At 43.4% G+C, this 144,179-nt stretch overlaps 1 protein-coding gene across 1 annotated transcript; it reads left to right on the top strand.

The window, feature by feature from the left end:
- Positions 1–43,152: 43,152 nt before the first annotated feature.
- LOC139694078 (T-box transcription factor TBX20-like) lies at positions 43,153–131,595 on the top strand. Its single transcript, XM_071592503.1, has 6 exons — positions 43,153–43,269; positions 43,453–43,586; positions 121,468–121,849; positions 124,975–125,136; positions 129,251–129,327; positions 130,926–131,595. The coding sequence occupies exons 1-6, from the start codon at positions 43,153–43,155 to the stop codon at positions 131,593–131,595; spliced, it is 1,542 nt and encodes a 513-aa protein (XP_071448604.1).
- Positions 131,596–144,179: the final 12,584 nt, after the last annotated feature.

Raw genomic sequence — 144,179 nt, 5'->3', positions numbered from 1 at the left:
TCTTTTAAGCCTATGAAACCTTTCGCTCTTGAATTAGACCCGTTGTCAACATCGATACTCTTAGACTTGTTATCGTGAATTTTTTAATATTTTATTTAATTTTAATACCATACAAATTAATTTTTCTTCAGGAGTAGTCTGTCGACGGGACATAAATTACTTCAACCGATGTTCCATGGAATTAGATAGCATTCAGCTAGGGGTGCGGATGTGTAAAATGAACAGTTGCACACTTCTCCGCTCTCGTTATCCTCGAACTTAAAATGATTTCTCATTTAACTTTCACAATTATATATTGGTGATCGTTGTAATGGATTGACGACTGTGAATACTTTGCTATCTAGTTTAATTGGGTTTATCTCGTATGTGTATGCTTTGACTTAGGGGAACGTTTTGATGTGTACGTCTTTCACAGGCCTACTTATTGAAATCAATCATGATCACCGACTGCGACCTCTGTAAGGCTGTGACAGTTCCTCAAAAATGTGTTTTATCCTCGAACTCATTATTGTTGTTGCGCAAGGTTTCCCGAGGCCGAAATCGAGATTCCCTAGTTGAGTGCCTCAGTCGCCGGTGATCTGTCTCAGTCCGAGGTGTCTCATCTACCGAGGAAGGACTGCGGAGGGGGAGGGCGGATGATAGTAGCCTCACTCCCCTCACCCAAACGACCCCCCTCTGCAAACACTAACGTGCATCCCAACCAACCCCTGCCCGACTCGCCGGTGTGAGTCGTGCGAGTGATTTGGGTCCCGCCTTGCTATTTCAGCCGCTGCTCTTTGGCCGACCGGGAGGGAGGGAGGCTGGTGAGCGGGCGTGCCACGAATCGCTCACCTCGCATTGCACCCGCTCCTCGCTCTTTCATCGCCCGATACAAATCCACCCCGGACCCCGTAATTGATCCGGCGAATGCCTTGGGAGCGGAGGGGTGGACGCCCTGGGAGTGAAGAAAAATCCGAGAGACGCCGGGGTCTGGCTCTCGGAAACGTCCACGTCTTAATGATCACGTTCGCCGCAAGGTATACCATCCGCCGATGTTTTGTTTGTGCGATTGCAAAGTTATCATATGCATTGACGGGATGCTGGTGGTATGCACGAAATTTCGTCTCGTGACGAGAGACTAAATGACATTATCGGCCGCGTGTGGTAGCCAAGTGGGCAGTGTGAGCTCGGTTGATGACCGGAGAATCATGGGTTTAAATTCGGATGCTTGAGCACTAGCCTATCATACAAGCCTTTGGTTTGTGAATGTGGCAAGGGTTGGCACCAAATTTGTTGTACCCAGAGTACCTATGTAAAATGGCATTAAACATGCTTGAGCCTCAGCTGAAACTAAGCGAGTAGGCATTCATTGAAGCTATAATTTATTCACGGTTGAAATCTTCTTAATGATGACATCTAATATTAATGTGAAACGCATATATTTCTGGTCCATACTCTTGACATCTAGTTTATCGAGTTCTTCCGGCGTAAAGTAACGGGTTTAACTATCCAGAAACTGGATCACACGTATTAAAAAGTGAAGGAAAGACTTTTTTTCTTATAAGCCAACGATGACTATGAATATGGGGTCAATCGAGCTAATTCTTAGTTCGCTCCATTAGTCTGTGAAGACCAGTTGCGGATGGCTGAGCAGTGAATGAGTTTCTCCTTCAACAGTTTGATATTCGTACCTAACTGCCCACCTAGTTATCTGGAAGACATTTCCTCGGCGAGAAAAACCTTTTACGGAGAACGCGCACACTGTAACGGATAAGTATTTTGTATTTATTTTCGGGAAGCAAAACAGTGAATGATATCAATTTCTGTTGTGTGACAGAGGTGGAGAAATAAAGTCCCTGTCTTCATCATGATGCGTTTTTAGCTCATTAAAGATTTCACGGATAAAATATTGATCTTTTGTGAACTCAAGTTAAAACCTTTCTCATTCCTTACAAATGCTATAGGCGTTATCTACATCACAATCTTGTCTTTTCGAGTGTAGCTTGTGGGTGGAAATTCATTAGCGTGCGACAAAAGAGTGACAACAGTTGAATTTTTTTTCCACAAAAGGTCATGTTGCGCCTTATTCACTTTTGACGAGTATTTATATTTTAATCTTGAGCTGGAAAAATAAAAGAAAAACCTTAGATGTGAAAAGCGGCAAATTTTCTCATTCATTTCTCCGCCTCTGGTAACTTTCCTCTCGTAAAAAATGGATTAATTGTTATTGCTTGCTGCACTTGCGTCCTGCCACCTGGGTGGTGTTTAAGAGATGCGGAATGTAATAACGCGGATTGGTTCGAAAATTTTCCACATCTCATGTAAATAAACCCTGACGCATTCGGCCGGGTGAGTTGATATTTTGAAGAGCAGAGATATCACACGAAGTCGGTCGTAGAATCGAGACACTCCCCTCTGCGGCTCAACATTTGTTAATTGCTAGAACTTTTTCAGTACGTAGGTATTCCTACTGAATTTTACACGTTTTTCCAATAATTTGCCCTGAATACCGAACTACATTGGGATTAGATTAACGCTGATTTTTTTTAAGTTGCCATTTGGCACGTATGTCATAGAAACGGGTGCAATTGGTTCGGTTGTAAATTAATAGAATTTTGGTTAACCTTATTCATAGACCTACTTCAGTCGGAAACAATACTTTTACTTGCAGACTCCACACACCAGATCGATTTTGCGTGGGAATTTATGTGAAATCAAGAGACTTTTGTCTGTGCATCATATTGTGCCTGATTCGTTTATTTCCTATTTTTTTTCGGACGGCACAAATGAAATCCTCCGCAACGTGCTTCTGGAAGGTGTCGTCGTCTCCAGGCACGGGGAGGGTCGCTCCATCGCTTCCCTTTCAAGCCCCGATGCATTCCGCGGTTGCATCTGGAAGAGGGGGTCCCCCTTCCGTTTTCTTCTCCCTTCGAAAAAAAATGGATCCAATGGAAAATACGTTCGACATCACTCCTATACTCGGTTCATTAACTCCATTCCGCTCCGTCTCCCGCTCTACACACTCGCCTCCATGCTTCGCTCCCTCGCAAATGTTACACCTCGTTGTCGTCCACTGGGCGGGGGACCCCCTTTACCCCGATGACCGGATCGTCGGACTGAGACTGACTTTCTCCCGGAGTTTTTCGACTCCCGGCGTCTAATCCAAGTCCCGGAGTCGTCTCCCGTGCGCGGAACCCCCTCCATCAGGTCGGACCGACCTCTATCGAAGCTGGACTGTTTAAAACTGTTCCGACACTCCAAATGATTATTTCGGAGGGCGTGCCATCATGAGGGAGGAACGGGAGGGGATGCTTGACGTCCCCCCAGGCCAGGAAGAGGGAAGGACGCAGCTCTCGCCTGTTCAGATATCCGTATTTCGCCAAGTCTCATAAGACTGGCAATTAATTCATATATCGATAACCACTTTGGAGGAGGTATTTTTTTACCCTAACTTAATATTTCCTATAATTCGATTACACGACCTTGTCATATAATATGACAATGTTCAACGTTTAGTGTGCAGAGGAATTAGAAAAACTCAATGGATTTCACCAAATTCTATCGCGGTTCGACCAGTTTCGTCACATATGTGATGAAACCGGTCGCTCCGCAATAAAGTTTGGCGAAATCTACAAAGTTCTTCTATTTACTCTATATGCAGTTATTTAAGGTTTATTTATATTGCCGTTCCTTATGAAGGACTTCACGGTGTGATGCTTTCGATGAACCGTGTCTTCGGGGATATCTCCCGCAGAGGTCCATATTGCTGGGACAACAGCAGCGTGTACTGAAGACGTAGACGACAACGCCCACGAAACTGCGGTCGCAACAATGAGGACCTAACTGGAAGAAAACCCGTTAGACACGGATCTTCATTAATCATTTACCTAGACTGTTCTGTCTAAAAATTAGCCTGAAAATTTTTCAGAAATATCTCTTAAGTTTTCCTTATTTTTTTACTTATTCTCGTGCTTTCCTCTTCGTCCTGTCCGTATCCAGCTTCCTCCATAAATATCAGTGTCGTATGATGTATGGAATAGTCTCCGCTTATTTTTCGTAGTGTTATAATAACTTAATATTCTTGAAAGTAGGCTTAGAAACCCATTTTCTGATGTGGAAATGTGTACGCTAATTACGCCATTTTCGTTTTCAAAGGACTACTTTTTAATCCCAGCAGAAATAGTAAACATTTATTTTACACGTTTTTCAAAGTTAAATCTCACATTTTTTGCAATGCCTCCTTGCGCCAAAACTAGTACGACCATGGCCACATACCTGCTATACGTTCAGGGAAAACAGACTTTGTTGCAAATCTTAAGTAGAAGTTTTCACAGTATTTCCATACATAATGAACAATCTTAGATATTTGCTCAGGCTTCGCTGTTTACCCAACTCTGCTCACTAATTTGATGTAAATACGTATTCCAGGTGCTCGTATGAAAGTCAAGCCACCTAGAGATGGTTCGGGCCACCATGAAATACTCTGTCGCGGGCCCTCTGGTACAGATGACAGTATCTATGATAATTACCTATTAATATAAGCAACGGTATCACTGTTCCATTCGCTGCCCCATTGACGGTTATTTTTATCATCCCCCTTGTCGGCCCTGTTAAAAAAAATCGTGCTCCGTGAACTAACTCTCAGTAATATTTTTAAAACATTATGGAATGACAAAAATAATCTCGATAAAAAAGTATGGGCTGCCTTTAAATATGTCATCATCGTGTTGAACATATCTTCATTACCTCCCTCGCGGGAACTTTAAAGATTGACCCTTGATGAATACCGAGTTATGCAATATACAAACTCATGAATTGTCATCTGACATCCTCGCGAGACAGTGATTGGCAGGCTTTGACTTTAGGGAATGGGAACGTTCGGATTATGGAGAGAGAAAAGCAAGGGCAAAGCGTGGATTCGCGTCACTCGTTTTCCTCCCACGGAACTATGAATGAACTCTGGTACTTCCTTCCTTAGGTGTGCCAATAATTCGTTTAGTTCATGGGAGGGGGGGAGACAACGATAATCCAGCTATAGCCACCAGCCTCATTCCGGTGTACGCTTGCAGTCTCCCGAGTTCCCCTCCTCCTCTCCTTGCCCCCGTCGGGCCCCCGACGGAGGCCTCCGGTCAATAATCACTCCTCTGGCGGTGTGTATGGGGGGGTTATTTCGGCGCAAATCGCAAAGGCCAGCTTTGTTTCGCACATACGCTCCTCTCAACGTCCGATTGGAAGCTATTCAGGGGCGATAGGGGCCGCATTGGGCACGCCCACCCCTTTTTTTAGCTCCCTCCGCCATTCGCCCCCCCTCCCCTCAATCCACCCCACTCCCGTCACTCCTTCCCCCCCTCCCCATTGCCCCCTCGCATGCACGCCGTGCCTCCCCGTCTAAAAATCCTCCCCCGGCCGATGAAGCCGAAGGCTGCTTTATGCAAAAGGATCGAGGGGAAATGGAATTTGGCTCAAATTAACTTGCCGCCGAAAACGTGTCGAGGATAGAGATTAGCGTGAATGAACACCTTGCTGTTTTTGTTTTTAATCTTTATTTCGACCTGCGACAGATGTATCCCGTGTGTGTTTATCGAAATTCGCTCCGAGGTGTCTTTCGATACCATTCGAATCAATTGATTGACTGTGGAGTTTTCGTCTGTTTTCACTGTAAATTCATCGGGGGCTGTGATGAGCTAGAATTTCGCACTGAGGATAAGAGTTGATTCTCTTCAATAGATTTAAAAACCCGTTGTCTTATTGACATATCCAGCGACATACGGTTAAATTGTAAATGATTTCATACTGCCTGTTTGTTTCCAGTTTTATTGCTCCTTGAAGTAGCAACTAAATCTCACATTAGTTCTCTTCGTCGAATTGGGAAAAATCTCCCTCACTTGTCCGCCCTCTGATGGTGAAGGGTAGTTGCCGAAAATGATGATCTTTCTCCTTTGTCATTGGCCTTAAATCCAGTACACGTTCCTCTCATAATATTTCCAGTTGACAAGAATTTGTTTGAGGACGTAGAAACGTGTTGCCTTAACATGGAAACGCGACACGGACATTGCTGTTCTGTTTGTTGTTCTTCCAACATTTTCTGAGTTGAAACTTTCCCTGCTGCAAGCGAAGGCACTTAACAAGTGAAAATATGACTGTATTTAAGCGCGAAATGAGTGAATACCCATTGTACGCTAGGGTTTCCCAATTTAATTGCGTATCGATTCGAACCAAATCATGCGCCAATTTCCCTACGAACTTTACGCAATTTTGAAGACGTTCACGCCATGAAGTATGGGGGCCTCAAGAAAATGGTGAAAAACGGATGCGAGATGAGGAAGTAGCTACAAACGAATTCTATTTGATACCCTGTACCCCATATGATGGATTCGGTATCGGTTAAATTGTGCCATGAAAATTGAGATGGACGTAAAAGCCATTGAGATATCACGTTAAGTGTGTGTTCAACTTAATACGGCCGTAATTTTGTTTGTAAACTTTCCTTAAAGAGGTCTCCCGGCACCTCTATCACCCCCGGAGTCGAGGGCGTCCCTCCCCGCCGCGGGAGCCGTGCCATCGGTTCCGCCTCCCCGCTCCCGGTTTCCCACGTTCGATTCCGGCCGCGATTCCCCGGTGGATTCTCCGCCGTCTCTCCCCGCGATCGCCCCTAGCGCGAAGCGGTGATTACCCGCGGCCGCCCCCGGGGGAGTCATTTCCCCGAGGCGTTCACCTCTTCGCTGCCTTCCCCCCATCCGTTTCTCTTCCTTCTATCTTCCTCCAACCCCCCTTCTCTCTTATGTTCGCTTATTTCGTATCGCTCCTTTCTTTGACTTCCAGACGCTCTCCGGGCTCTTTTAGAATTCGGCCGATGAATAAACTTTGGGTTTGGAATATTTATTTTATAAGGTTTATGCAGGAAGTAAATAACGTGAATTTCCATAGGCAATTTCCATAGTCATTTCTAGTTAAGACTTCTTTAGCATCGATAGGATTAGGTAGTGCAAACTAACTCAGGTGCAACTCTGGTTTACAAAAAAGATGAACTGATAGCAGCAGGTAAAAGCGAAATGAAACTGTATTAGTCAAAGTAGAGAATGCCTCGTTAAAAAAATATATTTTTCATATTGTATTGTTCTTAAGAAGATAAATTAGGACCAAGATCCGTACGTGGTCTGTCGTTTATTGATTGATCAATGAACTGGACGAAAAATGTGTATGTTTGTATCGACTGTGGTCCATCTTTGTCAACTGACCATGGGAAATTGGATGTGTTAATCCTGATAGTGAGGTCATTTGGGCGGTGGGGCACTCGATATTATTCAACATCTTACACAACTGAAGGCTTAAGAGGATCCAAACTGCCCCTTCCAGTTAAGGCTACATCTAAATTGAAAACCCAGAGCATATGGCGGGGGGTGTTGCCATGAGCGATTAGAATTTAGTGTGATAGGTGATTTTAGGTGTTCCGTACTGTTTTATTAGGATTAAGTAATTGAAGTATACCTTAAATCGCTCTGTTCGGGAATAATTTTCCCATGCCGTCTCTTTGTGGCTTCCCCTACCTATGTGGTGCGGGGATAAAGTTATTCCCTCTTAGTCGACTTTAAAATCAAATGGTTTGAAGCCTTGCTTGTAATATTCTTGTTTCTAGTGGCTCCCAACTTTAGCCATGTATTGATAATGTGACGCTCTGCGTTCTTATCGACTCTTTACGTAACGGTTGTTCTCTTGTGTTCTGTTAAAATCCGGAATTAGAAGTCTTTGAACGGGGTCACAAGCACTCACTCCTATTTAAGGTGGAGGTCTGACCCACGCGAGATAACTCCTTTCATTCAGCCGGTAGATAGGCCAGAGCAGAATAATTCCCGGACACTATGCCGCCCCTCCCCCACGAAGACAAAATAGTTAATGGGTGCACGCAACTGATGATGACGGGTGTTAATATTACCGAGTTGGTTGCATCACTCGGCGAGAGGCACGGGCGGCGTCAACGGCGAACCAGCGAGCGCTCCGAATTTGCCACGGTGGTGGTGGTGGTGGCACTTGGGGGAGTCTGGCATGACGGGAGCGCTTCCCATCCAGTCCCCTCGGCGGACGGGGCCGGGCTCTACTTCTCTCTGCGGCGGTAATCGGTGCCGGAACGTAGGGAGTTTTTTTTCCCGCGGTGGGCGGCGGGATCCAAAGACCTTAGGCCTCATATTTTAACCGTTAAAAGACGTCGGGATCACTATATTTTGCGGTCCAAGTGCTACCTATTCCCTCAGTTATTTTGTCTCGATGTGGGAATCCCATTTTGTTCCGCATCTCTCCGACCCAGGCAACGAGGGTGGCCCAAAAATCATTCGGATGATGACATAACAATGGCACTTTTAAGGTTTTTTTTTCTCGTGGTGCACACGTACACATGGTTCAATATATTGCATGAATGGCTTCGAAGATGAGAAACCAAGCTATTCATTTTGCAATTTTTTTCGCCGAAGGAATGAACTACATATTTTCATTCTTTCGTTTTTATCAAGTTGTTACATGTGGGACTTGATTGAAATTTTGCGGAAAAGTAATGAGGATTTCACTTTGTGTGACTATCTGAACCCTTCCGTGCGACGATATATCGGTACCCTAATTTCAATGTACGAATACCCCTCGTATACCCATCTCTCTGAAGGAGATATACTATATATCTTTTTACTTATCGCTGGCGTCGTTTCTTCAAGCATATCGGCCATTTTGCATGCACTTTCATAAATGTGATCTCATTTGAAGTTAAATCCACTGCCTGAAACGATGTTTCTTAGAAAGTCCAGTTCAATTGAATAATAAAACCTAGTTGAGAAGAAGAGGTTGTTGTAAACGCCGATATTAGAAAGAGAAGTTACGAAGTTAGAAGAAGTTTCTTTTAGGAAGGCAAAAGCCTCGACCACCTGGTCGCCTCAGGCAATTCGTCGTCTGTCGACGTGTGGCATTCGGTGGACACGTATCGGATGGCAATCTTCACGACCGTTCAATTTTTCGGGGACCCCGCCGCTTCCTAGGGGACCCCCTGGTGGTCTCAGTGTCGGACCGGCCTTCACTTGGGTTCCCACAGCGCGGAGAAAAGACTATTTGTTTTTTGGATGGAGCGCGGGTCGCGATTTATGCGTCAATCCCTGTCCCCATCGTCATCAACTCGAGAGGGAAGGAAGCATTAGCCTCAACCCTGGGTGTCGTCGTTGCTTGTTGAAGCCTTTCGGTGCTCGGCTTAAGTGCGTGCCGGATTTGCGCTCTTCAACTCTTCACTCTTCCTTTCCCTCTCTCTCTCTCAAAGGAGCATTAATGACTCCAGCCGTTGACGCGGATCTAATCCGTGAAATACCAATGCCATATTCCCTCATGAGCTCCCGTCTCCAAGACGATGCCTTTCGTAAACACACACGTTAAGGCGCGCATTCAGTTGAGACTTGGTGCCAAATGCTTTTCATTGTTATTTATTTTTATGCTTATTTAAAAAAAATAAATAAAAATAAAATCTTTAACAATCGTGTGTGGAGAACGTCACGGATTAAACGGGCAATGAGCCTCATTCAGATGTAGTGACAAGATTGTTTAATAATTTATGTGGCATTCTCCCGTGTGTTTGTTTGCCGTTGAGCGGTTGGAATTGTTCCCATCCTGTAGCGGTGTCTAATTAATTACGTTTATGCGAAATACCTCGGGGCTACGCTCAGAGATACGAAGTTCGCCCAGCGGGCTGCGCGAATGTTTGGCCAGTCTCACGGGATGGAGAGAATAGCTTCGGAGTGGCGAGAGTGTGGACTCGACGATATACTGTAAGCAAGTCTCGGACAATAAACGGCGGTGGGTACTCCGAGGGCGTAGGTTTCTATCCTTGAGTAGGATAGGCTTAAAATACTACGAAATCCCGCGAAGGTGCCGTGACTTGGCGAGTGACTGTCGCTCTAACTAATAGGCCGCCAATAACTTGGAACGGGGGAGAGAAGGCAGCAACACACACCTTCATTCCCATAGGTGACGGTGGATTCCACGGTGGTTGGTGGAGCAGTACGCGTACCTCCGAAGGCGTGGTAAAAATAACTTTGACGGCAATAGTGCCGCGATGTGAAAGGCGACGGGAAGTCCCAACACATTATGACCCCCGAGGACTAGCACCTCGCCACTTCTTCCTTTTCAACTTTTTATTGATTTAATAACAGATGCACACCCTCCCGTGTAAAATATTCTCGAGTTAATCTAGTCGCCCTTTCTTATACCCGATCCGAGACTGCCCAAGAGAGATTATCAGTCGCCTGAAGAAACATCTAAGGATTAACCTTTGATTCATAGATCGCTCAGAAGCTGCGGATGACTTGGAAATTGGAAGAATGGCCTGGGATATTTTAGGAACGAGTAAAACGGAATGGATTGATGGAGGAGACTTTTGGGATCGTACCTACGCTATTATTCACACCTGATCTATGAATAGGAATCCAAGGTGCGTGGGAATAATGCTTGGTAAGATCGTCGGAATGGGAGTGAAGAGCTTCCTGTAGTACAAACGAATGAATCTTTACCTCGAAGACATGAACCGAATGACATGATTGTGTTGCTAGTTTTCCTGTCTACTCTTGGATTATGATGATGAGAAAGCGTTATATGTCCACGAAGGATCGCGGAAGTGATCAAGGATGTGAAATGTGACAGGAACAATAAATTAGGTGTGTGGACTGAGAATGTAGAAGGGGCCGAATGTATTCTTTTTTGCGGGGAACACGTGGAATCCAACTTAGAAGAAGGTGCACATGGAGAATTCCAGGTGGCTGAAGAAAGTTACATTGTGAATATATTTTGGTGAAACTTAGTTTTAAAAAACCAAGCTAAATACTTTTGGAGGTGCCCAGGTGTTAGCGTCGGCGAGGATGAAGGGTCAGCTTGAATTAAAAATAAAACCGAGAAGGGCAATGGAGAACCGCTGGTAGGAGGGAAAGTTCAGGGTATCGTAAAAAGGGCTGTCATCTGAAGATATGCTGCATTAACTATGGCGTATGAAAATAATTTAAAAAACCATTATTGAAATACTCGAATGGGAAAATGGGAGGAAGGAGTGCTGTAATGATGAACCCTGTGACCACAGAGAAAGTGTTAGATCTAATGGAAAATATTAAAATTCAAGGATCAAAGAATGATAGAAAAATATGAAACAATGAAAATAGTTCTAAGTGGAAAACCAGTAGCTATGGAAGCATGAAAAAAATTACCCAATTACGCGTATGATTACTTGTTACGAGGAAAAATTGAAACGCCCACTGGAGCTTAACTGTAAGTGGGCACTTCGAAGAATATTAAGCACAATTCTATTCGGAATATTAAGAGTGAAATAGATGAAAAGGGAGGGAAAACTTTGAGAAAGCCATGCATGAGCACCTGGTTAACCTTGAAAACGAAAAATAATTGAACTAAAGAGTACCAGATGAAGAAGACTCGGTTGGTTATTTACGGTGATAAAGATCTTATCAGACTATCCTGCACGGAAGGTTTTATGGAAGGGCAAAACCATGAAAAGACTATACAAATTGGCTAGGGTTCTTTATTCAATTGCATAAAAATCAATATACCTACTTCCAGGAGTCATAAATTAGGTCTTTGAAAATGAAGAGAAACCCAAAGTCAGAAAAAGTTAACACCAATTGGATGTATAGAACTACGAATAAAAAAGTATCCTCGTTGAAAGTGTTTCAAATAAAAGGCACGAGAGAAGAAATTTTCTCATAAGAGTTGACACGGTGAAAATAGACCCATCGTTCTTTAATGCCTTCGTCGATCTGGAGAAAGAATTTGATGATGTAGACTTGTATGGAATGCTGACTCCTGCTGAAAAATATTAAGTGACCTAGAATCATAGAAGATTCGTATTCTATGAAGAACGGATGACGAAATGGTATCGGGTACCAGAGGTACAAAAATAAGCGGAAGAACCCGTGATCTTCGACCTTTGCGTACACCAATAAAATCAAGTCGTAAGTAGGGCACATTTTGATAAAATTAATTGCAAATAAACCAAGAAATTCGAATCAAACCGATGTGGCAACCTTGGGTTTTTATAAGTTAAATTCCTATTCCTATTACGAGTATATTGTACTCCGCTTGTGAAAAGTGAATCCGTGTTACACTATTCACCGTCTCTGGAGCAGCACGATAAAATAGGAAGCGGCAAATATAATTCTACGATCAAATCCACAGGTTTGTCTGATGGCTATGCACATTTTATGTTGAAAGGCTTTAAATGGCGGAGAATCGTTTTATTTGTAAATAAAAATGAATTTTGAATCTTTCCACAAAACGTATGTGTTAATTTGGATAAGTGGTTCTATTAGGATCGACGTCTTTTTAGAATATCATTTAATTGTGCCTGATGATTAAGCAAAAGAGCGGTTTGCGAGTCTTAGTATAAATATGTCCTTTGGAAACAGTAAATATTTTATTATATTCATGGTTAAGTAATGGTTTTCTAGTTGCCCTTACAATACCCGAGGTTTTTGGCGTCCTACGAGAAGCTTTTAAGATTGGTTAATTTGAATTGCCAAGCCGTTATTATTACTTCATTTAGATATTTTAATTTTTTGACCAGTCGCAGGGTTTTCAATCTTAAACTGTACGCTTACCATATGGCTTTGAGTAGCAATAATTAAAACCATGCTTAAGTGTGTGCTCCGCAAATTCTGAGCCTTTGATTTGCAAAGCGGTGTCCGGCGAGGGAGCGACATTCAGTACAGGTTTGTAGAGGCATTTCTGGTGTCAGTATTCTACATTCCCCACTCTGCATGAGTGTAGTTCTTGGAGGGGAAATGGGGCCTCCCAATCCCAAAAAGTATGCATTTATTTATTTCACGACTTTTAATCCCAAAAAGTTTCGGCTTTCCTGTTACTATGTATATTTCTGCACCGCGGTTGGTGGAGATTGCATTAGGGATCAACTGCACGACGTTTTACCGGAAGCTTCATTTGGTAAGCAAGCAAGGAAGGAAGGAGTTGAGCCCACCATCCTACTCCTTCGAGAACCCTTTGTAAGTGTTGGCGGAGTTATTAAGAATTTTCGCGCGGAGGCCGTAATTTCTGATCATTCCTATCACGCTGAAGGCGCGCTGAGCCGATGAGCGGAGTGAGTAGCGAGAAGTCCTCTCCTCTCGTCACTACAGCCTCGCTCATTATCGAAAACATTATAATCTGCTGCCCCGGAGGAAGCGAGCGTGAGGAGAGGGGGTGGGGAAGGGGATTGAGAGTCGAGTGGATTACGCCGGGAACACTTTGCGTCGGCGTAGGCATTAGCTCACCTTTTCGAGTGAGACTACACGCACACCAACGAAGGGGGGGGGAGACTCGCTATTGCCGTCGGCCAAACTCCACCCCACCCACCACCAACCCTCCCAACTCTACTACACCTACCCCAAACAACCCCCTCCTCTCCTCCCTCAACCTTCCTCCAGGTTTGAAACGTCGCTTCTCTTAAGCTGTAGCCGCTTCCGGTTCCACTCAACGCCTCCGCTTCCGCTACATTCGCTTTCCCCAGCACTCATCCTCTCATACCCGCTGCTCGCACTCCCTCTCCCCCGCACCGCCACCCCTGGCAATGAAATTCAACCCCCCCTTACAGTCCACGCGTTTTAACGGCCGAAAAGTACACCATCCCCCACTCCAGCCAATTCCCCTCTCTCTCTCTCACCTTCCATCTTCTCCTCCCTCCCTCTCGCCCCTCCCCTTCGCTCAATTCCACGCACGCACCCTCGTGGGGGGGGGGGTTCGGGGACGGGAATATCGGTGGGGGGGGGGAAGGGGGGGCGCAGGCGCGCTCCAGGTAGCGTTTACGTTAGATTTCAGCCCTCCGCGTCCGTCGCTGGTTCGGCCGCCGCCGGCCGTCCCAGCGCGCGCGTCGGCGTGCCGGGTAGCACTCCCTCCCTCCCCGGAGGCGAGGTTGTGATTCGCGTCGCGGGAGGGCGCTTTCTTTTCCGGCGCCACCTCTACGTCCCTCTACACTCCCCTCAGTGGTGGGAGCGAGAGGGTTCCCTCCTCGGAAGGGCGGTGATGGGAAGGAAGAATGCCGGGATGGAAGAGAGAGGGTTAAGCGGGGAAGATTTCGTTACGCGCCATTTTGTTCAGGTTCACGACGGGCGGGGGCTGCCCGGGAAAGTTTCCTATGATTTTACACTTTCCCGCCGTGGTTAGCCCAAACTCCCCACTGTTCCTAGGGCGCCACTGGAATGGCGACATCGGCATTTTCCTCGGACAGAGATATAAAATGAGCGAAATATTCGCGCAAAAGAATAAAATGTGCGTAAGTAGAACCGGATGAATAGGGCGCACCGTGGATGATTTATAATGATTATTAAGAGTAATCCATGGGTCAAGGTAAATTTTGGATGGGTCCACTCCCTAAGCATTACTACTTTAGTGAGTAGCACGTAATACGGCGCTAGATAAATACTCTAAAAAACATTTGTATTTTGAACCATTCCTCAGTTCCGCATGCTGCCTGCCTCCCTAAACTCTATGTATATACTATACGTAATCTCCTCTTCCCTCTACCTCGCTAATCCAGCATCGTTTCCTCTTGCACAGTCCATTGCCACTCAATATGTTTTGCATTCGTTTTTCCTGCCTTAATCGAATCTTTTGTAAGATATCTTAATGGGCAATTTTTGTCTTAGGCTTATCAAGAGGGGGGAAACCTGAGGTCCCACTGGGAAGATTTGAGTGACAGGTACGTAGTCAAAATGAGGAGTGGCGGAAGAACCCCGTTTCTCAAATTCAATTTATAAGGATAAGAACTGAGCAGACTATTATCATTGAAGTGTCTGCATGATGAGTTGTAACTTTAAGAAAGCTGTAACTGTAACAGGCTCTCGGACGGAAGAGAAATAGCGTTTGGTAGGGAAATAATGGAGGCCTAAGGTTTGTGGAGCTTCAAATTGAAAACCTAATAATAATGACGAATTTTCAACGGAATATTAAAATTGTTGGCTGTAGAAGGCTGGAAAATTATACTCAATGAAAGGAAAACTTATCCTCCAAGTGATAGGTTCTGAAATTTCCTTCTTCTATTAGCATCTCTTGAAAAATAATTTAAAGAAATATTGAAACTGTTGAAATTGTACTACTGATGTTTAATATGAGTCGCCTGCACAACAGTGTCTTTGTTTGGATAGCAAGGATAATCGTCTTCGTCCTTTGCAGCTTTTTCCCCTAATTGTTTTTTACCATGGTAATTATCATTTTTCTTGATGTGTTGATTGGCTCGTACTCATCATCTTTGCCATTAACGTTGCCGGCACTAACTTAGATCAATTAAATCCGTCTATAGTTAATCATGACACAATATTCGTGGAGATATTAAAAATAATATTCATGTTTTAAATGAAAAAAAACTACATAATTATTCGAATCCTTGATATCGATTATTGGGATATTGAATTAATGTAAAGTTTTCACAGTTAATCGTTTACGTCCTGCTGTAGAAGTCTATTTGCACATACCCTTAATGTTATTATTTTGTAGTTAATTCATACAATTTCACGGGATTACTTGTTTTTTTTTACCAGTAGAGAGCACTCTTGATTAAACTAACTACCCATTGAACATAAAACGAAACAGTGCTTCTAAAATATTTGTGGCGGTAATTGCTATATTTGGTATCACAATGAACTCCTTCAAATTTTATTCAAGCGTCGCAGGGTAGTCAAATAAAAGTTTTTATTTTATTCTTTTAGGAAATATATCGTACCCATGAGTGCGTGTTAATAGGAAATATAAAGAAAAAGCTTGGTTCACGCACTGAGTGCTTACTCCGCTGGTCGAGATAATTTATTGCTGCAAGCCTGAATCGAAATTATTACGTGGAAACGAAAAGACAGTGCCCTTGGTGCGAACCAAAGGGTGCCCGTTAAGTAGATAATGCATACGTCACAGTCTCGGCGAGGGAAGACGTAAATAAAAGTATTGTGTGGGACGGTCTCAGCCAATAATTCAGGATTTATTCTGACGTCGAATCACTCCCGTCCATGGTAGATATACGAGTATTGATGATTTGCGCTCTGCTCGGCGCTTTTTCCTCTCCTTGTCCCGAAGGTGAACTCTGCTCACCCAGCCGGAAACAAAGGTGTTACCTCAGCGAAGTGATTATGAGACCCGAGCTAGTGGCGTAATTTGCAGCTAATGACGACATTGGGAGAATTACCTCGTATATGAGGAAGTGGGAGTGACTGCGGGACTAACTTTGAAATCCGATAGCAGGATAGCTAAGATCGGAATGATGGGAGGACTCCGGGGATGCAATGCTGAGTGGAATTGTCAAAGAATTGATAATACCACGAAGAAAACATCTTCAGGTGAACTGAAGGTCTATGCAACTAGCGTTCTAATCCCGGGAAAGATTAAGTGCTTCGTTTTTGCCCAAAAGATAACCATTATAGAAACAAAAGTAATTAAATTTATTATTTTGTTTTTGTTTTTCTGTTGAATCAGGTGATGGGTGTCTAGTTATAAATTATACCCGGTTCATACTAAGATGGATATTTACTTCATTTGTTGTAGAATGACTAGGTTTTCGCACGTACGTGTATATTAATTCAAATCGGAATCCTAAATTAGTCCATCATAATATAGGTAGCTAACCATTAATTTACTTTTAATGGAGGGTGAATTACAAACGCGGCCGCTTGGCGTGTAATGCCCCATTACTGGTGTATTTAAAGGGATAGTTATTTCCTTACGCTGAATGGAAAATGTGTTTTCAGGTCATAATTCTTACATCCACCATTTCCCCAATGTGAATTAAGTTAACTGCATTGCAAATGCATGTTCAGGCATTATTATTTTTCCTGCCAGGAACTTAATCATAAAATCTTAAGTGCATGGCTCAATATTTTGGTGCATATTTTGACAGGTTTTTCTGGACTAATTGCTTTAGTATATCATCAGATTGAATGCAAATAAATCCGATGCTGAAATTACCATCTTGAAAAGCGCATAAAGATGTCCGAATTAAATTATTCTTAACAGGTTTGTAAAAATATGTGCTCCGACTTTTTTTTTGGGTCTTGTGTCGCCGCCCAACGAAAGCTGTCAGATGTAGAGTTTTGCGACACGGCGAGTCATTGAAGATTTTGAAACAACTTAAGAATTTAAGATGATAATCGGACCATACTTGGAGAGGAATTAGAAATGCAGTAGCTTATAAATTGGATGAGACGTGCCTAAAAAGGCATTCATTCTTTGCCACCCAAGAGAGAGAATGTGACAAACAAATGTGACACGAATGTGACAAAAAGTTGTACCTACGTGAATCTACTAGATTCCCCATTCCATCATTCGCCTTCATTGAGTCGTGCGGAATGAGTCATTCATCTTTTCAATTTTCGTTTGTTGACATACGCTATGCGGGTTACTGCAGGTAGTTTATTTGAAAGAGCCCGTGGAAAGATGTTTATTTATTTTTACTCAAGCTTCTTACTATACGTATGCCTCGATGTGCGTTGATCAACCAAACCATGGCGAATCCTTGGGGATTTTTTTCCGACTCCTACATCTCAAAGTTTCCTGTGATATAACACGACGTGATGTATTTCAAACGCATCATCACAAGAGTCGCACATTATCTGACTATATTTTGAGACTCATTCGGAATTTAACCTAAATGGTTTCATTCGGAATTACCTTTCCTTGTATGTGTACATGTACCTTTGTTTAACCACGAAGTTGAAATTTAATGGAATGATACGGATAAAAAGATACGCTAATATTCCATACAGGTATGCTAAAACTTATCAATTTATTCTAGAAGTGAAATAAGAAAACCGTTTGATGTATTTAGTCCCTAGATTTTCGCTTTCATTTCATTTTCATGCGTTCAATCGTCCCATGACTGACGTTGGTTTTTGTCTGTTGACAATGTTTACAAGCTCTGTTTTCCTCAGTGTGTTCAAAGAAATTAGTCACGTGAACAACTTAAATAGTCCATATGCCATCGTGTGGACATGTTTTGAATTCACAGTTTATCACCTCCACCTAGGAGGCAGTTCGCGTGTGATAAAGTGATCGGCAATGCCGGGTGAGTGGCGTGAAAACATGAATTAAAACGCAGTAATTAGTAGCATAAAATATAATTATATTTTGCATCCATTTAGAGCACCGTAGGTTCAAATGAAGGCGTACCTTAATTGAAGTGGGTACAATTAACAATTTTATGATCATGAATTCTAACGCCTATTCTAAATAAATATACACACATATATATTATGTAAGAAATATATATATATAAATATATTATATATATATATGTATTTGTATATATATATGTATATATATATACATATATATATATATATACATATATATATACATATATATATATACATATATATATATATATATATATATATATATATACAGAAGCGGGTTTCGGAAGATGAATAATTGCTGGGTATTGGTTGAATCGCTTGGCATGCACTGTCTGCCATGCCATCATACTTTCTCACAGTACTGGACTGCCACGTGTTATCCATAAAGGTAAACTCCGTTGACCTGGAACCTTGGCCCGAGCTAATCCCTTCAATTCCAAACCACGCTCAATCCCCCTTCTATCTCTCTCCCTCCGACACGGTCGGAAGGGAGGGTGGTGTAGTGTAGTGACTGCGGTCACGTCTTAACACTAGTATTTTTTTTTAACTGAAACCCTAATCCCTTCCAGGTCCTCAATCATCTCTCGTCAATCGCATTGGACTCTTTTTATCTCTCGACTTTTGACTTTCTTGCGAAATGAATTAGGCTGGGGGATCTTAAGTGATGAGCTCCTGCTGAGTGGGCCATCGAAAAATTAACCCATTCGTTCATAATCTCCTCGTTAATAATGCGCGCCCGAGTCGTAATTTAGCGTGATGGGGTGGGGTGGAGAGATGTTGGGGGGGGGGCGGTGGGTGGGAAGAGGGGTGGGAGGAGTAGGAGTGGAAGGGGGACACGGTGGCGGCGAATAAAAACGGCTCCCGCGGGCGCCGCCGCGACCCATCTCTTTATTTATGCCCGCTCTCCGGACTCATTCGACGATGGGAAATTCAATCTCCGACAAATGCGCCGCCGGGCGATTTCGGGGCGTTCGTGCCTTTGGAGTCTGATCGCTCGATATTCAATGGAAATCATAATGAGCATCGTTTTGCTCCCGCCCGTTCTTTCTGTCCTCACACCACCGCCGCCACCCCCACCCCTTCATTTCCCCCCGCCTCCTCCTCCTCCACACCCGGGAATTATCGGGCCTCAGAGAAAAAGAGAGACGGAGAAAGAAATAAAAAATTCATCTCACCCCCCCCCCCGCCAACCCCACCCTTCCCGCCTCGAAATAGTTCGGGCTATATTTATTGCGCTTCGGCGTTACATATATATATATTTTTTTGTTATTTCCTTCCCCCGATTTCCGATTTCGTCCGCTCTTGCACCCGATTTCCTTTTGTTTTTTTATTATTATTCACCCCACTCCCCTACATCTCTCTCTCACGAACGAGAATTTCCTCCCCATTGGCGCCACCGCAGCAAGGTGGCGAAGTTCGCACCCCTCCTCTTTCCGTCCCCCACCCTCTTTATCTTACTCTCTTTCTGTTAACCTCCGATGTCGACCACCCATAGGAAATCCCACTTGCTCTCCACCATTTTTATCTCCTCCGATCTATGTATATTTGGATTTTCTCACGCTTAAAGCTCTAATCTTTTTCCCTCCGTCCAGTCGCTACATCGTCGCCGAGAGCACCTGTGATAAAGGCTCCCTTTGATTCTTCAGTTCTGTTATATTTCACGATGTGCCACAGTGGGCTTGCTCCCTCGGCTGTCCTGCGTCGCTCTCGCTGATTGCGTATATTGATCGTGCGCTATGAGAATGGCATTTAAAAAAAACCAGAAACCATTCAAACGGATGTAGATTTGATATGTACGGGTGGCTAAAAATTCTCATACTTTTTTGACCTCAAGGTTCCTGAAGTTCAACGGCTAAGTTTATGGTTAAGCCAGAGTTAATTAAATGAAGAACACAACGTATGTTTTCAATACATTCTGTTCTTCATTTAATTAACATGAACTTCCACAAAGTTGAGCCAGAAACCGTCGAGTACATTAGCAAGAGTTACTTAATCTATGCCGCCTCCGTTTAAACAAGAAGTTTTGGTACCAAGAAAGTCAGAAAGATCGGTTTTATCTGAGAGAATACGAGATTTTCAAAGGGGACCGTCTCGTTCATAGGTATTAACCAGAGTTTGATCCCGGTTCTGACCGATATCCAACTGTTTAAGCTCGACCCGCTGGGGTACTGGTAATAAAACAAAATAAAAAAATTCTTAAAACTTCCGAAATTCGTTTTTTTTTCCTTCAAATTATTATTCTACATCTACATAATACCCCGCAAGCCGCCGCAAGGGCGTGTGGCGAGGGGTGTCCGGTCGAGTGCTTTAGCCACTAAAGCTACCGAGGCGTACTCTTAAACTATTAAGGAATGCTAGTTAATTTTTATTGTTTTTAGCGTGAGTTCTGATATACAATACGTTTCACCTTTGGCGATTGTTTGACAGTGTGATTCCCACAATCTTCATATCAGATGCGACCCTTTGAGTGCTAAAGTTTTTGCATGGCTATCTTCAGCTTTTTTCTTTGTGTTTCTGCCCTACGGCGGCGATTAGTGACCTGGCTTCCAGGGAAGGCGAGGGGTTGGACCTGGAAAGGTAGAAGTGAAATCTGTATTTTTTCCGTATCCGTAGAGCCTGTACTTCGTAAAGGAGAATGGTTAAGTGGTGCGTGAGTCCTTTCCTAAGTATAATTCTTTCATTTGTAAAATAAGGTTGTGATTTCAAAGTTAAACTTTGGACGAGTTGTGTTCAGTAAATCACGGGTATTCGAGTTATTAGTAAATACTTTTATTTATTCATCTATATCAATGTTATCCCCTTCGAAGTAGTCCCCATTTGATATCATTCACTTATGCCAATGGGTTTTCCAATCCTCGAAATACTTCTGGAACTCAATCTTTAGTATAGCTTTTAATTCTCTCAGCGATGCGTTTTTAATATCATCTATGCTAGTAAAACGACGGCCGTTTAAGGTTCTCTTTATTTTTGGGAACAGAAAAAAGTCACAAGGGGCCATTTCTGGCCAATATGGAGCCTGGGACATCAATACAGTGCTATTTTTGACCAACAATTCACGAAAAAGCAGTGAAGTGAAGCAAAGAAGTATTATTGTGGTGCAAATTCCATGAATAATTTCACCACAAATACGGGTGTTTTTTTTCGTATTGCTTCACGCAAACGGCGTTGAACCTGTAAATAGTAATCCAATATTGATCGTTTGACCTTTTGAAAAGAACTCATGCAAAATAACAGAATACCCGTTACTTTTTGAGGAGATCCCTTAATGTTTATTTTACTGTTGAAATTTCAAAATGGTGGAAGTTAATTTTTTTTGCCTCTTATCGACTTCGGTAATACTCGATGCTGTCTCCCACTCAAATTCTGCTCCAGCGTCATCATTTTGGATTATTTTATTTCTCATGATCGGAACTCCTGCCCCTCATTGAAAGATCCTCGTATTTTATTAAAATATTTTGATTGTTAGAGGTGCATAAATACTTAAGTACAGAAAAGAAACACACAGATTCAGTAGAGGCGGTGATCTTTTTTTAATGCGCTCTCTCTCCACTTCAGATCACAGTATTTTGTGATATTCCGTTGAAGACGAGCTTTTTAAATTTCATTCTTACTAGTAGAAATGAGTTTCAATTAAGTTCAAGCACTCCACGATTGAGATTGGCATTACAAATTAAAATCGTGAAGGTTCGATCTGTGTCGTTTTCAATGTCTCGTGGGACGCTGAGCGACCTTCCATTGGGTGGGGGGAGGGTGGGATTTGGGAAAAAACGTCACGCAGATGTTGACGGGGGGGGGGGGCACGATTTTTGAGCGTTTGACCGAGGGAGGACGTCATGGAACGAACAGGTGCGGACCTCAAAAATCTCTCAAGAGGGTGGAGAGTCTTCACGATTTGTGGAAGCACTTCATTCACCCAGGTATTAAAACAAGAAAATATCCATTGAAGTTTTGATTTGGTCGGACTAAACTTTGTCTTTTTTTTTTTAAATTGATGCCTTTTTACGTGGAAAGTGAATGATGAATAGGCATTTTTTTCGTAGACGTATGAGGAAACTATTGATTTTTGTGCCATGAAGAAATGTGTATGCTTTCAACATTGATGGGTGTACATAAACCTACTGATGAAATGGATTCGTTCACCGGTTTTGAATAGACACGCGTTATTTCTTCCTGGAATGACAGTGAGATGGCATTTATTTAACGTGGACGCTCAAGCGAGACACTGTTGAAGCGAATATTGACGGATTGTGAGTAGTAATTGGTTTGATAAAATTTGAATTTTACCGTTGGAAGTCAAAAAAATTGACATAGTTATTACTTCATTACGTAATCACGCTCGTTTACAAAATTGCTGGATTTATATTGAAACTGTCTGCTCTTGACTTTCAGTAGGCATAAATATTTGCGGAAGAATTATTCTATCCCATTCTCTAGAAGGTTAAATGATACTGCAGGATTTTCCAGTCCTTATATTTCTGTCATAGTCATGATTTACTGAAATACGTAATTATAAAAATGGCCTATCATTATTTAGGGTGTTGTAGTATTTAAGTTATGTGCAGTTAGACGGGGATTAGAAGCGTAACAGTGCTTAATCCAAAAACCGACCTTGAAGTTAAATTACTCTTAATAATACTATGGGTGTGGTTATCAAAACATGTAAAGTCTGCTTTACGCTTGCTTCACCAAATATTGCATCACTGCATAGCATAGGGTGAGTATTTCTGTTAATTAAACGAAGGGATACTTTGTGTTTAATTCATTAATCATCAAATAACGATTTAATTGGTTGTAAAATACTCAGGGAGTGTAAATTATAAAATTAATCTGTTAAAAGCAATTGAAATAGCTTTTTTGCCATCAAAGTGTTATTTTATTTAGAAATAAAAATGGGTGAATTCAATAGTCCTTAATTGCTACGCAGGGATTTTTTCATCCAATCATTTTATCTCGTTGCCGTAACTACGGAGTAACTACACAACGGTGTTTTATATTGAACATATAACGAGCTTTTTGTATTAACTCCGTGTGCACAATTGTTTAATAAACACTGTTCAATACCCATTAATTCGGACGTTATGCATTCCGTTCTAAAATAATATACGAACTTTAAAAATATATATGCAAATTAACAATAACGTGAATTTATCTGTTATTAATTTCAGTAGTAACTTATCCTATAAAACATAAGTCAGTTAATGGATTGCGAATATCGGAATAGAAAATAACTCAAATATTTTTTATTAAATAGGTTGTGGAAATTATATAGGTTTAGATATTTTCATTGCATCACATGCCTAGAGGCCGAAAGTAAGCTTTGGGCAAATACTAATAATAGCCAGTCTACGTTTTATTTGGACCCAAATTTACAGAAAGATATTCAATCATGCTTAAGAAACGCTAATACCCCAAAATATACATATTTTATAAAGGTCTAATGGATTGCTTACCCGAATTTTGGTAATACTGCTTCCGAATAAGATTCCACTGATGGGTTGCATTTTTTGCATGAATTATGATTTCGCGAATATTGAATTCCAGCTTAGTGCCCCAGGCAATCAAAATTGCGCAGAGTGTAGAGTGAATATGTGAGGAATAAATGTTGATTGTAATTAGAAAAGGAGTAGTTTTGCCCCTAAATTGTATTCAATAACTTTTGGCAGAAAATTGTCCGTTGAGATAGCTGTAAATCCTTCATGGCTAACTTCGTGGAACAATACCATTGTAAAATAAAGTGAACTTTTGACGTATTATACAATGTTTCATAAAATTCCATCTATTTGCTTAAATTATTATTATTTTTCTTTCCTTTTATTTAATATTCATTAGGCTACACAACTCGAGTCTTCGGATTTTGGAATCCAAGATATGTCTGACCGTTCTTTGAACTGATTGCAAAAACACCTGGAAATTTTTATTAGTACGGGTCTGAAAATGGGTTAAGAAAAAAAAGCTGATTTTTAGGCTAAAATTTTTAAATGGGGAATTGGCTTATTTCAATGTTGCCGCAGTATATCGAAGCCACCGTTTACTCCTATCCTTAGTATTTCACACCAGACTGCGGAAGAAATCGCGCCGGCTTATCATCCCCTCCAAAGGGCAGCGCACTTAACCTTATTTGAAACGTTTTCCCTCGCCAACTTGAAAGTGGGGAACGGGGAACGTTCCAAGTTGAAGAACTTCCTTTCGCCGGGGGAAGGGTTGGGGCTCTTGGCGTCAAGAGGCGGCTGGCATTAATCTTACTGTGCCACAACCCAATCCTCTGCGCCGCCCCCCCCCTTCTTAATGCGAATTATCAACCCACAGTTCATTTCGAGGTTGGCGAGAACAGATCCTTACGCACTTAATATACGCTCAAATTGAAGAGAAACACCTGTGTTTTCAGATTTATCTGACGCATTTATCTATCAGTCCTTGTGCATGCACCGATTATTTTATCCGGAGGAACGAAACAGGACGTTCAGTACGCGTAAAGTTTCTTGGGAATTATTTCTACGCGCTCTTTATTAGTCCTTTCCTTTGATAGCCGCTTGCAAATTAAGTCCGAATTCATTTCAGTTAATTAAGCAATTTCGGAACTTAATACACCAAGAAGTTTGGTTTCTTCGTGCGTGTCACTCGTCGGAATGGGAAAATATAATGACATAATTTCGGTAGCTGATAATCATTTCACGGTCCACGACGAACAGTTTGTGGGTTCATCGAGGAGGAGCAATCACCTTTGCTTCGGGTTAATTCATGTGTTTTTTATTGTCTGAGATAATCGAGTGTGTGAGAAAAGGTAAATATTCGTTTTTTTTGGTTTATTCACTTTAAAAATTAGACTTCACATGATGCCTATCTCATTTTTGATCGACAATATGAATTTTCCTAAACGTTTTTTTTAATTTTGTAGCACTCGATGATAATCCCTATTGTGGAGGACGAAAATAACCATGCAAGGTCGAATTGAGGATGCGTGTTTAGAAATGCATTTCTTTTCCTTTTTTTTGTTGTTAACCCACATGTAAAGAGATATTTAATGATGAAAAAAAACTTTGATAAAGCGAAGATAACGGCTTGAATATTTTGGTGGTTTAAATAAAGGCCTATATTTTAGAGAGGTCTAAAATCATCGATTAGGTCGTCATTAAGTGACAACTTTGCTGACGGAAAGGAGTGTTTCAAGAGCCGATAACTCCGTTCTCTTAGGTATATTGGAAATGTGTCAGTTGATTTGGTGACAAAATAAACCAATCAAATTCAATATTATGTGTCACGAACAATAAGCAGTCGTGATAAATGGAATGAAAACACAAGCTATAATAAGTATATGGAATATCCCTTCCTGGACTGACCATAGATTGGATGTTTAGGATGGCACGAAAAATGTGGTTTTGACAATTCACTTTACAATAGGTCAAATTGGATTGACAGAATATTACTGTTTATTTTCCCTACGACTGATCCAACACAAGAAGAGTCTGAAGTTACAAGGATAATCTTTTTATGTGCTAACGAGGTCAGTACTGACTCACACAAACAGAGCTGTGTGCACTTAACACTATTCTCAATGCATGGTCACATTATGATCAGATATACATGGTCAATTGCGCGATGAGGAAAAATAAGTTTCGTTCCCCATGAATCATTCTTTCTCCGCCATTCTTTTATTTGATCTTTGTAGTTTGACTGACACTGCTTCGAGCGCAGAAAATAATTGTTTTTAATCTGGCAGACGAGGGAAGAAATCTGTAAAAATGCGAATACATAATTCTCTAATATGAAAAATATTTGTTTATTTTTCTTCTTTCTACATAACCTTCATGTCTACATTTTATGTCTTTATTATCGGGATCCATTTTCCTGAAAATGATTCGAGGATCCCGCATCTCCAATTACTAGAGAGGAGCTTGAAACCATCCGTGATGACGCGGCCCAAATAATATTAATTATTGTCATTAGTCATTCAACCAGAAGAGAGGTTTATTAAAATGCTCGATTGATCAATGTCCCATTTTATTTCTCTTGCACCCTAATTATGATCACAATAGTCAACTCTCGAGAATATGATGGATATATCTCATTTCGAATTAAACCCGATTTGGTATTTGCATGGCATACGCCTTTGCGCACCGTGAAATTCAAGCATTAATGATAGAGGTCACCTACTTTTCCTGTGCTACCTACAGTGGCTCTTGGTGGCCAAAAAATCCTCTCTTGATTTCATCGGAAGTTGACAAGGGACCCTCGCATCGGAAGCTGAACGCTGTAACCACTACACTACCACACCGCCCTCCGCGTCCTGAAGGTTCTTATTAATATATTTAAAATAAAATACAACCTAGGTTCCGACGTTGGACGTCATCATTAGTTGATTATGACGTCCAGCGTCGAATCCCAGATCGTATTTTAATAAAGTTAGTGGGTGATTGCAAAGTTACTTGTATATTTTAAATATGTTGTGTTAACTCCATAAGGTTACACCTGGGACAACAAATTATACTAAATAATTTTTATATTTCATTGAAGTTCATATTTACCTCATCGTTTTCCGCGTTAGACCTTTCCTAATATATTTTCCCTATATTGTGTCATTCCCACCTGGTTCCTCCTCAGCACTCCATGTTGCTGCCTCCTCTTCTACTCTTCTGCAAACTTGCTCGTTTTCATGTTATCTGTGCCTTCGGTTTTCGGCACCCAAACAGGACACCACTATTTTTTTCCGGTCCGCTCTTCCGAAGGGCCTTTCTTGCCGATGGTGCTCACGTGGTGGCACACTTCAATGCCGCTTCCTCGTCTCTTCCCGTATCTTCTCGGAACATAATGGCCCTCGCATCTTCTTCGTGAGCGCATTCTTCCCGGTTGAGCGATTCCGCGCCTGAACCCCTTCGAACTTCTCCCGCTCGCATGCTCGGCTGACTTCGTGGTGGGAGAAGGATTCCACTCGCCCTAATTTCTCCTCTGGCGACGCGGCGGTCCGTCGGCTCCCGTGTCTCGTGGGGGTCAAAAAATCATTTCGCATCTCGCTCACCCATTCCCGGACCCCGAATGTTAGCGGGGGTGGCAACGCGGGGTGTGGAGGGGGGGAGGGGGTGATGGGAAATCGTGGTGCAGGTGACGTGCCCCGTCCACACGTCCTCCTCCGCGGCGGTGGCGATTGCGGGGGGTGGGGTGGGGTTGAGATCGCGAGGGGTCGCCCGGCCCCTGATTGAATCGTGCCGGGATCGTAATTCGCTCCCGTCTCGCGTACGAGTACGTGATCACCTTTCCTCCCTTCCTCTTTTCTCCATCCATGTGGGGGCGGGGATTGGCGAACGCGTGCCTTAGAGGGATGGAGGGGGATTGTTTCGCAAGGAACGTGCCATCATCGATCCACTCGGTGGCGCGTGTGGGCGTGATCGGGGCCGACGATGAGTGTGCGACCGTGGTTCCTCTTTCTTCTTCTTCGTGTCGGGCATTTCCGTGAGGGGATGGCGGAGAAGGGGAGGCGGGTGGGCACGGTGGGGGTCCGGCCTGTGACTGGGGGCTCTGTTTCGGTGCAAGCGGACGGGTCATCACCCGTCCCGCTCGTGTCTGTGGTACCTAAATTATATAGGACGGGACACCCCCGCAAGCTGCTGCGAGAGCCGTGGCTACGTATTGCGTGGCCAGATGAAAGAAGAGGTTGATTTCATTTTATTGTGTTTTACATGCGGATTATTTAAAGAGCGAGCGGATCCATGAATTTATTTTCCTATTTTTTACACTCACATCATCTGGGTCATTATCCCTACAGGTCGCCTCCAGGACGTGCGCCATTGGGTTTTAGGACTTGGGTCAAATAAATACTAGTTTTGTGATTTTCCAGACCAAAACATTGAGATATCGACCTTGATTTCGACAAATAGTCCTCATTTCCAAGGCACAATGAATGTCTTAAACGGTTTTTTCTCTCATTATATGACCCTTGAATTATGCAATTATGTACGTAATTGCGGATAATTTCGGATTTTACTGAATGAAGAGGAGATGGAAAATTAATTTATCGATTTAAGTATTTTGGGGAGCTTATTTATATCGACTTTCAATTAAACGAAGTCCTTAAGTGTCGTAGGGGGAGCGGGAAGATTTTTATGAGAAATTGGAGGATATGACGAAAGAAGTTTCCCGAGTAAGCAGAATAATTTAAGATTGCAATGGAGGGGAAAATCTTATGTAGTGAGTTAGAGATAGGAAAAGAATAAGCATGTCGGATGCATGTAGAAAGGAGTATGAAAATTGAGTTGAAATTGAAAAATGGTCCATGGTGATGCAAGTTGTTGAGTTGCAACGCAAGGTGGGGCTTGGAAATGCAACAGCTCTTAACCCAATTAGAGACCAAAACACTGTATTGTAGTTTTTCTCGTTCAATCAAACACCGTATCTCAGAGACTGGTATGTAATTCTAATGATAAGAGACCTCGGCTTTGCAGTGAACGTTGAATTTTGCATTGCTAACAACATCTTTCAGTGCTGCAAAACCTTCCAATTGACTACCTAAGTCATTTATTCCCCCATGACGTAGTGAGAGTAGCTTAGCCCTATAATTTCAATTGACGTTTTACAACTTATTGGAATGTATGCATGAGTTTCCTATTAACGGCACCCGGGGGCCATCACCTAACTTCTTCCCAAGTGGGAGGTCTCAGGACTCAGGATGTCAGTCATTATGTTGGTTGATATTATTAGGAAAGTAACGGAATTTTAGCACCAGAATATATGTATTAATTCATATCAATAAACTTAATTTGAGTTTAAGGATATCAATAAACTTAATTTGAATTTAAGGATAATCAGGTCACCCGTTGGTTCTCTCCCCCTTGGTTTCACATTGCCGAGTTATTTAAAGGGCAAAAACCAGCTTCACCTCTGTAGAAAAGGCGGAACTTGATTTTGAATTAAAAGACAATTTCTGACATCTATGATCTTGCTGCTCTCTAGGGCTTAAGGCGTGAACTGTTAAGAACTGTAGACTACTCAAAATAGCATGTAGCCATGCCTAAAACATACAGTGAAGTCACATATTGCACTAGACTGCGTTGCAGGAGTTATCGTGATTTTGTTTTGAATGTGACAAATATGAAACTTAGAAAAATACATAATTGGAGAACTTAGTTCATTTCCATCAGCAACCATTAGTAATTATAGAAGGCGGCACGAGTCCATAGACACGCACTCACTCGGATGGCCGGGCCTCTCATCATCTTTAAGATTTTCCTGTCACCTGCATTAGTTAAGGCACAAATGTGACAATAATATAAATTTCCCTGCAGTTGGTAGTTTTAATACAAAAAATGTGGAATATAAATCGTGGTAATGATACAATTCTTTATTTTTAGGACTGATAGGTCAAAGCTTCTTCACTTGTTATCAATTTTTGACCCGAGCGTGGAGATTCACTTCTTTAAATTGGAAAGTGTGTTTACTAGGACATTAATAATTAAATACCAAAGTCATCTTCTTTCGAATATTTAATGGAAACTTTTAAAAAGTAGCTTTAATCATGGTTAACAACATTCAGATTTTTGTTGATATTCGTGCAGTAAAGTATTTTATATCATCAGGTCTAGTTTGAAATGCAATGCTCCATTTTCCTCAACGCTAGCACTCAATGTGATTACGCATACTCTAAATATTCCGAAGCCAATTTAGAAGACCTTGGCGTCGTCATCGTGGCGGCCCACTGAAGGAACCCTCTGAACAGAGAATATCAACAGTGAACTCAAGCTCAAAATATATTATTCGTCCCAGTGGAAATCCTCATTAATTACGTCCGCTCTTTTGACGGAGCGAGGCATTAATCTCGCCATTAGGGGCGCGCCATGTCCGCCTGTTTGCCCGTGTGTGACAACATCTGGAGCCAACGGTGATGATGAAATGGAATTGAAAGTAAAATCGAAGAGAGCTCGAGAGGGTGAAGATGTGATTGATGTCGTCCCGAGATTTAGCGCACTTCTTCCCGTGTGCGCTCCGACGTGAACTGCCCGTCTCTGCAGCTGTTTACGTATTGGCATTCGTGCCGCGCGCGCGCACGCTCCATTCCCACGCGTGAATTTTGAAAACTTTAGTGCGCATCTACAAAAGAGTGCGGTGAAAACCGAATATTTGATCCATAGTCAGTTTTGTTGCGGTGTAGCGTGAATTCTTGCCTGAGTTTTCATTTCGCCACAAAATGTTATTGATGCAAATCGATCCTTCCGACTTCGTTATTTCATTCCTGTTTCCGGCGATACTTTCGCCGATTTCCGGGGAAGCAAAGAAGACAGTATTCGGTTACATAAATATTGTCTAACTTGGAATTATTTTATTCAGCTCTGCTATCGGACTGGATATACATGCTTCTAAATTACTCGATCATTTTTCCAATCCATGAAAGGGAGCAATACTCTGGAGCCAGGTAGTTTTCCCGTCAAACTCTCATTGTTATTACTCTTGATTAGGAAAATTACGGTAATTGCACCTCTCAGCCTTAGGTTAAACCCGGTGCGTGGTGCGAAAAATTTGCTTGTGATCCGAACGCCTAATGCAAGATAAGGTAAGAATGACTGACTGAACTTCGAACTTTATCGTTCCAGCTCTCATTTTCTCCAAACATTTGTCTAATTTTACCAATATAAAGGCTGTGTTCTTAAATAATTCCCTGTACAGGTATGATAGCTTTTAAGTGATACACTCCATTTTATTCTAACAGCTGTGATCTAATGGGAATGTCTTACCCACTCGTCGTTTCGAGTATAAATTACGTGATCGATCTTATGCTTACTGGATACGTGATGCATGTGGAGCCAGCCCACTTGGGCGAGAATGTTCCCTTATTATAAAAAAGCCTCGATCAACGCTTGAAAGAACCTTAATATATTTTGTGTAATCCCGAAAATGTTACGTTCGCGGGGACACCATGACACATCATAAAAGTAATAATTGCTCTTCCAAGAGTATCAATAAACCAAGTCAAGTGATTTTAATTCCATTCGATCCAGTTTACACTAAACGCCCATGTCTTCTTAGTTCTCCGTGTCCCATAATACCCATGAAAGCCACCGGATGAACTTTCTGGCGTGGGAATCTTGCTTTTAAACATGTATTTGTTGAGGGTTAGGAATAGGGAAAATATTATATTCCTCCCGAAGGTCGGTTTGTTAAGAAAGGAAAGATCCCGACGGGCATCAATCTCCATTGTCGCTGTGTCACATCTTAAAGGTGGGAAAGCAAATTTCTTTCCGTGACGCCACTGGTTTCCCAGGAGAAAAAAAGCAGAAAATGACACACCGCGGGCATGGTAGGTTTCCAGAGACGTCACCCGTTTCTGAACCTTGAGCCCTCCTGTACGCTCTACCAAATAGGTGACTATAGTTTAGCATATGCATGACATGCAGTCAACGCAAAGGGGAAAAAAAATATAGATGGATACAAGACCTCCGTGTCAAAAGTGTCGGTGAGCTACCCACATGGGCGACGAGAAGGATTTCGGAGAGGTGAAGCGAGCAAGGAGGCATCGCTTGGAAGTGGGACGGCGGGTGGTGAGGTTTGGAAGTTGGCCGCCGCCGCCGCCGGTCGCGTGACAAACGAAATGGTAATCGATATCCCACGGTTACCTCTTTCTCCCTTCCTCCCTTTCCCCCGCCCCCTCCTCTTCCCGCCTCTCACCCTCCCCTCGCCCCATTCCTTCGATTCCACACCCGACGCCCACGGGATACGACTTATTAAATGGGTGAAGAAAAAACCAAGTGCATGGAAGAGTGATTCATTACTTTTCGGTACCTGCTCTCTCTCTCTCTCGTATGCGGGAACCTTTTAAGGGATACGCTGCAACCACCCCCCCCCCAACACCCCTAACTCCCGATCTCCGGTGTGGCTACCGCCGCGGCTGACCACTAATTGTTTCTCGCCGTCGTCGGAAGTTCGGTGGATCACGGCGGACGTAGGCGCGCCTCCTCACGATCCGATTTCCCGGCCGCCCTCTCTCTCCCTCTCTCTATCTCCCTCCCTCCTCCTCTATCCAACTATCTCCCTGTCTCACCCTCCCTCATCCCCTCTACTCTCTCTATTCGTTTCTCTTTCCCTCACTCACTCCCTCTTTCCCTCCCTCACTCCCTCTTTCCCTCCATCACTCCCTCTTTCCCTCCCTCACTCTCTCTTTCCCTCCCTCACTCCCTCTTCCCCTTCCTCACTCCTTTCCCTCGCCTATATCCCTCTTTCCCTCCCTCACTCCCTCTTTTCCTCCCTCACTCCCTCCTTCCCTCCCTCACTCCCACTTTATCTCGCCCCTCTCCCTTTTTCTCTCCCTCATTCCCTCTTTCCCTCCCTCACTCCCTCTTTCCCTCACCTCTCTCCCCACTCTTTACCTTTACCCTTCACTCCCACCCCCTCTAATCCTCACTCTCCCTCTCTTCATCTTCGTCTCCGTATCACTCTCCCAATCTCTCTCTCTCTCTCTCAGCGGTTAATCCGTATGGGGTTGGGGTGCTTCCGGGGGTAGTTTTAGGGAGAAATTTGAGGTGGGTGTTATTCCTTGAAAAGCTGCAAAAACGTTCGACCCCGAGGGAGCCGTCGCCTTCAGTCAGGCGATGCTTATCGTCTCATCCTCATCCGTCTTTTCAGTCATAATTTTTATCTTTTTACCATTTCATTTGAAACATTTACACGGGCCTCAATACGCAATGCGAGGACACGAGATGGGTAATGTCGAGATGGATTTAACACGCAATGATGCATGAAAAGCATGCGGCACTATCGTGTTCTATTTATTTTAGTCGGCGATTAATAATTTAATTAATATTTTAATTTCCTTGGATACCTGGAAGGCAGATACATAGGGAGATAGATCTATTTTTATTAAATTACAGCTCGGAATATGAGAAAAATCGGATGAATGTTCACTGAGGGGAGGGTGCAATTTTCGACAAAGAATATTGACACACTTCTTCCAGCGTGGTGGTATCCCATGCCAAAAAATGAATGTGAATTTTCGCGGAATTACATAAACCGTGCGAGGGATTGAAAGCACAATCACCACTGATACTCCAGGAGACCATTCCAAAACCTCGACGTAGGATGGTAATGAAGTGGCCATGGCGATAATTTTTACGTCGGCGTTCAAGTATTCCGCTCAAGGATATGGGTGAATATCCGAAATAATTTTTTTTTCGAGTCAGAGACTTTTCTTCACATTGAAACGTACGAGTACGAAGATAAGTACCTTTTTGATATATTTTAGGGACAAGCCAGAACTCTCATATAAACTTTTGTTACCTATTAGTTATCAGTATGCAGTGCTGAAACCGTATCATATTCTAAAGCGGTCGACGTTGATAGCCGTGAATATTTACGTAAACTTATAAATTCTACACGGCGATTACCCATTTACTGAAAAAAACTTATACAAGGATGGATGTTCTGTGTTCTTAGCTTTAAAATTATGAGTCGTGGTTTTTCATTCCGCGTATATGCGTGTGTTACATATTATGAGCATAGTCAATAGATTTGAAAAATGTTTTTGGCAGCATTCATTAAACGGCACGGGGCAATTTTCCAAACGGCACTGATATTTATATATCTTATGCCTTTAATTATCTGACGTGAAATAATTTCTGTTGCCTATCTGCAGCTTCGAATTTTTTTTCTAAGAGAACCGGCTTTCATGGAATAAACATCTTAGCTAATCTGTGGTGTTGTGGAATAAGATCTTGCATATTTACCCGCTAGAGCGAAGTTAATGACCCATGCGGATTAAAATTTACATTTTAAAAACATGGCAGTATTCATTGTACTAGTGATAAGTTGTGTGCATCAATGTCTTTTTAGAATGCCATTAGGAATCATACAAAATATATAGGATAGAATTTCGTATAAATATTTCGTTTCGTGTCGTCCAGAGAAAAGATATCGCCGGCAACGACTTCAGAGTAAGGAGAGAGAAAAAGAGACAAAAATCACAGGTCGTTTCTCATTTTCAATTTTTCGCCGATCATTTTCATTCCTGCCTCTCTTTCCTCGCTGTTGCTTCTGCATTATTCATTGGCATTGTTCGCTCCATTATATTTTTTTTTCAACTCACACCTTCCGAAACGCTTTAGCTCCCAACGGCGTCGGCTCATCAAAAAGGCTGCTCCTCATTGAAAGAAGAAAAAAAATATTTTTTTTTTAACGTTTTGAAGAAGTGATTCGCCATTTTAAAATTTGTTAGGGATAGTAAAAGTGGCGATCCCAACTCATTACGTATAACGTCTTCGCCTTATCCTTGTTATCGTACGTACTTTTTCTTCTCTTTTCCCAACCATGTTGCCACCTCAGACCTATTGGTAAATTTGGAGGCTTAAATATTTTTCCCCTCGGCATGTCCATGAAAGCAGTCGGTCGTGCGTAGCTTAGGAGATCTAATAATGTATCGTTGGAAGAGTTAAGTCTGTGGACAGCTGGGTTTTGTTAAAAAGCCCTAAGTTTAGTAGGGAAGGCCTCTTGGGATGAACTTTTGAGTGCATCATCACTCCTGGCGGCTATGAAAAAATAATGAACTCGGCGCGAATGAGTGAGGATCGAGGGTCACGCGACGTTGTTTAGAGCTAACGAATGCTTTCCTTTATTCGAATATTTTGGGAATACTTCATTTCGTGAAGTATCAAAATATGGACACTTTATTTTAAATTTTGTTGAAATACAGAATTATCTTCATGGAGCTTAAATTTAGGTGAATTAGATCGCAGAACATCACTAAATTACATAATTATACGTAGTAATGAAATCAACTGAAACAGGATAACATTGGAATCAATTTCCAGCGATCCATCATGTTGGACTGTGTTTATAGCGCTAATAGAGTTTAACATGTAAATCGCACTGCCTTAAATAACAAAATAAAGTTGCTGCCTGAGAATTTGCAGTTCTTGTGAGGCAGGGTTCGAATCCATCTCTTCTTCAAGTTCGTTTTAAATCAGCACTAAAATGCATGCGGAATCCATGGTTGATGTGGGACGATATTCTACGGTAATAAGACTAAAAATAGGCCAATGAATGTTTATCTGCATTAAAATAATCCCTCATGGTTTAGCATTAATATTAAGGAAATATGCCACCGCTGTTTTGGCAGGTTAGCGCCGTTTAGAAGCTCTCATATTCTCCTATGCTTTCTGCTTACTTGTGCGGCTACTTCGACGTTATTACCACATCCTGATGACGATCCCGTATCTGAAAAGCGCTGCCATATCAAGTCGATTTAAATTTCACTTTATTTTTATTTCCAAATGTTTTAACGTTGTATTGCTATTGGTATTTATCTTACTTTTGCCTATTTTGTTTACTTTCCATGACGATTTGTAACTGTTTTAGTGTACCATAATGTTTTCGAGACTAGTTTTTTTCATCTCTTTTATTTCGATACTATAATTCCAGCTTTCTCAATATTTTTTACCATACTGATTATTTTTTGTTCTTATTTCTAAAATACGCACCTAAGTGTATCTATACTCACCTACCCTCAATTATCAGTCATTGAAGCTTTTATTATTGGAACCACAAGTTCCTCGTGTGATAGAGCTATATCTATTGCAGAGGCCTAATGTTTACCATTCTTACAGTATTAGATTAAAACTGATTTACAGCAAAGTAAAGAAGAACCCCAAGTGTGGTTTATTCGTCGTCCCAGATTCGAATCTTGCTATTTCGAACGAGACTCTTATTTCATGTGCACGATATGCAAAGTCTTCCAATATTAAAACATCATTAATACTCTATGGGGCTGCCTGATTCTGTTTATATCGCTAGTTAAATTCAAATTAACATTTACTATAGGAATTACATCGAACATTTTATTTATTAGGAAAGATAGTTTTGTCTTACTGCGTGTCGAATCAGTAGCGTCATGACAACAATTACAATGTATTCACGTGTAAGTTATGAAGACCTAGATTCATTGTGGAAAGCTTTTGGTACTTACGTAGTCTACATCTCTTGGTTTGATATTCTCAACGGATCGTGTGACCACTACGCTTTATCCGTTCCCGCTTCCGGCCGCATCATCCTCTCGGAAACATTGCTTCCCCCAAGTCCACGTTTTCAAATTAGAATTCTCGAGAAAAAGACGAATGGTTCAAATGGAGATCCAGATCAAATGGGTACAAACACGTGTTGCGTGTCTAAAGGGAGTTGAGCGATAATGATCTACATGTAGGAAAGATAATAAGCCCGCTTTCGATTTTAAGAAAAATTGTTTTGTCCCTTATCTCCGGCCGCATGGAATGCAGACCTTGATCACATCTTAAAAATTTCCAAATACGTAAGATGTCTTTACGCTTAGTTTCCCCTGCGAGGTCAAGAATGGATGTGCCTCCCAAAGTTCGTGAATGATACTCCAGTATAAATAATTTACTCTCTATCGACCCCTCTAAAATGCTTATCTACTCGAGAATAGTCAGCGAGAAAAACTCGCTTAACACTCGGTACAGCCATGATTTATTATGGATTTATTATGTTATTATGGATTTTCTTAACCAAATGGCATATGGCGGGCATGGAAAGTTCTATAATTATACGGTGCATACCTCTGTGTTTATTTAACTGTACTCTAGACTGTTGAAATGTGTTGGGCATATGTGCTAAACGACTGCAGCAAGCCAGTTTAACGCTTTCAAATCATTTTTATCGATTTTTGGGTGACTTGATTGTGGTTCAGGGGTTAAAAATATACTCTAGCTAGCTGGAGCTCGTGAAAACAATTATTATTCGAAATGAGAATATTACAAAAAGGTCTGGTTGTAGTAGTAATTAGAAGATTAATGGTACTCCAGTGGGATATGCGAGGGATTGCCAGATTATATCTTGCCAAATGAGACGACATTAGGCAGCGTAAAATACGGCTAGAGCGATACAATCAAACATATGCCGCAATTCCTACTTACTGCATGGTAGACAATTGAAGAAAGGATCTCTGTGGGAAAATCTTGCATTGGTCTGAGATATAGAGCTGTGTATAGTCTACTATACGGAATGTTAAGGATAAGTATGAGAGACAAGGGCATTTGTCCCTGGCAATTTTCATTCCCAAGTTTTCTGATTTCATATGAACTGAATGGCGACATCTACTCCCGGATCACGTTGTTTTAGCGTATACCTTTTAACATTAATTATAGCAGCCATTTTGGTGCATTGTAAACAGAATCAATAGTAATTACAATGGTATCAATTTCACGTGACTTAGACTCTGTTTTAATTTTACTCTCCGTAACCATGGGTAGTAGCACCGACGGACTTCACTTATTAATATTAAGACGATTTGTAATGTATTTATTTGTAAAACCCTATTCACATATACCAATTGATTTAAGATTTGATTAGATTCAGCATAGGAATTTGAATCAGGTTGGTTTATAAGTTATATTAATACGATGCGTTCCACTCTGTTCGATAGTACTTAGGTTGTTTGAGTAATATGGTTTTGTGGCAAGATGGTAAGGAAATTGCGTGTTTTAGGACACGTGTTTTCCGCAACGCGTCATCGGGAAGATGAAAAATTCGCTTCCATATACATTTTTTCTAACGATTAATGCATTAGGCAGAGCAGATGTTGCACTATAAAGAAGACCGCAATCACAACTCTAACGTGGTTTTCATTCCTTGATAAGGGTGTTTAGCATGGCCAACTTCATTTAGTATGCGTCAGCATTGTAATACGATTCCCATTCCCGCATGGTTTCCATCTATGAGCGAACCCTTACATTTTTTGTTTTATTTATTTTCTGCATCGGGTGAAATCTAGGGTTCCGTTTTCCCATCGTAGACATTCAGGTAGTTTTGGTGATGATGTATGTTTTTCGAGAATCAGTCACACGTAGGAACAACAACTACAGCAAGCCCACCACGGTGGGTGACGAGTGAAAGGTGGGAACTCAAAGAGACGTGACCGAACCGAGATATTTTCATAGCCTCGGGGGGAGGAGCCTGCCTTCGTGCGTCCTCACATCCCGTGGCGGCGATAAATATTTCCCTCCGGGCGAAATCATCTTATGGCCCCCTTACCATTAGCTTCGATCATTTCATTTTTTGCCCCCACCCACCTCCAATTCTTCTCCCTTGGGCAATTTCTGAAAACAAATGGCACCCTGATCGGTAACCCGCTTCTTCCATCTGGTAGGGTCGGATCAGAGCTTTGCTCTGAGGAGAGGCAGTCGAGAAGGCCCGAGAGGTTTGTAGGTAGGTGTATCGCTTTAGCGGAGGGTGCCGTGTGGTGCGTAGTTTTTCGTCCCATTGAATGATCCATTTTAGTGTGACGGTTATGGACCCCCGTACTCGGAATAGGATTATCAGGGTGCGGCTTCTCTAACACCTCGTTGACCCTATTGTATGAAGATAATTTCAACTTTTTTACGACATTTATATGCCCTGGGCGTCCGTATAAATTTCGGTATAAAGTTTTAATTGTAAGCGCAGGAGTTGGTAATTTAGATTTAGTAAAGTAATTCGGAAAGTTCAGTATTCACCATTACTATTGCCCTGTGAGCCCATCCTTCTTTATTCATCAGACTATTTTCTCAAGACTACAGGGCTGTAAGCTCAGAGAAAAATCTTTTTCGTATTAATCTAAAAAATGTTGTGGGAACATGGGAGATAAATCATCGTAGCTGCTGAGGGGCCACAATGAATTATTGTGTGGGAAAAAGTCGTATTTTCTTAAAGCACGGGCTAAAGTTTTATCTGGATTTGCAGATTTGCCTGGAATTATAAGGACGGAAGTATTAACGACGAGAAAGAATAAATTGCAAGATGAATGTGGAAGAAGTGGGGGCAAGTAATTAGAAAGAAGCACAAGAGAAAGCAAATGGTACCTGCGAAAAACTACTTTAAGGGTTCCTTATTGATGACGTCGTTGTTATCTTCGCGCCACTTAACATTTAAAACGTTACTGGCTCGTTTTCCCGACAGCTGGATATCTGTTACCCTAGTTTGCGACTTCCATCTTGGACACATAAAAGCTACACATTCACGTCTCCCACACACGGCGGTGACTGCAGCGGTCAAATTGACTGGGTCGGTAGAAAGTATCCGGACACGCGCGTGCACCTTTTAATTCATCAGGAAACAAAAATTCGTCTGTTGGCAAGGTCGCGGGTCCGAACCGCGTCAACTGCCACGGCGACTCCTCCTATGCCTATTTTTTGTCCCCTCCCCTCCACACCCGGTGCCCTCCCCCGAGCTTAATGGCGGGCGTGATGGGAACGAATTGCGCCAGTCTGCACCTAGACATCACGAGACAAGACCTCTCGATGGTTAGGGATGACAGATGGTCCGCCCTCGCCATCAGCATTGCCTCCTCCTCTCCCGTCCTCACCCTCGCCCCCTTCCCACCTCCCCCACCACACGCATACCTCTCTCTCTTTCCCTACAATGGGACAGTGACAGATAATTCCGAACCCCCACCCTTTCCCCACCTTCCATGGACGGCGCGGACGGAAGGACTGCAATGAAAAAAGAGGACTAAAAGCATTCTGATAGTGTTTGGTACCGCGCCAATGAATTAAGCACCTCCCTGTTCTCCGGCTGCGCGCGGAATTGCGCATCTGGGTCGCTGTGGCTGCAACCCAGAAGACCATTTACATCTACGTTTACACTTTTCCCCGCAATTCTTCCCCGCTTTCTCTGGGAATACATACGCCTTTCCACACTAGATCCTCCTTATGCTTGAGATCCGTTAAAATCGTCTAAAATGAATGATGTGCATGACCATTGGACCTGGTCATTTTATAAATTATTCAAGATCCTAGCCAGCATGCAAACCCCGTTGCACGAACTTCGGTAGAGACACATGACCAATGGGATGAGCGTTTTACGATAATGTAACAGACAATAAAACAGCCAATGTGCATGTCACCATTGGTTTTCTTTAGTATATAGGCAGCAGGTTCGAGTTATCGTGACCACGCGATGTCTTTTAGATTACGCCCGCCACCATGTTAGTAATGGAATTATGTTGGTGTACATGCTGTAGCCACTAGCACAACTGCGTGATGGAACTACTGAATTGAAAGTAGCAGCCCTTTCCATTAGAGTTAATTATCTCTGCCGCCTTTCTTAATAGTATTCTCGCAACATAATTCCACTTGAAGGAGATTGGCTTATGATCGATAGAAGCGATAATACGTCAATTCATTACGCATGTGGCGGTTTTGGATTTACTCTCTATTTCTCTCTCCCTCAATCAAACTAAGCCAGTAGGTCGTTTGAGTGAAACGTGCGTACAGATATTCTTGAGTTTTTAAGGTAAGCTTCGATAGCAATCGGACGAGTTTACATGGTAGGGAGGCAGAAAAAGAATACAAAAATAATATGTTAATGACCAAATAAAAATTAAGATTGGTGTCAACGCTGAACACCCCTTCCTCTCACTTCCTCATTCGTCCGCGTGTTCCCACCACCGTGTGTGATCCACCCCTTCCCCCCTTGCCCGTGTCAGTCTCCTCCATCTTATTAGCGTCGCCCTCCCTGTAAGCCCGCTACGGACAGCGCTCTCCTTCTCCTCCTCGCGGGTTTAGTCCCCTCTTCGCCCTCCCTTCCTTCAGGGGCGGGTGGGAGGGTGGCGGGGGGTGCGATTCGCAGCGTCGTTGGTGCAGACGGGGATGCGCCGCCGCTGCCGCCAGCCAGGGGAGGAGGGAGTCACGCATGCGCAATCCTCTCCCTCCTTTCCATCCCCCACCGCCACCACCATTCCGTCCACACACACACACAAACACGCACTCACACAATTCAACCCCTCCTCCCCCCTTTACTATTCCTTCGGTTGCCTCGCGCACTCTCCCCTCCCCCCCCCTCCTTTGCTTTGCCGTTCACCCCATCCTCCCACCCCTCCACATCACCCTTTTCCCCCCTCTCCAATCGTCTCAAAGTTTAACATCCTGCCGGTTGCCAATGTAGTGAGTTTTGTGGTCGGATCATCTAGCCCATTTTCCGGACTCCCGGGGAAAAATGAAACTCAACCGGGGAGATGGTGATGAAAGCCGTGTGCGACGCTTGTCGCGTTGGGGTTGTGGTGACCCGTCGTGAACACGCACTTATTATACCCCGTGCTAAAATGAATTGATATTCATAAGAGGCTCGAGTTTTCTGGGACTTCATCGCCGAATCGTGCTCGAGGAATACCTAATGACTGCATCGTTTGCCATCGACGATGATTTGCAATAATCGCGGTTACATTAAAGTAAACGCGTTTGAAAAAATCGGCTGAACTGAAAATTGCGCATCGTGAGACTTCTCTCCTCTCTGTTTCGTAACTGCCCTCGACCTCAACCTTATGATGATTCAGAACTACGTCTACTGGTTTGTTTGGAGCGAGTCAATTTTATGCCGAGTTCAGAACGAAATGTGGTTTTTATGAGACAAAAATATGAGCACCTTTTCATATATATAGAGGATTGCATGCCATTTCATGAAATGTGTATCGTTGAGGCGTGTATAATAATATTCAAATTTTCATTAATCATCATTACATCGGGGAGACGTGAGTCATTTTTTTCCTGACGTGATGATTCCTGTGACTGGTTAAATTTCCGTCTTTCGGAATTAAGTTATATATTTTACTATATCCTAACTAGAATATGTCAGTATTTTACAAGTTTTGGTGCGATAGACTGTCAGTGCAAGTATCCAGCCTGTTCTTTCGATTCCTTCTAAAATGCGAATGTTTCTGTAAATCATATGCCTGTAGGCATGTAGGTACGTACTATTTGCCCGAAGGGATTTTGAATTCGCAGCGTTGAGTTCTCCCCACCCTCATCTCCTCTTCCATCCAGCATGTTAACACTGATTTTTTTTTCATTTGTTAGTCTACCGTACAAGGTATGTTTTGGGTGGAAACAGGCTAAGCCCCCTCTACACTTTTATCCTCGCCTAATGCGACACAACTTAACACCCTACACTACAATAAACCACTATTTTCCGCATTCCTTCTACCTCGCTTCATTCCGTTCAACTTGCCTGCTCTTTTCCCTCCATCTACCCCCCTTACCCAACGTCCTCCCTTCCATCACAGACTTAGCATTGTAAACAATTGAGCTTCAAGTGTTGAATATAGACTGATATGGCGTAGGTATTGCTGAGGGATAATCATTCGGTTGAGTTCTGGGTGTGTATGTATATTTGTGTATGTGTATGTATGAGTATGTATATGTATATGTATATATATATGTATATATATATATATATGTATACATATATGTATATATATGTATATATGTATATATATAGTTATATATATATATATATATTATATATATATATGTATATATTATATATATATATATATATATATATATATATATATATATATATATATATAACTATATATAAATAGAAGTGAGCCCAAGAATGAAGCTCAGCCTAATGTGTACACGGGTGGCTACAGTCTGCCATTTTAAATTGGGTGTACGCTAGGAATACGGTATTGACCAGTATATATGAATGCTATAAAGCTACGACTAAGCGAAATGAAGGCCTTGAATAGAAAACACATTAGTGGTACTTGAAGAATTTTTAACGCCTGTGTTTGTATTCTTTCATTCAAAAATGAAATGTTGGTATTTATATATTCTAAGCTTTAGCTCCTGAACTGCATTTTTTTAAGTTTGGAACTGTGTTCTTGTTGCTCCTTATAAATATCAATAAATAAATCATTAATTTCAAGTTGAAAATGGCGCCTAGTGTGTCTTTAGATAATTCTGACCGTTGTTGGCGAACGATTGGGAGTCGCGAACTCGGATGACCTCAACAAACATATCAAAGCATAGGGCCTAGAAATAAGTAAGTACGAGTGCTGGGCATTTTGGTGTAAACTCATCCCGTCTCTTTTCAACACCCTGCAGGGAGGCTGTCCACGCGGCGGGGGAGACGAGTGCCGTCGTCACGTCGACGCCGACGGCGTCCCGACGCCTCGTCGTCCTCGTCCCCAGGGTCTCCAGCATCCACCCACCCGCACTCCCGTGCCGCCAACCACCACGGCGAGGAGGAGGACGGGGACGAGGAGGACATGGACGACCTGGAGATGGAGGAGGAGTTGGAGGAGGAGATGGAGGAGGGCGAGGAGGAAGACGGCGACGAGGAGGTGGATGTGGAAGAGTGCTCGGACGCCGAGGGCCCCGGGGGCCACGACACCCTCCCAGAGGACCTGAGCGCCGAGCCGCGGGTGAGCTCGTCTACGTCGCCCGGGCCCTCGGCGGAGGACGGCCTGGGAGGTGGGGCGGGGGACGGGGGCGGAGGAGGCGGCGGTGGAGGCGGAGGAGGGGGCGGGGGCGGCGGCGGAGGAGGCGGGACGACGTCGGGGCGAAAGAAAGGCCGGCGTCGCGGGGGCGGGGAGGGGTCCTCCAAGGACGCCGTCCCGGAAGTGAGGGGGAAGTGCAACAGCGAGGCTCTGCGGGGGATCTCGTGCCACCTGGAGACGAAGGAGCTGTGGGACAAGTTCCACGAGTTGGGGACGGAGATGATCATCACCAAGACTGGGAGGTGAGTGCGACCCCATTTGATCCGACTATGAATCCCTCTCAGTCGCATCCTCTTCCTCGAAAATTTATGAAACAGCTAGACTCGCTTAGAACCATCCCGACGCGGAGAGGCCCGCTACATGTTGCCACTGAAGAGCGTCCCCGGCTCGTCTGCGTCTAATCCTGTTGTGGGTGACACTGGGTACTGCTCGGACACCCTTTTTCTTGCGGATTTTCAGCATTCTTCGAATAGGCATATCTTTAAGTGCAAAATGCGTAGATTTGGGCGATCTTGAGTGGAATTTATATTTATGCTAAAGGAAAGAAATGCTCAATTTTCCACGGATAGCATTGTTTATTCACCACCCAGGTTTCATGTGGGTACATTCCCTAGCACACACCCTAGCGGTGGCTTGCAGGGTACTAAAAAATATCATCCTCAGGTGACCAAAATGGAGACCAATCCGCGCTTGTTATATTTACGGTACGGTAGGAAAATGGAAGAGTAGGGGTGGTCCTTCGAATTTTTTTCCATTTGGCAGTTCGCAGCAGCACCTTAGCCCTCTGTCCTTTATGTGGTGCATAATCGCGGAAGTTTCACCGGCTGAGAACGTGGACTTTCCTCACCCGAGATGGTGTATCCACATTGATAACTGGGTGTTTAAAAAAATTATTTTATTTGTGGAGCATTGCATATTTTTTGTTTAGGTGATTTATCGTCACGCATTGTCAACTTTCGTTATTCCCAGAATGTGTAGTCATTTTGCGGGTCCATACCCAAGTTATCGTTGATAACTTCATTTTTTCAACCTTATGCGATCAGCTTCACGTATCAGTGTCATGTATAGCTTATCTGAATTCGCATCCATAGGTTTTATGTGCCATCCTCATTTCAGGTTCACCGTGAGTGTGATCATTTTCTCCTGAAATTGTCAGTTGGCAAATTTACCTGCGAGTACGTCGTAACTTATCATTTGGCACAGGATGCTGACGCTTTCTAATGATTTATGACCACATGCCTGCCAATGGTCCGCAGTCCGCAGTTGCCAATGAAAAACGCAACAGAGGTATTGCATAAGATTAATAAACATAGCAAAAGTATGACTTAGCTTTCCACCATGAAATTCACAAGTAACTGCATAATATGTAGGCCATTGCGTTGCTACGCTACCGTTCATGGTAATCTCTCATCAAACGTAGGTTGTGCTTGAAGGTAATGCGAATACTTCCGATCTAGATTTATTTGCATCGATTCTATTTCTTTCGCCTTTGTCCTTCCCGATCCATGTCCTTACTTCCTTATTACTGATGGTTCATGCATAATTAAATATGAGGCGTTCACGATAAAATTCAGGTAAATAATCAGAGAGGTGATGTTAATCTCCAATAAAAAACAATGGGGAATACGGAGAGGAATGATTTTGGACAAAATTTCATGAATCTTTTATGGTGAATTGCGTGGTTACTATAGCATCCTCTTTTAATTCGAATGGAATTTAAAACAATCCAACCTCAAAAATGGAAACCATCAACTATAATTATGTTAAATAATATGTTTTTTTTGTAAATTACCTAGATGCAGATTTAATATAATGTTCAAAATTACTTGAATAATTACCATCTTGTTAATTATTACGTTTCCAGAAAAATATATTGAAGGTAAATCATTTAACATCTCATCATAATGGCGCGGAAGTAGAAGTAGTTAACTATGCTATTATAAAGCCTATATGTTGATGATAATTATCTTTTTTCCCCTTGGACTGGCTTCTGTGTGCACATTCGTCCTAATTCGGCGAAGGCTTAAAATAAGTAACAGCATTAATGGGTTAAATAGGCGCAAAAGGGGTAAAGGCGGGGAATCCTGAAAGGTTAACTGACGTACGTATATTATCTAGCACTAGATATTTTAATGCACTAAATATAGGGATCGAACGTTTTCTTAATGGGGATATTTCAAGGTACATGCGGGCTACGTACGTGCGGCTGCATTTAAAGAGAGAGAGAGCCAATCCGCCCGTCCACTTCCTTAAGTTATTCCACCTGATAAATGCTTTACACCAAATCGAATATTTTAAATATTAAATGAGAAATTTACACAAGACTTTTTTCCTTCAAATATTCTAATGATTTTGGAAATTTTAAGTTTTAAACGAAGTCCTTTGGCTTGCGAATATCGGATGAAGTAAAATAGAATCTCCTTATCACGGGGAAGCATATGTTATAAATCCGCGGGGTTCAAGGGAGGGAGGTGTTTGCTGGGTCTGGCATTGTAGTGGTATACTACCTTGATCAAAAATTTCCCGGAATTTATTAAGAAAATTAAAAATACAAGTTTATTCATCTAAATCTATATTGTCCCCTTCAAAGTAATCCCCATCGACTGCAACACACTTATGCCAGCGCTTGATCCAATCCTCGAAACATTTTTTATATTCGGTTTTCGGTATGTCCATCAGTGCTTCCTGCGATTTTTCCATTACTTCCTCTCGGCTGCTAAAACGCGTTCCCCGTAATGGTTTTTTAACTCGATTGAACAGAAAGAAGTCACAGGGAGCCAAATCAGGTGAATTCGGTGGCTGTTGGATGGTATTTGTTGCATTTTTCGTCAAAAAATTACGAATAATGATAGCACTGTGCGACGGTGCGTTATCATGGTGCAAAATCCACGAGTTTTCTGCCCACATTTCTGGTCTCTTTCGGCGAATTGCTTCACGCAAACGTCTCATAACGCCCAAATAATACCCTTTGTTTACTGTCTGGCCTTCTGGCAAAAATTCATGATGCACTACACCGTTGTAATCCATGAAAACCGTCAGCATTGCCTTCTTTTTTGACTGAAAACGACGTGGTTTTTTTGGTCTCGGCTCATTTGGTGAACGCCATTCACTTGCCTGATGTCTGGATTGCGTGTCGTACTCATAAACCCACGTCTCGTCTCCAGTAATGATCCTTTTGATGAATGTGGGATCGGATTCAGCCTCGCAAATCATGTCTTTTGCGACGTCAACACGGTCTCTTTTTTGCATGAAATTGAGGTCTTTTGCTGCTACACGACGGAAACCCAAATCATTAACCACAATGTCTTGGGCGGATCCATAGGCAATGTTCAAGTCCTCCGCTATTTCTCTGATGGTTAATTTGCGGTTATTGACCAACATTTCTTTTACTTTATCAATTTTTTCACCGACTTTCGATGTCGATGGTCTGCCACTGCGTTCATCATCTTCGATTGACTCACGACCACTTCTGAACCGCTCGTGCCACTGGTAAACGACCGTTTTATTTAGAGAATCGTTGCCGAAACACTTTTCCAACATTTCCAACGTCCGTGCGCCACTAAATCCGTTTTTCACGCCAAATTTAATACAAGTTCGTTGTTGCAAATTTAAATCCATTTCTGAAATTGTAAAAAATCGCCAACACACACAGAGATAGATGTACTCTTGGCTACGTAACTTTTGCAAATGTCAAGTTATGACACTAAGATTTAAAGGGAATATCAACAACAGATGTACCAATTTAACAAAAAAACAGAACTCAAATCGGAACGATGGGAGCGCCACACGGTGGTTATTCCGGGAACTTTTTGATCAAGGTAGTATTGGGGGAGCAAAATGGGAAGTAGGGGAGTAAGGGCGTAGTTCCCCTTCCACCCCACCCCCCCTCCTTCCGTCCGACTTGGCAAGCATTCAGGATTCGCGGATACGCGAATGTCGGGGGGACGAAGAGGGGGGGGCGCAAGAAGGATGGTGGTGGGGGAGGGGGACGGGGTGTGAGATGAAAAGAGAGTGTCTGTGAGCGTGTCTCCAACGCCGCCGCCCTTGTTGTCGCCTCCTCCCTCCTCCCCCCAACCGCCCCTTCCCCACCCTCCCACTCATCCCTTTCCTTTGTTTCGCTGGTTCGCTCGGGCGCCGATGGATGGACCCCGCTTTAATGGCGTCCCGTCGCAATTACTTCGGTCGTTGGGAAATTAATCGCCTCGAATCGTCCATTACCGGAGGTTCTCACTCGTGAAGCATGCGTGGGAGGTGTTTTCGGGACGCGCCCCTCTTTTTTTTCCCCTACACTTCCTCCACCATCGCGAATGCGCGAAAGTGCATGTTTGTGTGTGCATATCGCCATTAAAATGTTGTTCCATCTTTCTCTTTAATGTGTATTCTATCCCTTTCTTTACATTCATATAAATAGCATTGAGATTACGTAATAACTTGTGTATGTGTGTAAATATATACACAAACACAACTAAAATTCCATCCTCTGATGACGATAGGGCCGTTTTCGGGCCCCGAAACATCCGTGAGCCTTGTTTAAATTTACCTATTTTTTACGGAATCTATTAATTATTTAAAATAACAGGTATACATACGCATGCACACCTGCACCCTCGAAGGATGTGCCGAGTAGCGACAACAAACTGTGCACTTTAAAAACACAATTAAAAATAGGTTCCAAACAGAAATACTCTTATTCAGAGTCGCTATTGCATAGATTTTACGTAACCAAATTTGCATCCGTGGAAGAGTTTCCTTTTTCCTAGAAAGGGGTAGGGTTTCTAAGGCGCTGCCATTAAATGGGGGAACTATGTGCATCCGTGAGTGTAATAAAAAAGTAACTTTGATGTATTGTATCGCTGGTCAAGAATAGATCCCCAGAAGCATGGACCAGAACTGCTTTCTCTGTTCGCATTATATAGCAAGTACAGTTGCCTGGACGTTGCTCCTGGGGGAGTCTGTGACCTTGTTTTTGCTTGATAAAATCTAAAGTAGCATCTTGCAGTGAATTTTGCAGAGGTTAGAGAGATTGTTGGCTGCCTGACTCGGGGCGGTACATTTGAAAATCACTTGTTGTTATGGATGAAATACATTGCTCACCATTCATTACGATTAAGTGCATAGCACTCATAACTGCATCGGTTAACATGCAAAATCGTCCCGACTCGTTCGATAGACCATGATAGTCATTGGAAATTCAAGTACCAGCCTACGTCGTTTCTTATAAGTATCGGATTCCAGGATACCCATTGATGAAGCAATTGGTAAGGTATTAGTGAAAAGGACGCACCCGAGACCAGATAGTTGGCATTCCGCGCTCTCGCGTCCATTATAAAACTCCGGAATGCTATCAAGTCTGGCTGAATATTGCGTTCACGGTTGGAAGAGTTTCCAATAAAACTAAGTACAAGTTTTTTTTGTTCCCATGATTTATGCTCCTCATTTGCAAGGAAAAACCACTGTGTGTGTTTTTTTAGTGAATGCTTGATCGATTCTCGCGACGCTAAATGGCCGCTAAAAAAAATAACCGGCCGCTTTTGGTTGAGATAATCCGAAAATAATGACCAGCATTAAAAGCTTTGCGAAGCATTAAAATATTTTTGACTGAAGACACTGGAATTGGGGGGGACGTTAAAATTTGGATATTTTTTCTAAATGACCGCGTGACTGTGTTACATAGAGCCTCAGAGCGGAAACATTAATACGATAAAAAATAATTACTACGTGGTTATTAGGTAATACAGGATGATGTTTCCTCCACGCTAACGGATGACGCGAGACATAACTGCCAGAATATGCGGTGAAAATTCCCAAGCACGCACTTTGGAATAAATCTGCATAGCTTTGCACTTGACTTGCGTATGCTAACTATCGCTCGGAGCGCCTCTAGAATTCGCCGCACTCGACGGGGAAATGGCCGGCAGCGTCTCCGGGTTGTAAAACCCAAGTCTTCTCTCGTGAAAGAGAGAAAGAAAAACTCCCAATGGTTCCTCCCAATTGTTATCGCCTTCCAGCAAGAGCAACCCCCTCGGTACACGGTTTCCACTAAGTACCCACTAAGTTGAAGAGGCGGATTGGGGAGGGGGGTGGGAGGGTGAGGGTTGGATATTTCCCTGGAGCGCTTGGTAATTTAAAGGAGGATATTAAGGGAACAGTTGTTGAGAGCCGTGCTAATAGCCAAGCCCAAGAGGCTCGCGGCCAAGAGCCTAAGTAGCTCCGGAAAACTTAATGAAGACACTAAGACAGGTAGACTATATGGGCCGGGGTGACTTCAGTGAACCTGATCTCGAGCCAAATCTTTTCTACCCGTTTCCTTAAAAATAAACCTCATCCCCCTTCCATACTTCCAACACCTCCCCGTATAAGTAGTCGGGGGGTTTTGGAAATTTATTCGCGTTTGAGGTGTGAGACAGAAAGAGAGCGGTATCGCCTCCAGCAAGTGTCAATTTATCCGTACGGGCCCTCAGGGCGCTCGCGTTATATCCGAAGGTATTTTTAATGTGCACCGCGACTTCTTTCTTTTTCCTTTTACTTAAATTTCATTTTAGAGGTTTGCGCGGCGCGGCGGGGGGAATCTTAAGGGGGTTGGGCGAGGTGAGGGAGGAAGGGAGCATCCCCTCACATTCATTCCTATGATGCTGCGGTAGGGGACCGTAAATCATCCTCCATGGGAGTTCGGGACCAAGACGAAGTAGACGTCTTCTGAAATACCCCGACGAAACGCAAATGAGGGGGGGGAGGGGTCGCGCGCAGATAAAAAGGGAATTAGCTCTATGGACTTTAACGCGATCGTAATATGTAAAAGCTCCGCCCAGGACGGCTATCGAAGACTTGGACGAATTTTCTCGTGAGTCTCGCCCGCCAATTTCTTAACGTGCAACCGAAAGGTTTTAGTATTCGCCGTGTGTTGATTCAAAATTTTAAAATGTCTTGATCGTAGGTGGATGAGCGATATTGAAATTGGTTTGCGTGGGAAATTCAAAAAAACACCCATTTATTAGGGTGGTTAATTGATAGTGCGAATAAATCAGGAGGGAGAAACATCTTGAATATAGCCCGCCCTAATTAAAAACCGCCTTTGCTTCAGCTGCTGTGAGGAGATGAGGATATAATTGGAAATCTCAAAGGCATGCACTTTTTGATTACGAGGACCAGAATGATTAAATAGCTCTTGCTTTTCTTAATTAGTAATCCGTGCTCCCTGAAAGTTTTTCATAAATATTCGTGGGATTTTTCATTACTCGTGTGAGTTATACTCAACCTTCGTGTTTGAAAGATCTTTGTGGCGAACTTTTTTATTCCTCGATGCATAAGGTGGATTTAAGTTCGAATGATCGTTCATTCCAGGAGAATGTCCACATGACGGAAAAATTTATTCATTTTTAATAAAAAAATTCACCTAGTTTAAAGAATACTGCGCGAATAATGATGGATTATTTATGTGATGGAATTAAGCCTAAATGACAGTAGAGTTCACGCTTCGTACATCGAACGCCTCAATCGCTATTCATCATGATCTCAAAAAAATATTCTTCTTGGAGTTTCTGAAACCGAAACATCTTGGTCATCAACAATATTCAAAATAATATTTTTAAGGGATGGGGAAAAATTGCTTCGGAATGAATGCCAATGGAATGGGTAATATAGATATGAGGCGGTGGAAAGAATTGCGGGAGTCGGCATGCTTCGGAGTCTCCTTCTGGCCAAGAATAATTAATTATTAATGAGCACAGGTCTCTTTGAACCTTTTTTTATTATTTTGTAACACTATGGGATCCTTTTAAGACAAGATAAATTTATGATATACGAATATATACATTTCTATACATCATAAATTTATCTTGTCTGAAAAGGATCCCATAGTGATAAATTTATGATATACATGCATTTCTGTGAAATGGACAGAGAAGAAAAGAAATGAGGAAGTACTTGGTATGGTGGGCGAAGAGAGGGGTTTTTTGGGTGAAATCCTATGGAGGCAGGAAAAGTGGATGAAGGGGGTATTGACCGGCAGCGGGATGTTGAAGACTGTAATTGAGGGGAGAATGTTAGGCAAGCGAGAGAAGGGAAGGAACAGGATTGGGATGTTGGACGGGATGAAGGGAGGAAGAAAGTACTCAGAGGTGAAGAGGGACCTGATGTAAAGTAGGATGTTGTGTTTTGCTGGGGGTCACAAATTATTTAATTAGTAATTATGTCCATCCAAAAACCTACCTTAACCCGTAGATTACCTAATAATAATAATGCATTTGTGTGAATTCTTAGGTTATTAAATGATTTTTCGTATATTCCACCATCTTTTTTCCTGACGCCGATAATTGAGGTGAACAGCACACCGACCCTCTGATTCTGGTCATCTCCTCACATGCTCAAGTATCCTAGATTGATTTCCATAATACCATCCGTAAATATTTTAGTTTGTGACGAGTAATCGTTCGTCCTTGATTATTTTGGGGATAGATTGAGGTGCATAAACTCTCGAGAGACTATTTTCGTAGAATATGATACGACCCATTAATGATAACATTATTCCTTCTCCACTGTGCTGTCAACTCCGGTTTTTTGGCATGAAAGCTATTTTTATTTTAATTCATAAAAAAAACTTGGATCTTCAACTTTTTGGCCGAAAAATCCCCGAATACCCAGGAAAAAATCGCCCAAGGAATGCCTCTAGTATTAATGTCTTGGCGCAGCTGCACGAGAGGGGATTGAATACAGAAGCTAATTAGCGAAGGAAGAGGAAACTTTTAATTTATGGAAACAACAGGCAAGATTTCTTATTTAAGGAAAACAGTAGCGGAAATTAACGATGCGACTTCTTTCTAAATGCGAAGCAGCGTGTCCTTCAGGGTTCTCCGTCGACTCCGCCGGCTTTCGCGACGCCTTGCTACCTATTCCCAAATCATCGCGACGCGCCCGTCGTGCGATTAAATATTTAGGGTAAATATGTGGGACAGATGCGTGGCATATAATTCAGAAAGAGTTGGAGGGAGAGCATTAGGAAGAGTTGATATTGCTATCTTTGTCCTGAAATTAAAAGTGAACGATTGGTGGATGTTTTTCCCCTTTTCCGATTCCATCGGTGTCACCTCGAATTACGGAATGTGGAACGCAAAAGGGTTCACGGTCGAGCAAATTAACAAAACACCCTGCATCGATGGCGTGTCTCGCCCCTTGGGGCTCCGAAGGAACAACTCCCTCGCTTCCGGCGGTATAAAAAAAAAATGGTCGGGCGCGGGTTGGGGGTTAATTAGTAAGGGTTCCGGATGTGACGAATAAAACCCTTCGAAACACTTAAAACGACCCGACAAATCTGACGTTTCCAACTTAATAATCATTGAAAAGATCAGTTTGTGATTATGAAGAACAATGAGGATTATCCAAGATTTATCTTGTTTTAAACAAATAGGAATTTGTATTAGTGTTTTGATGATTTTCTCTTTGGAGACGGTCCAGTCTATAATATTACGATACTATGCCATCCGAGTAATACTAATCCCCATTGTAAACTTTGAAAATGGAGTTAAACTTCGACATAATGGGTCTCATTTAACTAAATAAATTATACATGTACGTCTCTGAAGGTACTGATATTCACCGAAGGTTTACGCGTTACTTCAGTAACTTTATTATTAATGGAAAAATCGATTAGCTTTATATGAATATTTAATTTATTGTCAGATATTAGTATACATAAATATTTTCCTATATTGTATGCATCACACCATTAATATTATATGTATAAAAAAAATAATCTTGGTAGAAATACTAAGGGCGTGTTCATCCTTGTACTGGAAATTCATGTAACCGATTAAAAATGTCATGTCACTGAACCTATTGTCTTGAATACCTCATGTTCATAGTACCATTCCAAGCATTTTAATTTGATTCTCTTGTCACCGATATGGTAATAATAACATTATTGTTCTAAGGTATATTTCTTGAACTTCTTACTAAAAATGTATTTTCCACTTTGTGTTTTCGCTGATTTCATATTGCTCTTACGACCGTGTTCATGAACGATTCTACTTCTAAACTTCCTAAAAATAAATCAATTATGAACATGAAATACTTAAAAGGCACATTTTTACTGAAGGTAGATAATATTTTGTACAGATATGATGTGTACAATATTTCGTGTACCTTATAGGCTTCAGAGAGCACGACAAAACATGGCACACAAGAAACTCTTCTTCAATTCCGCATACTTTCTGCCTCATTTCCTTCCTTCCGTCCAATACGCTCACTCCTTTCCTCCCACTACCTCCTTAGGATTGCCTGACATTCTGACGCCTTATCGGTAGTTGACTCAGACACGTGTTACTCGCTGTGAAATAATTGAGGTCTCTTCATGAAACCTTAAGTTCGTCTAAAACCGTGTACGAATCTCGTAATCCTATCGTAGGAGAACCATTTCATTGCTTCTGGAATCATCAAAATGGCTCGCGCACATTTTATCTCCCTGAGCAGGTGTCTCATCATCCTCCAGTAGTCAAGGCTGGGGAGCAAGTTCTTCAACGTGCTCACCAGCCGAACCCAACTCCTGCTCTTCCTCACCCTCCACGTGAGGTGGTGTTTCCTGGGGCACTTCCTCAGGGCACTGCCTTTTCCTCCACCGTCTCCTAAACACTTAACGTGTAGTGGAATGCATTGATATTCTTGGTATTCTGCTCCCTGATGTCTCTGGTTGCGTTATTTTCGCGTTGTGCGATCATTACGTTTCTCAAGGATGAAATCTTTGTTCATACGCATACAGTAAAACCATCGTGTAATGCTTACCTGATTCGCCCTGACGAAAGGTGCATTTCGATGAAATTTCACTCTTACTGACAGAATATATGTACACTTCTCTCGTGGTCATAGATCGCTAGGATGGCTCGCTCTAGTTTTGTCTTAATTGACATTCGTGTTGTGAGCTGAGTTCATAATATTACGAAAGGAGGATGCGTGGAAATAAGCTGTTCGCGATTTAAAAAACCGTAAGGACGAAAGAGATAAAAGCCTGTTATCTCTGGAGTATCCACAGCAATTAACCAAATTTTGATGATACTATTGAGATGATGGATTGGGAACGTTTTTTTCAGTTCCAAAGGTGTTTATTTATCCAAGTAGTTGTACAGAGTTTAACAGTAACAAGTATAACAATAAAAGTTTTATAATTGTAGCATTACAACTGACAAGGAAGCCCTGTTATAGGCAATATGCCACTTCAGGGTCTAGAACGGCCGCTGTTGAAGTTTATATTCAGCACTTGCAGAAAGAATTTTTTAAAGAAAGCTGGAACTCTTTTTCTCGGGGTAGCAATGGCCTGGCATTTGCCCGTGGCGGAGGGGAAACCCGAAAAACCCTCAGCAGGCCGCCAAAGAACAGAAGAATATAACAGTATAAAAATTTGAAAAAGTAACGTCTTTTTAGATTTGTTTTTCACTGGGAGCAAAGTTTCATAGGAGAAATAGTGAACAATAAATAAATAATTTCAAATAAAATCTTATAGAGTTTTCTTGCAATTTCACAATATCACTGGCACTTTGCATCTTGGCGTATCCGTTTCTTTTTCTTGATGAAGAGAGGATAGTCCTTTCTGGGGCGTAGAATGTCCGGAAACGGCAGAGGCAAGCCGCCAATGCGATGTGGTGGAAGAGCAATCGGGAACGTTGAATATACGAGTATTTATGTCCACTTCACAATGCCGCGTTTCGTGGTAGTCCTATGGATAGTGTTCTCTTGATAAGAAGGGTCTAGGATCAGTCAGCAATGAGTGATGACGCAATTTGGTGTCAAAAGTTTACTACGTTAAATAAGTGTTATTTTATGGATGCTGGAATTTGGTGTGAAAATGCTGGGATCTGGAAGAGGGAAAATAACAAGCTGACCTCTACGCGTGAATTTCAAACGCCGTCGGGCTAAGGTGTGCGGTCATCTTTTATCTGACAAACTAACGTTCGACGGCTGCGGTGTATTGCATACACTTGTATATTCTTAGACAGGGGTCACTATTTAAAAAATTTAAACAAGCGAACACAGAAATCGGGTAACGAAATGTCTTCTTGGCGGTGCTATTTTAAAATTGAATGGAACGATCATTTACGAACCATTAAAGGCGTTAAATAAGTGAAAACTCGACGAAAGTATGTTCTGAGTCATTTAAAGCATATTAACTAACCGCTAGGTGATTGTCCATTCAAAATGATAATCCAAATGGAGCCAGTAGCCAAGAGGTAGTATATTCTATAATGTTGTAAATGGTTTGAAATGCATGAAAATACGAGGGAAAAGTTCAAATTATATTTATGAAAGCCGGGAAACACGGAGGATAAATATCTATCGACGGATCGTTTCGTATGAGAATTAGATATTCACTGCCTTCCATCATGTGGCGATAGATATCTGCATAAAATATCAATTCACGAGAGATTTCTTTCATAAAAAGCCGTAAACCTGTTTCCTTTGTCGCTGCTCTGAGAGATGGAGCTTCATTAAAGCAACATACAGGGGTTATAGAAAGAGTTGAAGATTTTCCGACAAAATTCATGATCATTTCTCCTTTTATGTGAAGTAAATTAATATTAATTACGGATCGAACATGGTTTTAAACATTCCTTATTCCAATTTATCCCTTGTTTAAAATTTTCGTCAGGATATAGCCGTTTTGGCCTTTTTCTCCCCGGTCAATATTTTTGCGCCGCATTATCGATGAAATATGCTAATTCGACCATAATGGTAATGTAATTCGCATCATTATAACTTTTCATTGACCATCTATGGTTCGAATTCTCGTCACGCAGGTCCTTTCCCGGAAAATACTCCCATTCTTCCTATTTGGGGACAGAAAGAGATCTGCGATAATATCTTATACGTGTATTTCACTTCCCTTCCCGCCTATATATCATTCTCGCTCTCTCTCTTACTCGCAAAACCGTTTTCTCTAGTTGATCCTGTTTTAATTTATATTCATCGGACCCATTAAGGGGAAAATATTCGTTTTAGTAGACGGAACTCCTCCAAGACAACCGTCCTACTGTTTTGAATTGAAGGGGCGAGTATTCATGTAGGGAATTAGGCGACTTTTTAACGTTCGTGTTCATGGTTGTACTTCAGGGCCGAGAGGATAAAAATATAATAATATGTGCTCGAAAGTTGGAATTTTATTTATTTTTATTAAGTTTATTTTAGGAGTTGAAATTTTTCCACTTTTCCGTGTACCCGTCACCTCTACCAGACTTTCTTTCTACACTACTCCTCCCATTTATAAAGGTAGCGTTCTTTCTCTTTGAATTAGGTATTCTTAATCTGTACGTGCGTACCTAGAGGAAGGGTAATTAAATGGGGTCAAAGGTTTGTAGGAAAACTATGAATTGCAACAAAGATAACTTTGTAGAATTCACCCATAATTTATACAAAAACCTTAAGACAATTTATTCACCCAAAGAGGTTAAATAAAAGGATAATAAATAAAAGTTTTCAGGTGTACCTGATGATGTGTGAATATTATACTAATTTTAGCATGAATTTCAGCCATATTTCATTGTCGAAGGCAGGGAAAAATCGGATTCCTCCGGTACACTGAATTGTCATAGTTTGCATGTCTCGGTGAGTTTTTCAGTTTTGAAGATGGAAGCGGTGAGTAAGATCATTCGTTGCTTGGGTAGGCACGGGTTTTGAGAAAAGGTTTGGAACCCCTATCTTAGCTGTGGAATTTCGTCATACACCTTGATCCCTTCGTGTTCTTTCTTCCCTTTTGACCCTATCACCTTCTCTCACATTTTTATTTCTTTCCATCTCTCTCTCCTTCTCGACACCCCCTATCTCTTCCCATCCGTGCTCTCTCTCCACGATATGACGGGGGGCAGGAACTCTCTGACGCGGCGTCACCAAACTGCGCATTACCGAACGCTCTCACTCGGGGAGGAGAAGGAAGGGGTGAGGGTTTACAAGCGCACTCTAATTGCATTTATCTGATATCAATCATCACGGGGGTGGAAGGAGAGGAGGAAAAAGGGAGGTAGGGGGGAGGAGAGATGTGTAGTGCCTAAAAGGCATCAATTCCGCCCGTCCACCCTCCCATCCCCCTCCGCCCACCTTCCTTAATTTTTCTCGATCAATCATCGTGTGGGTATATTAAGGAAAAATGTGTCGAGCGTTTCACTTTGTAAGCCTCCCCCTTCCAACGCTCCAATTTCACCCTCCCCACCTCGACAGCCCCCTCTACCCCCCGCGAGATCCGAATACCTCCGGGTGAGCGTGGGGAAAAAGCTTGGCGGGTGTGTGTGTGTGTGAGTTGGTCGGTGGGTGGGTGGGATCGCCCGCCCCCTTTCATTACCTACTCCTAGCTCCGCCGCCTCTATTTTCAACACCTGCATTTGTGACGCCGCCGACGTGTGGTGTGCAGCGGAGGCGGAGGAAGAGGATGAGGGGGAGGTGGTGGTATCCCTCCTCCCGACCCTGGAGAACACCTTCTTTCCACCTACCCCGTCCCTCCCCGTCGTACCACGATATCCAGCCGCCATCCTGATGGGCACTTCGCGTGACTGCTACCCTACCTCCATCCTGGAACCCTACTCCCTCCAACCCTCCACCCTCTGGCTCCATTCCCACATACACACTCGCCGCACAAGCTCCTCTCCTCTCTCGGCTTCCCACCCTCGTCCATAGACCCTGGCAAACACCCCTGACCGCCGACCCGTTACCTCTTCTTTTGCCCCCATCACACGCCCCGCCACACCTCCTGGCTCTTCTCTCAGTCCCTCGCCCTTATCCTCCGTATCTGCCCCTCTCCCGTCTCTCCCCTGGTGTCTTCTTCGATTCCATCCGAAATCCCCCCCCCTCTCGAGCCCGCACGGTTCACCCAGCTTCGCCCCACAACCCCGACTTCTTAACCCCAAGGGGATCCCTTTTCTCGGCGGTGGTTAAATTGGAGGGAAAGTTTTTTTTTTGTTTTCCTAAGCCTCGTGTAAGCTAGCTGGCTGTTTTTTCTTCGATGATTGCCCCGAGAAAAATGAGGAAGGACCATAATTTTAGAACTGTAACAGGTAGGGATTTTCGCATTTTTCCATTATTTTCCTTTATTAGATACATGGGGCTGTAGGCTGTATTTTTCTTAATTTAATAGCCGAAACTTTTACACCGGTCATTGATTATAGTTTCACTGTATTTTACCGAAGAATCTATATATGAGCGCATTAGTTTAATGGTGATATATTTTAGAAAAATAATATGTAGCCTTTTTATGTAACAAAACATAATAAAACAAAGATTTTAGATTAGCTCATTTAATACAAAATGGACTACGTCTTGGGACATATATTAATCATTTTTATTTGAATTTATTTTAGGCTTTAATTTTCATTATTCAATATGACTAGTGTATTTCCACGGGAAATTTTATTATGTTCTACCACCATAGAATAGGTTATCCATCTAGCAATAATCATATAGTCAATTCTGTCAGCATCGTTAAATTCATATGAGGCTTTGCTTGGGGGTAAATGACTCCGTTTTAAGCACCAAAAAATCATTCGTAACATAACAAACATATTGTTAATGAGGGGTTATTGAAAATAATTTTCTCAAACCTTGCATTGGAATCTCGCTAAAATGTTTCGTTGGTTTTATACCCTCTTGCCTTTAATACACCCCGGAAACTTTGTGCCTACCCTCTCTTGACTTCTCATATGCTCTTCCAAATGAGTTTTATTGAGGACATATAGTTTTTTTTCACTTTGACGATGCCTTAATCTGATTGATGGAACACAACATATGGCTTCAATTTCTTCCGAATCAGTTCTCTTGAACATCCGTTCATTAATTCCTTGTAATATACCCTAGCGTCATCCTCTTTCCTCACCCCAGCACAAACTCCCTCTGACCCTAACCCTTGCTCCCAATTCCCTCGCCTTCACTCCTTTTAATTCCTAACCGGTGCATCCAGAGCCACCCTCCCGCACCCTTCCACGGGCACCCGATCCCCTTCACGCCCCACCAGATAAACACCGAATGCCCCCTTTTCTCCCCTTAATCCCCCAGCCCTCCCTCATTCACTTAGCCGACGCCTCCAATAACTCCCGTGCCCTCTCCGCTCGGCCCAACACCCTCGCTGCCTCAGCCGCACCCCCCACGCCATCGCCGCCGCCCTTCCAAACCCCCCCTCCCCCGACACTTCACTCCAACCCATCCTCCCCCTCTAACACTATCTTCCGCTCATCTCCACCCCTTCCTCCACCCCTTCCCCATTCCATCCGCGACTCCTCTCCTCCGGGGAGCAGTTAGCGCGTTTTGTTGGCATGTTCATCCCCACCCTCCCCCCCAGGGTTCGATTCCGGAGACAACTATTTCCGCTTCCGACCGACGATCATAATTTCAACCCTCCAAATTTGTCGGCTGGGTTGAACGTTTTTAAATGCGGAGAGGGCTGTTCGCCCTGGTTTGTTTTTATGATCCCTCCGCATCACGTTTGCCGAGGTTAATAATTTTAACGACACGCGATCATAATGGATCGTAGAAAGTTGGTGCCTTGCGCTTGAGTTGGTTTTTGAACCAAGCATCATGCTCCGACGGCCGATAAGAGAGTCGTCTCACAGGGTATAGTTGTGTACTGACTGTTCTGCAGCAAAGATGCCATATGGAATTCAAGCTCTCCCTGTTCTGGTTGTTGGCTTTACCAACCGGTCTTTTTGCCAGGGCTGTGAAAGATTTAATTTGTCCTCTAAGTGATTTTGAACCTAAATGTTGAAGTCATCAATGAGCAATAACTTCATTTATATGGTATGGTTGTGTCAAAACGCACTGTATTTTTCCCAGTCCAACGGAGTAAAAATCAAAATAAAAAAAATGGTCACTCATGATGATGATACTATATACGTATATGTAAGAAATAAACTTATCGTAATTGAAAAACTATATTTTCTATTCCATGGTTCCTCTTAAACAACAGCCATAGTCGAGGTTAATGACTGTTGAAGAAGTGGAAATCTGAATCGGAAAATGTAAATAAATTTGACGAACCGTATTAAGTTGTGTTTATTTTCATTTGCGGCATGAAATACCGCGGAGTTCAATCTGAAAACATAAGTTAATAAGGTGATGATGATGACCGTGACGTTCCCAACGCCATGCGTACGTAGCATACAAAAACCTTTCCTAGACGCATTCCAGGATATAGCAGATGAAATGAAGCCCCCAGAAGGATTAAAGACGAAGTGAGGTTTCCCCCGCCCCCTTCCCCCCCGTCAAGGACCGCAGTAATGACCGTCTAAGGGCCCAGTCCCTTTTCCAGGAAAACCCAGTCGCCTGTAAAAGGGTCTCTAAAACCTCCGTTGACTCCTCACCCTAGGGTGTCGGGAGAGTTGTTTGAGAGTGACGGAAAGGATCGAGGACATTTTTCTTCACCCGCAGTTCCAGTCCGGGGAGGAAAAAAAACAACAAAAAAAATATTGCGTCCGCTATGGCAACCCCGCCACGTCAGTGCGCCCCCTCCGCTGTTGGTCCAAGAGAACCTCCTCTCGCCTAATATATAAATCAGGCGTCCAGAGTTCGGGTCTAATTTTGGGAATGGGGAATCCTCATGTGACACACTGCAATAGTATAGACGTTCATTCCACAACATGATGGAGATATGTACAAAATAATATCTTCAACGCGTACATTAGATTTCGCATTTTTTAACCCTTTGTGAATTAGTCACTAAAATATAATGTCCCGCCGTACCCACCGCGCTACTCTTAAGTAAGTGTGTCACGATAGTAATTTTTGAATACTTAGATAAACAAGAGTTTGTGTTATACATAGGTTTATTTGAGTCAAAAGTTTTAAGCCAGGTGAAGTTCCACTATGTTAGATCTTAAATAAAACCGTTTCTGGCGTCTCTTGGTGGAAAATCTTCGTATTGAAATTGAAAATAAACAACTTGGCCTTTCCTCATGGACATTTTTTTATTTACAACCTAGGTTTCGCTATGGTATAACGAAATTAATATATTAATATCGCATAATCAATAGTCATCCAGATCCTATCACTTTGAGACCCCTTTAGTTCCATGGAATAATAATTATTGTGCAATAATTGTTTGTTTGCAACAAGAACCTCAAGCCTTATAATTACTTGAAACGTGTAAGAATTTCACGTTCGGTGAAAATTAAATGCCTATATAGTATTTCGGGGAGAAATATGAAGAGGTTCATTCTGAGTTTCGTATCGGTTAATAGATAACAATGGGTTGTATACCATCCTTTTGGTTTACCACTGTGATTTGTTTGAAGATTAAATTAATTCCATTTAGTGGTTTTACGTGATTCGATACTTCTACATCTACATCTACTTAATACCCCGCAAGCCGCCGCAAGGGCGTGTGGCGGGGGGTGCTAGGAAACCACCCGTAATTTAGAAAAGAAAAAGAAAAAAAACCGCATGCAATAACGACAAAATCATATATAAAAAAAAAACATGGCATACATTCATGCATGAACACTTACACCCCACACACATGCAAACACTCAAACTACCAACTAACATACACATGCACCTGAAAGTATAACTAACATCTCTATAGTGTTTAATTTTGTTCCGACTTGTAAATTCAACGTTTTTAATATTTCTAAAGTGACTTCGGTTTCTTGCTATTGTGATTTCTGATTGTTCGGGGAAAGAATGAGTATTTTTGTACCTATCTGTCCTGGAATCTATCTCCCCTATACTTGAGTAACCATTAGCGTTTTTATAATCTATTTCTAATTATTTTCGTTGCCTATTTTCTGCCGATATATATTCTCGGTCCCTCTTTAATTTGAACACTCTTTTGAGACCTCTGATTTGTTTGAGTCCACAATTTACAACGTAGTAATGTGGGAATCCATACAGAATAATCAGTAAAATCGGCGCCCTTCTGCTAAGAATATGTTTAAAACTAAAGCAAAGCCGTACAGTATATATTAGACCCGTTACATGCACAACATTGCACCTGATGACGACTCTGCGGGTCGATAAGTGTGTTGTAATAAATGTTATTTTTATATCACTATTGAAAGGGTGCTGAAGATACGCTCATTCTTTTGATACGTATCATGTAACATGACTTGACATGAACTCTACCCCTTTATTTTCAATGCCTTAACGGCAGAGGGTCTTGTGGTCAAGCGTCTCTGTTGTAGTTCTCCGTTTACACAATGCGTGTAAAGAAGCGCTGGGTGGAATCAGCTCTCTCCTAATTTCGACTGGTTGTTGTATGTGCGCCAATTCCCTCTCCGGTGCTCGGACATCAGAATTCCTTCCTCGTCCCTTCACCCACTCATCTCGCCCTCGAAGCATCCATATCTTTTTCCTGACCAAGCGCCTCCTCTGCTCCAGTGATCCCTTACACCCCCAATCCTGGCGATCCCCATGCAATCGCCTGCCCACATGAGCGTGCAGTGCAGCAGATTGCACGTTTGAAATAGGGTTGATGATGGGCTAAGCTGGAATTCAGATCCTGGAAGTACGGAGAATACGCGCACGATTTAAACTACGACTATTTAAGACTCGTGCTAGGTAAATACAAATCACTAAAACTGATACAAGTAGTAATATTAGTCCGATAGGCGTGAACACGAGGAAAGTTTTTAAGGTAATAATTTGAACTACTAGATAAACACAAAACATATTAGTTAAACACAGACGGAATTATTTAAAAAAATCATTGGAATGCGAGACCACGGTGAAAATTCAAAGGGTAGTTGACTGCCGAACAGTCCGACATAAGGAATCTTTCCTCTCTCATATATTTCGATAACACGATAGTCGGAAAGAATCTCGTGTGCCAATTTGACCTTCCATTAAGATATGTACGGAATACCAATTATGAAGGTTTGCTCCAATTCCAATTAGTCTTGTCTCAACACTCCCGGACACACGCCCTCGTGGGGGCTGGCGGGGTGGGATCTACGTATGTAGATATGAGGGCGAGGGGACATATTTCCACCCAGGACAAGGGGGCGGGGGAGAGAGACGCTGGCTTTGGATGGAGAGGGGGGTGGGCGCTGGCACGAGCTGAGGGAATGGAATGGTGTCAGACGGGGTCGACTGGCGAGGATCTCTTCCGACTGGAGAGGGGATTTGGATGCGGTGGGTCAGTACTCAGCCCTCACGTTCGGCGCCCCAATCGACTCAACTTATTTCCGTAATTTTGCGTTGAAAAATCATTTTTGTCATAAATTTACTCTTTAACCGTGCGTTCGATTTGAGGATAAGGAGACCACGTTGAATTATTGTTATACAAGAGGCGCCTTTTCATCGTAAAATTACCTGAATCATAGAAATAATTTCGATCAGTCATTCTACAAATGGCAGCGTGAATCACATTAATCCGTTCATTCTATAACTATGGTGTACGGTTGCTTCGGCGGTTCAGAGGTCAGTTTAGAATGTTCACTCAAATCAGTTTGAACGCTGTCTCAATCCTTAAAAATCATTCAATGATTGTCGTCTATGGCGGGACTCAATGTCGCAGCGTATTTTTATTTCCTGTACAGTACAATGGCTAGTTGTGAAGGAGGTGGTTGAAGCGATTACGTATGAAGATTATGAAGTGCTAAATCTTTGCCTTGGCCGTAGGTTTCCTCTGACTACTTTATTATTGAAATATTTTGTTAACACCGGAAGCTGCCACGAAGATGTGTGAAACGGCCGGGGGGGGCGGGGATTAGAACCTCCTTTAGAAAATCTATCAATATTTTCATAGAAATTATCCTCGAGTTTATCGTGTTTAAAGAGAATGATCAACTTCAATGAGTTAGTCGAGTTTCTCATTCACAATATTGGTACGACGGCGGAGCTACTTGAGTCCAGGGGATCGGACGTGGAGGGTTGTGAAACGCGGCCGAACCCCCCGGGGTTTGAAGGCAAACTGACGGGGGACGGCAGCGGGATGGAGGGCCGGCATTCTAACGCGGAGCAGGATCGAACCAAGATGACAGCGGGTGGGTGGAGGGCACAACAACATTCCTAACCTTTTAACCCTCGCCTTCGCGAGGGACGGAGCCAGAAGCATGGGGTCGTCTCCCACGGTCTTGAGGAAGAACGTGATTGAACGAACCCTACTCGATTCTGAGAGAGGAACCTGGTTGGGGTATCGTGTGCGGTATATATATTTTGTGATTAAAGTCGGGAGATAGTGAATGGAGGAAGCATTGATGAGTCAAACGCATAAATCCTGGTAATCGAGTCACTCAATTAGCCCGAAATGACTCCGTCGAGTCCGACGCGGTCGCGTGGAATGCCCGCGTTAGGCTGTAACTGCATGTGCCGTTGGTTCCGTTTTTAGCTGCGCCTAGTTCATTGGCTAATAAGTACGCGTCGCTAGATTGATACTGGTTTTCAGCTCTTCACAATCGCAAGAGTGGAATTATAGCTCACGAAATATCGCATGGTCCAATAAAAGGGCGTAATGGAGAAGCAACCTAGATATGGAGCGTAGTTTTATACGGCGCGAAAACTTGTTCGTTAAAGAAAGACGATAGTCATAGACAGGGAGCATTTTGCGCTGTGTGCTTCTGTGGAGAAGGATGGAAAAGGTAAAATTGACGGAGAGGACAACATGCGAGGAATTAGTAAGCATGATTAGATAGCTGTTGGGAGAACCCAAAGGATGCAGGAATGATGGACGCAGTGGAGTTTGATGGGCATGGAATGTTGAAGACATTCCATGATAGAGGGGAGAAGGTTGGGCAGAATGGGAAGGGAAAATCGGCGAAATGATGGGAGATAAAGGAATAGGCAAGTTTTAAGGGACGAAGGTGGTATTAAGTTCGCGGATTTAGAGAAGGGTTCATCGTAGTGAAGGCTGTCTTATTTGACGAGGCTTAGAAATGTAGTGGTGCTCGCTCTTATGTCCATCCAAAATCTACCGATATATCGGAAGCCTAGCTAATACTGTTCATGAATAATAGTGTTGGCTATTTCAGTTTTTTGATGCATTGAATGGAATTTTTATGCTACCAAATCATTTCCTAAATGACTGGTGTTATGTTTTCGAGGACTTGGTGAACAGCGGTACCAATTGCGTTAAAGGATGGGAGGAAATTTTTCCTCTCATATTTTGACGAGTAATTTCTCATTCGAAGACGATGAGGAAGAACGTTTCAATGCCCTGAAACTCATATTTGAGAAAAAAGGTACGTATTATAATTTTTCTAATTTTGGTATTCTTGTAAGAAATAGTTGCCAATGACATGACCAAAAAAATAGAACCTCGAGTTTCAAGCATTAAAGAGACTTTTATTAGAAATATATCCCACGGACCATTCTAATCTCGACCGTGTGTTGGAAATATAAATGGCGAAGAATATTAATATTTTGGTTATGTTAATAAAACGCTTAAATTAATCGAATATAGAAAAAGAGGCGAAGACCGAGAGGAGAAATTAACAGCAGGGAAATCAAGCTGATGAATTGAATGAACACACAATGTCGTTTAAAGGGAGGATTTCAGATTGAAGATGTGAGTGGGAGAAAATAGAAGGAGGGATTGAGTCCAGCTGTATAATTAGACCATGGAGCATGATGCTGGAGAGGGTAACGGGGAGGGCGTTACAAAATAACTCGCATGAGTGCTCTTATGTAAAATAATCTTATAAAGTAAATCGGTAGCAGTTTGGTATTCAGTATCGTGTTTACATTGCTTAAAGAAACCGCTGGTATCTTTTAAATATCAGCCATTACAATGACCAAAATCAGCGACACACAGTGTGAGCCTCAGGTGCCAACCAAAGGAAATTGTACCTATTTTTTCCATTAAAATAAGCCCCTCTCTTCGACTGGATTTCATGAATCACTCACTGATTGACCTCATTGTTCAAGTTATTCAGAGGCTATGGAAAATGCACCGCCATAAATTACTACTGAAAATGTACGCTAACATGCGTTTATATGTGTTGTGTATGCATGTATATATATATATATATATATATATACATATATATATATATATATGTATATATATATATATATATATATATATATATATATATATATATATATTTTTTTTTCAAAATGTGTGTATATAAATAAATAAATAAATATAGATATATGCTCACACACACGAGTATGTATATAACAAAGAAGAAATGTTAAAAGAACGATGGACTTATATAGAATGGATATATAAACCAACATAAGTTTCTCGACTGTAGTTTCAAAGGCGACGCATCAGATTTTTCTGGGAGGAGCTTCACGGGACCATGGTCGTCGTTAACTTGAACAAATCGATACATTCTACAGTAGCCCCTCCAGTTCGCTTGGCGACCGCTTTTGTGGCTCAGAATCGTTGAGACCGCTGACGTCTGGCCACTTTTGGGCGTTGATACGATGACACTTGGCAGGCCCGCGATGGTAAACATTTTACTCGTCAAGATCCCGCCCGGGAGGATAACCGTGAGGGAGGTTCTTCTTCAACCGGGGATATATTTAGGCAGGGTCGAGTAAAATGCTCGAGACAGCGTTATTAATCACCGAAATAGCCGAGGTTGAATTTCGGGGGTTTGAAAGAGGACTTGTATGAGGATAGGAGGAGGGGAGGGGGAAAGGCGAGGAGCAGGAGTGGCATCAAAGGAAGCGGAGAAAAACGGGGGATGAAAGATTTGACCGGGGACTTCATTGATGTTCTGGGACAAGGGCGCGCTGCTCTATCTGTGGTCTGCTTCTGCAGGACTTGGTACTTAAACAACTCCCATCTCACTGATTAGTCATATTTTCAACAGCTACATTTGCGAGTGTAACTCACGATGAGCGAATGATTCATTTACGGGCTTAAATAACTCAAGGTTTTGCTTAGACGTGCTGGAAATGTTTGAAAATTGAGTCTCCTTAGTGAAACTCTGATAGGAAAGTATTTATTTATCGGCCGTGACGATATATTTTGATGCGAAATGTTTTCATATTTGTATGCATAGACTCCATCACCATACATTAATTCTGGTTTCTTTCTTTCAAAAACATCTTATCCTTTTATGCGTTACGTTCGCTGAAGAGCATCAATGATGTTTATATTTATTATAAAACTTTCGAAACATAGCTTGCATGGTAATAATGAATTTTAGTCTGCCTTATAATAGTAAAGCAAATTCCATGCGATTTAATGAAACAGTGCCTGTGCAAATTGGAATTTATTTAATTAGACGAACTTTCTTTTAGTATGTTAATACGAACTTATCTCGTACAACTGATTATTTACTCGACTTTCTGATTGCTTAAACCATTCCCCTAGTCAGAGTTCATGTTTATCCCATTTCAGATTAAACAAATTGATAACTGCTCATAACTTGACTGAAAAATGTGAAAATATTCTCCACCGAGATGGTCGGCACGTGGGCTGCCTGAAAAATTTAAATATATATCGTTTGGTCTATAAAGAATGAGAGAAGAGAATAATTGATAGAAAATGGGGAGTATTATAAAGATTACGGCGTGGAAACTTGGGGGTGACTACTTATCTCGGGGCTATATTTTAATTATTCGCTTGAATCTACTTGAGCCCCTTGTCTGCTGTGACTTTATTCATAAGCCAATTTGCACGTGACTCCCTGTGCGGCACTTTTGAATTGCTAATGAGACCAGCTTCGCCGAAAACGTTTCGCTTCCCTTTTTCAATTCAAAAGTCCCGCAGCGAATAGAGCGCTTCAGTCCTCCCCTGGGGGATGCTTGGCAAAAGTGACGTCCTTTCTTTATGCCGTCGGCATTCCACGTCATGTGACATTTGCCATTTCACTTATTAAAATGAAACCAGACATCCCTGCAGTCGTAGAGGTAACACCAGTGGATGGGGTCAGAGTTATTATTCTGAAATAATCACGCGGCATGTCTGCGTCTAAGTCTTTATAGAAAGAAAGACTCAGTTTTTTTCCTAATTTTAATGCGCAATGTTCCCTTTTCAGTGGGTGACAACTTCAGCAATTATAATACAATAGGTATTGCCCGACTAGGTTTTAAGTTGATGCTTTCGCTTGCCGTGGTTTCGGGTTTCGCTGTGAAAGGGCTCTTTATTTATCCGAAGTGAATCTTCGAGTTCACGTACGAGGGGCACCAAAGCTTGCGTTTAGACTGTCCCAGAAGATAATTACGGAGATTTTTTTAAATGAATAACTTTCATTTTTCAAATTTGAAAAAGTTTTGATGATCATGCCATTGAATTGTAGTCTACACTTATAAACATTAAATAATGCACGCATTTAATCATGCATCTAACCTCGAGATATCATAAACTTTATTGAATTTTTTAAGGATATTCAACTTCATGAATATATGTTATTGAGGAAAAAAACACGTGCGTTTCTTTCTACTTGTGAAACAATTTACTGGTAAGAGAAGGAACATTTATTCCGATCACAGATGCGGTGTCTACGTTTCACGAAGGCAATTCGAGCAACAAAACAGGCGCCTGGGTTCATGTAACGTAAACTTTAAGATCACTCGAATATATCATCGTGCAACTCTTAATCTCTTAATTACGTTTAGCCTGAAGGAGATAGGTTCCAATAAGTGAAGATCGGGCCACGAACGTTTACGACCAACCTCAACACCAACTCTGCGATGCTCGCGATTAGTCTCGAGGTGGAATTTTCACGAAGGTAAACGTGAACCCGTTCAACTTAAACGTCGTGACTTAAGTGTCTGTATGGTGCATACCTTTTGTGGAATTACACTTGTCAAACACTTAGTGGTGGCTTACAGGGCCCCATGTAAGTGTAGAATCGCTTGCCCTCTTTGTGTCTGGATTAACTCCCCTTTTAGTTTCTTTAGCATATTCCATCACACACTTACAAAAATGTGGCTGCTCTTTTCCGAGCTTCGTATGTTACAATACATTGCAGAGTACCCTGCTAGCCGCTGCTAAGTTGTATCACATGGTGCGGTTGCGTACCAGGCTACTTTTTATCCAAAATAATTTTCCCTCCTAGCGCGACTGGACAACGATATTCCGATCCCTAATCGTTCGTCGGAGTAATGGAATATTTAATCTATCTGTTCTGCACTTAATCCCTATAATTTTTCCTTCCTATTTTAAGGATGGCGCTTAAGTATTTAATGGAGTCTACACTTTCTATTTCGGTATCCCTGATGCAGTAGGCGTTCTGGAGGGAACTGCTCTTATTCCGAACATTCATCACTACGCAATAACCAATCCTTAGTACGATTCCTTCATTAATAATTTTTATGCAACAATTTCAGAGTGTAAAAATCACTTTACACTCTATAATTTTTACACTCTGAAATGGTTGCATTGAAATGCACATTAGCGGATGACTCCGTTAAAAAGTTACTGTTGCGGCATCTCCCGCAGTTTCTTTGGAATTTGTCAATAATTTTTATATTTGAGTCCGAAGTTATTGGCGCATCATTCAAACGTGGGCTGACCAAGACGATTCATTCCTCTTCTATACTTTTTCGTTTCATTTACCTAAAAGCAATGGTGGAAAGAGATGGAAAACTGTGCAACGGTATGGAATTAAGAGGAAAAGAGAACGGTGGAAGAGAATAATTTGAATGCTGAAAGGCGGGCAATGAATATCCGAAAATAAACCTCATTTCGTCAAGACCCGTCGTTTTAACTTCAAGCGTTCGAAGGTTGCGGAGATGCGAATGGAATCGTTGTCTACGCCTAATCACAGGGCTTTCTCGCACACGCATCACGCTGTGTAAGAGGAATCCTCTGGGAGCCGACATTCAGCTCCATTGAAGGTGTGTGTAGTCTTTCCCCTCCCCCCCTCTCTTCCCCCGCCTCCACATCACTCGAGATGTAATTGCATTGTTCATTGTTGCGTGGACGTGAGACCGGAGGCTGCCGTGCCACCGAGTCGGATGGACTCTCTCGGACGGGAGCCACCGAGACTTGTCCACGGTAGTTGACGACGGTCCGGGCCCACTGTCTCTCCCTCCCTCCACGCATCCAAAAGCCTCGATTCCGATTGTGATGGGGTGACACGGACTCACCCGGACACGCACTAACTGTGCCACACATCTAACATTCATTTCCACGGTATCCTTCTCTCCCCAGCGACCCCCGCCACTTTTCGAATTCCCGACTTTGACGCACACACACACACATAACCTTAACCTCCCCCCTTCCCCCTAACGTTTCCCTCCCTCCCCGGAGACCACCACCATGCACACAAATACAGCAACCCCTCCCAGTCCATTTTATTCCCGCTACCTCCTTCATTATCGCAGCATTGTTGCCTTTGTCGTCCCGTCACGTGGGCACTCTCCCTTTCCCCCTTCACTCCCCCCCTCATCCCCCATCTCGCCGAGCACATCGGCACCCCGCCCTCGTGGTTTAGGTGGCTTTTGAAGGGGAGAGGGGTGGGGACGGGTGTTGGTGGTGTGTGTCCCTTCTCTCCGCGGCCGTGGAGGTGGGTGGGGGATGGGTTGGGGATGGGTTGGGGGGGTTTTTGGAATGGTCGTCGTCGTCGCAACAGAATGGCACAGGGATGGGAGAGATGGGGAAGGGTGTGAGGAGAGGAGGTGTTGTTGGGTAGGGCGTGAGGAAATCTCGTTTGCCAACATTCTTCCTTTTCTGTCGTGTTGTGGCGTATGAATTGTGCCTCCCTTAACACCCGTGAGAGAGAGAGAGAGAGGGAGGGAGAGAGAGGCGGCGTGGAAGGGGGGGGGGAAGTACGACGGGAGGGAGTGAAAACGAGTATGTGAGCGTGGCTCTCTTCTTTCTTTCCGTTTGGTGTGTGTTAAGATGGGACTCACACGGCTACCATTCCTCCGTTTTCCTACCGTTTTTCCTCTCCTCTTTCCATCTCAACTCCTCCGTCTTTCTCTCTCTTTCTTTAACTCTCCCCCCCCCCCCCCCCAAACCCTCCTCTTTTCTACTCACCTCACAAACTTTTCTCTCGCGTTCGCTTTTTTCTTTTGTAACACCCATTCTGAACTCTTCCCTCACAGCTTTGTAATTCTCCAGTGGATTTCGGGACTTTTGCACGGGTGTCAAATTCGTTGGTCATGTAGGCCGTCCTCCCCTCCTCGTTCGTTGTCCCTTTTTAAAATCGAACATTATTTTTTTCTGTGGTCTTCGAACTAGTTTTTATGTACATTACCTGCGATGCTTCCGTCTTAAGATGGTTGTGGAGTGGTAGAGGAAGGATCACGGAATGATGGCGAGGGCGCCGAAGTCACAGGTCGCTCGGGTCCGTCGAATTTTATTCGAGCGTGTGCCGGAATAGTTTCGATGTGGACAGCCGCGGTGATTCATCGTCATCGTTCCTCCTAAACGTTCGACATATACGTGAAACCCCATTGCCACGACTTTGCATGTCCTACTCGCGTGCCAATTTTGTGACATAATTAATTTACTTCAGGAAAATGTAACGGTTACGTAGTGTTCGGAAATGAGCGTGCGAGCTTCCAAAAATGTTGTATGTCCAGAATTGTCTTCAAATCTATTTATTTATCGCTTTAATCGGGCGAGGTTGAACCTTAATAGTCCCTTCTTCCACCTAACCCCATCATAGACATTACATTGAAGACAAGTAAATGCAACCAAGCCCAAGATGGAGGAAAATCCACCTAGGCGGTAATCGAACCCGCGCGACCTCTGGGTTGGTAGGCGAGGACATTACCTCGCGTCAGCAATTTGAATAAAATTGATTCAGATTCACAAGGAATCACTGTAAAATTGCGTTCGTGCACTGACAAGTTTTCTTTCTCAGACCATGGTAATCGGAAAATCCGATTATGATATCCTGATTTCTTCTCGTAGGCTGTTAAGTGGAAACTGCATATGCATGTGTTCTTTAATTATACCTAAACCTGAAGAAATCTGTGCCTGAAATGACTTTTGAGTATAAAATTGTATTTGGAAGGACGCAAGCAAGTGTTTGTTTGTAAGGTTTTTTCTGTTTTTCATCACATCAGTTTCAATACTAATTTTTCTCTAAACGCTCAACTGCTTTAATTCTCATAAAAGTACTTGACACCATGAAGCGTTAGCAATCGGAATACATAACAAAGCGTTAAGCATTGAGTAAGCTTCCTTGTTAAATTTAAGCTAAAGTTAAATTTATGCGACCTGATCAATCAACGTGAAGTAATTAGCAAAAATCCATTGTAAGAGAGGGGTAGACACCATGAATGCGTCTCTGAAATGGTAAGATCACTTCCCTTCATTAAAGCTGTTCTAGTCGGCGATGAGAATTTAAAACTTCTCTCGACTCCTTATGGTAGACATCGGATAGATCTGCTGGAATCAGAGATGCGATAGAAGCCGACGGATGCCGACGTGAAGATCCAAGCTGTCACCTTGAGAGTTTTTTTTTACTCATGGTCACGTAATCATCTCCCGTTTTCAACACCTAGCGTCACCGCTCGGTACCTCCCCGAGGACACTAATAAATCACCCGTGCGGGAGGGTTACTCACACGTTTATCGACTACTTTTTACTCCTATGTATGTACCTCCGTTAATCCACGCATTTTATCTCCATGAATTATGCATTGTCTTCGTGTCAGCCGCGGCCTTCGATTTCGTCACTCCCTGTTAAGAGGATGGATCTTCTTCCTACCGTGGAATATTATACCTGTCCCATACAAATAGCGTTATAAGATAACGCCGTTAAATAAAATCATTCCTTTGTGGTTCAACTTCAAAATGCCAGGGAATGGACCTGCCAATATTTCATCATAATATCATCGTTGTGGGAACATTTTTCTGGTAATTTAAGTCAAGGGAGCTCGTGTGTCGTGTGTGTTAATGAAGGCCAACGAACTCCATCGACCGAAGTATCGTGCGTGCTCTTTGAACCTTTAAAAAAAAGTAATAATAAATTTAAAACTAAAAGTTGAAAGAAAAAATATAATTGTGACCAACGAGAAATTCAATTTTTCAGGGGGTTTTTAGTTGGTGTGAGCAAGAGAAACCATTTGAAAAATTTGAAAGTGTTTCTTTTTGAAGGACGTTTATTACTCCGCATCTAATTTGTAACTTTTTCCGAGAAACCGTGGAACGCGTTCGGAGGCAATCATCTGCATGATGATTTACGAGCCACTCATTTCGTTAGGTGAGTTAAGAGAATTAATGTTTTTTCAACCGATAGTATGACTACATGTTCTACAATCCTACATTACACATTTTTTCACGTACAATTCCCATTCCCAAGTGTCACGCCAATTATTAATGTTATCAATGACGTTTTTGTCAATATATCCTTGCCCATATCAGTTTGGTATAACTTTATTGACTTCGTCAAGGGAAAGTTCACTTGAAGTTCAATATTTACATTTGAATACATTTTTATAAGCGCAAGAATATTATATTTTACTATGCATTTATATTTTCTTAGCATGAAAAATCCTCCATCGAGTTCATCATAAATCAAATTTGTACTGGAATTTAAAAAAAAATATTTCTAATACTTAATATTACGAGCAAAAGAAAGACTGAATTTCTGACCTGAATTTGAAAAAAAAATATTTCTAATACTTAATATTAGGAGCAAAAGAAAGACTGAATTTCTGACCTGAATACTTCCTTCAAAACTCCGTGATTAATGATATTTTTGAAGAAAAATGATGAATGCGAAAGTTAATCTTACATCCTCGAATGCAAGGTTTTTATCCCTAGTAATTTTGTCAAAATTGAAACGATAGTTGAGTGTCGATGCATATATTGAATTTTACTGAAAAAAAAGGAATTGATGGCTTTTATTCTAAAGAAATATATGAGCTTAAATCATGGATTCGTTCTGAATACTTATTTTATGCTCACTGGAATTGTAATTTTATTTGGTGATGGGATAAATAATTTGGACGTTTTAATTTAATTGGCGGAACGAACAAGCAGCCTATTGGAACAATTGGAAACAATGAAAACCATTTTAATATCCAGCTGCACAAATGGAACGGATATTGGTAAAAAATTAGTAAGAAATGGCAACATGAAACAACAGTGCAGTAAAATATTCACTTTATGAATTTGCTCATAACTCACGTCTCGTATTGTGCGAATGAAAATATTTCAGGTATCGATCGGTTCGGCAGACAATATCATCCTTCGACGTCTCACACTAGTCTCGCCTGTAGCGAATGTCCTGTTAACTAAAAATGACGTTGACACCAAAGGACATTCATAGCGTACTACAGAATTCTTTTTGTTTCATATACGTGTACTTAAGCGTCTCAGGAAAAGTTTATCGAGACCGTGTAAACCGTTTCAAAACCGAATGCTCTTGTTCCTTGTGTCCCTTCTCCATTCAGGCAACGCCGGGGGAACACGTCTCGCTTTTACGTGCGCGCCTCGGGGTGGTGTTTCAGGCAGGGGGGGAGGAGTGTGGGTGGCGGAGGGAACGTAGGGGGGGAGGGTTAAAATGTAGAGCGACGGGGAGGGTGGAGAGGAGGGTTAGGGGCGCGGCGGCGAGTCGGCGCAGAGGGTGGCGCCTTTGACAGTTTATTGGCGTCGCCGAGAGCATCAGCGCGGGAGCAAAATGTGGGGGGGGGGAGGATAGACGAAGGGAGGAGGAGTGAGAGACCCCCAACATAGCGCGCGCGATTCGATCGATCGATGAAATGATGCGCACGGCGGATGATGATGGCGACGAAAGCGCCCCGGCCGCCTCGGCCAATGGGATTCTGCGACGCGATGGGCGTGGATACAAACCCGAGGGAGCTGGGGTGTTAGGAGGGGCAGGAAAGGAAAGGGGGCTGAGGGCAATGCGAACGTAGATGTTGCTGGGGTGGGCGGGAGGTACAGGAGAGAGGGTGGTGGGAAAGAAGGGGGGGAATCTTGTGTTGGAAGAAAGAAAGGGAGGGAGAGAGAGAGATGAGGCTAGTCCAGGGAGGAAGGGGAGGGGATGTTACTAGAGGAGTTTTTCCCTCGTATTCCGGAAGCGTGGTAGGGAGAGGGTTGTTGCTTGGGTGTGAGTGCGATGGGCTCGTGTTGCGGGGGTGGGGTTTTCAGAAGGGGTCCCATTTGCATGGGTCGATGTCTGCCAGGTTCCCCGGTCTCCGCCCAACCTTCTAACACCTCTTCTTCACCTCCCACCCCCGCCCTCCTGCCCACACTCCAGGCTCCGCTCCCGCAGGTAACCCCTTATCTCGATCCATTTCTCCTCCTCCTCCGTCGCGCAGTCTTCTTTATTTCTCTTCTCGGAGGCGCCCTCCCTCCTCCGCCCTCGCCTCCGCGCGCGTTTTACACCAGTATCGCGTCCCTCGCATCACACGGGGTCCCTCCCGCCGTGGAGTTCGAGAAAAAAACGCCCCTCCGTGTTTGATGCCCCCGTTTTGTCTACTCCTCATCTCTCTAAAACTTGGGGCGGTACGTATCTCTGGGGGTCGATTCCTTAAAGTCAAGTATAATCGACTAACGATCATTATGGATGTTTGTGTCCGTCATTGTTAGTCGTTCATGTTCTTGATTAATGAAGATATCTAAGAAATAAAAAAAGGCTGAGATAATGATTAAAGTTGGGGAAATAAACTGGAACAGTCAAGTATTTAAGAATATTTTAGATGAAGTTGGTTAATGTAGTTTGGAAATTTGAAGAAGAATTACGTCAGAGCAAACGAGGAAGGAAAAGGAATAGGATGGGCATGTTGAGTTGAATGAAAGGAGTATGCCGAATTGTAGAGGGACTTACTGCAGTGCTCTTTCTGGTTTCGTCTTTGGTCAGGAGAAATTGTGTAGACTGTGCTCATACAAAACATACCTTAACCGGTAGAATGCAAATAAAACAAGCTTTCGATAATAGGCTAGAGTTGTATATAGAAGCACCTTAACCAAAGACGTAAAAAAAAGACTAGTGAAAACTTGAAATGTGGCGAGTAGGTTTTTTTATGGGTCAGAAACTTGGTCGTTGAGGCAAGAAGAATGCTTTTAAGATGAGGGTGTGGAGGCGAATGGAACAAATAAAATGGACGGAAAGGAACACGAGCGAGGATATTCTTGGCGTGGAAGGGAAAGAGAGACGGCTGTTGGAAAAAAATCGAAGTGGATAGTTCAAGCGGAAGCAAGAGATACTGAGAGTCAATGGGGTACTGAAGATGGTAGTAAGAGAGAGGAATACTGTGTAAACGAGATAGAGGGAGGAAAAGGCATTTTGAGTGGAATTAATGGAGTAAGAAAGCTTGCGGATCTATAGGCTAGATTTTTTAATGTGTAGATAGAGTTCAAGGATATTTTGTAACGTGTTAGTCACGGCTAAGCAAAAGGGTTGAGTGCCGGGTTCCATCGAAAACCTACCATAACCCGGCAGACTAATATTAATCCGTTGCACGCGATGGCTAAAACTCAACGTTATCAGGCGTCTTTTCATTTCATAAATTGCATCATAGTTACATTCGGGCCATGCGTCCGCGTCATATATCGTTGCCCGGGCGTTAAAAACCCCTATGCAAAATATTACATCTACATCTACATCTACATAATACCCCGCAAGCCGCCGCAAGGGCGTGTGGCGGGGGGTGTTAGGTCACCAACCGTAAAAAAGAAAAATACCACATGCAAAAAAACAACACGGAAAATTACACCCACAGCAGCGCACACACTCATGCAAAAATCCCTTCATCCAATACTCATTCAAACACATATACCGCAAAACAACTAAAAATGCACCCTAGGATGCAGCACGAAAGCCATCCTACAACACGCAAGCCAGGACACAACAAGCAAGAAATTGAAACACCACTACCACATGAAAATGCACCACGAAACACTCTACCCCCAAAAGGTCTCTAATTGGCAGGGAATGCGACCCAACGTTGCAGGTACCAGGAATTTGCCCCCGCGGAGAGGGACAAGGGATTGAAAGGGAAACTTAAAAACAGATGAACAGAACATGAATGAGGTCATTCGGAAAGAATGGGTTATTATAGCAAAACACATAAGGTTAGTGGAAGAGCATGCATTTAAATACAACTAATTATTTTTTAGACGCTGAGGGTGGCAAGTGGAATTTTTGCTATCTATAACCCTGCAGTTGCTATCCCGTATTGTCCGTGGGAAGAAGGAGTCCTTGAGTCGGCTAGTTCTGGCATCTATTTCCCGAATTTTATATGCATGATCCAAGCGACCAATGTATGTAGGAGTACGAATAATATGCGAGACCTCGGTGCTGAAACATGCGGATCTAAATTTATTTAATAATTTCAATCTTGCATTGAATCGTCTCTCAGCCAATGATTCCCACCCCAAATCCATGAGCATTTCGGTGACGCTTTGCGTTTTATCGTAGGAATTTTTTACAAAACGGGCTGCCCGGCGTTGAACCTTCTCAATTTCCCGAATGAGAAGGGTTATTGGGGTTGGGGGATGAGAAGGGAATATTAGGGTTATTGTGTCCAATAGAAACACCCTCTTTGATTTCCCGGCATGTAAAATAGGACAACTATGTATTTTTCTTTCGCCATAAATCCTCTTCTCCTATTCTCGCATCAACCAGCGTCGCCTCTCTCCTTTCGTTAACTTACTATATCACAATCAAAAAAAGTAGCTTCTGGATGCTCCCCGTTGATTTATCGTTCCTTTTCTGTTACCAAGGTATCAACTCCCGAGCGTATTGTGACCACTCGCGAATGGTACCAATGTTTGCCAATATTTATTCGCCAGTACGACTCTCCATTGTGCTGAATCGATGTGTCGCGCTGACCCGGGCGAGAGTAAACAAATGATCCTCGCGCGCATGCAATCCCGACTCTCCCTCCTCAACCCCCACGCGGTGATCGCCTCGTGTTGTGCGTGATGCCCTTCGATTGTCTTTGATCTCTGCCGCTGCTCCTCGCGATGCTGCCGCCGGTTTTACCCTTCTCCCCACGCACCCCCTCTTAACTCACCACCGCCCGTCAAAACGATTTCCCTCCCGCCTCCCCAAACCCCCTTCTCCTCGGGTCAACTCCTGCTCGAATTTTTTCGCCGCATCAAACCATAGGCCGCGCGCGATGCGAGCGCATTCGCCGACCCGAAGTGGGGCGGCGGGGTGGCATCTGTTGAGGCCGGCTTATGTGTTTAGGACGGTGTTTGTATTTGCGCAGGGGAGTGTCGGGGGGGGGGGGGAGGTAGGGGAAAGAGCGACTACATCATCGGAGGGGTGGCTGGGAAGGGAGGTGTTTCGAATGTGCTCCCGACGGAAGGGGAGGTGAGGTGGTGAGAGTTTTCGTCGTTGTGTTGGGGACCGGGAGAGAGGTTGTAATGATGTCCGTGCAATTTTGAAGGATGGTGACGGAGTAGACGTGCAAAAATTGAACTAGGATTTAAAAAAAAATCATTTTGCTGCGAGCAAATGTGCCTGGTCGTTTGGCTTGTATGTGCAGAATATTTTTCTCATGATGCTTTTGGATGACAAACCTTCATGAAATAATTAATGCGGTATCCATCAATCCATTTTGACGAAAGTCAAAGAGAGGCGCGGGTATTATTAATGGTCGTTGATTTTGACTGCTAAGCACATTATTATTGATTATTGAAGTGATTTAATTACAATCTATTCGATTTCTGATAACTTAGGGATATGAAGTACTTTTTTGGAAAGGTACGGCTCGGGTGAGTGAAATAAACAGAAACTCGCCAGTTTTAAATTTTGAAGCTCCTTTTTCCTCAACAGAAATTACGGTGGCCGCAAAACTAAGTTTAAGCAGCGCGATTTTCATAATACGAGTATTTTTGTCGTTATCAGCACTTCCACATCAGGAACATTTTGGAAACCAGTTCATTGCTTTCTTGAAAGCTTCCTAATCGAAAACACGTGTCCTGATCCCCCTCGACACAAGTGGTGAACTTGAGGTGAACGCCGGGTGTTATGCGGAAGCATTTGATAATGTAGGAAAATTTACGCACGATACAAGAAGGTTCTTTCATATAGTATGTCGAAGGAAGTTTTAAGAGTGGAGTTTGTAGAGTCACAGGAACGAAAGGGAGGAAGGAAGGAAGTAAAGGAATCGAGAAAGATACTTATCCAATAATACGAAACTGTAGTTTCCTTTAGGCTTTTTGAGGTGAACGGACGAAGAAAAGAGGAAACGATAAAAAGAAACGATGTTGACGGCTAAATCCTTCGGTTTTTTTTGTTCACCGTTTCCAAGGGGATAGTCTTTTTCGTTGTCTTTCCATTCAAGCGATGAATATAAGATATGGATATTTTATGACTGAGCGACGCGGACCTTCCTCCTACACCGAAATTCAATCCTCGCGGTGCGCTTGGCCTGTTCCCCTTCAGCGCTCGGCCGTTTTACGTCTTGATAGCAGTCGCTATGATTATGATGACTTACGTCCATCCAAGGAGATAAATCTCGGGAAACACGTTGAAAGGTGGAAGAGGAGCGTTTTAGGCAGCTCAGGAGTCATTTCCACCTATGAGGCAAAACTATGATTGCATAGTCCTACCAACTAGTGAAACACCTAGAAAACGAACACAATTTTTCCCTTCAAAATGCTGAAAGAGCTGGAAGAACCTTGTCAGTTGGTGCAAATATTCTTCAACTGCTTACTCGTGGTACCCAGATTTTTTTTTCATACTTGTTAGCCTGATAAGTAGGTGCGTAGGTGTAGATTTATTATGGAAGTGTATCTGCTACCTTGATAAGTAATGACGATATGAATGTTTGGAAGTTATAGTTTGAATGGTGTCTCCATAAGTGGTTGCCGTACTTCTCAAGGTCTCTCGGTGAAGCAACACAGTAATCGGCGACGCCATTAAGGAACGCTTTGCTTGGGTTAACAATTGAACTTGCATCTTCACCATTAAGGCCAAACTCTTTAAAAAAAGTTAAGATTTTAAAAGCCGTTCTGTAATAGTAGTAATGCGTTGAAAGTGAAGTGATCTTATCCGGCCCGATGACGGCGGAGTAAAGTCCTTGCATGCTAAACCAGAGAGATCGCGGGCTCGATTACCGCCCAAATGGGTTTCCTTCCATCTAGACGTGGAATGTTTGTGATTGCTCCTGCTATTTGATATTTTTAATCCGATGTAAAAAGGTCAAAACTTGGGGCTTTTAGGAATAGTGCTAACTAAAGAAAACATTTGAGTGAAAAATTACTAATCGTTCTGTATACACTGCCATCATATTTAGAAAATGGGGTAGTCATTTTTATTGCCTTCGAATGAGAAGAAAGAAAATACTGCACTACGAGCATTGCCTAGGGTTAATTGATGGGATCTCTGCGTTTGCGAAAGGAAATAGATATTTTTTTCCAAATATTTGTGTTGCGGTGTTTGTGAAATCTCTCTTAGTTTAAAAATGTTCATCAATGATAAATAACCTATTCCTCCTTAAATTTCGATTGATTATTTTAGTAATTGTACCGATATATATATATATATATATATATATATATATATATATATATATATATATATCATGTATATGTATATATATATATTTGTGTGTGGGAATATATATATATATATATATTTATTAATTTATTTTAACACTTGTTTGTGTTTAACCCTTGTGAAAGCATATGAAGCGGACTTACTTAGTATACTAGCGGGCGAACGCAAAAACATAGGAACACACAAAAAAGAAAATAAACTCACTAGTTTTCTAATTTTCGGTGCTTCTAGCCACCTTTCTCAAGGATAAGTTATATATATATATATATATATATATATATATATATATATATATATATGTATATGTATATATATATATATATATGTATATGTGTATATATATATATATGTATATATATATATATATATATATATATATATATATATATATATATATATATATATATATATATATATATAAGTTTTGTCGTCGAAGTATAGCAGTCGAGATTTTTTGGCTCCTCCATATGAAAACTACTCCTGACATTATTGTGAGTGTATCGGTCACGCCAGTTTGAAATTCTGAAACATGTTTGAAATATATTTTCATTTAAAAAATGAAATAAATCACTCCCAAAGCAGGTAGGCACTATCTTTGACAAAGCGGTAAATCGATCGCCTCTAATCCGCTCTGGCATGCAAGTTCAGAATGTGGGCATTCTAGGGAGCCTAGGCGACGAAGATACCGGGCGTTTTGAAAAGAAGAACTTATGGGCTTTCCTAGATTATAACGCTCTTGACATATCACCGATAGAAGATCTGTTGAAAGTTTTGTGAAAAGGTGGTAATGGGATATATGTGTATGCACTGACACAGAGGAAGGCTTCATGGAAATGCAAACCCAACTTCTACCAGCCAAAGCAAAAGCGCTTGAATTTCACGTGACTCACATTAAACGAGAATATTTTCTTTTACGCTTAACGCATTGACAAAAATGGAATTCTCTTTGGTCTGTGGCTCAATTTTAATTCCCAGTGTTTGCAGTTAACATATTTACAATGAGAATTATGAATGACGACTATTCCAAAGTTTTAGAGTTCATGCTGGTGACATGATGACGTTTTGGAAGTGCCTGGTTTGTAAAAGCTCATTATGGGAAAGCTTCCGCTTATTTTCATGTTTTCTAATTTCTGTAAGGAGAATTACATGCCGAAGTGAGTTTATCAGCACTCGAAATTCAATCTTCATAATCTCCATTTCTAGGAATAATTTTGCTGGCTCAAAATAGATGTCAAATATATATTCTAACTCTCTTCTTTATTTTCTGAGTCCATCAATAATATTCCCTTTGCATTTCTCATAGTGGTCACGGATTTTCCTTTTCTTGATCCCCACTCCATTTTCCTCATCTGTACATCGTGCCCATTTCATCCTTTCACCGTAAAACCCCATCTCCTCCCTCTGTTTCCTCAAAAACGTTTCTTTCGCTCTATTTGTTAAAAACTTCACGAAAAAACACGTATTTTATTGCATGATAACGATATGCAATTTTACTTTGGCGCACAAGTTTCAGTGTTTGTGTGTTTATGTGCATGTGAAAATATGTCTTATATTTCTGTATAAATAATGATTTTATTTTTGAAGCAATAGGGTCGATGTGGCTTGATATCTATGCGCGGAAATATATTTAGATTTTAATTCTTACTTTCAGTTCAATACTTCGTTTCTTTCGAGAGCGCTAATACATACACAATCCACACATTCCGTTGCTTGCCTCACACCGAGAAATTGAATTACATCATAGTATGCACGTCATACGGAAAGAAAGACTTCACCTTCGAAGGCCAAAGAAAAGTTATGAAAGACCGAGGAAATGGGCTGAGTTATTCCAGTAAGAATAGCAAGCTATATGTCCTTAATCGTAAGTCCCGTCATAAAAACAACAAGCAAGCGTTTCTTCGCTTGGCTTTTCTTCAGAGCGAGCATAAAAATCAAAAAGAGTGCATTTCACACGATTCGATTACAGTTAACTGGATCACTGCTTAAAAGAGTCCCCATCGAAACTCTCGACACGTGAAAAGCCTCACCACCATATTTTTCCACACCCTCCGGCGTTGAATATGTATAAAAAAAGACGAACACAAACATTCGGTGAGCGCCTATGACAAATGAATTGTACATAAAAGATGGGCGAGGGAAGAAGGCGCGATGCGGGGAAGGAGATGTGGGATTTGGGGGGGGGAAGGAAAGAGATGGCCGGAGAAAAGAAGAGAGAGGAGATGAAGGACGGAAGGGTGGTGGTGGGTGGGGGAGGAGGAAGGACGGGGCGGGAAGAAAAGGTGGCCGGGAAGGGGAGAGGGGGCTCGGAGAGGCCTGGGAGATGCTCGGGGAGGACGAGAGAGGCGGTGGAAGTATGAGGAGAGTGGTCGTAAGGAAGACCGAGGGGGGTCCCCGGGCTGTGGAGGAGAGGAGGCGAAGAGAGAGAGAGAGGGGGATGGGTGAGAGTGGCTTTGATGGGGGAGGAGGGAGGGAGCGAGGAGTCACAGGTGTGTTCACTCGGCGTTTCCGTGCGTGACTGGAATTTGTGGTTCTCAGCCTCTACTGCTCCCCACCTACGCCATTCAATTATGACTGACCCTTCCTCCAGGCCTCCTTCTCCATTCCCCTCCCACCCTCATATCTGGTAACCCCCCCCCCTTTCCCATCTCCACCGCCGCATCCTTTCCCTCCCCCCTCCCTCACCCCTCACACCTCTTTTCCCACACCCCGACTTCCCCACCTCCCCAAAAAACCCCTTCCGTTCAACTCTTCATCCCCACGCCGTCCTAACCTATCCCATTACATCGTCAGGTGTTTTCCACTCCCTTTCCCCGTCGTTCCCCCTACTGCACCCCCTCTGCCCTCCCGCGATCGAACGCCGGAAAAAAATAAATAAATGTTTAGTCGCTAGTATTAAGTTTACCTACGGAGTCGGATGGAATTATTCAAGGGAGCGGAGGAGAAATCGGTGCCGGGGATATCTTTTATGGTCCCCTTTTATCCTTCCCTCCGGAGGGGCCTTCTTGTTCGGGGGCGATCAGTTTTTTTTTCCGTCTCCACTCTCCGAAAGTAATTCGTTTCGATTTTTAAGGCACCTTCCCTCGCCATTATTTTCTTCCACACGTGCCTCTCACGCATGGGACCCAGAGTCGCCTTTCGACATCGGGAGTCTTCGCCAAAATTCCCTTTCGCAACTTGAAATTCACTCATTGATTTTTTTGTGCACTAGCGTTTAACTGCTCTTTCACGTGACTGTGTATCATCGGTTCCAGGACGGAATTGATATATGGGCGAGCGTTTTGCCAAGGTTGGTGGGTGGGTGTACCTTAATTTCCACCACTTAACAGCAGCAGGGGCTGAAAAGATTACGAAAATGGCAGGTGACAAAAATGAAATGGAATTTGAATATTGTGAAAAGTGAAAAAAAATGTAAAAATATGAATATGATTTTGGATATATTTAAAAATCTACTTGTGATGCGTAAATAAAAGGTGAGGATTTCATCGAGTTGACGTTCCATTGGACATGCTCAGCGAAGATAGATTTACCCGCAGTGACTACTGCTGGCTCAAAATGATAGAGCAGAGGACTTTGTACGTTACTCTATCAATTTTCTTCGGGGGCAAAGTATATTACAGATTCTGCGGGTGTCATGCGTACGATAAAAACATGTTGCAAATAAATTCACGTAAATTTTACATTACTGCCGCTTAAGAAGTGAAATGCACTCGAAGAAATCGAAAAACAAGGTGAAAATTGTGTTTGGTCGACCATGCTCGTACATGATTGAAGTTTACGTCAATTTAACCGAAAATACAGGAATGTATACTTAAACTTAGTGCTTCAGTCATAAAAAATTTTCATTTCCTTCAAGGGATATCTATGGATTCGCAGAATATCCGTCATGGCCATCAGATCATGAATGTTGGTCGTGAAACTTCACTTGGTCGCATAGAAACATGTTGAATAATAACTGGAGTGAACATTTTATACAATGTCTCAAGTACTGTGTGTTACAGTACATTCTAAAACCTCCTTAAATTCCTTCTTTTTCAAATATTTAAACATTCTAGCCTAATCAGTCTTGAAAAGTCCTGGCCAGAAGACTTAAGAATCTTTGGAAAATATACATAGAGCACCCGATTTTGCCCCTGGTGCTAAAGAGTAAGAAAGGTATCCCCCATTAAATTGGAAAATCGGACCATTTGAATAAAATAAAAGACATAGCCTCGCCTTTGAGAGTTATAAGGACAAGTTCTTCCGCTTCTCGACAAAGAATCATTATCTAAACAAAATAAAACATATCCTACCAGTCTATTTGAAAAAGATAAATTTTAAGCTTCACTCAGAACACACCCTTTATTACATAATGTAAATAGGTATGTATGTGCAAATGTACGCGTGTTTATGTAAATGTGTGAGTATATATTTTGTACTTAACTTCATATTTATACCTAAAAAGCTGGTGTTCTAACACCATTCGCCACCAGGCCTTGCTGCAGTTGTGTATATTGAAAATTCTACCTATTCGGATTTTTTTTCGGCAATTAAAGATTAGTATGTATTAATCATTGTATTTAAATTACGAGCAATCATATAATAAGCGAATTAGATGGCTGCGCTACGAATGCGACTGCAATGAATTATGACGAGAAAGTCGTACCTAAGTGTTTTGTTATAAATAAAGGTCATGTCGTACATGCATTAAAATGTTGGCACGGGCAAACTTATTTCTTGCCATCTCATGATGATATCATGTCAATACAGAGCCAATGAAGTAAGGTCACGGTCGGTAGGCAAAACTATTAAGAATGAAATTATCGCCTCCTTATATTCACAATCAAATGTCCACTCTCGCTCCCAACAGAAGACCTGTCATGATGCAGGTATATGTTTTTCTTCAAGATTAAGATCAATACGTAAATGTCTCGATTTAACTATCATCAATGAATATATTCAAGGCAACATGCTGATTAATTCATTAAAATGTGCAATTTCACTTGGTAAAACTTTAACAATTGTATTTCGTATTGAAAATTACCATGCTGAGATGAACGTTTCCTAGTATTTTGAAAGTATCAAATTTTGTATAAGCAACTACTGAAGTGAGAAGAGTTAGATCATTTGTAAAATGAGTAACAACCTTGCTCTTTGATTTTTACACGAAAAAAACACGTTCCGCCGATTTCGAACGCCTTTACCCGCTTTGAAGGAACTCTTTCTTCTTCTATTAGGTAAGTCGTCGCGGACAATGGTAAACATTTTACCGGAAACTTTTGGAAAGACCGCCGCGAATGAAAACGCCCTCCGCTCGAACAAAATGGGTACTCCTCTCGTAAAATCCCCCCCCCGCGAAATGAGGGAAATCCGCGAAACGAAAAAGTTTCCGCGAAGCGTCCGGGAGGCGGGGTAGGAGGAGGCTGTTCGGGGTTGGGAGGGGTGGAGAGAGAGAGAGAGGTTTGGATGAGGGTCCGTGGGGATTTGAGCGGGGGCGGCGAGCACGATGGAAATAAAAAAGAAAAGAAAACAACTTTTATCGCCCTGGACCAGATCCACTTAGGTTGCGATCACTTTCAATTATACGCGCGGGGAAACAATTTCTCTTCCCCCTTCCTCGCACACTCCCTCGAGCCTTGGGCACGGTTAAAAGGGAGACACTTTACTTGTTGGAGAGGGGGGAGGGATGGAGGGAAACCCGCACGCTCGCGTCCTCCCGGAGCTATGCAAACATTTTACGCGCGTTAATTTGCTTTCGCTGGAGGAAGAATTCGTTTCGGACAAATCCCTTGACACATCCTCGAGGTGTAATAATAATACACGCGATGCTATCTCCGATCCTCAATCTCCTCTGGATTCTGAGGGTTTTTTTTTTTACCTTTCCTTTTCCACCATCTCTTCACACTGGAAGGGGGTTGGGGAGGGAAGAAGGTGGCCGGCTCGGGTAGACGTTGGGACGCTGCCGTGGCCAAATATCCCGTGCCTCCCAGCCCCAGGACCACCCATCCCTCCCACCCGCCCTCCTCCCGGACGATAGGATACTATCCCGCCGCCCAACCTCCCGCGAGAGAGGCGGGGAGGGAAGCTCTCTCTCCCTTTTCCTCCTCCCCCCATCCCCCGTCCTCACTCACCGCCCATCTCAACTCCGCTCCTCCTTTTTGCCATCTGTCTCACCCTCCTCATCTCCTCCACTCCTTCCTCTCTCTCTCTCTCTTGGCTATGCTATCTCCGCATCCATCTCTTCCCTTCCCGCACACCTCCCTCTCTCTCTCTTCATCTCTGTCTGCCTCCTTCATCTCTCTCTCTCCCCCCCCTCCTCCTACTCCCACTCCATCTCTCCTCTCCGGTCTCCCTTTCAGACCTATGGGTGGTCCCCGTATCACTCCCATCACCACTCCCTCCCGCCTTTTCACCCTCCTCACCGTTTTCACTCCGGAGAGCTTCTCTCTCATCCTCCCATCGTGCATTCCCTCCCCTCTCCACGCATACCACCCCGAGTTTCCCTCCCGACCGCCCACCACCCCACTCTCGGCAACCCCTCTCCCCCTTCATCCCCCCACCCCCTTAAACGTCTATCTCCAAACCTCTCCCCACCCCTCTCCCGGGCGAACATTTCTAGAACTCTTCCCCCGCCCCCTCATTGTTCTCCTCCTCCTCACCCACCCTCTCCTCTTATCCCCTTGCCTTTTCCCTTCCCCGTCACGTCAGGGGTGTCAAACCCATTCCAGTCAGTCTTCAGGGCCGCTCGCAAAAAGCCCTGACGTGTGAGCGGGGTCCGCATGTCCTCAATGGTGACCAACGCAACAATCGTCGTGTAACGATCAGCCGACTATGGTGAAATTATAATATAAAAAAAGCCGCCGGGGGTAAGAGTCACTCTCTTTCTTCCCTCTCCCCATTCCTCCGGGTGAGGGGAGGACGGGCCGCGTATGGAGAAATAACTCCGGGATCCGTTTCTTGAAGTTAGGAGAAATTCAATGTGATCTCGCGACCGGCTGCATTTATCTAGCATTGGGATCCTCTCCTAAATGTAAGGATTGTGTCACGAGCCATCAGCGTACTTCGCCGGTCGAGGACGGCGGGGTTCGTAAGACTTCAGTATTACACCAACCGAGGAAATATTCTTTTAGCTATTTAAAGGATGAATGAAGAAATGTTCACGCATGACTGTGTATGCATAATAATGGAAACGATTAAAAAAACAATAGGGGGGAGACAGCCGTGGACAAACGGTGATGATATCATCAACAAATCAACATCGGTGGCGAATAACCGCCGTTGTCTCATCGTCAACGTTTAAAAACATTGGAGAAAATGCTTTCTAATCCAAGCCGTCAAATTCCTTCTTTGCCTATAAAAGATTTGTACCTACCGTAAAAATATACTTTAGCGAAAAGACATGTGGTTGATGAAATGGGTGCTCAAAGGTTATGAATAAGTGCGCAGATTTAATAAGAATGAATGATCCAATGTATTTTCTATTTAAATATTTAGTTTTTGACGTTATATTTTGATTTGAAATCCCCGTTTGAATTAGAATTTGTGGATTTTAGCGAGAGGAAAATTAAGTGACTCATAAAGTATGTGAAAGAAATGCAGTAATGATGTAATAAAGTAATTTTTGCTCCTGTTTCCAATGTTGTACTAACTCAAAGCTGTCCTTTCCCAATTTCTGAGCATTGTTCTCGGTTTTAACAGTCACACACACCACTTACCGTTCATTTAATCGTTTCAGCCTTTGACCTTCTCATTTCCGCCCAACCTGCGTCACGAGTATAGTAAAAAACAAGGTTCAACTGAGTCTTAAGTCCAAGATAGAGTCTATCGTTTATTATTTATCTAAAATAAACTAACATCGTATTCATATTTTTCGAGTTGTGTTTATCGTAATGACGTCGATCGTGGAACGATAGAAAGCTGGCAGCATTCTGCCGATATTTCGATATTCTCGACTATCGATTGCCATTTTCAGTCTCATTGCGTTTATCGCCCGTGACCATCCTCTCCCTTACGCAATTTTCTCTTGCGTTATCCACTCCTTTCCGTCTTCCATCTTCCACCAACAGTTAACAACCACGTACCCGCTTCCCTTTCATAATTATTTATGGTATGTGAGCATTATCCTCCCCAACACATTTCCAGCCGCCACCCGAGACCCTTCACCTTACAGCCCTCCATCCTCCCTCTACAATTCCAATCCTCCCTGCCTCCGTCTGAGAGAGAGAGACTTCCATCTTCAAACTGTCCCTTCATCTCTGTCCCCACCCCGATCCTTTCCTTTTGTCGAACTTTCAGATTCACTCGCCCATCCCACGAGGGCTTATTTAAATGTGAAGGTGTGGTCCATTTTTTTGGAATTTTGTAGCGCTCGCGCGTGTGTGTTTGTGTATGTGTGGGTGAAGACCTCCCTCCGAGAGCTGACCGTTCGTTTAACGAGACATTAGGCCGTTCTTAAGATTGGCTACCTCGACCCCTTTCAGCATAAGTTGGCAGCTGGCGTTCTAATATGATTTATTACGGTTGGGGATTGCGAGGAGTGATTTAAGGTGATTTTAGTTGTCATATTTACTGCATTTATTAGTGGGAATACAGTGCATACCAATACTTCTAGGAACAACTCTTGAATTTTTGTCGACTATACACTGCGCGGGGTATGGTAGTGCCAGGATTCCTATGTGCCTATCAATTCATTGGACCTCTCGTCTCAGTCGTTTCACGTGGTCTGGCATTTGTATTTTTTTTAAGGTTTAAGTTTTTTTTACACACATCTCGAACTGTTTGGGAATACAGTGATCAATGAGTGCGCATTAGCGTAGGTGCATACTAAAATATTCTCTCTCATGAGCTTATTTTTTTGTGAAAAATGGCATTAATACTTACTGTTTATTGAGGATAACTGCCTTGAAAATGGGATACGAATTGTAATCTTACTACTTATAACTTTACTTATGAGCCCTAAGATTCTAAGAAATATATGCGGTACAAGTCTGAAACTGGTCAACTGAATTCATTTGTATCTCCTCAAATAATTTTTCCTACACGTGCGATAGTTCTTAATCCGGAAAACCTCCCAGACGCCTTTGCGAAAACTAAATGATTGAAAAAAAAAATTCCGAAGGCAAAACTTTATGTCCCGGTTGGCAGAATACATCCTCGCCAGTTTTATCACGCACTCCGATGTAGCTACCGTTGGGATGGTTGGGTAAAAGTTTTTTGACGCGTCTTTCGGAAGGTTCGGCAGATGGTCTAAAACGTTATAAACACGATCTCAAGACCTGACACCCAGAATGTATTTGGGAGCCCAATCGGCTTTTCTTCTTCTAACGACCCCTCCTTCCTTCCATCCTACCCCGAAACCATCCCACACACACAACCCCACCCCCAATCTCCAAAGAACTTATCTAATGAATAGGTGTTCCACCGCGTCATGGTGTGGGTTCGGGTTCCTTTGATGAAATCGTACAAGTTTCGGTCGTACGCGAACAGGAGTGAAAATTCAACTCTTTAACGCCGTAATCGTTTGACAAGTCCACGGGCCTTTTTTTTTCGCTGCCGAAATTCGATATCCACTGATTCCCGGGAGTTTCATGCAAATAAGATTCATGCAAATACGTTTCGCATGTCGTCGGGGGTGGGTGGGAAGGAGGGGGCGTGTGGGGGGGGTTGGGGAGGGGAGGGATTGGTGCTGATCTCGTCTCGTTTCCTCCGCTGCTGCGTTACGAGCGCCTCGAAGGAATTCATCGAGATGCGAAGATATCGCTCGAGGGGAGCGCCGGAAATCGAAGTCGAGTCTCCTCCGCAACAGCCGCGTGCGCACACACGCACGCACACACATCCTACTCTCCCACACGCACGCACAGACGTCCTGGCATGCACGGTACAGAAGACCGTTCCCTCCTGCCCCGGCAACCGAACCCACCCCACCCTCCCCTCCCCTCCCCCGCCTCGCCATAACACCACATTCTTCCCGTTTCTCGCCTCCCGTCCTCCGACACCACCACTTACACCTTGTTCGACTCCTATAATCTCTCCTGCTTAACTCCCGCTCCTCCTACCCCAAACCCCTCCCCCACAGACAACTCCGTCCACCGACCTTTTCATCGCCCTGGACCCGGCCGAGCTGTCATTTAAGCGAGGAAGAACTGGCGGCAGAAGGGGGTGGGGAGGAAAGGGAGGGTGGTTTTTTTTTTCGGGGATGGTGGACCATCGCGGGGGGACCCTTTTGCCACTTTTTATTTTTTTTAAATTTTTTTAACACCCTCCACCGTTTTTGGAATCTTCCCGTCTGCCAACCTCGCCCAGGAAAAGGAGCAACCCCATCCACCGCTCTCCTCCTCCGGGGCGAAATAGCTGATCAATACATCGATTAGATATGACGAAAAATATTCTACACCACCCCCCACCCGCCTTCTTAGAGATGCCTCCCTGTTTTTCTCCGTCTCTCTCTCTCTCAATCATCTTCTTTTTAACATTTCATTCATTTTTTTCCCCCTCTGGATGGATTTTGCTTCGTCCCTTCCGACCAATCCATCCATCCATCCCTCTCCCCATACCTCTGCCGGAGTGAGAGAGAGAGAGAGTAGTTGGATCTTCTGTTTAAGTGTCGTGTCACCCACCTTTATCGTGATTTCCTAATGGTCTCCTTAAGAGGGCTTTCCTTCGAAATTTGGGACGTCGTTGTCAGTCTGCCGCTGGCTTCCTCGAGACCCCACCCCGTCTACCTCATTCCACGTCCAACCCTCTGGGACTCTTCCCTCGGCACCCCCAACCAAAATTCCACTCCCTCCTGCCCTCGTCATAACCGAATACACCTTTGACACCGTCTCTCGCCACGAATTCACCCCCTTTTCCGCCGCCTCCCCCCACGCCCGCGGTCCTTGCAACATCCTCCCGGCATCCCACCCACCCACCAACTCTCTCCGATACACGCATTCATCTTCTTTGATGGCATCGCCTCCATTCCATAGATCCTGCCCCTTTGTCCTCTTTATTCACAGGTGTCTTCCTCCCTTCCTCTCCCTCTCTCACTCTTTCCCCCATCGTCATCACGGATGTGTAAAGGGTCGCCATACCCAACGTCGCGAGTTACAACAGAGCATGCCCGTTACCCAGGGAGACGGATGGAGTGAATATAACAAATGTCATCTCGTTCGCTTTCGCCCTCTCCGGTAATGGATCCTTTCACAACGTTTTTTTTCCTTCATCACGACGTTGCGGGTTGATATAGAGAAATATGAGGGTACTCGTGTTTTTTGCGTTTTGAGACTCGTCGTCGCGCAGATATGGAGGAAAACGTGTTTAAACATTGACACTGGGCCGCGCCTTCCGTTGTGAGATCAGTTCCGAAGGGATGAGAAATTGAAAAAATGGATGCTCGTATTCCTCATTTTTGCAACTTGCAATCAGGTGTAAACGTGCTTGAGATTGAGGAAGTGGCGGCGAAGTAAATGCAAGGAAAAGTGCTACCATTGCAAAATCGTGTAATCGAGAAAAATGTGTAAGTGGTCGAAAATATATTTAAGCCATGTAACTAAATAAATGGTACCGTTGACCTTTAATCAAGTACGCCTTTCGATGTTATGGTTTACCTATTCCGATTCAAGTTTAAGTGATGGTATTGGGTCTTTCTAATTTGCCCAAGATTACCTGGAAAGTGATTTCAGTGACTCCTATGGTTGGAATGACACCATGAATGTGACTTTTGGGCTGTCGTGTCATCAAACCGTGATACTTAACGGACCGAAAGGCTTTTAATATATTGCCAAATCATGCCAAATCGGTCCTTACGAGTATTGCGAAATTCTATTGTTTGTTAAATGAAGGACTTGTAGAATTCAGATATTGAATCAGGAGGAATACGCCAATGAAGAATTGGGGAGAAAAAAATGCGATAGGGTTGAGTTTGGTGAGTGTAATTACAGTATGCGTAATTGAATTGGTGGATACATTAGCTTTCTTGGACTCTGGCGGAGTGTGTTCAATTGACCGAGAATTACACTAAGAATGCGTTCATAGAGTGGTCAGGGCATTTCACTTAACTGGGAGATTTGGAATCATCGGGATTGAAAGTAAAATGAAATTGTGAGACAAATAAATTTCTTCCAATGAACATGTTTCTGTTCCTGGTAATTGACCGTTAATGCGTTTGCTTACTCTTAACGATTACTGGTACTCTTTGAGGGTAAGATGGAAGAAGGGATTATCTAGCCCGATAAAGACGTTAACTTATTATTAAAGGTTAGTCTGGTCCTCATCCCTAAGGCAAGCTCTTTCCGCGATAGTCCGAGGAACAGTCGTTATATTTTAGCTGCTCATTCTCGTCTTCGTTTACTTTGCCTTTAAGGAGAGTTTGAAATTGGACTTTCGCAGTGTGAATTTGTCTTGATACTATAAACTTGACAAAGAGTAAACCAGGAAATTTACTTTGAGAGAATTATGTATTAAAACGTACGTAAAAGGTGGTTGCAAATTATTCCCAAATTTCTTCTTAGCTTCAGTCCAGATTCAGACACTATCGGCGTGGTTTTTTAATGATTTTTCATTTTTCAAATGACTGTGCCAACAAATATGTATACACGCAAGCATGTGAATCGCAGTTGAATCGCAAGCGTATCAATTTGTTCGGTTTGGTTCCAAGTTCACGAGCATACCTGCGGCCCAATAGACCAGATATCCTGTGGTGCAACCATCTGAATTGAGTTGCGTTTGCGTGGTTTTTGGAAATAAAAAGTACCGCAGAAATTCTCTTTTAACGATCGATTGTTTTGCTGCGAAGCATGTTCCAGAGATGCTCGGTATTTTGTGGTTTTGGTGCGAGCAATTTGAAGTGGTGTTGCTTCGGAATTATTATAGTCGCCATTCTGGTATTCCCTTGACGGGATTCTTCGTCGGGAGGTTATTTGATATCTCTTTCAATGGTCAGGCATTTAGAATCTCTGAGAAAAGTGTGATTTCTTCAGTTGTTGTTAGAATTCCTTTGCAGGCTTAACGGAAATCCTTGAAATGTTGTCATAAGCAGGCAAGTTATTCCTCGGATATCCAGTGACTTGCTTCCTTTGTATAAAATACTACGGCTTATGTACGCTAGTATCTCGTGGCCGTAAAAATATGTAAAAAATGTATAGTGCATAGCGCGTCATGTAGTGCCGGAAAGAATAGACCAGCAGTAAGAAAATTCATGCAGAATTATAGCATTAAAGTAGGCCAGGGAAATGTTAAAAATATAATAGCATTTTTCTCGAATCCAGTCAAGTAAGAATGATATCTATTGATATGTATTTAATTCAAAAACCGTAATAACGTTATTCAATTCCATTTAAATTAACATGTACGAGATATTAGTGCTAACCATATTTTTCGTCTTATCATTTTTCTTAAGTCTCAAAATAGAATCTGTGTAAACATTTTAAGTAATAAAATACAAAATTAGAAAAAAAATCGATTGTAAATCCGAAATCAGAAAATTTGCGCCCTTCTCGGTATCAGTTTCTTCAATTTCAATTTATTGGCACCGTAATAATCGCGTGCACCCTTGCCAGTTATAATAAGCGACATCTTTCTCGCAATTGCTTTCATCAGTGTGAACTTTGCCCGTGAGCAATGAAAATTTATTATTCATATCCATAAATATGGTGAGAGTTGCTGGCGAGATGCCCGAGGAGGACATTTACCGCTCGGTGTCGGAGAATGAGCCAACAGTAGTTCCAACTTCCAACGAAGGCAAGACCTTTGGGCTGGCTGGTTTTTCTAAGAGTCCATGGGTAGTTTTTTTTAAGAGGATATGCATTAATTTTAATTGAAAAATGAGGCGATTGAATAAAAGATCAAGAAGTAAGTATTTGAATTCATGAAGTTCAACGAACATGGATTTTTCATTTTGTTAAAATGGGTTAAATAAACTCAATTAATGCTGGCAATAATCCGTAACGAAATACAATTACTTTTAAGATAAGTAGAAATAAAAAAAAATCGCATGAAATGGCTTAATTTTTATTTTTTTTTCTGTGTCAGCATAAAAGAATCTTGGGCACTAGCTTAACATCGCGAGTGTACTTACGGTAGTCAAGTTACACCCAACACTTACATAAGGACAGAGGACGTTTAGAGACGGTTTCATGGGTGATCTCAAGCTCTCGCAAATCGGTAGTACCCGAGCTCTGTTCGAAGTTCAGTCCTGAGCCGAAGGAAAATACCCTCAGGTGCATGGGTTTAGCGTGTGACAGAAGATGATAAAGTCAAGCCCGACGCTTCCACGAGGGAAATATCAATCTCGGCCCATCCTAATCCTCGCCTCTCTCTCTCACTCAGCGACTCTCCCGACTACCCGCGACCATCACTCAATTTGCAATCGCAAGAGAGCGCCAATAAAGACGCACTTAAATCTAGTGAAATTATTGCCCTTTCCAGTGCGGGCGCAAGCAGTAAAAAGCATCATGTCATCAGCGGACGCACATAATGACCGCATAAGAGTGAGACATTCTCTCGCTTGCAAACGCTGCTTGCGAGTTGGATGGAGTTGCCGCCGCTGCCCCATTCCGACCCCCTTGGCGGCGGCCCTCCCCGATCCCTCCCACACTTACCATCCGAGTCACCCATTCCACCGGCCTCTGTCTTCCCTCCACCCTTGCATCCACCCTCTTTTCCCCCAACCGCCTTCTAGTCCAAAGCCGCCCCTCCCGAGGGCAAACCTCCTTCCCCTCCGGCGACCCCTTCCTCGCCATTCCCTCTCATACCAATTGCTGCAACGCGTTCCTCTTGTCGTTCACTCACCTACCGCACACCGGCGCCACAATTCGCACCGCGGGTCGATCTCATCCGCGCGCGTGCATATTCTCCGTCTGCGGCTTTTCGTGTCGGCGTCCTTTCGTGTGCGCGGATTACTAAGGATTCGTCGACAGATAAACCAGATGCACGCTCTTTTGAGACAGTAGGGTTTTGTAAACAATGAACGCAGGAAACGTTTGATAGAGGTAGCCGAAATTATGAATATAATGGGCAGTCTATTTCTTGAAGGTTGGTCTTTGAAGGCCCCTGAAGTGTATTAGAATACTTGGGAACATACTATACACGATATGCAAACGCTACGATCTGTAGTACTAGAACGATATATTTTTCCTTTTTCAGATAATCACAACTTCTATCACCCCTTATATCATCATCCAAAATGGAATTATGCCTATTATTTTCGTTCATACACAACATTTTTTTTAGCATTAATCTAAACAACCCTATCACCCGGCGCCTATCATGGTATCCTTTAACCATTAATCGAGCGAAGTTTTCCCGTTATTTCTCCCTTTCGTCATAAATTGAGGCAATCTAAAGTTGATCGGGGTCTCTCAATGCAACTTGTTGTCTCCTTCGACCCCCATCCTCCCACTCAAAAACTTATAAGCACCTAATTACTCTTTTTCGCTCTTTCTTCAAAATAAATTTTCTAAATGAAAAATTCTTCTAAAAAATATTTTCTATAAGTATGAATGAAAGTCATCCTTCAATATACCGTATGCCAGCATATTTCCTCCTTAATGTGGTTTCTTGAAAACTCAATCGCTCTTCTAATTACGTAAATTATTTGCTCATATTCTTTCAAAATAGTGTTCAACTACCCTCACCGTGCGTACATGTGAGAGAATCTAGGTGTTATGCAAGTATTTCATCTATCGTTGCAGGTTGAAATTAGATTTACATCGACTAGTCGTGTTAAAAGAGTGGATAACGAGGCATCTAATGGATTCTGATGTATTAGAAGAAGAAATGACGGATTCCCATTTATTTAATGCAGAATATATTCAACAGATTCAGACGAGATGTAGTATAAGTTCTTCATTATGAGAAAAACCAATTTGCACTTTTCCACAGATTTATTTGTAACGTACAACGCGTTTCAGTTCATCGAACCATATTCAGGTACAAGACTTCTTCAAGTCTTGTATCTGAAGATTGTTCGATGAACTGAAACGCGCTCTACTTTATAAGTAAATCTGTGGAAAAGTGCAAATTTGTTTTTCTCGTAAAAATCATTCAGGCTAGGTAGTACATCTGTTCAGCTGATGAATAATCATTTTTATTTCCTTCCCAATCTCACTCCCTCGCCTGTATTTAAGAGGACGGAAGCGTTACTCATTACGTTCGGGCACTGCTACCCCACCCCCCCAAACCCCCTCACAATTGTTCACCGTCCTGATCGCACCGCGCGTGTTCCCGAAAGGAAAACCATCATCTCGTCACCATGGCGACCCATTCACCACCGCGCTTCGTCCTCTTTTTCTTTTCTTATCCCACCTCGTAATTCGCCGCGAGGGCCCGAGCGAATTTGCCTAATTTTCGCGCATGCGCCTTGGACGTCTCGGCTCCTACCGCCCTCTTCTCGCCGAGTCGCGAGATGGGCGCGCGAGGGACCGTCTCCTGCCGCACGCAAACAAGACGACGAGCGTGCGATGATGGCGTGATTCAACTGGGAGGAGGGATACATGTAAAGCGAGGGGCTCGCTGCACAGGAATGTTTGTTTGTTTTGTTTCGCTGAGTCTTTGTCGCCCTGGGAGCGTGAGAAATCGAGTGGCGAACACAAAAGAATGTCGCGGAGATCGAGTGTGCGTGCTTGTTCGTGTGTGCGTGTGTGTAGTAGCAGCGCGAGAGTGGGAGGCAGGGGGGTTAACGACGGCGAGTTGAGAGGTGGGGGGGGGAGAGTTATTCAACCCGAAAGAGGGAGGGGTGGGTAAGGGCGAAGGAAAATAATGGCGTGTTTGTCGGCTTAATGGAAACGTCTCCCTCTTGAACTTAACTTTCTATTCTTGTTCATTTTTCTCAGCGTCGCCGGTTCAACCGATAGCCGCTTCTGATGAGGAGGGAGGAGTTGACGAGGGAGGTAGGAAATGCAAGGGAAAGGAAACTTAAAATGTTATATTCCTGTTTTTTTTTCAAAAGTGCGTTGTTCTACCATTTTCGGCTGAATTCACTTTTATCAATCATTCCGCTCTCACAGAACCGTTCCTTGAAGCCGCTTAATCAAGTTTTGATTCTTGTTCGAATCAATTAATTTATTTTATTGTCGATTTTCGACGCATGGACGTTATTATATTGGTCGTGAGTTGTTTCGTAACTCTATTAAAATATCTGCAAACTCGAAACTATGATCTAATCAGTCATTAATTCCATTGTTATTCCAACGAAAATTATTCGGTAGACTAGACTGCATGGGTGTGGTGAGTGAAAAAAACGTCAACGGCGTAACAACATGTGATGCGAATGAGTGACATCCTTGGAATGATTGGTATTTCACTATTAAAAAACCCATAAACACAGTAATCAACCCGAAGGTCGGTTTAGGAGGTGATTGTAGAGATCACCCAGGACTAAGCCCTGTACGGCGTGTGAAATTCACACATCAGGGTAGGGGGGCCAGTTCCTTTCCCTGTGCCGGTTATGGTTTCCCAGGAAGACCTGGTACCCGAAAAATCACTTTAGCTTGGGTGGAGCTGCAGGTGCTTTAGAGTGCCTTGCCCGGGAATCGAACCCGGGACCTTCCGGTGAGCAGTCCAGCGCTCTACCCACTGGACTACTGCGACCCACATTTCACGATACTTACCTTAAAAAACGGAATGTAATCAAATCGGCGCTACGTAAAATTTAATTACTGGTCAATCGATTTAGGCATTGCTGACTATATGTATGTCTTGAATTATGAATGCCATGTGGATAGATTTCTCTAAAAATAGAATCAATTAATTAGAGATTATAGTAATGAGCTAAACCTCTAAACTTCATCAGTGCGAATTGTGCTCAAATGGAGTTCGGTGTGAGAAATACGTGATCTTGTTTCTCTAGTTCGCTTATAGTCGAACATGATATGTATTTTTGAGTACATTTTATAATGAAATTTTCAGAAATATCTGAGTTTAATTTGAAGGGAATATTCCACATGGAACGGCGTGCTTCCAAACGCCCTGCGCAGTAGATACTTGTGTGGCGGCCGGCATACTTTTCATATTATGCCCCGAGGAGGCAACCATACTTGAACGGATCAGTAATCACAGACTGAGTCGGTATACGAAAATTGAAGGTCATGATATTCGGGGAACACTCAGTGAGCATGGTCGCCATTTAGTCACGGGCAAGGAGGCCGGATAGCGGGGAGAAGGTCGGCGGAGGGGGGCCGGGGCTCAAGAGGGCCGACTCGAACGCGGTCGCCCCTCCCACCTTGTCGACCGCCCCGAAGATTTATCTCCCAAAGCACAGACGACATTGACTGAGGTCGCCCCTTTTAGACCCAGCCCTCTCTCTTCACGGAAATCACGAGCTCGCTTCGATCGACTCTCATCCCGAATCGACGATTCGAATCCGACCCACTCACTTCCTCCATGTACCTCTCTCTCTCCCTCTACCCTTGCTTCCGCTCACACCTCCCCGTGGGGCATTCGTCGGGGTCGCCCGTTAAGCTCTTTTCGGGATTGGCGCTTTGCCCGAGAGGGTCATTAAGGCCTTTCATCGATTACTAACACCTCGGGGACGACCGAAAACTACCTACCTTCGATCACTCTCTCGCTCCCCTCTCCCAACTCTTTTAACACCGGCGCCCACGCCGCCGTTCGCCGCGCTGGTCTTCCTTTCGGCGGAGGTGGTGGGGCTAATTAGCCGGGCGAGCGACGGGCTCCCACACGTGCCCGAACCCTTTGCCGGCCGGTCGCTGCACACTCCAAGGAGAAAGCGGCGGCGGTGCTGTTTAAAGCGACATTTTCCCTCTCACACACGTACACACGCACTAACACGTTGCTACACGCGTGTGGCTGAGATATTCGGCGACGAAATCGACAGCCACTTCATTCCATTTATCGGACCTCACAATGTACCATTAATCACTATCGGTTTTAGCATTACCGTGAACGACGTGAAATCTGTATGTCCGTATTGATAAAGTAACAGCACAACTGTTAATTTTAGATACGATGCCATAATTTTTTAAGACGTCACAAACTTAGCACACGACCATGATTATGGTACGTGTTGAATCATCCACGGACGGTCTTTAAAAAACCAAGTGCACATGGAAACATTTTATGTAATCAACATGGTCGTGGAAAATGTTAATTACAGTAAAATCTGTGAAATATGCAGGCAAAAAATATTGAATAACTTCTGTAATTCACTAAAGAAAACCCAATCATGAGCGCTAGGTATAGTGCGTACTATTGAACACATCTACGACAGGAATTACGCAAGCTTAATGCCCAACTTAGTCAATAGATAACTCGCCGAGGCAGGATGGCAATCCAAAAATTATTGTTTGCAGATTATTCCCGTACGATTATCCATTAAGGTTCCATCCCTCTCATATTATTTTCATTACATAATCTGATCAAAGTATTTTCTCATAAAAATAAATGCGCCAGTGTTATTCAATTTTTTAACAAAAGCATGGTATTGAAGCCATATAGCTATTTGAATAATTCATTCCTCGGATTCAGAAGACAACTATCTATCATATTTGGTTTCCCTTTTACCCTGGTATTGCATACAATCACTCACAAGTCATGATTAAGGGATATATTCGAAAATTCCAAAACATTACACTAAGTTTGAATTTTCGCAAGTGCTATGAACGGAAAACGAACACAGAGGTTAGACTTTTGACATCTAACCGAAACAACAGCGTAGAACATCTCAAGAGTCACATGCCATAATGTAGATGTGGAGAAGAAGAGCAGGAATGATATTTATACGTTCACTTATTTCGCCATCGACGAAATATCACAGTCACTTAATGAGAATCTAATTTGTAGAGTATGTGTTATGGTGTGATAGCGGCACTTAAATTAGAACACGCCTGCGAATATGCTGCCGTGATGTATACGTATTTTCTTTTGCCCCGCAAGGTTCCTTCATTTATCACTGAGTGTCTCATTCGTCGAGAGCGAATGACGGCGGGAGTTTATAAACCCCCGACCGCATTCGCCTTTTTGACCCGTTCTTTATCGCCACTGCAGACCGATTGCTAATTGGTTTATAAGCAGTGGAACTGTACTGGAGGGAAGAGGGCAAGAGGCAGGATTTATTTTTTCCGAGGGAGATGAGGAGCGAGAGGGAGAGGACCGGGTTTGGGGGGAAAGCTATCTCAGCCTTCAAAGCACCATCAATCCATTCAACCCCCAAACTCAACCCCCACCCCCAAACAAGCATCTATCCCGCGGCTTATTTAACCACCCCCACCACAATCAACTCCGATCCATGCTTCTTCCCCAACCCCGCTTCCTCTCGCAACCCCCACTCCCACCCAACCTCCGCCCGAGACTCTATAAAAGAGTGCCGTGTTTACACTGCCTAACCAACCCAACGTGCGACCCCAACACCTCTCTCCCCCCCTCCCCGTTACCCTCTCGCACGCCCAACTCCCTCTCCTTCGCTCCCTAATTCGACAAACAAAGATCCCGCTGTCAGTGGTCGGGGGAGGGAAAGAGAGAGATGAGAGGGGGAGGGGGCTATTCTATTGGTTCGTTAGTGTTGGCAAAAGGAAGAGCAGGGGTGTGGCGGGTGGTATGAGGGGGGTTTCGGCAAGGGGTGGGGTGGAAAGAGGGGAGGGTTGTCGCCCAGTGCAGCGGGGGGTCGGTGGGCACCGCGGGTGGGGGAGGGGTGAGTTACTCTGTGGGATTTAGGCAAGAGGCGGGGGGGGGGTGTGGAGGAGTGAAAGGGAAAGGGGAATTGGGTGGGGGGTAGGGCAGTGAGCAGGAAAAAGCTGGCTTCGGAGGAGGGAATGGCGGGAGGGAGTGAGAGAGGCTGGCATGTGAAGGAGGGAGGAGGAACGGTCCTTTGTGTGCGCAAGGGTGTGCGTGTGTGTGTGTGGGCCCGTTGGGCTCTTCACGCCTGCCCTGAAAAGGGATACATTTTTCATTCCTGGTTCCACCAGCAACCTCCTCCTCCTCCTCCTCATCTTTCCTCCCTCTCTCCCCGGTCTCCTCTCTCTCACACACACACTCACTCACCCCTCCGACTCCCCGCAGCACCCTCCTTCATCCCGCCCACCCCACTCCTTTGCCTTTTATTCCCCGGCTCCGCACTCCCTCCCATAACCATATTTCGTTGACATAACACTGAGCCCGGGGAAGAAGGCGAAGCGCACAGGCAGTTGGCCAGAGTCGTGTTCTGGTAACCGCGGGTTACACTCCTCTCTTTCGCCTTCTTTTCTCGCCTTCCTCTGCCCACACCACCTAATTCTCTCATCCTCATAAAATACCCCTCGGGTTTGTCACACGCTATCATTTTCCTATCCCGCATTGTTTGGTTTTTACGGTCCTCACTTCTTTACGGCAATATGCTACTCCTTGTATCTTTTTTTTCTTCTCCTCGGGAGGAAGAAGGATTAAACACCTCCGTTAAAAACTGTCCTCGTCGTTCCTCCGCCCTCCTTACCTCCCTCCCCCTCTCTCTCCCATCATCTCCCTCCTCTCCCGGTTTCTCCTCTGCGTCCGGTTCCCCCGGCTGTCGCGCGGGACGGTGGTGTCGGGAGTCGCGGGGCGCACTCGGCGGCCGTGTCGGCGGACGGGACGGGTCTTGCGGCCCCAAGACCGGTAGCCGTGTCGTGCATTCCGGTTTCTTTGTCGTTGCTTCAAGTGTTTATTCGTGGGTAAGGAATGTTTCACGCAATAAACGAGCGCTTAGTGAGAAGCTGTGATGGTTTTATTTATTTTTTTTTGGTTTGCAGGATGCAAAAGACATGCCAGGCTTGTCGTTTACCGGATGTAGTCACGTGTGGGATCTCGTGCCACTTCGAGATCACCGGAGTAATGAAGGGATGATGTAGGAAAAATACTCATCTATAAAAATAAATGTTGCATATATTTTTCCTGTATCATGAATGGTAAATTCTAAAACTAAAATTCTAAATAGTAAACTGTAGCCACACCTACTAGGGAACTAACTCACTGTTCCGTTTTGTTTGAGCCAATTATACCGATTCCAGAAATTTTAATTAAATTTTGAGGAAGAGAATTCAGCTCCCCTTTACATCCATATAGATTTTTATGAGAATCACGAATGCTTTGTACGTTCAGTTTGCATCGCCCGGAAACAAAACAACTTCATGAATTCTAGGATTAGGTAACGTTATTCAATCTTTGGAAATAATATTACTGATTAAATTACTAACTCCCCATGGCTGTTATGTACAGTTAAATTATGCCTTACCTTTCTATATTAATAACCCTCCGAATAAAGTCCATTGGATTGCAAAAGGTGGTTTTTTTAGGGTGAACGCTACCTTTTTTTTTACACATTATTTTTATCTTCTCAAGAACTTGCTGTCGTTACTTAGCTAACTGCATTGGTAAAACTCTGCTTTTATTAGATTCTTGAACGCATAATTTGCGAAATGGCACATAGGTCGAACCTGGGGTTATCATAACAGAAAGTGATATTAAATATGCTAAATAAGATATTGTACAATAAACTAAAGAAAAATTCTTAAATTGTCGAAGTAGTACTTTTATGTGTAATTTGGGAGAGTACGAAACACATAAATTCCTTGGTCTTACGTCTGTGATAATGTATGGCATGGGTTAGATATTCATTGGTAATGGTGTCGTATTAACAATACGGATGATGAGTCTTCACGACTTAAGGCTATTCTAGGTATCAGGAACCCTAACCTTCACGTTCCTGAAACACGGAGCCTGCCTGCCGGCATTCCAATAGAAACGTGGTTACAATATCCGCATTACAGGGCGGACACATTTAAGCCTAAATCACAACACACTCATTTCGGGAGAACATATTTTTTCGACCAAGGAATTTACTAATCCGTTAGATTTAAGATCGCGGCCCACAAATTTAATTGCATGAATTGTTTCGTCATTATAGCTCCCGACATAACTTCCGAATATTGCGTGCGTGCCCGGCTAGGAGAGAGCTCTCCTTCCCGGGGAGCAAATTTACGTCTCCCTTTGATTTATTTCCGAACACAAGAATTTCATTGTTCGGGGGATCGGAACCCACCTTTTAAATGTGTTTATATTTATGATAATATGGTGGAAATTTCCACAAAGGACTTCAGCACACTCTCACGGACGCTCGAGTATTTATTTATTGTGTTTGAAAAGACACCCTTCCAGCCCCTCTCTCTCTTGTGCCTTCGAGACCTCTTCTTTCAACCCCCCACTCCCGCCCCAATCCCCTTTTCTCTTCATCCCCTCCTCCTGTTTCTCTCCGGTTCCTCTTTACTCCGCCAACTCTACCCGCCCTCTCACCCGCCCCTGTTTCCCCTTCCCGTAAACCCCTCCCCGCCCCCCGAATTCCACCTACACCCATTCCTCCTGTCCCGTCCCGTATCGCATACCCCCGCCCTGCCAAAACCAGCCAGCCGTGAGGAGGGGGGGGGGAGGGGACTCGGTGTATGAAGCGCCTGAATCGATATAAATGAGGTGGCTTTTGAGGTAAATGCGGACAGTGACTTATACAGAGTATTTCACTCAAATGGAATTCTCGGCATTAAAAAAAAAAGACAATAATGATGCATACCTAACTTACCTGCGCGCGCACTCACGCACACGTTTGTGGAGAACGCGCGTAGGCTTAAGGCATTTCACACCCTTTCGACGTGCGGAGGAGGGGGTAAGATGTCGTCGACGCACTGCTGGTTTTAAACCGGTGGAATTGATTTAAGCGGCATTACCCGTGAAATATTTTGGTGTTGTCACAAGTCCCGTCGGGGCCTTCGTTTGGCGAGCTCGTTCGGAACGCAAAGCCGTTCGTGTGGAGGAAGAGCTTCGTGGGCGGCGTGGAGTTACGATAAGGGCCGCAGCGGATGGGGAGTCGTCGAGCTGCTCCTGCGAACATTTAGATCTGCATTTTTCAGTGCGACTTTTCTAGGAGGACGAACTTGAAGCAGGCATTGGTAAACTGAGAGAAATGATTCAAATTTATGAAAAGAAAAAAATATATACATAACTTTGATTAAGTAATTGTTCTTCGGGTGTAAGTGCTCATGTGATGGGTGGGAGAAATTGCACAAATGGGATCCGTGCATGTTTATACAAGTATGTAGAAAATATATTTTCTCGTTTTGTTCTCCGCATTAAATTTTATTTTGTTACATGGTCTCATCTCTGCGATGCTTAACGGATATTTTATATATGATGGATGATATACATTTTAAAAATATGCTTTCTAAATTTTCCCGAAAATTAACTCACACTCAATATCGAGATGATTAAATTATTTTTTACATATGCCGTTGAATCAATGATTGGAATAGTCCTCTCAAATATATTATGACCATTTTTGTTTGAGCGCATGAGAATTGCGTCAGATTCCCATGTTGAAAGCCTCCATTTGCTACTTCGTGCAAGACGCAGGAGTATGAAGTAAACACATTTTTTGGCACAGTCTTTAATTCCTTAGAAAATATAATGAAGGAATACGGAAAAATATAATCATTAATTGGCTATTTCGAGGCGTCCTGTCTTTTATATTAATAATATTCGCTTTATAAATTACTCTTCGTGTTTTGGAATCTTGTGATTGTGACTTCTTATAATGTCGGAGTTATGTAACATGACTGAGTGTAGCATAAGTAATTACTTGTTTAATAAAACTTCATCACGAATAATGCAGAACTGTCTTGTAATTATTATTTGGTATGTGCACGAGTAGGGGGCATATGTAAGATTGTAACGAAGACTGACAAGAGAGTAGGTAAAGACACGGTAATGTGACCACAGAAAAATTAAATTGATGGAGTTTGAGGCATGAGAGTTAACTGGAAGTTAGCCCAATTTTAAACAAGTGTTTTAGTTCAAATTCAATGGCATGATTCGGGTATTGCGCCTTCTCATGGAACAATAATGGTTGCATATGAACGGTGAGAATATTCATCTGAATTTTCGCAGAGGAGTTTTAAATGAGCCTTCAAACTCTTAATTCGTATTTAAAATATTTCTGGGAACAAAATTTTAGTTTCCCTTTGATCGTTCACTCAAAATTACCGTGGAAAAAATCGAGTCATGCAGCTATTCTAGATTGGTATCAAATAACGTTCCGCCATTCAATTCGCAGATTGGTTTGTTTTACCTTTGACCTCCTCATCGACTGCTGTAAAATAACGGCAATAACCTTGATTTTTCCATGGACCACTTTAATTTCTCTCTCGCGCAAGCAGGATAAGAGTAACTGCGAGGAAGGGGCACCACGCTGCCTCGCTGAGCGCGAGAATCCGTAACCCGGTCGCGTATTCTTACCGGGGCGTTATATTGACGTTAAGCAATAATATATGGATGGATCTCCATTACGGGGGCGAAATAGAATTGAGTCAAAGCCAATGAGGTTGGGGAGACATTCTATTCCCCTGAAACAATCCCTCCGTCCTCCAACCACCTCTCATCCCCGCACCCACTCCCTCCCTACGACCGCATTTGACAGCACCCACCCCTTCCCTTTCACTCTCCTTGCCTCCTCCTCGCATACTCCGCCTCCGGTTTCCGTGGCCTGCCTCTCTCACTCCCCTTCACCTCAGTCCCGCACCCCCTCTCGTAAGTCACTCCGTGGCCCGCGGGGGGGCAGAACGGTCAGCAATGGAATGAGGGGGGGGGGGTGATGCTCGGTGAGGACTGTCGGAGGGCGGGATGGGGAGGTTGGGCTAGAGGGAAGAGTTTTTGGTCCCCCGGGAGAGAAAATGGAGGGGGCGCGTGAGAGGGGATGATGGATACGTGGGTGGGTTGTGAGGTGGGTGAGCAGCCGTCATATTAATATTCTGGAACGTTGGTGGCCGTGAGGGGGCGCGAGGGTGTGAGGAGGGGGGAGTAGAAGGTGGTCAGGTAGCCGAGGGAAGGGAATCGCCGACCGCGACGCGACAATCTTCCTACTCTCCCAGACGCACAACCTCCCGCGACTTCTCACTCCCCAATCCCGCCGACTCCCCTCTCCCGCATCCATCCTTCCTTGCTATCATTCTCGCCCCATCTCCCAACCATCCACCCCACACCGTGCCTCTCCTCCCCTTTCCCCTAGGCCGGTCCAACCTCATCCCTCACTCCCCATCTCTCCCTGGGGTGCAACTCGGCAGCGATTATGCGACGTCACTCCCTCCTCACGAATCTCGGTTCAACTCTGCCCTCTTCCACCTCTCCTAATTCGGCCACGTCCCACGGCCCCCATCTCACCAATCCTTCTTAAATTCCTCTCGCCCCCCTTATTCACCCCTATAGTTCCTATAAACCCCCCACCGCGCCTACTTCGCTCTGCCGGATAGACTATCCTCTGCGCTCCCAGCTTTTTCTTGTCCTATTGTAGCGAATCGCGGGGTGAGAGAAAGAAGGAATGGAGAATTTCGTTTTTTTTTCAAATGATAGGTTCCTCATATCACTAACAAGTTACGTCTGTGGGCATTCAGGAAAAGTAAAAAAAATTCGCTGAGCATAGAGGCGGAAAATTCGATGAGTGTGAACTTAAATAGAAAATCAAAAAGAGTGCAAAAATGTTTCGATGAAATTTACTGACATATTTGCTCATCTTTATGCAAGGACAATGATAAGTGGGTATTAACGGTTTATAATTGTGTCCTATGATACAATAACACTAATGATATAATGAAGTAACCCAGTAGCTAGTAGGAATTTATAAATGTTTTTAATCTTGAAAAGTCCTCGACTAACCAAAAATAGAGGGACTTGACAGTCGAGTGGGTAAATCGCTGAGCTACAGACCGGAGGGACCGGGTTTGATTCCGGGTGACCCTAACCACCACCCAATGCGCGTGATTTTTTTGGGGCAAGATCTTTCTGGGAAAGTAGAGGCTTCATGGGAAAAGATACTGGCCTCCCTTACTTGATGAGTGAATTTCACACGCCCTTCGGCTCAGTACTAGATGAGCTCAACGCTATCCATCAAACCAACCTTCTCTTTGGGTCGATAACTGAGGTGTTTCTTAACCGAAAATAAAATTAATCTTTTGATCAGAAGAAAGGAGGGCCAAATAAATTCCGTTCAAAATTTCAAATTTGTTAAGTTTGATAAATTAAAAACTAATAACTGCATTTTAACTAAACTAATTATTAAAACGAAAGGTTAATGCGTTGAACAGTTCGTCCGACCCTTAAGGTTTCCCTCAAAATGAAGCAATAGAAGTGAATTTATAAATGATTTACTTGGAGAAAACTAAAAGAATTACGAAATTATCTCAACTTAGAGACGTAGGCCATCGATGATGGACGTAGTGGGCATGATTATAGAGAATGTTTTAAGTATTCTGCAATCCCGTGCGGAATAGTTCGCCGTCGAAGGAAGCATGTCTAATAAGGGAGAGAAAGAGCGAGGAAGGTAGTCCTGTTTGAAGGCAGAGCCATATCAAACCCCCCGTCGTCGCCTCACCCTTTTTCCCCCGCCGCCCAACCCCCTCACGATGGCCACCACCTCGGACGTTGAAGTCTCCGCTCTCGCCCCTTCCCCTTCGCCCCCCCACACCTCATCACTTATTGCCGTCTTTTGATTTCTGTTCAGTGGCAGCACGGGAGCGGTCAAGTTTAGTTGCCGTAATTGGTTGGAGGGGAGGATGAAGGTGTGAGAGGCTGTAGGGGTAAGGGCTGTGAGGCGGGAGAGGAACGGGAAAGGGGGAGGGTAAAAAAGTGTTTTACATATCAGTCGGAGCGGACAGGAGGTGAATGCGAGAGGGGAAAAAATATAATAATATCGAGGCCGAGGGAGTACGTGGGTGTTTCGGAATAACTTATAAAATTGTCACATAAAAATAAAAATTTATGCTCCATGGTATCCAGGTATCGTGCACCCGTGGAGTTGATTAATAGCCGATGTTATTAGCGATAAGGATCGCCGGTCATTACGTTTATTGAGCGTGCGTCACCTCCCGTTTGACGCCGCCATACCTTCCCCGGGGTTGAAACAATAGTTACCGTGCATTCAAGCGAAATTAGTGTCACGTCGGGAAAGTTTCGAGGAACGCCCACTCGAACCGTGAACATTATAATGAGGGGCGTGATTTAAGCAGGTAGGACATGAAAAATTAGTTTATAAAAAATTATGTTAATGCAGTGGTTTCATTAGCATTAGGTCCGTTAAATGAACCTCTTGCGCCTGTTGAAATAAAATCGTGTGCTTTCCATGTAACCACTAGCTGATCAGTTAGTTTCAGTAGTGCAAGAGGCTCACCAAAACTCACCTACATACATAGTGGACATCTGTTCACTTCAATCCTCCCGTCATTTGGAATGCTTAAACTTATGCTTTAGTTTGCTCGGCCTTGGGAACGAACAGCGTTATCAAGGCTAATCCCGGAACTATTTGGGCGAAAATGTATGCTTTTACTGCGTGTTATCCTTATCGCTGACTATAAGGTGATTTTTCTCTGTAACGAAATAAGCGACTGCGGTACCTGCGACCAAGCCCAATGGTTCGTGATAGCGCGAGGAATCGCGCTATAATGCGTTCCTTGGTTTGTAATTAGAAGTAAGAGGATTTTGTGTTTCGTGATTATGAGAAGTGCTTCCGTGATTGCAGGTTGTTGATGTTAAGGATAAAGCGTATATGTTATGCAGAAGACCATGCCCTCGGGAAATCATTTTGGTGCGAAAAAATAAAATAGCATTGAACTCATGAAACGACTTATCCGAATAATTTCGTAGATTTGGACAAGAACACGACTCCCGTGCTAGCAGAACTTGTAGATTTTTCGTAGGCCTTGTCATCATCTTATCAAATTCGTTTAGGCCTGCCTTGGACTTGGCACCACTTGTCCATCTAGCCTTGTTAACGTTAGAAATATTTTACGACGGCTGGATATAAGTTTGACTTATCCCCTCTCACACAGCACAGCGTATCTTTATCATCGCCTTAATCCCGTCTTGAAATTCGGCTCCACACGTCCATAATGACTGGTGGAGAGCTCCTAATAAACCCAAGCCACTCTGCCTCCTTTGGGACTCGCTGGAAGGATGCTAGAAAGATACAAATATATATATATAGTATGTATGTGCATAGTAAAGCCCCTCGTCACGTATAAGTGACATTCATTCACTTATTGAAATCGGGCCGCCAAGCCCAGTAGGGAGGAAAAAAAGGGGGAGTTGGGCGCATGAAAGGAGTGGGAGAATATCACGAGGTAAAATATTGAACACCTTTCTAAGCGCGTGAGTGTGGTGGCTGTTGAAATGGCCGGGGGCATACCAGAAGGTTGCGTGGGAAGGGTAAGATGGTTTCGAGTTCTTGGAGAGGGGGGGAGGTGGAGGCTGGGTAGAAGGCTGGTGGGAAGTAGAGAGAGAAAATAGAGAGGAATTGGGATGGGGGGGGGGGGTGAGTTTTGAGAAACTGAGGAGGGAGGAGGCGGCCGGGGATTAAGGGAAGATGCTGGGATAGGGAGATGGAAAGGAGTGGGCAGTCGGCCGTCCCCGCTCTCTCAGTCTTCGTGTCAGTCTTGCTGTCTGCAGCAGCGAGAGCCCCTGGCATTGCCACATCACTTGTCTCGGAGACCCCGGATTACGACTCTTCCCTCGCCGGGAAAGAAGGAAGCGTGAAGAGGAGAGAGGGAAAGAGAGAGAGGGAGACTGAAGGGTAGTGTTTCGGGAGGAGTTGGTAGGGGGGGCTGGGGAAGGGGGGACGGAGAGGAGGACGGGGGCAGTTCGTGAGAGGCCACCCAGAGCGAGGAGCGAGGCAGGGGGAGAGAGAGAGGGCGGGAGAGGGAGCGGGTGAGGCGGAGTGGGAGAGATCTGGGAATGTGGACGGGGGGAAGTCCGTGGACCACACCACCACCACCGGCCACACCGGCCATCACCAGCCTCGCCGACGGGGGTCTGTGTGGAGGGGAGAGGGGTAGGCGGGATGGGGATTTGGCGCGTGGGGGTAGCGGGTGGTGCGGAGGGTGCAGACGGACGGGATCATCCCCATTGCGCCGGGTGCTCTTTCCCGTCGCGTCGGGGGTGGGGTCGTGAACACCGTCTGCCTTGCTTCTTTTTTTTTTCTTCTCCCTCCCTGCCCACCTCCCACTCCCTTCAATCCCTCCCGCGATTAAAACGAAGCTCTCGCGAAACCGATGCGGATGTTGATCCCCACGACGTGAGTGGGATTCGGGGCAGTGCGATTGGGAACAATGGGCCCGAATCCGACGGTGATGTTCGACAGATGGCGAAGGTTTGTGGGGTGGTGTATTTGTTTCGAGAAATTACTAAGCCTTTTGCGCAACGGTATTTCGTGGTAGATTTGGTCATGACGTCCGATGCAAAAAAAAGGTATAATTCACCTGGGTTAGGCAAGTCTTGGGATTCTGGGTTCAATGCTGGTTTAAGATATTGCCGTGAGCGTGAAGACATCAAGATTTTATTAATTAAAAAGTGTGCGAAGGTAATTTATTTATTTTATTTATTTAGTATATAAATAGTAGTATATAAATAGTAGTATATAAATAGTATAGTAAAACTGATGATATCAAGCAATAATTATTTCAATTGTATTTGATGAAGTGATAGTTGGTTTAACACCTTTCGAAATAGTTATACGAATTGAATGACATTCTCACTCAGGTAGCGGGTAGAAATCTAAAGCTTGATGGGCACCGAATCATTCAGGTTAGTTTTTCGGAAAATGACGAGTAATGTTTCTGAAAATTGATTTCAGCTTGGGTAAACTCTGCTGCCAAAAAATATACTTAAAGAATATTTTTGTGTGCAGCTCAGTGATACCTTATGCGCCTGAAATTTCGTCACTAGTTTCGAAATGTAACTACCCTATCTGTATTTTAATGCTCAGTGCATAACTGGATTTGAGAAATACCTATCACTCCTTGGAATTGATCAATTGCTCGTAATTGCTCGTTTCAGCACCGAGGTCTCGCAAATTATATCGTACTCCTACATACATTGGTCGCTCGGATCATGCATATAAAATTCGGGAAATAGATGCCAGAACTAGCCGACTCAAGGACTCCTTCTTCCCACGGACAATACGGGATAGCAACTGCAGGGTTATAGATAGCAAAAATTCCACTTGCCACCCTCAGCGTCTAAAAAATAATTAGTTGTATTTAAATGCATGCTCTTCCACTAACCTTATGTGTTTTGCTATAATAACCCATTCTTTCCGAATGACCTCATTCATGTTCTGTTCATCTGTTTTTAAGTTTCCCTTTCAATCCCTTGTCCCTCTCCGCGGGGGCAAATTCCTGGTACCTGCAACGTTGGGTCGCATTCCCTGCCAATTAGAGACCTTTTGGGGGTAGAGTGTTTTGTGGTGCATTTTCATGTGGTAGTGGTGTTTCAATTTCTTGCTCGTTGTGTCCTGGCTTGCGTGTTGTAGGATGACTTTCGTGCTGCATCCTAGGGTGCATTTTTAGTTGTTTTGCGGTATATGTGTTTGCATGAGTATTGGATGAAGGGATTTTTGCATGAGTGTGTGCGCTGCTGTGGGTGTAATTTTCCGTGTTGTTTTTTTTGCATGTGGTATTTTTCTTTTTTACGGTTGGTGACCTAACACCCCCCGCCACACGCCCTTGCGGCGGCTTGCGGGGTATTATGTAGATGTAGATGTAGATGTAAAAGTTTTCTGAAATGTGGAAAAATATAATTTTGCTTTACACGAAGATATTCGGGTTATCTGGAATCGCTCAGCTTTGTTAATTTGAAGGAAGTTTCGGAAGAAATCTGTCCTCGGATTTGCTTAGAGGAGAAATGTAATTGTGGGATCATAACAACCATAAATAGTTTTGTGAATAGGTAATCTATCGGACAACTAGTGAGGATGTGATCTCAGGTACTCCCCATCCCGGGACTGCTATAGTTCCAGAGGGACTTTCTCTTTTCCCATCGCCACCGCTCGCTCATTTTCCTCCCCCATCAGTCATCGGCATCTTTCCTATAATCACCAAGGCACCCACCCACCCACCCACTAGCTTACTCCTTACAAATAGGTAACAACCTCCTCCTCACTGACACTTTCCGATCTCTCGCGTACATGACTCGTGTGACCTCATCGACGGAGGCCTTTTTTCTGGTTTTTGTTGAGCTTCTTGTAAAACGCTCCCCCCTGACCTGCATATACACACTTCATGCTCTACTTGGCAATGATTATTGCTTTTGCCTCCCGAAGTACACGGCTCCACCTCACGCGCTTCCGTGTTCGTCGAGCTGGGAACTCTACTCGTTGCACAACGGGTTAACATTTGTATGAGTTGCTGCCATGAAGCGTGATGAAATGTTGGCTGTCACTGTATATTCGGTTTTGAGTGTTGTTGAATTGACGGACTAACAGGGTACTGTTATATTTATTTTCTTCCCAGTAATTCCGAAAAACCATCTTCATTTTTGCCGATTTTCTTTTCGACTGTGGTAAACGCTGTTCAAATTAGGGTAAACAGGTGATTGTATATTTAAATGCCATTAAACCTAATAATTCATGTTTTAGCTTTCTATTTCATGTGTTGAGAGTCTTTATAAACCCAATGCGTGTAGATTTATTTATAAGAAAATAGTGGGTAATTATTATGCAAAATAAATTGTTTTGTGTGGATGGTTCATCATTAAATCAAGATCCTTGAGTTTGCGAATCCGAATCGTTTGAATTTAATGAACGAAAAGAATCGGAAACTATTTAACGATATTCTTTTTCTTCGTTTCCTCTGCTTCTTTTTAATTGTTACAAACATCAGTTTCCTTTTAACTTTTCTCTATGGAAGAGTTATATTTCATTAAAATCAATTTTTTGTGGCAGAATTTTATGACAAGTATTTTGACTTCATTTGGATATTATATTTTACCTGAAAATCGTATCTTTTCAGTCTGAATATCAGTACTTCTCTCTTTCCAATGCCGCGCTAAATGTCTTTAAGTCCATCATGCTCGTAATTGAAGTTGGTTTCAGGTAGTTTATTTCCAAAAACCATCTAAAAATAAAACCTTAACGAAACACGGAAAGAATAAGGTTTACATAACGATAGGAAAGCTCATGTTTGACTGATGTGACAATATGGCGACTTTATTTCATTTACTTTTGGTACAAAATAAAAATATGAAATTTAATGCGTCGGTGTTGTAAAGGAAGATTTAAAACATTCCTGCGGTCAATGTTAACTTGGGCGTTGATTTGGATGTGAGATCGAGTGATGCATTATATCTTTCTTTCGTTTGAGTTAACTACATATATTGTGTGTGTGTGTTGTGGTCAGAGGAACTGGAAGAAACCAGAGAGAGATAAACAAGATCGAATGTTCTCATGTACCTGCATCACTGCTTCCCATACGAATGCGGAGTTTTACGTAAATAGTGGAATTTTCAACCTACCAACCCTCCCGTCTTTTCACTCTCTCCTCCGTCACTGCTAGAACGTTGGCAAACCTGCGATCGTATTTAGTCCTTTTGGACACAAGCCTCACGGTTACTTAAGAGCCTTCGACTTTTGTGGTCTCTAGTAGCACTGTAGATAATCCGCCGTTAAGAGGATACTGGAGATTGTTAAGGATTTGGGATACCTACTTCTCCTCTTTTTTTATGGTCACGGCCTTTTTATGAGTTTTCCTCGCAATCCAGTCGGTTTTAGAAATAAACCTGTTTAAAAGAGATGGAAATTATTAGATATAACCCAGAAGTGTGACATTGGTTTTTTTTCTGCGCCGTCGACCCGACAAGTCGAAAGGGAAAAAGAATGCCTGTCCATCCGAAAGACCGTAAAATATGTTAACGGAAAACATAACGCTCGCTAACGATTCGAGTTTTTGTCGCGGCCGTAATTTACTCATATATGCGAGGAAGGAGGCGTTACGGAGCACAATGCCCCCCTCTCCCCTCACCTTCCCCCTCTCTTAACAGTCCCCGCATTTATTATGTTACACACATATTTCTGGTGCGGCGACTCAACCGAGGCGTGTGGCGGAGGGTGGTTCGGCACAGGACATCCGCTCAAGTTGAATTTAGTGATGCCGTTCCTCTCCCCTTTTCCAGCCTCACGCCCCCCTAAGAGTTGAAGAAAAAAATTGAAAAATGTCTTTCCGTTCTGGATCTAGTTTCTGCGAAGCACTCGAGAGTTCTGGGAAGGGAGAAAAGGTTTACGAGTGCCCCATCTCTCCGCGTTGGTTGGAAGTGTCGCCATTGTCGCGTTGCGCAGATGGGAAGAGAAGTTGGAAGCATCAATCGAAACAATTGCGGTCGAGACCTTTGGTGAGGGACGTTATTTATCGCGGTTAGAGTACTCAGCGTTGATTTTTCGTTGAAGATGGCTCTATGAAAGGAAGCGTGGTGAATACGATTGCGATGGAAATCAGCAGATGGTTGGTTGGGTTACCTGCTGTAACTCAATCTAAAAGGGAAAGAGACTCTTGTGTTTAAAAATGCCAGCAAGCGATGAACAGTATGGTTTTCATGTATTTTTCTAGTCGGAAGACAAGGCGAATGCTGTCTTTTATCAATCACGCGGTCTGCTACAAAATTGAAAGCATTTCAAGAATGTTGGAAAAGACCAAATGGGTCTACACGTATATGTCAAATTCCAAGAAACTGCGGGAGATGCCGTAACAGTAACTTTTAACGGAGGCATCCGCTAAGTATGAATTACAATGGTTCAATTTCAGAGGGTAAAAATCTTTCAAATTTAAAAAAATTTCAAAAAACATTTCTGAGTTTAAAAGGACTTTAAAGGGAATATAAAAGTAGGATAGCAACATGTTAAAGCACTCGGCCGGACATTGAGGGATCCGGGTTCAAATCCCGGTCAAAAATGATTTTTTGACACTAAAATTGATGCGTTAGTGTCTATATGTTTTATTGGCTACCATAGCATGAACATTATTCTTGGGCGAATTAGAAAATGAATGAGAGCAAGGTGCTATTGCATCCATTCAAAATGTCATTTAAGTACTCGGAGACACGCTCAAAGCTTGGAATTCTGAAATAAGAATCCCAAAGTCATAGACCTAGGTTATATATGCCCAATAATTTTTAAATGAGATATATCTGACATGGGTAAATGCCAAGTCTAGAAAATGGGATTTCAATTATTTCGTTATCTTGAAATCCATGATTAATGTGGTTAAGTCATGGAAAAGAGATTTTTGTAGCCATTCATTCGATCCGAATCACCATTACTGCTATGGGTGATATTTTCGATAAGCTTTGCTCCAGAAATTATCCTCACTCATTCCCTGACTTTACTGGACGAGGACTCAGGCGAGTTATGCATCCGACGTGACCTCTACTCGTAAATCGAAAGGGAACACCTCTCCTTCCCCACATTCCGTCTGCATGCGCGGCCAACAATTTCATGGAGGCGACGGCGATCTGGTAAACACGGGATGTTTTGCTGTTGAAATATTCCACACGATTTCACGGAGGGCGAACAAAATTGTGTTTGCCCTCTTCGCCGCGGTTCCTCAGGACAACAGCCAAAAAGCAAGTATCGGCGGCTGCCTCGCGGGGCACGCTCTTCCCCCCGAGGCGGCCGGCATGTTATGACCGCACGTCACCGCGAAAGAAGATCGAACGTGCCGGTGTCACAGGCACAGCTTGCGGCGTCCCCGTTTGTTTTGGGTGGTCGTGGTTTTTGGAATGCTCCGGTCCTTGTTGCCGCTTGGGGTGAAAGCAGGGGTGTTGTCGTCGCGTGAAGAAGCGAGGGAATGGGGTTTCGGTCACAGGGGAGTGCGAGGGACAGCGGGAGAGAGAGAGGGAGGGAAAAAATAGTCTCTCCTTCTTGCGCCTTTGTGGTTTGGCGTTTTCGTCGACCGTGAAGAATACCCCTGTGGAGTCGCAATGGGTCCCCCTGCACGAAAGCACCCCTGAACCCACCCGCCCACCATATCCCCCGCCCATTGGTGGAAGGAAGAATGGTTGTTTCCTGGAAATGTATATTTGTGCTGTTCGGTCATACTCCGCAGTTTGGAGTGGGTGGAAGGGACAGGGAAGGTGGACCTGGCCAAGAGGGGAGGGAGGAAGGGAGAGATAGAAAGAAGGTGATGAGGGAGAGCAAAGAATTTAATTCGTTCTGCTCACTTCCACCCTTGGGTCAGGCGAGTCTTCTCCTACCCGAACTTACATACCCACGACTCCGGGTCTCTTGCCCGCCGGAGAGGAACAGCGTGGCCGGGGGAGCAGTTGACGGGGCTTGAGAGAGAAGGGGCGGAGTTGGGTGGTGGGTGTTTGAGGGTAGAGAGGGAGATGGGGGGCCTCGAGGGGGGGCGGCGGAGTGTGAGTAGGAGGAGGGGTGAAAGGTGGAGAAGTGGCCGAAATTTATGACGGCCCTTCTGACGTGCTCTAAAGTAGCCTCGGAGGACCACCCTCGACACTCTCCCTCACCCTTGGGCATGCCTCCCTCCTCCCATTCTTAAAATCCCCACCTCCTCCGACACCCCCTTCTCCTCCACGTCATTCCCCCTCCGACCTCCACACCTTCCGCACTCCAGCTCGGACCCCCGCCGTCCTTTCCGCACCTTTCCCCCTCCCCACCCTTTGTTGCCCTGGCCAAACATCGGAATTAGCTCTCCCCCCTCCCTCCACTCCTCCTCCCCACCCCTTCCACAACCCCTCCGCCGTCGTCCATTAGCGGCTGTTTTGATTGGCGTCTCGCTCTGTTAATAACGACCTTTCGGAACACCCGCCCGCTTGATTGAATATTCTTTTTTTTTATTCTTTCTTGCTTTCCTCTCTCTCTCTCTCTTTCCGCTTTCGCCCGACGGCGGACCGCGGTAACCGCTCGTTTTCCACCGGCTCCACTCGCTAATGAATCTTGGAAAATTGAATATGGGGGCGAAACCTGTGAGATGAAGAAAAACAGAGAAAGAGAGAGAGATGAGTCCTGCGGTGACGTTTATTCATTCGTGATTGGTACTTTTCTTGAAATTAGAGATGTAATTCTGGGGGCCCATAATTAAAAAGTGCTCCGAAACCAGTGAGTACGACCGCCGAATTAAGCGTCCCTGGGCGTGGGCGGTTAGAAGTAGGTGGCAGTGTGCTTTGGGTTATGGGTAGCCAGCGTTTATTTCGCGTAACACACTCGCTCAAGGATTCTTTGATGTTCACTGCCCGAGGATGGATGGTAATTCGAATACAGATGACGTTTTTATTTCTTTTTTCTTATTACACCGGTATAATAATGTGGTTGCGGTGAGGTAGTCTGGCGGGGAGTGCGTTGGGTCTAAGACTATAGGCTCAAGTCTCGGATGATGTCAATGGACAAATCAAATCCAAATAAATTCTAAGCGATGCGATTTTCTGTTCTCTGGAACTGCGCGAGAAACCGAATGTTTGCGACAGGGAAAGGATTATATCTTCTCTGATTCTTGAGTTAAGCGGAATCTTGAAGCCTGAGGCTTATATGAATACGAAAATGACTCAGAAGCTTCCACGTAGTTAGTCCTGAATCAGTTAATTTCATACCTTACTATTATGGTTTGATTCGAGTTTTGTACTGTTGCCCGAACCTGTCAAACTATCCTTCTTGCGATAATTACGGTGTTGGTGGCAATAGTTGTTATTAATATGGTAACATTTTTAGGCCATGACGATCATTCCCACGGATTCTTCCAAAGGCCTAACACACTTAAAATATATGAGAATCAACTAGCGGTTCGAGGCGCAAATTTCCTCTCGCCCACCCGCTGCTACCCTCGGAAGCCTCCTTCTTTCACATTGTCCTCTTCCGAATTTCGTATTCGTCCCGCTCGATTGCTAACCCGCACTCGCCGCCTTCGGAAATCCTTCCCCTCCCCCCTCCGCCTTCCCCAGCTACTCCCACTCCCTCCCTCAGCTCTCGACAATACCGCGGATTTTCATCTCCTTCCTGTCGCAGCCGACCGCGCGCGCGGAGACGGACGGCGTCGGGGAGAGTCCATTTGGATGAATTCTTTAAGTCCCTGGCAGGCAATAAATTTTGCGAGGAGCGGCTTAAACGTTGAAACGCTTCGCCGTAAATTAAAATGAAATTGCCCGTGCGTGGGAGAGCGGCGTGACAATTGGGTGTGAATTCGGAGGATTGTGACGACTGTTTGGGACCCGGGAGGGTGGGCCGGGCCATTGGACGTGGAAGAGGGTGGGGAATTATGGGGGTCGGAGAGAGGGTAGTTAGGGGGGTGGGATGGGGTGAGTGGTTGGAAGAGTGGACGGGGAAGGTGGGGCACAGGGTGGGAGGCTGAAAGGCTGCGGAATACATGGAGAGATCGTTGCAGAGGACAGATGGGAAAGGGGGAATCGAAAATGGCTGAATTCATCCGCGCGTCCCTGGGGATCTTAGAGAATTGGAGGATCATAGAAAACGCTCGGTTTACGGAAATAGATATTTGCCCTTTTCTGTCATCGCCTCCGTCTTCTACCCTCTTTGCACGAGGAAGCTCATTTTTCTTACTGCTCAAATCCTTTTTTCCTGTGTACGATACTGTACTTCTTTCTTTCGCCTACCGGATTGACCAGAAGTGCTTTGGAAGGGCCCAGGATCGATTGCACTGAGAAGACGTGACAAATTATCCAACTGTTAGAAAAAATCGAAATTAGTCAAAAGTTATTAGACACGAGAGTAAAATCATACGTGAAGAAAACATTGAGTATCTCGGCCGTGACAGCGCAAACAGACTTGAGGAAAACAACCACTCGGTGAGAGCGGAGAAGAGACAACGGACGAAAAACTCAGCGTGCTGGAAAGAACAATACTCCGGATGGTTATGAATAGTGATTTCGGAATAAAGCTAATGGAATAAAAAAAATGACGTCCCTGTTGGATACGTAGACAACTATCCGGGTGTGGGGGGAGGGGGGGGAAGGCAGAAGGTGTTTGGTGGAGGATTGAGAACAGGGGGTTGGGTGGGTCGAGAAGGAGACTGGATGGGAGTGAAGGGGAAGCCGGGACCTGGGTGCCATTTGCGCAGCGAGGGGTGACGAATCCAATACGGGGCGGAAGGGAGGGGAAGAGTGGATTGTCGCCGCGGAGAAGTGCGTTGGGTGTGCAGGAGGCGGGGAGAGAGGGGACCTGGGGGGAAGGGGGTCGCACACGGCATGGTATTTTGGCGTGAGTGGAGAGGTGGCGGCACCACGGGGGTCCTTGCCACCTCCTCCTCTTTCCCTCCCTACCCACCCGCCCTCCTCTTCGAGACCATCCTCCCCCCCTCAACCACACCAACTCGGGCTAACCTTGCGAGAGCAGAAGGTGTCAGCGCCAGTAAATCACGGGGCGTTAGTGGCGATGGGAGTCGTGTCGGTGGGCAGAGAGAGAGAGATGGAAAGGGAGAGGTATACCCGGCTACCTCTCCGCGTGGGAGGCGGATGGGAGTACCTCCCCTTCTTTTTTTCTCCTCCTCCACCCGCCTTCCATTCCACCCCTCCACTCCCCCCCCCTCAACAGGGGTTCTGGACGGGAGGAAAATAAATCGCGCGGATTCACGGTTCACGGGAAAGACCCGCCTCTCCCGCGTCGGGAAGAGTGCGGGCGTGCAGCCGTTCCGTCCCGATATGCGTGTCGCTAGCTCGGGGTGTTGAGTGCGCGCTTCGGCTGGAGCGGCCCCTCCCGTGAAACGGGGTTGGCGGGAGGGGGGTGATATCAGGGGTCGCCCACCGTCGTAAATATGCTTTGTCAAGGAGTCGCATCACGGACTCTCTCTCCTCGCCTGCTGCCCCTCGATGCGATAGGGAGACAGAAATGCGGCAACTTGGTATCCTCCGCGATGACTGGTTCTCGAACTTACTTTTATTATAATGTTCGTGAGGTGTATCCCCTCGAAGTCATCCCACACCCAAGTTTTTCATTTTCTGTCACACATCATCCGTTTGCATTTTATGATAGAATGTGGTCAGTACGATTTTAGCCACCCTGCACTCATGCAACTTTGGATTCGGTATTTTAGGTGGGAAAGAAATGAGTTCTCTCATTTTCCCGTGTTGCATAATCTCTCACTCTCTCTTTTCTCGTCATATTCTGATGTTTTTTGTGGACTAAATTAAAGGTATGAATGTCACAACATGCCGTAGGTTAATTCTAATTGAAATTTATCCATTAACTGATTATATTGATGATGATATTATGATTCAACGAAGCTTCAAAATTAATTTCTGACTTATAGTTTACTTAACTACAGCATCGGATGTTATTTCCGAATTTGAAATTAACCTCACTAGTGGTGTTGGGTTAATTATTGTTAACTATACTTGGGATGATTGTGAACGGAGAATGGCAAAGGAAACCTTTTAGATAGTTACTTGTTAATGAAAGCTGTAATACTCTACAAATAAACTATATGTTTGGCCTGAAAAAAGAAGAAAAAAGACTGTCTGAAATAAGCCGTTGAAACCATTAATTTTGATCTCGTCCGACTTTCATGTTGCAGCTAGGAAAAATAATAATTTCAGTTGCTTTCTTTAGTATGGCTTAAAGATCATTGTTCCCTACTGCAAAGTGTCCTACTGCCCTACCCAAGACGCTACTGAGGCCGTCGAATGATAAGTTGCCGCATTTAAAATAATTTAATTTTATTCACCTCACATTTGCTTTTCAGAGTGAGTTGGATGAATTTCCCTGAAAATCTCTGGAAAGAGAGGATCTTATAAGATACTATCTTCTATAAGGTCTTAAGATTCAATCTATCTATAAGATATGATATCTTATAAGATTCTATCTGAAGAACTTATTCTTACGCATTGGATCTCTTTTAAGTCAGTAGCAATTTGCAGAATTATACCCCATGTGAGAAAATGATTAAACGAATTAATATTCAAAAATTAATTTCTTAATAATTGTATCACTATCAAACATTGTGCATCTGAAATATTTCATCTACCTCATTAAATAATATATATTCAAATCGTCTTATCAACCTTATTTTAGACAAACTACACATGGAAAGTGTTCTATCCTGCATTTTCAGTATTTTGTGGCAACTCCCGCTCTAATCCACCCTCCCCCTTCCCTCTTCTCCCGAAAACAGGAGGATGTTTCCGACCCTGCGGGTGTCCTTCTCAGGCGGGCCGCTGCTCCCGCCTCCTCCGCCCCACCACCATCATCACCACCACCACGGACACCACCCTCACCCGCTGGCAGCAGCCGCCGCCGCCGGCGACCCGGGCTCCGCGGCCGCCGACGGCGAGCGGTGGGCGGTTTTGATGGACATCGTGCCCGTGGACCAGAAGCGCTACCGCTACGCCTACCACCGCTCGTCGTGGCTGGTGGCCGGCAAGGCGGATCCACCGGCGCCCCCTCGACTCTACCTGCACCCGGACGCCCCCTTCACGTCGGAGCAACTGCGGAAGCAAGTCGTCTCCTTCGAGAAGGTTAAGCTGACCAACAACGAGATGGACAAAAACGGACAGGTGAGCAAGGGAAAAGGCGGATCTGTAAGGGATTAGGCTAACCTCCTGGTGACATTTGTGCGCGTAACTGCCGCCGCGGTCTCACCCAGGCAACGGATTTAACTTTTGTGATTCTCTCCAACTCCTATCGGTCCTGATTTTAGAAAACAAAATTACGAATGTAACAAGTTGAGCCAATCGTGTATTCTTGGAGGAGTTAGGTGTCGAAAACCTATCCGGCCGAAGTCAAATAACCGCTGACAAAATGTTCTGGGACTGTCAGCGCAGTCACTCTTCACGCGAATGCATAAATGCGGAATTCGCTCATCCCATTATTTCTCATGACTGAAATACTCCTTGGGATAGACTGTAATTTATTTGAGCCATGTCTATGTGGATTATTGAAAGTATAAAACCTATTGATTTAAAATTTGATGATTTTATGAATGAATTTGGAAAAAGAGGAGTTTTTTTGGGGAGGGGTTATTGGAATTAGAGCAATGCGTTAAAACAAACACAATGTGGATCAAAAAGCAATGAAAGAATCAGAGGAAGCTAAAGATTCGACTGTTATACAAAAAGAAAGTAGGTGTAATGTACTGAGGCTATTGTTTGTCGTGGATGGAATAAATATCCGTAAACTTATTTAAGAATCCATAAATTAAAATTGAAGGTAAGAGGCCCGTCAAATCTCCATTAGAGATTAAAGTGATGGTATCCTTTGAGTTTACTAACCTTTCAATTGTTTATTCAAAGAAATCATTAATTTTTCTGTTTTATAGAATTTTTACCTAATCCAATTAGTGATATGGCGTTATGAGTCTGAAATTTAGGCTAGAGAAAAATTATCACGGACACCAATAACCCGATTTCATTGATAAATAAATCTCTTTTGAGTGATTTTGTATGCTGATATTTTATGTTGGGTTGCCTGCGTGGTAAGGTCCTTCATCTAGAAGTTGTGTTTGAGTATTCGCTTTGTACGCACAGTATGAATTTGACGGTTTGATTTTGTGAAATAAAACTAAAAGATGATGCGGTGGGTATCATAGAGGCTTCCCACCCAGAGGGCCCGGGTTCAAATCTCGATGGTGTTGAATATTTTTCAGAGGTATCTCGATCCCTACTTACGGTGCTTTGTAGAGGGTACTTTGAGTGAGTACGCCGTCCGTCGGATGGGACGTTAAACTGCGGACCCCTTGGCGCCTTTCGTAAAGAGTAGGCTAATGCCGACGCCGGGTTTCTCTCCACCCTTAATCCTTGCCTGTCCATCCCCTATTGTGCAAATGACCTCAGCTGTCGGTCGCCTTCCCCTAAATACTACTATTACAAAACTAAAAGATCTAACGATTAGTTTCTTGCTCTTATGAAATTTTTAGATATTTTTTTTCGCGAGATAGCAGAAAAAAACCCAACTTTTAATTTTTTTTATCATGTACTTTTTTTCTGAATCTTGATACTCACGCATTTACACTATACTTAATTATTCCTACGGGAAGGTATTGAAAAGAATATTTTGGCAACAATGACTGGAAACAAATTGCGTACACGAGAGAAAACAGTTGGGGTTTAGCGGAGAGGGGGTTTTTAAGATAACTTTGAGAAGAAAAGGTATCTGGCTATCGCACCTCAGAAACCTTCTCTACCGTGGAAATAACAATGTCCCTTTTTTTTCCTCACAAAGCGGTGCGCATCTCAAAGTTCTAAGGCCCATTGTGAAATTTCCTGCGATAAAAGGTCGGAACTCTGAGATGGAAAGACGTTTCTTTGAAACAATTCTCGGAAATACACAAAGGTCTGACTCACAAAAGCATTTCGCAGAGCTAATGCGACGGTGATAAACTGTCGTGATTTTAAGGATTCTCAAGGCATTAAAGAGATTGCGTACCAATCTAGACCTCAGAAATTCGAATCATTAAATTGCACCACAATATTTTTTTGGTCGAGAAACGGGCTATGTTGGAAATGTGCAATCGAGAGTACTGTAGAAATCCATCAATTATGTTGTATCTCCATAGAATGTGAAGTTTAATTCGGCGGAATTAACGATCTTTGAAGCAACAACATTAATTATTAATTTCACACGTCGTTTAATTTCATTCAAAAATAACTATTTATGTACAAGATAAACAATAAATAGAGTGGGAAAATATATTAATGTGCAAAAACAACATCCATCCGCAAACTTCCATAGTATCTTCTACATCTACATCTAAATCAATAACCTGCGAGCCACCAAAAAGGTGTGTGGCAAGGTGTACTAAGCCATGTACGGCGTGTAAAAATTCACACATCAGGGTAGGGGGGCCAGTTCCTTTCCCTGTTCCGGTTATGGTTTCCTAGGAAGATCTGGTACCCGAAAAATCACTTTAGCTTGGGTGGAGCTGCAGGTGCCCAGAGTACCTTGCCCGGGAATCGAACCCGTCCTGTCAGCAGTCTAGCGCTCTACCCCCTGGACTACCGCGACCCACAAATGACTTATACTGCACAAAAATAAAGCCTCGGCATTTTACCCAAAGGATCCTCATCAATATATAGCGAACGAGTAATCAGCAATTTTAAATTTTACTCCTCGTGTTTACGGATAAAATTTTCGCATCCACAGTTCAAATCATTTTATGCACTTGGCTTACGGTAGAATATTTATCGCATTTATTTTACTGTGCGTATTAGTGATAAAGTGATTCTTAAGATGCAGAAACAGTTTTCCCTATCGTCGTGTAAGGTGCATTGCTCACTGCTGCTATAGCCTTCATTGGTTAAAAAAATATTTGCATTGGGTGATCGCAAGGAGCTTCCCTTTAAAAAGGAATGCTCAATGTCTGTTCGTAGGTTGCAATGAATCAATTTAGGAAGCATTGCCCCTGGCAAACTAGCGACCAACATCCAACGGGATATCAATCCCCCCTCATATCACGACTCTTCCAATAAGCTTTAAATTCGACCGCATTTTGGATTTTGGGACCATGGCCCCTGGCCCAATCCTCGGCGGCGCGGCGAAGTGTGTTTGGTATTGTTGTTGCCTTAGCGGCTGACATCCCGAAGAGTTTCCATCTGTTTGCCGTTTGAAATGGCCTTCATTATCACGGAACCCGGCGGATGTGAATGGCAGCTGACGCCCTCTTGTTGTTACTTTTTCTCTGCAGATCGTGCTCAACTCCATGCATCGCTACCAGCCTCGCATTCACCTCGTCCGCTGGAGGGAAGGATGTGGCGGGAATATCACGGACCTCGAGGCTGAGGAGTACAAGACGTTCGTGTTCCCCGAGTCAGTGTTCACGGCCGTGACGGCGTATCAGAACCAATTGGTGAGTGGCGCCATTGCTCCTCCTTACCCTTCGAACGGGAGACCTTTTTGGGAGTGCGGACACCTACGCCATATCTCCCATGATGTGGTTATTTGTTAAAAGAGCAGAGGGGTAACGCGACGAGAGAATAGAAGAGCGATCCTGGTGGGAGCGAGCATTCACTTGTAGCGCAAAGAAACTAAATCTGTGAAACGTTGGTTTGATGAAAACCTAGTAGTGTATCTAGATATTTTGAGGGGCTAAGTTTGTAATTAATCGCAGAGAGATGGTTAAATTTACAGATAAAATCTTTTGCATAAATTGGAAGCGGGTCTTTTTTGCGATGATGTGAACTAATGCCTCTCTCGGTCCTAGGTCGTACTATGGCATAATATATTATAAAAATTAGATTTGAGAGATCAGTTGTTGAACCGGCTATTTAAGATGTCATTTTGAGCGCGAACAATTAGGGATCCAATTAAATGAAGACGACTCGGCGCTAGGAAATAATGTACAAGTAGACTAGAAATTAAGGAAATAACTACGCTGAAGAACATGTGGGTTCCGCATTTTATATCTCTATCTTATTTTTAAGACTTCAGGTACCGTAGTACGGCGTGGCTAACAATACATTAGGAAAGTGATCCAGTATGACCACATCATAATTAATTTATTTACTTGAAATTAAATGCGGATCATCACTCGAAGTGATTGGTTTTGGTTAGCGGTAGTCATCAGTAATGATAGTTACTGCGATGGTCATACAAGAATTGGGATTCCATATTGGGAGTGTTTTGTTGAGGCGATTCATGACAGATCATCCATTGGGAGGTTATTAATGGCGGTTCTACATTCGGCTCGTTGCTTGTTTTTTAATCTAACTTAAACACCAACTATAATCACCTTGTTCTTCTCTGAAGATTTCGGGTAAAATAATAATCGGGGCAAGACGTGTGAAATTCAAATGAAATATCATTTTCTAGCATATCACCGGTGGGAGAGCAGAGTAGATTCTTTTCCCATTAGCACGAAAGTATTCCTCTGCGGAATGAAGATGACGATATGTCAGTTCCTCCAAACTTCTCATCATAACTTTCATTGGGGTTTTATCAATCCAACAAAATAGAAGTTCGGAAGTTTGGTGAATTATTATTTTACATTAACTGTGTATAAAATAGGAACTCTAAATTAATGTTGAATATTATAAATCTATTTTTTTAAGTTAGTATGGAATATTTATTCTGCGTGGCTTCCAAGGAATAATCGCCACCAACTGCTGCTGAATAATTTCCGTATTCTAATAAAGGTTAAATGGCAGCGTAGTGCTTAACCTGCAGGGTGTTTGAACGACATTTTGAAAGGTGAGGATTAATGCAAAAAATTTCAACATTCATTCTTGGAAGCTGGTATCTATCAGAAAGATACAGGTTTCGTCCGGAAAATAAGTGTACTGAGCTCAGGAAAAAAATATTATTACACTTTTACATATCTTAAGCTAATATTCCTCAAAATAGGACCCTTGTGAGTCGATACACTTGTTCCAGCGGCGTTCCCATTCCTGGAACGCTCCCGCGAAAGCATCATCGGGAACCTCTCGAAGACTCGTCGTCGACCTCTTCTCTGCCCTCCACGAACATCTTGTGCCACCGAAAGATCATGTTTCTGGACATGGCTGACTCCCCGTAAGCCTGGTTAATCATACCGACAGTTTCGGTAGACGATTTCCCAAGCTTTACCGCAAATTTGATGGAATAACGCTGCTCCAAAAACTTCGGCATCGCGTTCCGTGACGTGGGTCGAGCGTGGAGGTTCGTGTTAACAGAGCTCCTCACTACACCACAGCTCAGAGCCGACTGCCTTTTTCAGCGTCGCTTGCCAACAAACCCCCCCCCCCCCAATCGCAGCCCATCAGAGCGGTGCTGGGCGCAAATGGAGCGGCGGGAAAGAATCAGTAGTCAGTACACTTATTTTCCGGACGAACCCTGTATTCTAGGTAGTTATTTTACGAGACTCCATGTCATTTTCCTTGATTCAAACTTTCCAAACCACGGACGGCGACTAGGAAGGGATTCGCAAGATTTTTTCAACCGCACCCTATAGTTACGTCCGGCCATGTCAGTCCAAGTCACGTGGAGTTCGATGTGGACGATTGAAGCGTGATATCTAAAAGGATTGTCGCTGAGCGGTGCCGATTAGGCGATCGAACGAAAAGTGAATGACGGTTCAGTCAAATGAAGAATGTATATATTCTTTATCAATAAGGGCAGTCATTCTCGTCCTTTATACACTGCCTGATAGCATAAGAGCATTAACTGTTTTAAATTCCGCTAATCTAGCGTTATGATTTTCACGAAGAAAATTAAAACGCATGTCAAAGCACTGAAGTAGAATTATTTTTTCTCTCTCATGTATGTAAACCGAACGTCTTTCATGTGGTGTTTTCATTTTTTTGCTAATTCATATAGTTAACTTTGTTTTTACGCGTTAAGTTTTCATTGTTTTCACTTGTTTTTTCTTTTTTATTTGTCCAATGTAATTGTCGTGATGCTGTTTTTGGGCTAAATAAATAAATAAGTAAATAGTACTAGTAGCTGCTTGTCCACCAAACGTGGCCTCTTCCGGCTCGTAAAATTATCCAGGTTGCACAAATCCGTCCGGGATATGCACTGGTGCGATTTTATTTCTGGGAATCATATGACGTTTAAATCGAGAGAAGTTGAATGTTCTACCGCCAAAAATTACGAAATCCTTTATTTTTGATGATTCCACAATTTAAATATTTTTGATGGAATTTACGGTGAAAACATTCACATTGGACCACCATTTAATTTTTAATTATTTCGTATGCTGTGTACAAATTGTAATCCATCATACTGAAGTGCCATTGAAAGATAATAAAGTGAAGAGAATCTAAGACGCTGAAAGGGATCAGTTTTATTGCACGTATTTTATAGTCGTATTTATGAATTCTACGTGACTCTAAACAGGGGACGTGATGTTATTTCAATCATAGAGATGAAAAAATAACATACCAGTAGGCAGGGTTTTCAATGATACAGGCCTTGTGTGGTCATTGTTTAATATCTATTAAAGGATTTTGAGCGCCGAATGGAATTAGAAATCAAACATCACCTATGAACCAGGCCAACTTTGCCGATCTGCCATAGAATACGTGACATTGCATTTAAACAGCAGTACCGCTGTACTCGTAGTTGTAAAGGTAGTAACTGTAAAACAGTATTATACCACAAAGAGATTAAACAAACGTTAAATTTCGCTGACGGATTTTGATTATTTGAAGATCACGCTATCATTTCTTTCTGTCGTCATTTCTCGCTGTCATGGCTGAGCAAAGAAACAACTGTTGCAAAGTTTCATGCTAGTACGAAAGATCATCAATCATTCTATTATTTCACTCTAGTGCGCCTAAAGCCGACGTGATGACGTGTGGCGAGGGAGTTTTAAGGTGCCAGCTAGTCATTCCTGCTTAATTTGGAGCTTTTACATGAATATAAATCTACTCATTATCGTCAACATCTACACATACGTGCCTATTTTTATAATGAAATAATGGTTGTTTGACTAAATCATTTTATTTGGTTTTTAAAAAAAATATTCGGTTGCTTGGGTTCAATTTTGTTATGTTTGCGTATCGTGCGAGGGAAAAACGAGTATTTTAATCCGTCGGTGGCGCGGTCTATTTCCTTTATTTGTTCACGGTGATAGAATCTACTAATATAGTTAGTGACCACAAGTATTCTCTCGGTGCCACAAACAAACTTGGATGCTCTGTAACTTACCAATAGTCTAACTCATCCTTTCCTGCTCTCTTGGTAAAACAATGGGCTCCCAACCCCATTCCTCCATCGTAACACATATATTATTAATAAAAACTCGCCAAAGGGAGGAACATTGTGAACTATAGGGATCGAGAAGATGAGGAAAAGGTTTATGAAGGTGCACTTATCATATTGTGAACGTATGTTTGCGGTAAGAGAAAGACGAATTCAACCGTAAACTTAGTTAGGCAGCGTTCCCTTTGTGAATATATTCCACCTAAATTCGAAATATATCGCATGTTCACCACAAAATGTGATTGTTTAATGACTAAATTTCTCTTTCATTCTCTTTGCAGATCACAAAATTGAAGATTGACAGCAACCCTTTTGCCAAAGGATTCCGAGATTCATCGAGGCTCACAGACTTTGATAGGTGGGTATCCGACTTCCTTAAATGGTCAAAATCACCTGCCATATTCTCGGGTTCGCATCTGGAAGTGATGATGATTCTCGAGGAAAGAATGATTCTATCCGGTGCCAATAAAATCTTCACACGTGTGGAACGAAATGGAGATGATCGGTGCGAGGTAGACGCTGTAGAACATCCGATAATCATACGATGGAATCACACAAATTACGAAAATATCCCCGCGAAAGGATGTTGCAGAATCTGTTGCGGTAATTACAGTCCCGGCTTCTAACTCAAGGTGGTCTATGCTCACATCGGGCGGCCTTTGTTGGAAGTCTTAAACCTGTTATTTTGTATTAAAAAAAAAGAGTTTGCAATAAAAATTCCTACCTTTTTACGCGCAGGTGGATTCGGCGTGTTTTTTTCATTATATTTTTTGGATGGGTGTTGCCGGGAATTACAAAGATGGAGAATGCGAGAGTCCGGAGAAGATCGTTGAAAGCCATTGTCATACACCATTTTGATTCCCGTATCTCAAATTCGTACTTTTATTGCGCAGCAATCAATAATCACGTAATTCGACACATTCAGGCAAGATTCAGAGATGAAGTAATCATCCATACCAGAAATGTGTTGATCATCACATGGGAAGAACATTTACTGAAACCCACCGCTTCTAAGGAAGTAAATGGAACGTTAAACTAGAGTCAAAACTAGCAAAAATATCACTTCAACGATGTGTTAATTAATGATAAAAATTGTATTTGTTGGCGATTTGTTGGGTTTGAAAGAAGTAAGTTCCACTCATAACGTGGCCTGGTATGTTAACCCGACGAAATAGAATGGCCACGGAAAATTTGGAAAATAATTTGGTGAGTTTCTTCTTTTCCAACCTGATGCATAACTTGCATGGATGTTTGAATGGATTTAGATGGACTGATATTTTTACTATCTTCATGATAATGAAGTGACATCGTTGAAGTAATTGTATTACTCAGCGAGCCAGCAATGCGCGTTGCTCTGAATTAGCAGCACTTATCTTTGTATCAAAGTTTAATCGCTAGAATGATCACTTAACTTAGACCACGTAAATCATTTATATCAATACCAGTACAGTAGGCTCGGATACACAACACGGGAAATACTATACTTTCAAAAGATATACTTTCGTTCTTAGAATTTTGCTGTTTTTGAAAGCGATAGTGAAGTTATATTTAATTGTGATTTAGCTTACTTAGAGTTAGGAAAAATTGATTGTGAAACATTATTTTCGTGATTGAATTTGAAAAAAATACAATTGGGTGATAACCGGAAGTAATATCCAGAAAAAAATCACTGTTGTTATTTTTAACACTGCGAAAGAAGAGGACCGAATCGTGAATGTAATATAATGTTTGACAGGGGGAAGATATTGTTCACAATAGAAATTTAATGTCACAGATTTTCGAGATGGCTTCAAGGATCAGTGGTGAACACTTTTCAAATTGTATCATTAAGTTGTTCTTGCGCTAAAGTCTTTAGTTTTTGATGATGTTCTTACTGGTGGTTGAGTGTTCCTTTGTTCTCTTAGCATTGGGAATCGGGCCAATTGTAATTGGGTTTTCGTATTCCTCCACGAACAGGGACCCAATGGACACCATGTTCATGGAGCAACACTTCCTCCGCTCCCCATTGAGGCTCTACGCCGCCGAGCTCGAGGCCGCGGCCGCTGCAGCAGCTGTCGGCGCCGACCAGATCGGGGGAGGCGTGCACCACCCGCACCATCCTCACCACCACCCGCACCACTCGCTGTGGGGTCGGCCGCCCCCGTTGCCACCACCGCACGTCGCCCCGGCGGCGTCCGACCTGCAGGCCTTCCTCATCGGTACTCTGTACTCGAGGGGAGGGGGAGGCGGCAGCGGACCGCCCCAGTGCCCCCCGCTTCCCCTGCCCGTCCCGCCCCACCTCTGGGGCCAGTGGGCCGTCGGGGGCCTCCTGGGCCCCCCGCCGCACCACGCCGCTCATCCGCCACCCCCACAGCAACAGCAGTCGTCTCCCCCACCGCCCCCGGTGATATCCCCCGCCCCCCCGTCCCCGGGGGCACACACCGCGGCCTCCCCGGGCTCATCCCCGGCACCGCCCCCGTCGTCCCCAGGCAGCGAGCCGCGGCTCCCACGGGCGCTCTTCCTGCCCCACGCACCTTCGCCGAGGTACAGCCCCTATGCGTCCCACCCGCCCCCCCGGACCCCGCCACCACAGCCCCCGGCCGGCCCACCCGTCCACCTGGAGCCCCTGGTGGCCGAGAGGAACTGACCTACGTGGGCCGGAGGACGGAGGACCGCCGGGAGTGACTGAGGTGGGGCCTTGACGAGGGCCGCCCATCAAAACTGAGTGAGCGGAGGACTCAAAAAACTTTTAAAAAAAGTACAGAAGCCAAAGATGAGGAGGAGGAGGAGTTATTTATTAAGCCAGAGGACGCTTCGGGGAAAGGCGGCGGCGTGGGATATTTGACGGGCGGCCGGTGGAGGCTCTTGATGCAGACGAGACTGCTTAAAGGGAGGGGGGGTGGAGGCAGGGCGTGCGGCGGGGGCGATCACGTCGGAACGATCGAAAAGTGTGTGCGACTGTCGTCTCTCCTCCTTTGTGACTTGGGGAAGAGTGTGGGACCTCTCTTGGGATGCGTGTGTCGTTTGCGTGTGAGAGCGGGTTGCGTGAATGGGTGCGTGTGCACACACACACGCACGCACAAAAGTGTCGTCGAAGGCATGAGACGGAAAAGAAAAAAAAAATTATATGTAATCCTTGACTCGTGTTTAGTGGGGGAAAAATACTCTCAACGAAATCGTTCCACGTATGTAACGTTTTAAAAATTGAAGAAAAACCCACCTTCCTCCGTTGGTTGTGCGCGGGCGCGTGTGTGTATGTAAATCGTTCCGGAAAGGAGAATCCGTAGTATTGATAGAATGGTCGGTGTTTGTGTGAATCTTTTTAGGAAAAAAATCCGATGTTCATTTGTTGATTAGCCATTCGGAGCGGAGTGCACGGGATGGTCAACCGGAGAGACTGGGGCGACGGAGAAGTCGAAGACGCCTTGGTCCGAACTATCGCCGGACGAACTAAAGAAATGCGAGTACTCTTCCAATTTACAAACCGAACCGACATTTCTTCCTCCAGTGCCCAGCAATCCGCTTTCTTCGCCCCCCGCCGCGGTGTATAATGCGTGTTTATCATTGGACTCAATACTTTCATCCAGATCATTCCATTTATCTTCAGGGAAGGCCAAGCCTCTTCGTGTAAATTGACGTTCCCGTGTTTTCAAATCGTCCAGACTTAGAAGGCAGCCGGAGGTTCTCGTTTCGATTGCATCTCTCGATGGGCTATTCACACCCTAAGGTCCCCGAATCCGGCGTTAAAACCTTTTGAGGTCTCCAGAACACATCTATAGCTCCTAAGCTTCCTTATGTAAGATTTATTCCAGAGGTTGTCTTAGGGCAAGGTAGTTGCAGTGAGGTTTTCATGACCGATTTCCAACTACAGGAAATGTTTCAGGACTTCACGAAGATGTAACAATCATCTTAGGCCGTACTGTATTCTCAGCTTGCACGAAGGGGCCAAATTCGTTTAGTGGGGAAATTCAAAAGATATTCTCAACCCCAATAGAGAGCTCTGTCGTGAGAGTGCTCTGGAGCAAGAACCGATTGCATTACTACGGTGGTCCTTTTTCCGTCTATTAAACTACAGTGGATGCTAGTGCACAAGTCTTCGTCGTCCATTAAATTCGATTGTATTTAATGACTCCGTTTTTCTGACCTCTCCAAAATTCATCTTCCTGGACCTCTTTGCATTTTGGTCGAAATAATTTTGTTTTATGTTTCCCATAAAGTGTAAAACTGCCATTTTGAATGCGTATCTTTTCTTAGAACCGTGTCGGGCCGGTCAACCACAAGATTCAGCCGACGGAAGATATTATTTCGTCTCGAATACATGATAAAGACCGGAATAATATTGGAAGCTCGCTTTCCATACCTTTTATAAGTATTTCATTTGATCAGCTGCCGGCCATTTTGCTACCCTTACGACCATTGTCGCGTATCACACGGCGTTTTCATTGGTTCAGCTTCATTCATTTCCCATTGTCTCGGACAGGATGATATGATTTTTGGCCAATCCCAAAGCCTTAGGTCTGGTCTTAAGTTGCCGCACATGCATCCGCACACGCTTTTCCTTCCTTCGGGCTCAAAAGAGGTTTTCTTTGAAATACGGTATGTCTCTGATGCAATCAAAAGATACATTTGTAGATTTTAAAGAGGTTTCCCTTCTCTGCGAGTCTCTTCTTCTTCGATGTAAGCTGGACCGACGCAGATCAACTTTTTATGTGCTTTTAAGGAGGAAGAGCATTGCATTCATGTTCTACGGCTTTTATGTATTCGTTCCATTGTATGTAAAAAAAATACTTCCACACCTAATTCCTTTCATGACGAATGTGTCCACGCCTGGTTCTTGCTTATGGTGCAGTAAAGGAATGTGATTATATTAATCATTATGTATTATATTTACCTCCCAAGGTGTTACTACCGTAATTATTCGGTTTTTATTCTAAGAAGAACTAATTTTTTTCAAAGAGGAAGAAGAAGAAAAAAAAAATAACGCCTAAGCATACAGAAACAGCATTCAGTCCTTAGCCGCCCTTCGAAATTGAAGTGACTCTGGTTTTCCCTGGTTTCGTTTTCAGGTTGTTACGTGTTCCGTTACTATGTGAAAACTGTAACAAATGAATATGAAAAATGTGCAACTGGAAACGTAACTCGATGATTTTTATTGTGAATGATAAATATTAAACGAATTTGACAATTACTTTGCTGGAATTTTCATTTCAAAATTCGCTGCTGACCATTCTTCCCTTGAGGGAGAGAGGGGCTGACGGATACGCCGGCTCTTCTTTAATTCGTGGCAACAAGATGGCGCCTTAGCATCGGCGCCGAGGAAGACGAGGGTTGGATCCGAGGCGGAGGAAAGGAGGGAGGGGTGGATGGGGAAGATGAACTGGGTGGGAGAGGGGACGTAGAAGAAAGGGAGGCTGTGGGGGAGGAGGGAGGGTGAGTTTGACAGATCGACTGCTCATTCTCTCTTCCCCTTGTGTCTCGACGCTTCGTAGTGTTACATTTTGATTCTATTTTGAGATTGCTCGAAAAGAGTGACAGATACACCGCCTTTAACATCAACTGATTACGGTTCCGTGTTGTGTCGGCATGTTTTGGAAACTTCTTAACGCCTCCTTGTTAACTATCTCGTAAGTTCTTGTGGCATTTAGACGTGGAGAAATAGCCGGGCATGCAGAGGATTCTATGGAAATGGACCACCTTAATGATCATCTTTTAGATGATGGCGTTACATCTTCAAGCTACAAAAAATACACATTTATAGTAAAATATAAAGATGAATCCTTTTTTTTCCAGTGATGAACTCATAACACACTTGAAGTTTATGCAACAAGAAATTTTCATTCATCACACGCTTTACTCAAGATGATACAATAAACTATTGCTTTGCAACTGTCTACACTGTTATTGAATACTTTACTTGAAAAAAGTTGGCAGGATGCCTTGAAGAGTGGGTAGTCATAATAATAAATAACATATTAAGTCCAGACAAATTTAATACTTCAAATGTGTAATTAAGGAGACATTTAGCACTGATCACTTGTTTTGTCGACAGTACAGTGTTTGTGCTCTTAATTTTGAAATGCAATCCAGCACGGCGCGACTGACGCAGTTGATTTTATACTCAAAATGTTTCTTTATTCACTTTGAAGCCTCAAACTTGATTCGCCTTAGAGAGAGGGTGCGTGGAAAATTATCTGCTAATCTATTTCGTTAATTTGAAACTTTATTTTTTGAACACGACAATCGCAGTTTCATCGGCCTTTGGCCGAGAAGAATATGGTTTAGTCTCAAGAATGATATATCTCCGTCTAAATTTTCATGAATTCGCCTTTTCTATGCTATTCGAAATCAAGAGGCACACCTCTTTTGCGTTAAACAAAATATCTTTCGGAAAATTGGTAGTTAAAAATTTGTTTATATTTTAAATATTCATGCATTTTCTACTGATTAGAACACCTGGATGCCCAAATTTATGTCATATTTTATTATTTACATCATAGCTATTGATAATCATTTACAATAATAAAATCCAATGTAATCACAGCTAGTTACGGAGTTTTGTGAGTTTTTCTACAGGACTTAACTGGTTTGTTACATTCGTCAAATTCAAAGTATCCTGATTAAGTATTCGAAACGAACTCGTAATCCTTGATCCCATCGTCTAGCAAACCCTCGCATTTAAAGAATGCCTTAATGAAAATGGTTTCGGTTGTGTTTAGACACCACCTCCTTTTCCTTCCGCCAATGAAATTGTATTGTATGTTGAATTGAACTTTCCCATTTTATCCCTTGAAAAAAAGTTGATTCTATTAAAGAGACGGTTGGATATCTTTATTTTAATGGTGTTAAAGCACTCGGTCTGCACGAAGAAAACAGTCAACAGTGGAATGGGACAGCTTAGTAAGAACACTTGGAAAAGATAATTTGAATTAAAATTTGAAAATCTTCTGTCAGCTTGCCCACAAAGAATGAAACGTTTGAGATGGTCGAATCGTTGGGATTTGATGAAAAACGAGCATTGCTGAACAAAAAACAGTGATTTCATAACTTTTCAATACAGTTTAGACTCGTACTGAAATTCTGACTGCATTGAACGGGTGCACTGTCGGCGGATAATTTTCCGAGTTTCTACTCTTCAGTATGCCAATATTTTTCAAACCCAAAGAACCCAAGTTCGTTCGAAATGACATTGTATCCTCAAAAAGCGTACGTGAAAATTTGCTTCATTTGTGTAATAATCTTTGAAAGAAGATACAGCAATAAACATCTGGGGAACCTAAAACGCAATGAGGTTGATATTTCACTAAACATAACTTATTTATTGGGGCAAATGACTGTCATGTACTCATGCGTACAGTGTATTTAGATATTTGTATTTTTTAGTACCCTGCAGGCCTCCGCAAGGGTGTCTGGCAGGGTCGAATACACACCAGACTTATTTTTACCCCTACCGCGTTCGGGCAAGGTCATTCTGATCCTTTATCCTTCGTGGAAAAAATGACTTCTTAAATCAATCTGTTCTGCACTTAATTTCTTTAATTTTATTTACATGATATTTCTTACCCTAGTACGATGGGGGTAATGATACATTTTCAACATCATTGCTAAAGAAACATCCAATTAATGCAAGAGATTTAATCTGTAATTTAACCCTCGCTCAGTGAGCTATTCCCAGCCTAGCTCCTACAATAATTTTTCTCAGTTTATCATATCAGCGTTTTACAAATTTACCTCCTCTACGCTGCACGCGATGCAATTCGGTAATCAATCCAACTTCATGGGGATCCCATATACTAGCAGCATATTCTAAATGAGGCCTGACCAGTGAAAGATAACATTTGCACGTGATAGCTATTGGTTGGGATTTTTTTTAGTTCTGAATGACCATGCTTGTTTATTTTGAAAGCTATGAGACCGAGCTCGTGTTAAATAAGGATTTAATGGAGGACTCTGAATTAATAATCTGAGGCAATTTGAACACGTTCTGCCGCAGTAGCAGAGCTGCAGATAAAGTAATATCCGTACTCCCTTTGTCGATGAAAATTATTAGTGATGAAACAGGGATATCATCAAGTTCGCGGCTGATGCTCAAAGCATAGCCAAATAATCCATTTATTTGGTCATTATCAAGCCATTAAAGAAAAAACACTTATTCATATTTAGATTGAGAGTTATTTTACCTAATTGACACTTAGAATTCTGATAAACGAAAAGTATTTGGTACATCATAATAGCGGCGAGTAAGTGCTACTTTTGGCACATCGACGCTGCTTCCGAGAAACTTTTACGATAAGATTTTTTTGAAAATTAGTCGTACTAACTCTAAACGATATATCCTATTATTTCTCAATACATTATTTTAATGAAATTCAATGGGATTCAATGCGTTTGCTGTGATATGTATGGGGTGAGAGTTACTCATAGAAAAATGATGTGATGAGATTCTCAAGAAATAGGAAGACGAATCATTAAATTTGGTTCACACGCACTTGAGCAGGTCAAACGGCTCACCTAAAATAATGAGTTGATGAGTTGTTTTATGAAACGGGTTCGAGAATATTTTGAGTCATGTTAGTCAGGGCTATGAAATACCTACGGTGGTGTTTACTTATAGTTTCTATTCTGTTAAACTTTGCAGAATATGAATGCGCCTTAGCCTCCATTGGTCGAATTGGAGCGCCAGAGTAATGGGTATGTTTACTGTCATATATTTATCTTCACGCGTCTAGATATCAATAAAGCGCACGACTGATATCGGAAATTGTTCTTTTCTGACTATATAGTCCACTTATGAAAGGAGGCAAATATGTTTTATGAGATGGATGGCGTGTTCCAATCATAAATAGATCAACTTTTAAGCCATAGTTATTATAGAAGCTAGCAATAGAAGTTTAATTTTTTGGAAGATTTATATCATGATTTTTACGCATAGTAATATTATTGGGGTAAAATGAATCACGGAGCCCAGGATGGGAAAGGTAATTAGAGCAAGTAGACTGTGAAAAAAAAATATTGCGGAATCAGCCGTTGGGTGAAATAAAATTACAGGTTTCGTAAAATTACTTTCCGAAAACACAAAAGTAGTTACTCTTTTAAGTTTCCTCAACAACCGGTCAAGTCAATGAGATTTGAAAAAAAACCGGACATCTGCAGCGTTTTAAGTGAGCGCCCTCCCGGAAAATTCATGTAAGCTGTTCATCCGGTGTAAACGCACAGGAAAGACTGAATATTGCTTCGAAAGTGCAGGCACACATACCAAGGCCAAAACTTATAGGGAGCGTGAAGATGGGATGGGGGAAGTGTCGGGAGCTGAAACCAGAGTTTTAACAATGCCGTCGGTCACCATTTCAATACGGAGTCGGCTTGCTTGGTGGTTGTCTTCAATCGATCCAATGACAACGGAATGGCCTGGATCGACAAGAGGTCCGGGTTCGATTTTTCGCCCCGCTGGCCGATGAGATCGCCGGGATTAAACCGGGAGACAGGGAACTTTATATCGTCGCTCGGAAGGGGAACCTGAGCGGAACGGGACATCAACGGGGTGTCGCGTTTGCGCCACCATGGCTCGGCGAGGATCCATGTTGAAATTCTGTGGATATCCCTTCTGGTTTAGTCCGATGTCCTTCGCTCACTTGACGTTCAATGGACGACGGATCGTGGGACTTGGCTCATTCCGTCACGCGAGGAGAAAAGGGGGTCCTCGATGAGTCACATCATTCATTTGACATGGGGTTCGTCACGCGGGACTAGTCGTAGAAAAGTCAAAACTGCCCATCCACCGTAACGATTTTGTTAATTCATTATTCTAAAAGGGCAATTACGTGAGGAGCACTGCTCTGTTTACTTTATACCTTATTTCTTCCGATTAGACTGATTACATACAGGATTAATATCACAGAAAAAGCACAGTAATCAACTATGAGGTTGTTTTCAACCTTTGACGATGAGGTTGGCGCTCACTTAATATCATACCTTCCTTCCGATCAGCAGCCATACACTAACTAACAGAAACCATTGGACTACCGTACCCATTTTTTTATTCCCTGTTTTGTCAAATATCCCTGCTCAACGTGTTTACTCATTGGGGTGTCAGCCGGAATAGAAAAAAGTCCATTCTGTCGCTCTCAACTTGGTTTGAGCAGTATATAAAAGGTACGTCGAGAGAGAAAGTGAGTCTGATTGATTCGTTTATGTTATCATGTACAATTAATAGCAATTTTCCATCAGATGAAAATTTATAATCGACTAGGTTTCGATTGACTACATCTTCAGGTTGATTCGCGCGCCCCTGATGAAGATGATGTCGAACCACATCGAAACCTGATCGGTAATAAATTATTATCTAGTGGGAAAGTGCTATTATTTGGACATATGTTCCAACTCCAAACTATCACGTCTGAAACTTCGCAATTCGTTAGTTTATGTTGCGCGAAATAGGTAATATCGTATTTCAAATAAAATGGAACGCGTATTTTCGAGAGCAATTAATGGAAGCTATCGCTTTGCTTTAGACGGAACACATCGCGATCGCGATATTCATCGATTTTATGTCTACATCTATGAAATTCCCCATAACTCACCGCGATGACATGAGGCAGAACGGTGTTTTAGGTACAAGCCATTCATGCATAAATATTAGTTTAAACATTCATATATTCGCTCATATAAACAAACGCACACACACACACATACCTATCGACATCATATGGTAGAGGAGCATTTTTACGAAATAGTTAAATTTCCCACCCAGAGGGCCCGGGTTCAAATCCCGGCGGTGTTGAATATTTTTCAGTGGTATCTCGATCCCTACTTGAGGTGCTTTGTTGAGGGCACTTTGAGTGAGTACGCCGTCCGTCGGATGGGACGTTAAGCTGCGGACCCCTTGGCGCCTTTCGTAAAGAGTAGGCTAATGCCGACGCCGGGTTTCTCTCCACCCTTCATACTTTCCTGTCCATCCCCTATGGCGCAAATGACCTCAGATGTCGGTCGCCTCCCCTAAATACTACCACTACTAGTTAAATTTGGTTTTGTAATGAAAAATACTCGGGTTCACGGGTTCCATTTTACTGTGATTTCCTAAAGGTGAGAGAAAATAAGGAGTACTTGACGGACTTGAACGTTTCAGTGACGCTGTCAAATATCTCTTATTTTATATCCCTGTAATCGAATCTACCGATATAACTCATGGCAATAACTACTCGATCGGTGTCACAGTCGAACTCAGCAATTTAGAACCTTTCTAAAAGTCTTGAAGTTCATTGGAATGGTGCCTTGTGAGCTACAACATTAGGCGGCATTCCCGTGAAATTTCCATCGAAATAGAATAAACTATAAATAGCCACGGACAAGACAAGTAAATACTCTTCGGGGGAGCGAATCAGCTGGGGATACGGTGACGGAATCATGCCATTTCGTATTTCGCTTCGTGAGTTGACGGTCGATTTCTGGAGACCTCCCCGGTCTCGCGTACACGCAACCGAGTACGAATTTGGTGTCCGTCTCGCATGGACGTCCTGTCTTTCCCAAGGGACTCGAAGGCTGGCCGATCGCAAATACCAACCGCCATCGTCCACCTCCATCGCCGGCGCGGACGAGATCGACGCCGGGAAGCCGTGAGGTCGAAGCCGCCACACACACACACTCGAGGGATTGAAAAAGGTCGCCGCATTGAATGAAGGTAAGGTAGCTTCTTCGCATGAGTATCGCACCGGTTGTAAAAGTGTTATCGATCCCGAGAATAAAACACCCCATCCAGGGTGCCGAGTCGTTCATGGAAGTTTCAAAAACGCGTCAAATCTCCCTCGGATTAATCTCGTAACTCCTCGACGTTCTTTTTGTCCGTTCCGTTTCGCCCCGCTTCGCCGATGGAGAACGACACGTTAGTGGCCTCCCCCCCCCCACACAACACTACCCCCTCCCGCCCAACCCACCCACAGCGAGAGGACTCGCGCTCCCATCATCTCATCCCACACACGTCGGAGATGCGCCCCCTCCGTCCGTGCATCAAAAATAAAACACTATCAATCAGTCGATGGCTCCATCCCCTTCCCTTCAGCCCCCCTCCCGCTCAACTCTTCCCACAGACACCCGTCCGGCCAAAAACACGCGCCGCCGCGCGGATCCCCCTATTCCCTTCTCCCTCTCGTCTCTCTCCCCGTCCCTCCCCCCCCCACACACACATCTCGCCCTCTCTTTTGTTCCTTTCTGCTCGTTAGGGTGAGTTAAATGAGACGTAACTAGCACTTCGCCCGGAGATCGAACTCCGTGGCATGGCTTTAAATCCGTCAGCCACGCACTTTGTCTCTCGCCACCTCCGACTCCATTACAAACCTTCCACCGCCCCTCCCTCCCTCCCTTACCCTCCCGCCCGGCCTCCTACTTCTCCCGCTCCCGGGCTCTCCTCTTTCCTCGTTCCCACCCTTCCTCATCGTCCCGTCCCCTCATTCCTTCCTCCCTCTTTCCCCTCAGTTCCTCCCCCCCACCCATGGTATCCCCGCCCGTCCTCCCGGAATCCCTTTTGCCTCCTCTCACCCTGCCGCCGTCCCTAAATCACCCCGTCCATCTCTCATCACGGTCCTTAAACTCCCACCCTCTCTCTCTCTCGTTCACTCCCTTCTCACCCTCTCCCTCCTCCCTCTCCCCGTCGCTCTCTCTGCAACGCCTAGCACTTCTCCCGTTTCATTCCCTTTATCCATTTCGGGACCTCTTTACAAGTCGTCTTCCAAACTCTCCCAGAGCTACCACATATCTCTACACCTCTCCCCGTGATTCCCGGAGCTTCCCCCCGCCTTTCCCTCCACCAATCTCTCTCGTCATTCGTCCTCCTCTGTGAGACCTCCCCCGAACCCCCTCCCCCTCACTCCAATAGGGAGAACATCACACGGGTGGGGAATGCCGGCGCCGTCGAAACCTAACTCCCCGCCGACTAGCCACCTTACCCCGCTTTTAATTGCGTCCCTGAAGGTCTCCTCTTCACGGCACTGGTTTCGCGGGAAGCTGAGGGGTTTTTTTCTTCCTTTACGAGTTCCGCGAAAATGTGTTCGGTTGAAGGGATAGGGAGGACATTATCCTCCTCCCTGAGGCTCGGATGCTCCCGCCTCCCGGGAAAAATATGGAAATCTCCAATTACGAGTCGAGAATGGTTACACCTCTCACAGCGAGTCTCTCCGTGGAACTAACTACTTTCTAATCTCTTTGCGTGATGTTAGATTTGGTTTGATGCTTGACAGAGAGAAGGATAAAAGCCTCCTTGTTTCTGTCTACTCCTCTTTCTATCATGATGCTTGTAAGGTTGTTGAGCCACGCAGTTGAGATATTCTCATGATTATGCCATTTTATGCCATTTCTGATAATTTTCTCGATGGATTATAGAGGGAATTTTCGTTTGTGTCTAATCCATCCCTCGTCGTGACATGTCGGGTAATTTTGTTTAGTTCAACCAGGAAATGAATTTTGCTTGTACAAAAATTATAAAATAGAATCTGTGCTATTTGAGGTAATATTTATTTATAGTGCAATGTAGAAATTGCTTATCGTGTCTGCCTAATAAATTATCATATTCCTTACAATCTCAACTTTAGACGATGAATCGTAATAGAACTTCTGAAAGGAAGTTGATCCCAAATTTTCATCTGAAGTAGATATTAGACGCCTTATTGATACCTAAATTGGTTTTGTTTCCTTTTACGCTTTTGTTTAGTTGTATGCGTGCTTAATGTGCTTAAGAGCGCTCGTGTGTGTGTGTGTGGTTGTTGATAAGAATGATGATAAGAAAAATATATATATTACTGTCAAAAAACTGAAACGGATTTTAGAAACGCAAGGCCTGATACAAAATGGAGACCCGAGAGATTTTATAATAGCAATCGAACAACCTAGAACGGAAGATTTCTGTTTACAAACTCCTATTCATTTATTTTCAATCGCCTATTTCACAATTATGCTATGGGACATATCACCTCACAAGAGACTGACTGATTCTTACAAAAATTGTTCGCGCCGTTTTTATTACTGTGTTGTTACTTAACATATTGAAATCTCATCCACCGTAAAAAAACAAGGCTGTTCGAAATTTCAGTCCAGATACATACACGGAAATTTGTTGCTCTCTCTCTCTCTTTGCCCAATATGTCGCCACGTCGAAAATAATCCCATTGTTTCCGTCCGACTTCCTCGAGCTCGGGGATTCCTGAAATGCGCTCTAAAATAAACATGTTGATTTGTTCAGTCAACCGAGATGGGCCGATGGAGGGAACAAGCCCGCCGGGTGATCTCCAAAGGCACGAATCCCGCCAGGGCCATGGTTGTCGTGTGAACTGAAGTAGTAAGGCCCTCTGGGAAATCTTAATGACACGCAAAGGCTTATCGAGATCTGAAGGGGCATGAGTGCCACCATGAAACGTCGAAAGGAAAAAAAAAATGTTTACAAAGATTACGTTACTACGGTTTCCATTGGGAGAAATGGAGTACGCTGAAATATCGACATGTCGATAATGCGACGGAGGAAGTTGAGGAATGTCCGATTTTTATATCAGGGGAAGACTTTCGGGGTAAAAACGTCAAATTATATTGGAAAACTAAGGAGTGAAAGAATAATTATCGCCACGGTCATCGATTCAAGTGGATTATTGTTCATTTATTGAGCGATAACAAAAGAATTTCGCAACTTAGATAAGGACGCCATTTAATGCGGTCACGGTTGTCAGAAGTGGCCTATTGCGTTTCCGATAAGCTGGACGCGGGGGTTGCATGTTCAAAGGAAAAAAACATACCATCGTCGGCGAGCCCAAAATTCTCTTTTTCATTGAGACAAGACATCTCGCATTGTGGGGATTATTTGCGTTTGTTGTCTTTGGATGGGGTCGAGAGAATTCTCCCGGGGACGAGGTTACTTACCTTTCTCCCATGGTCTTGGGGGTGACGAGAGAAAGGGGCGCTAAGTGTTGAAGCATTGTCGGACGGGGAGGCGCCGAAAGGCGAGAGTATATTTTGAGGAAATGAATTGATTAGCTTAACTACCACTACGTGCTGTATCGACTTAAGAGTGGTAATTTAATTAGTTTTATTAAAGATGTCAGAAGCATTATAAAAAAATAAAAAGCCAGACCGTGTAGACGTTCAACTCGATACATTTGCTCATTAATGCGTTTTTCGAAATCTAATTAAAAATTATACTATGCGTCAAATAGGGTCTGGTGAGTGTAACTTGAAGACGGAATTCAAACGAGTATGAAA

The sequence above is a fragment of the Hetaerina americana genome, unplaced genomic scaffold, assembly GCF_022747635.1.
Source record: "Hetaerina americana unplaced genomic scaffold, ioHetAmer1.1.p SCAF_5, whole genome shotgun sequence".
NCBI lineage: Eukaryota > Metazoa > Arthropoda > Insecta > Odonata > Calopterygidae > Hetaerina > Hetaerina americana.
The sequence above is the reverse complement of the archived record's forward strand: the minus strand, read 5'-3'. Positions and strand labels throughout refer to the sequence as shown.

Excerpts from the sequence above, each read along its gene's own strand:
- LOC139694078 (XM_071592503.1), top strand. The coding sequence starts at position 43,153 with ATGGAGGAGGGCGAGGAGGAAGACGGCGACGAGGAGGTGGATGTGGAA. Across the intron at positions 43,270-43,452 it reads ACCTGAGCGCCGAGCCGCGG|GACGCCGTCCCGGAAGTGAG; the intron begins GTGAGCTCGTCT and ends GGGTCCTCCAAG. Across the intron at positions 129,328-130,925 it reads AGGCTCACAGACTTTGATAG|GGACCCAATGGACACCATGT; the intron begins GTGGGTATCCGA and ends CTCCACGAACAG.